Here is a 144,179-nt window from a genome sequence, read left to right as displayed (position 1 = left end):
GAGGTGGGCGGATCACCTGAAGTCAGGAATTCGAGACCAGCCTGGCCAACATGGTGAAACCCTGTCTCTACTAAAAATACAAAAATTAGCCGTTGTGGTGGCACACGCCTGTAATGCCACCTACTCAGGAGGCTGAGGCAGGAGAATCGCTTGAACCTGGGAGATGGAGGTTGCAGTGATCTGAGATCGTGCCACTGCACTCCAGCCTGGGTGACAGAGCGAGACTCTTTCTCAAAAAAATAATAAAATAACATAAATGGCTAAACTTTCTATTATTTTTAAGGTTGATGATGAAATAAACCACAGGTCTGGGAAGTATGTAAGCTTGAAAGTTGAAGAGTTCTAAAGTCTTACTTCCTCTGGGGAGGATAAAAACTGTGGTTCTTTTGTTGCGATGACAGACTGTCAGTGTCTGTCTGTTTGCCTGACTCCCATTCGCTGAATAAATGCTGGTAATTATTAATTGCTTTGAGAAGAAAACTGACTCATAGTTTGAGAGTGACTTGCATATCAATGTTTCAGGCCCTCTGTGCTGGTTTTCTCAAGAGGGCGGGGAACTGGAGATGGCATGGTTGCTTCCTCAACGGCTTTTGGCCTAGACTGATTCGAGTGTGATTTTTCTTTTTTTTTTTTCCCCCAAGAGATAATGTCACCGGGGAATTTAAACTGTGGGCCAGGGGAATGACTGCTTCTTTTTTCTGGTCATCTTGGTCTGCAGATCATGTCTTCCATTTCATACACAGTGGAGAAGATAAAAAGCATTTGATCAAATTTCTAGCAAGCTAGATGTTAGAGGCTGATTTAAGTGGCTGCCCACACTTACCTGGGGCCTTAAGTGTCTTTCACTCTGATTGCTCCTCTGAAAATATATTAACCAACCACTGATTGATGGCTGTGTGTTAGGCCCAGCTGCAGCCATAATGATGCCCTTTCTCATTTTAAGGATAGCTATAAACTAAGAAGGTGTCCCTGGGCCCCACAGGTCAGGGGGCTTTTTCTGAGATGCTAGAGACATGAGATCCTCAAAGCACTGTGTTTGTTGATTGCTCCATCCTTGGGGCATGGTAGCTGTTTCTCTTCAGCTTATTCTGGTTTTCTTATTTTCTGGTTTATAATGGGCTCCAGGTTGAAAGAAATTTTAAAGTCAAGAGATTTTAAGGTGAGAACTCTAAGAGTTTTCAAAAGGGAAACCATTTTTAAGACCCCCAAAAGAGGACTATAAGCCTCCTCTTGACCTCTCCAATGTTTGGTACACATCTTATCCTCTTCCCTTCTTGTCTGTCAGACTCTGATACCAGCAACACAAGTCAGGAATCATCCATTCCAGGAGGCCTCCCTTTGGAACCTATCAATGGGTTCACATTACCTGCTGCCCCGACAGAGCTGATTTCTCAAGACTGGGGAATCGCAACAGGGAAAGAGTAATTCATGTAAAGCTGGCCAAGCAGGAGATTAGAGTTTTATCATTACTCAAATCAGTCTCCCGGAACATTTGGGGATCAAAGTTTTTAAAGACAATTTGGTGGGAGTGGAGGGGCAGTGAGTCAGGGAGTGCCGATTGGTTGGCTTGGAGGTGAAATCCTGGGGTGTCCCAGTCTTCTTGCGCTGAGTCAGTTCCTGGGTGGGGTCACAAGATCAGATGGGCTGGTTTCTCAATCTGGGTAGTGCTGGTTCATCCATCAAGTGTAGAGTCTGCAAAACATCTCAAGCATTGATCTTAGGAGCAGTTTAGGGAGGGTCAGAATCTTGTAGCCTCCGGCTACGTGACTCCTAAACTATAATTTCTAATCTTGTGGCTAATGTTAGTTGTCTAGTACCCAGGCAAGAAGGAGGTTTGTTTTGGGAAAGGTCTGTTATCTTCTTTGTTTTAAACTATAAACTCTAGACTAAGTTCCTCCCAAAGTTGGTTCAGCCTGTGCCCAGGAATTAACAGGACTCCTTGGAGGTTAGAGGCAAGATGGAGTCATTTAAGTTGGACCTCTTTCCCTGTCTCTGTCATAATTTTGCAAAGGTGGTTTCATCTTGACACGCTCCCTCCCGGCAAACACACAGGCAGAGCTCCTCATTCCTTCCATATGCTCAACCCAGAAAGCAGGCACATGAGCCTTACCGGGAGGACTTTGAGCAAAGTCCTGAGGACCAGGTCCCACCTCCAGATACTTGCTGATATAATGCATCTGCAGCAGGTTCCAGACATTGGTATTTTTTATTTTAAAGCAATCAGGCGATTCAACTGAATAACTGGCCTAGAATAACCTCTGTATGAAGGCATTTCAAAATATTAGCATTAAAATATTTCATTGTTAAAAAACTGCATGACTTTTTTTTTTTTTTTTTTTCCTGAAAGCTTTCTGCATACTGTCTAATTTAATCCTCACGTTGATTATCAGAGATTTTGCAGTGGCAGAAACAGGCTCAGAGAGATTAAGAATATGCCAGTAAGTAGAAGGGGTGAGGAGTTACACCTGGTCAGTGTGACTTGAAAGCTCAGAATTTTAATTACTATTGTAGATGCTGGCTTGATTTTCTTTGCTTTCTACTGGGCTCAGAACTCCTTGAAGGGGAAGACCATGTCTTTTTAGATCTCTATTTCCAATGCTCAGCATTATGCCCCATGTTAGTTGGAAACAAATGAATTCTGAATATTCTTCATGAACGTGAGGGCTCTTTAACAGAGAGATAGGTCTCAGCCCTGAGTTCTGGGTCTTCAGGGTTATTTATTCTTCTGTGTCTGGCTCATGCAAATTCTTCTTCTTCCAACATCCCTCTTGTCCTATCCATTGATTTCGGTTTCATACTTACTTCTATTTTACCTGTGACATTTTCCAGGCCAATTGTGGCTGAAACGGTGTTTCCTTCTGAACTCTCATGGTATATAAAACATGTGTTATTTGACTTAGGACTGAATCTGTACCATTCTTCTGTATGTGTAAAGGCTGTACACTTTCATTTTGATTTGTAAGATAATTGGAATAAGACTGTAAATATCACCAGAATCTTCTCTTTTTAATCTCTTAAAATACCCAATGTGGCCCCTGGTATAGAGTACTTATGAATTGATTTCTGTTTATCTGTTAACTTTATTCTGTTAAATAAATCTAATAATTTATTAAGTTATAGAAAAATATTTCTAACTTTGGAAATCAAATTATTAGCATCAATAATTGAGTACATAAAGGTTTATTTCTTTATTAATATAAAGCAATTTATTAGTCTTGCACAAGCATGCCACAGAAAGCAAGTATATTCAGAGGTAACAGATACATTTTAAAATAATAAATATACTCCTATCTTTTCCTTTCTCTTTATCACTGTACATATATGTAATATTCTCTTTACCATAAGCCCACTTTTCCAATTATGGACTTGTATTTCATAGGCATTTCACCTATATTCTTGGGGAATAATTTTTGAAGGAGGTAGTGTAATGTGGAGGTTAAAAGTATAGTTTTGACATAATATATTAGCTGGGCTACTGTGGGTAATGTAATCTCTCAGGCTTGGTTTCTTACTCTGTGAAATGAGATACTAGTCTTACTGTCTAAGGTTGTTGTGAAGATTGAATGAGATAATGGAGATCTTAGTGGAATGACCATAAATAGTCTGTACTTGATGAATGTTCACAATATCATTATTACAATTTTTATTATCATTAAAAGGTTTAAAATGTGAGCTGCTTTCAAAGGCACTTTATATCCCCAAATAGCAGCAGGAATGTGTTTTTGACAAGTAGGTGTGGGCAGCTACCTATCGCTTGGCTTGCCTTCCTTTTCACCCATCCTTTGCAAGTCACATGTTGGCGTCCCTTCAAATCCCAGCTCCATCCACATCATATGGGCAGGTCATGGAAAGCAGCTGCCAGTTTTCACCACTCTCCCCATGTATTTGAAGTAAAGGAGATGTATATTTTTGTTGCACCTGAATTTCAGACACTGTCTTGGGCACTGTAAGGAGATGTATATTTTTGTTGTACCTGAATTTCAGACAGTGTCTTGGGCACAGTCTGTGGGGATGCTGGGCCAGTGCAGGAAGAGGGCCCAGGAACCAAGCTGAGGGGCTGAGGGATTAGGTGGAACATGAGATCCCCCTGGCCATTCTAGAGAGGGCCCCTCAGGTGGGTATGAGAGATTTAGATGAGTTCAGTCTACAGAATCACTTAGATATATCTGACAGCTCTTTCTAGATGATTCAGCTGAAACTGACACCATTGTTTTACAAGAAGATTCAGGAATAGCCTAATATCATACACACATTCTCATAGGAGTTTTTCTTATTTCTTCTCTCCTTCTACCTTGGGCAGAGTGTTCTTCATATTAAATATTTAGCCTTGGAATGAAACCATGGTGCAGTCAGGGAGGGGAGGGGCAGGAGAGTGGCGATGGGGAGATAGAGATGTGGAAGCCCCAGAAAACAGAACTAGTGACAGGATGTGACACAGGTAGGAGTTTGCCTGGGATCCCTTGGCTATAGCTTCTTTTGACTTTATGATAACCAGGACCCAACAAATTAATATTCAGCCATTTCCATGTGATCACCCAGGTCTTTCTGGGATAAGATGTCTCAGCCTTCCTAGAGGCAGAGCCGAATCACACCTTTATAGGTGCTAAACACTCAAGAGAATGTTTCTCCCTCTGTGTGTAAGTCAAAATGGTAAAAATACTCAATACAGGTAAAGCCCAGGTTTAACTCAATATTAAACTCAAGGTTTTGAGTTTAATATTCCCTACGATGCTTTTTTAGGGACTATTAAATATGAAATGCTTTCAATTTTTTTCTCTCTGTCTTGATGTTTTGGGTATACTTTCCTTTCATAAAACACATGTCTAGTTTCAATGGGAAACTAGCAGCTTTGGCACTGCTGGGAGTACCAGGCTGTACTAGGAAAATGTCGAGTGGTGCCTAAAGCTACTGCCTTCATTCCTCGGGAGACTTGGCCAAGGCCAAGAGGTTCTATATACCTGGATATGAGGCCTAGGTACCTCGGAGAAGTTGGACACCATGGCTGGACCAAGCCTTTTATAGCCTTTTCAAGTTGGCCTGTGAGCCTGCCACTAGGAAGAAGATAGAGTTAAAAAATGAAGTTTCCCCCTGGATCTGGACAAACATTAAGCTATAGTATGCTTGATAAGATGTCAATATTCTTTTTTTTTTTTTGAGATGGAGTCTCACTCTGTTGTCCAGGCTGGAGTGCAGTGGTACGATCTTGGCTCACCGCAACCTCCACCTCTCAGGTTCAAGCGATTCTCCCTGCCTCAGCCTCCCGAGTAGCTGGGATTACAGGTGCCTGCCACCATGCCTGGCTAATTTTTGTATTTTTAGTAGAGATAGGGTGTTGCCATGTTGGCCAGGCTGGTCTTGAACTCCTGACCTCAGGTGATCCACCTGCCTTGGCCTCCCAAAGTGCTGGGATTATAGGTGTGAGCCACTGCACCTGGCCAAATGTCAATATTCTTTAGGATGGGTACACAGACTTAAGGGAAGATATCTGTTCTCATATTCTGACACCTCCAATGAATTCCATAGTACACACAGCAAAAAAGAAATTTAAAAAGCATTGTTAGAATGTGGACTATAGATTTGACTTAGTGAAATGGTCCAAGTCTGGGCTGGCCACCAGATTGGCTCTGGGAAACCCATAGATGATGGGTGGGAATGAAAGAAGGGCTCTGAGATCTTCTCTTCCCAAAATGAAACCTAATTTAAATAGATAGTTTCTGTCAGCTATTTTTGACAACTGGGTTAACTACTATTCTCATTTTCCCTTCTCAAATAGTGGTTTTCTTTGACTTTTGTCCTAAAAAAAAATGCATATGAAATTTTAAATTCGCTGTTCAGCTAGCCAGTTTCTGGAAGAGAACTATCTCTAATTTGTAGGTTGGCCTGATCGCTCCTTCTATCTGGGTCAGAAGTTTGAGGGTGAGGAGTCTGAGCCCTGGTTGAATATCTTTTAACAAGTTGCTGTTTTGTCGTGTTTTATGGTCCTCAGTGTGGCTTCTGGATGTATTATGTCTCTAGCACTGTCAGTGCTAAGTGTGTTCCCTGCCTCAGCCTGGGGATTAAAGGGAGGGCAAGGGGTGATGTGAGATGCAGGGTGGGTGATTCAGGCACAGCTTCAGAACCAGGACCATATTGTATCTGCTGGTCTCTTCTTGCACATCACAAGTCTTCTTTGCAGACATAAACCACTTCAGAGAGGGCACTCTCCTGCCTCTCAAACCAAAGCTTGGATTGAATGTTGATGCATCAGAAAGAAGTATCTGGTTGGCTCTGTTACTCTATCCCATGGTGAGGTCTCTCTCCTGCAAAGCTAGGTGTGAAACAACTTCTTCTCTGCTTTGGGGTTCCAGAAGGAATAATTCATCTCCCAAAGCCTGGGTATGAATATAACTCTATATTTAGAGTAGATATCTGGGAATTTAGATGACAAGAATTAGGCATGGATGTTGCCTCCTAGTGATCTTTCAGAAAGACAAATCTAATCATCTGACTTCTGTGCTTAAAGATCACTGATGGTTCCCCACTGTACAGTGAATAAAGTGCATACTCCTTAAATGACAGCCAAAGTTTTTAAAAATAAGGCTTCAGCCAAACTTAAAGCTTCTTCTGAGAGGTGACACCATGCTGGCAGTCCTCAGCCCTGGCTCGCTCTCGACGCCTCCTCTGCCTGGGCTACTATTTTGGTGGCACTTGAGGAGGCCTTCAGCCCACCACTGCACTGTGGGAGCCCCTTTCTGGGCTGGCCAAGGCCAGAGCCCACTCCCTCAGCTTGCAGGGAGGTGTGGAGGGAGAGGCGCGAGCAGGAACCGGGGTTGCATGCGGTGCTTGCGGGCCAGCTGGAGTTCCGGGTGGGTGTGAGCTTGGCGGGCCCCGCACTCGGAGCAGCCAGCCAGCCCTGCCGGCCCCGGGCAATGACGGACTTAGCACCTGGGCCAGCGGCTGCAGAGGGTGTACTGGGTCCCCCAGCAGTGCCAGCCCACCAGCACTGCGCTCAATTTCTCGCCGGGCCTTAGCTGCCTTCCCGCGGGGCAGGCCTCGGGACTGCAGCCCACCATGCCTGAGCCTTCCCCCACCTCCGTGGGTTCCTGTGCAGCCCGAGCCTCCCCGACGAGTGCCGCCCCCTGCTCCACGGTGCCCAGTCCCTTCGACCACCCAAGGGCTGAGGAGTGCGAGCCCACGGCGTGGGACTGGCAGGCAGCTCCACCTGCAGCCCTGGTGCGGGATCCACTAGGTGAAGCCAGCTGGGCTCCTGAGTCTGGTGAGGACGTGGAGAGTCTTTATATCTAGCTCAGGGATTGTAAACACACCAATCGGCACTCTGTATTTAGCTCAAGGTCTGTGAGTGCACCAATCGACACTCTGTATCTAGCTGCTCTGGTGGGGCCTTGGAGAACCTTTATGTCTAGCTCAGGGATTGTAAACACACCAATCGGCACTCTGTATCTAGCTCAAGGTTTGTAAACACACCAATCAGCACCCTGTGTTTAGCTCAAGGTTTGTGAGTGCACCAAGCGACACTCTGTATCTAGCTGCTCTGGTGGGGCCTTGGAGAACCTTTATGTCTAGCTCAGGGATTGTAAACACACCAATCAGCACTCTGTATCTAGCTCAAGGTTTGTAAACACACCAATCAGCACCCTGTGTTTAGCTCAAGGTTTGTGAGTGCACCAAGCGACACTCTGTATCTAGCTGCTCTGGTGGGGCCTTGGAGAACCTTTATGTCTAGCTCAAGGATTGTAAACACACCAATCGGCACTCTGTATCTAGCTCAAGGATTGTAAACACACCAGTCAGCACCCTGTGTTTAGCACCAATTGATACTCCGTATCTAACTGCTCTGGTGGGGCCTTAGAGAACCTGTGTGTTGAAACTCTGTATCTAGCTAATCTGATGGGGACATGGAGAACCTTTGTATCTAGCTCAGGGATTGTAAACTCACCAATCAGCGCCCTGTCAAAACAGGCCACTTGGCTCTACCAATCAGCAGGATGTGGACGGGGCCAGATAAGAGAATAAAAGCAGGCTGCCTGAGCCAGCAGTGGCAACCCACTCGGGTCCCCTTCCACACTATGGAAGCTTTGTTCTTTCACTCTTCGCAATAAATCTTGCTACTGCTCCGTCTTTGGGTCTATGCTGCTTTTATGAGCTATAACACTCACCGCGAAGATCTGCAGCCTTCACTCCTGAACCCAGCGAGACCACGAGCCCACCCGGAGGAACAAACAACTCCGGACACACTGCCTTAAGAGCTGTAACACTCACCGCGAAGGTCTGCAGCTTCACTCCTGAGCCAGCGAGACTACGAACCCACCAGAAGGAAGAAACTCCGAACACATCCGAACATTAGAAGGAACAAACTGCAGACGCACCACCTTAAGAGCTGTAACACTCACCGCGAGGGTCTGCAGCTTCATTCTTGAAGTCAGTGAGACCAAGAACCCACCAATTCCGGACACACTTCCATTGCTCAGCTTTCAAACCCTATGTCCCAGTCAACCAAACCATAGGCCATTTCCAGTGGACAACAGTTTACCTTTATCAAAATCCCTTTGGCCCTTTATGTGGAAATAAACAAGCTATTCTAAGATTTATACAGAAATGTGAAGGGTCAAGAATAGCAGTCAGTCTTGAGAATGAAGCACTTGGAGGGCTTATGCTGCTGGATAATCAAGACTCATTGCAAACGCACAGTATCTAAAACAGAATGGACAGATCAACGGAACAAATTCAACAGCTAGAAACAGACCAACACACATTGGACTGCCTGAATTCTGGCATGGGTACACGACAATGAACTTGAGAAAAATAGTCTTTTCAATAAAAATGGTCTTTTCACACATTATTGGAAGGAGGGTAAACTGGTAAAGTCACTTCAGAAAACCATTTGGTATTATTTGCCAAACAATTCAATTTCTAGATAAATACTTAAGACAAATGCATGCATGTGTGTACCAGAAGATGTCACACACTAGCATTATGATCGCCTAAGACTAGAGGTGACCCAAATGTCTATCAATTGATAGCAGAATGGGTGAATAAATTGTGACATGTTCACACAAAATATGAAGGCCCTTGAATGCCATGGGAAGGGATCGGACTTTAATTGTTAGGTAATAGGACACCATTCAAAGCTTTCGAGCAGAAGAAGGACAAGATAAAAACTGTGTGTCAGGAAATTACATCTGGTAATGCTATATAGAGAGGAAATTTTTACATATTGGGACATAGCTTTTTCTTTCCAAAAGGCCCTTGTAAATAACTCTTTTCAATAGGCAATCTAAAGTTATGCAATGTTATTTTGAGATAGTTTTTTTCTTTCTTTTTTTTTTTTTTTTTTTGAGATGGAGTCTCACTCTGTCACCCAGGTTGGAGTGCAGTGGCACAATTTCGGCTCACTGCAAGCTCCGCCTCCCGGGTTCACACCATTCTCCTGCCTCAGCCTCCCGAGTAGCTGGGACTACAGGTGCCCGCCACCACGCCTGGCTAATTTTTTGTATTTTTAGTAGAGATGGGGTTTCACTGTGTTAGCCAGGATGGTCTCGATCTCCTGACTTCGTGATCCACCCACCTCGGCCTCCCAAAGTGCTGGGATTACAGGTGTGAGCCACCACGCCTGGCTGTTATTTTCTTACCATAAAGTGTTTTCGTGATGAGACGTTTCCACTTCAAAAAATTGTACCTAACAACCCAGAGCACGCTCTGAATTTCACCTTATCAAACTCTTTGTTTCTCGCAAATAATTTTCCTGCTCAAAACATCAAGAACAAATTTAAAAAAAAGTAGACTATCAGTGGATTTAGCTACCTATATTTTCAACTATAGACTTTACAGTGGATATTTTTCTTCTCTGTATGGTTTGGTTAGAATTCTAGCTTAGGAAGTTATGGTTGTCAAGGTTTAGAGACATTTTGGTTCTAAAAAGAGAAATAATTCATGAAGAGAGAAAGTTCACTTCTTTATTTTGAAGTATTTATTTAGTATCAAAGTTGTCTGTTACTCTAATTCTTAGGCTATTTACCTACATCGCAACATTTACTTGGGGAATATTCTTTTAAAACAGGTCAGTTATGTGAGAATGAGAAAGACAAGGGAAAATCTAGATTTGTATCACTTTTAGGTTTTATTTATCACATATAGTTACACATTACACATTACATGCAGGAAACTTACAATACAGCCTAATATGTTTATGTATGCTGGTACATCAAGAACAATACAATGCAAAAATTTATATTTTTTACATACAACTATCTTAAACAGTCAAAGAGGAGTAATGTAAAAATAATTTAGTGAATTGCTCACTGTTTGATATACTAGTTGACATTTTGATCTGCACATGAGACCATTATGATTTAGCAGGTAGTTCTTTTGAAAGCTACATCTGATCATCCTGTCCTACCTGGAAATGTGAAATAGTAGCTTTGCCTCTACTGTAAATGAAGATATTTATTTTTCAATAGTAAACGGACATGATGATGGAATTCACACATTAATGAAGAGAAAAAAAAAACAACAAAAACTTATAGAAAAACTCCCAGATCATCAAAAGGAAAACAACTTTGTGTGTGTTTTTTTTAAACATTCCTTTTTGTGCATTATCACAACAAACAATATATGTATTTGTCTCTATAGGTGAAATACAGGTTTCCAGGCAAATATTTTTGAAAAGCAGATGTGGGGAAAGAGCTTAAAAACACACACAGTAAGCATGTTGTGCTCACTGTTACAACTGTGGATTTCATACCATGTTTTGAAAAGTGATTGTGTTTTCATTTACTTGGATACAAAATCCGTAAAACAGAAACTATTCTAGACTTTTTTATTTTAATACCACCAGTTGACATTTCTACGTCCTGTTTAGGTGTCTGGACTACTGTAAATTAAAATGTCACCCTGGCATAGCTGAATCCATGTGCAGAGCAGCAGGGGTGTAGCTTTTATTTCACCCCCAACACTGTCAAGGAAATGAATTAATTCTGCCCTTCTTTCAGACTCAGGAATATAAGCAGCTAGAAAGAGGACAATGGATGGAAGGGTTGATTGCTTATGTTAAGTTTGACTTAAAGCTATAGAATAAAGAAGGAACAATTCAGTTGCCATTCCTATTCCTGGAGAGAAAAAATAGTTTGTGGGCAGGAGTCTGTTTAAAATGTCTGAATTTAATCAACCATGAGAGGATCTCGCTTACTCAGATTCTTTACAATATTTTGATTTTTTTTTCTCATGGAAACATTATATGTATCTTTTAAAACCAAGGGTTATTAGTTACCTGAATTTCAAATGCAATTTAAAACATGGAGGACATTTTTTCTTTTCTAGTGGAAATTATATTTGGGTAGCAAAAAATGTGTCATTAATGTTATAAAAAAATGTAATGACAAGTGACAGAGCACCTAATGTTTAGACTTACTTTTTTTTTAACTTTCCTATTTGCTATGTTTGACAGAGTAGTTTTTCAATTTTTTAAAATAAATATGCACTTGCAGGGTTTCTTTTTGTCATATAACATAATAAAATGAAAACAAGAAGATCACTCATTGTTTTACATTTTCATAACTGGCTATTTAAGTATGTAAAAGTTCAGGAAATGTATTGCCAGGGGAAGGATGACTTAGTGAAAACAGGCATTTTTTCTTTAATTCCCATTAAAATAATGGAAATGTGTATGCCAATATAAATTCCCATTTATATTGGTATATATATTCCCTTTATATATTCTATTTATATTGGTAGATATATTTTTATGGAATGGCATATACACTTTCATATTATGGTACTAATGCTTTTATATGGATATATAATTAGTATATAAAGGGAATATATATACTAGTATTTCTAACTTAATTCCTATTAAATTGATGGGGATTTATAGGCCAATATTCATATAGCTATGCCTAACACAGAAATTTTTATGGTAGGAGTATTAAATTATAAAAGGTAGCATTGAATTTTATGGATTCAAGATTTATGAAAATTTAAACATTTCCGGCCAGGCGCGGTGGCTCACACGTAATCCCAACACTTTGGGAGGCCGAGGCAGGCAGATCATGAGGTCAGGAGATCGAGACCATCCTGGCTAATATGGTGAAACCCCATCTCTACTAAAAATACAAAAAATTAGCCGGGTGTGGTGGCAAGTGCCTGTAGTCCCAGCTACTTGGGAGGCTGAGGCAGGAGAATGGTGTGAACCCGGGAGGCAGAGGTTGCAGTGAGCTGAGATTGAGCCACTGCACTCCAGCCTGGGTGACAGAGTGAGACTCCGTCAAAAAAAAAAAAAAAAAAAAAAGAAAATTTAAACATTTTCCATGAAATTGATGGTTTGGGTAGAGATAAAATAATTTAAATTTCAAATTAAGATTTAGATAGAGAAAGTATAATTGAAAGAAAATTCTAATTTTCATTTTAAGTTTACTTCCAGAGTGCAAATGTAAATAACAAGAGTGCAAGTAAATTATTGATGCTGGAGTTTCAAATAAGGAGGTAAGCCTTTGGTAAATTGTATTTTAGTATTGATTGCATTTTATTTTGATTACAACTATCATATAATTCCCACGGGTCCATTTCACTATGTTGTGTGTGTGTGTACGTGTGTGTGCTGTGGGGGAGGGTGTCGGTGGTAAAGTACACTTAAAATGCAAAGTGCCTGACTGATAAGAGAAACTTCAACAAAACCAGCCATTTAAAAAATCACAGGAGTCTTCAAAAGCTTGAGCGGCTGTAGAGCAATCCCCAACAGTCTGGGAGCTCATCAGACCTTGAACTAAAGAAATATGTTTCAAGAATAGATATAGAACTATTTTTCAAATGAATGTAGATGTTCTTATGAGAATTAAAATACACATCTGAAATTATTATTGACATTTTAGTTTTTCCATTATGATTTTCTGTAACAGTGGGCACTAAAACTCAATTATGTGGAAGTCTCCAATCATATATGATGTTGACATTGAGAGGAGAGAAAGACCCTCTCACATTGTTTTATATTGTTTCATATTCAGTAACAACAACAAGGAAGTAAAACCAAATACAGGCAGCCCGGCGCCAGGCCCGAAACCAGGCCTGGGCCCGCCTGGCCTAAACCCAGTAGTTAAAAATCAACTTATGATTTAGAAGCCAATATTATTCATAGATTCCTTACATTGTATAGAAGAACATTGTGAAACTCCCTGCCCTGTTCGGTTCCTCCCTGACCACCGGTGCATGCAGCCCCGTCACGTACCCCTTGCTTGCTCAAATCAATCACGACCCTTTCATGTGAAATCTAGTGTTGTGAACCCTTAAAAGGGACAGAAATTGTGCACTTGGGGAGCTCGGATTTTGAGACAGTAGCTGGCCGATTCTCCCAGCTGAATAAAGCTCTTCCTTCTACAACTTGGTGTCTGAGAGGTTTTGTCTGCGGCTTGTCCTGCTACAACATGAGGTTCCTATACTTCAAAATATTAATAAAACACAGATGTAAGTTAAAACTCCTATTCTCTTTTGACATAACAGAGCCAAACTGACTTATGTTTATAGATCCAATTTAACATTAATTTCCTGTTTTTTACAAAGATCTCTGTGCACTATGCAAAAACAGAGCTAGAAGAAACAATTCTAGTTTTTAAATTTAAGTCAGAAGTAGCATAGCTATTACCTGGCAGTTCCCATTTATCAGACCCTCAGCTCTGCATGAGGTACAAGGTAGAGTTTTTCCTCAATGATGTCTTTATTCGCTCAGTCTCCAACTGTCTCTGTGGGAAACCAGCTAGTTCGAGAACAACCAGCATGATTGCTTCAACTGTCTTCAGGATCAATAAGAAAACAGTAACCAAATTGATCTCTCAATTTCCTACTGTGAGTTTCAACCTCATTATGAGAAAAACAAAAGAGGTGCCTATATTTTAATATGCATGTGCACATTCATGGGGCAACATACATCCTGGCACAAGGAGCCTCAATGGACTGTCCCAGTTCTTAGACTTCACTGGAATTTTGCTGTGGTGGACATTGCTTCAAATAAATGGTCCTTCAGCCATTATTAGGAATTGTATTAAATAATTTGGTGTATAGATTTGGTTATGATAAGATTTATTTAGAAGGAAGGAGTTCATTATAAAAGTGAAAAAGGAATCCCGTAGTCAGAATTAACTCCACCCTCATTTTATTCTTTTAATAAATGGGTAAAGTTTATTAAGAAAACACACAAATCACTGGGCAGCTCTTCAGGTAAACACCAGTTTTTCTTATTGTTATTTTCCCCCAGCCCATTCAGAAGTTATATGATTGAATTACAGGTAGCAAGGGGATCCTGAGAACACTTGCCAGATTACTATTTGAATTTATAAATCCTGGAAATACTCTGTTATTTGAACCTAATTTATACAGATGCAGTAGCTTGCATGGAAAGTACTCAGCTAGGGAGTAGGCCTATTGGTTTTCTCTGGTCCCTTGAGAAATAAGGGCCATGAATTTCCATAAAGCAAATGAGTTTTGAGTTAATACAGCAGTGATCAGTTACAGCTTACCACTGAGACAGAGCACTGGGTGAGCCTGGGGGCAGACGGGAACAAATTGTATTACAGCCAAAGAGAATTACAGGAAGCCTTTGTTATTTTCCTGTTTTCTGAATGGACCCCTGCAGAGGCAGGAACAGGCATTAGGAATCAGGTTTGCCACCTGCAGAGATGCAGGAGAACAAGAATCAACCTATGGATTTCTTGTGCTAGTCAGGACATTGGAGATTGAATTCTGACTGGCTCTAAGTCAAAATGACTGAGAGAAGAGAGTTGTTATTCAGTGAAAGTGAGGGGTGGGGAGGGTTGTAGCTGGCCCACCACAATGTCAAGTCATGAGCACAAGTACATCTCAATTGGTGGTGTGGACCTCCTAATCTAGTCTGGTAGTTCTTATCCTGAGCGTGTATTTGTGTGATGACAAACATTTCAGGGACAAGTAAAACGTCTTAAACACAACAACAAACAAATAAACAAGCAACAGCAACAAAAAACCCAAACAAAACCTCCCCCCAAGCCGCTAAACCCTTAAAGAGTAGGCAAGTAGGGGATAGGTGCTTCTGAAAACATCTAACTGGCAATTTTATTCAAATTCACTTTATAAATGAGACCTCTTCTTTTGGAAGTCTCTGGCAGAATCCTTAGATGATAATGGCCACTGATTTCAAAGCATGATGTCTCAGAACACAGCAAAGAAAAGACACATGTATCACTATGGTAGGAAAAGTGTAGAATTTAATACTGCGTCTCAAGGCTGTGTTGTGTGAAGGAAACTTTGGGCACATAGCATGGCACGTGGCACTTTTTTTTTTTTTTTTTTTGAGACAATCTTGTTCTGTTGCCCAGGCTGGAGTGCAATGCTGCGATCTCGGCTCACTGCAACTTCCGCCTCCCCAGTTCAAGCAATTCTCCTGCCTCAGCCTCCCGACTAGCTGGGATTACAGGCGTGCACCACCACACTTGGCTAATTTTGTATTTTTAGTAGAGATGGGGTTTCACCATATTGGCCAGGATGGTCTTGATCTCCTGACCTTGTGTTCCACCTGCCTCGGTGTTCCAAAAGTGCTGGAATTATAGGCGTGAGCCACTGCGCCCAGCCGGCACTTTTTTATTTGGGGAAAGTAAGAAGTCTAATATGTCACCAGCAGGACCCACATGTTTACCTCTGCTTGGAGAAACTTTGAGGCATTACTGAAGGCTGTACACCTGTCACTGAGCCTTCCTAACACACAACAGTGAACAACCAAGGAAGCCAAATCTACCCTGCAGATGAAAAGAGGCACCAGCTGATTCTAGGCTTGGTTGCTTCGGTGTCACAGCAGTGTAGGGTGGTGACATTGCCACCACAACCAGATACAGAATATGAAAAGCACTTCTGCAACCCAGAAACCCAGCTCCTGAGGGAACCAGGGAAGAAGAGCCTATGAGACATTTGAATTTTGCAAATATTGGGTAGTGTTGGGACATTTCTGCCCTTCTTGAAATGGGGGAACATAATTGTTGTTCTCCTTCCCAGAACTTCTTTGTCTTTGTCCTTTTGGACAGTGAAATCACAACGATTAGGTCACACAAATGTAATCTCCTCTCCCTTCTCTCTGGTCTTGTTAATTGAGGCAGTTTTGCTGTGCTTAAATTAATGAAGCTCACTCATGTTGTTCAGTGAATATGGCTATGTTCAATTTTACCCAGACTCTTAGGAAAATAGTTGTCTTCTTTATTTCCTCTTTTTTTCCCTTCTCCTATATCTTCTGTGGTTTATACCACTTATCTCATTTCCATTTGGTATTTTGTAACCCTGTGAATTTATTGAAAAATTTCTAGCCTTAGTGGGCAATGCAAACTTAAATAAAACATTTATGCGTTTGAAGCAAAAGAGCATAAGTTTAAGAGACTTTAAAGCAAATGGGATGTGATAGCCTGTTTTCAACTTTTAGGTCCTTTCAAAAATCAAATTGCAAAGGAATTTGTAGGTAATATTGGAAACCACCTTTCTCTGGAAGTTTTTTTTTTTGCTAAACATTCCTATTGCAGTGCATGTGACAATATGAAGATGAATTTTCCCCACTGTCTCAAAGGGCCTCTGTGCTCTCTCTTTAAAACCTAAAACAAATACTTATTTTTCTTTATGAGTATGCTTATGCTAAGAATGTAATACTTTTAGTTGGAACTTAAGCAAGAAAACTCTGAATCTAAACCTGTGTAATGAAAGAGGTTTATTGCTTAAGAGGTTTAGGTTTTATGTACACAATTGTGGGGCAGGTAGAAAACAATATTTGATTCATGAAATAGCTTTGGATGACAACAAATCATTGAGATGTATGATAGAAGCAAATTCAGGTACCATTGAAATTGTCAGTAGCCCCTTACATGGGATATAATTAGTATTACTGTTTTTTCAAAATCAAAAATGAAGATACATCATCTGAAAAATATAAATATATCTATTCTTACCCTGAAACATTTTGGGCTGCTCTGGTTAATATTGGGCAATTTTTACACTAACAAAAAACTGGTATAGTTTTGTGTTGCTCCCATAGGACAGAAGTTTTCCTGAAATACAGAGCTGTAAAACTGTCTAATGTAGCTGCTTGTGCTTGGCTGTGGCCTTTGGTAGGTCCTGTACCTGGTCTGAGAGATTCTACAGAACCTTTGCAACTTTGAATAGATTGCTACTTGCTCTACAAAATGTCTGAGTGCTTTTAGAGATAATTTCTTCGGATAAAAGGTAGTGAGGTGAACTACTTTCTCTACGTAGCAGCAAGGTGTGTTGGCAAATAATTCCAATGGTAGAATGGTTAATATGAGTAAGCTTTCATCTTTTTTCCTTGCTCTTTATTATTACTACCTGATTCTTACCTTGCTCTTCCCAAATAAACAATAAACCTTCTGCATTGTCTGAGACCCAGTAGTATGTTCTAGGAGCATATTAATGTATTTCAATAAAGTTTTTACTTTAGTTTCGAGCATATGAAGTACTTTTTGATGCAAATGGATTAAAGACTTACTGTTTTTTGAGATTGAGACAAAAATCTCACCCCATGTGTCACAGGAGATCAGAGGACTGTTTTCCGTAGGTATGCGATTCCTAGGAATTAATGTCTAGAGCTCTAACATCCCACCCCACACCTGTGGAAAACAACTTCTTCTGTGATTTTGTAAAGTTTAAGTGCAATTTCAAGTGCAGGTTTTAATGAAGTTCTCAGTACAAGGTAACAGGAAATGCAAAGTGAGTTGAAAAAGTATATTATTAAATTTGTATAAAATGCATGATGGGAAAAACCCCTAGAAAATTGATCTTTCTCTGAATATCTGCCTAGGGTCTAGAATAATCTTTTCATATATTTGAGTCAGAAGATGCTTTCAAAAATTGATAAATTTAATTTTAATGATTTCTGAGCTCTTAAAATTCCTTTAAAAATGTATACACTGCATTTATTCAATATTGTGTAGAAAGTACCTTGCTACAAAAGTACCTTTAGTCTACTGTCAATCTGCTTTTCCTCCCTTAAAATCTCCGTGTCAATGGTCCTTATATTTGTAATTCAAGTGTCAGAGGTGTTTGAACCAGAGTGACTCCATCTTGAATAGAAGCTGGGTAAAATAAGGCTGAGACCTACTGGGCTGCATTCCCAGGGGGTTAGGCATTCCAAGTCACAGGAAGAGATAGGAGGTTGGCACAAGGTACGTGTCACGAAGACCTTACTGATAAAAGGATGTGGTAAAGAAGCCGGCCAAATCCCACTAAAACCAAGATGGCAATGAAAGTTACCTCTGGTTGTCCTCACTGCTCATTGTACGCTAATTATATTGCATTAGCATGCTAAAAAACATTCCCACCAGTACCATGACAGTTTACAAATGCCATGCCAATGTCAGGAAGTTGCCCTATATGGTCTTAAAAGGGGAAGAACCCTCAGTTCTGGGAAGTGCCCACTCCTTTCCCAGAAAACTCATGAATAATCCACCCCTTGTTTAGCATATAATCAAGAAATAACCACAAAAATAGCCAACCAGCAGGCCTTGGGCCTACACTGCCTATGGAGTAGCCATTCTTTATGCCTTTGCTTTCTTAATAAACTTGCTTTTGAGGGAGAAGAAAAGGACCAATCAGTTAGGTAAACAGCTAAGACTAGTCCTTGGAGAAGAAGCCTGCCTGAAAAATCATAGCTACAGGCAAAAATGGAGCAGCCTGGGGAAAACTCAGACTATAACTGCTGCACTGTTAGAAAGTAAGGCCCAGCATAGAAGCCTTTTGTTCACTGTGTGATTAGCGGGCTCCCAGGAAAAAGTTTCCTCCTTTTTTCTGCTCCGTGGGAACTTGCAGGGAGGAAAGTGGCTTACTTAAAACAAACCCACAATTATACAACAAGAGAAGCTAGGCTTTGTGCTTGCCTAGAGACACCCCATATCTGCATAGATAGAGGCAGTTGTACAGACAGCTTTTCAGATAAGAGAAGTTACTCAAATAGCTACAGAGATGAGAGGAGTTTCTTATAAAAGCTTTTGGATTCAGCTGTAAAAACAGCAACCCACTTGGGCTCCCATCTCTGCTGCAGAGAGCTTTCCTCTTTTGCTTGTTAAACTTTTGCTCCAACCTTACCCTTTGTGGCCATGCTCCTTAATTTTCTTGGTTGTGAGACAATGAGCTTGGATAACACCTTAGACAATGAGACCATTGATCCTGACCCATTTCACTTTCACTTTACTCCTGAATTCTTTCTTGCATGAGGTCCAAGAACCCTCTTTTGGGGTCTGGATCAGACCCCTTTCCAGTAACAGAAGCGCTTAGGACACAGTAATATTGTTTGCATTAAATTGAACTTGACTCATCTGTCTACTGCTTTAAGAATGGTATTCGATATAGGTGGTATTGCATAACAAAAGGCTGAACATTTGTCACACACTGCAGCTCACAAAGCTATCCACATTTGGTTTTGCTTCTGGAGCAGTTTGTAATGTACACAATTCCTTGTACTTCTTATATTTTTGATGACAGTGAAGAACACTGACTATGGGTTGAAATTATTTGTAATTAAATGGATTAAATGGCTCTTAAATGGATGTCCCAGAGTTGGACTCATTAATTGACTTTTGCCTTAGACCTTACTTGCAGTGGTCTTAAATGCAATCTGCATGCCTGTTCTATGACTATGTATCCTGAACCATATCAAACTGGGGGAAACACAGTGGTTAGAGTTGTAGTGGCCCAGGCATTTATGAACTTTCATGTTCTCACTCTTCTCCTGAGCCCAAGCAATAGGCCTGTGAGTAAAGACTTATGTTGAGAATCCAGGCAAGAATCTTGATGTTTCTACAAGGGCAGTAGGGATTCCTTGAGAAACCAATTTTCTGCTGGTGGATATTTCTATGAAGAGGATAATATTTCTTCCAGCAACAGATTTTTTGGTTCTGATTGACCTCAAGAATTGTACAACCACAACTTGGGTGTGTGTGGCCAGTTGAGAAGCAGAAAAACTTAAGCTACCATGTCCTATTCTTAGGTTGCTTTGGCTAGAACCCTCTAGAATTTGTAAAACCACAACGGATAGTATCAGCTTCTGCAGTATTCATGGCATAAGCTGGAGAAATTTCTAGTGCCATCTTATCTTGGTAATTGCCAGTAGATGGAGAATATGTCTGTATATAAAACTGATTATCTTTATTATATGAGAGATGCAGTATGCATCTTATCATTTCCACATATTTAGATAAAACATTTAATTGAAGCATTACCAAGAAGATCTTGTTTTTAGCTTTTAAACATATAAATAGACTTGACTTAAGTAAAGAGTTTGAATGCTTTGGGGACTTTTGGATAAATGTGGTCGGAATCTTTGCAGAGGTGTTTTCTTTGTATCTTACATTTCATATCTATGTTTCTGAATTTCAACTTTTGCCTGGATCCTGAGATGTAAAGGGCATGCTGTGATAATGTGGGAAACAGAATTTGTTAGTATCTTTTGGATAATATTAAATGAGCTAAGTGAGACTTATTCAATAATAAAATTTGCAAGTGAATGGATATCAGTTTTATCAACACAGTCATATTATTGAAGGAAATGAATGCTCTCTTACCTACTCATAGCTGTGTCTTAGAAGAGTTTATTTTAAAACTGCAACTGTCATTTCAATGTTGAGAAGTGTTTCAAATGGCCAAATTAGGAGTTCTCCTTCTGACAGCCCTGTTGGGATCGGATAGCAGGGTCCTAGAGACTCACCAGTGCTCCAGCCGAGTCTCTTTCCTCTTCTTTCTTTTCTAATGATTGGCAAGGAAAGAGGGATGAAGGAGCAAAATAACAGTGGAGACTGAAGGAGAAAAACCACTGACTACTTGGAACACAATAAGCTAGAATTTCCACAGCAAGTGATCAGGTAAAGAAACAAAGCTTCCGCCCCATATCTACAGTCTGCATTTCTGGGATACCAACCCAGGAAGAAATCTCATCCTTAGGCAAGGGTGAAATTAGAAGGAAGAAGAAAGCAGAATATTCCATTTTCTTTATCTTCAGGTTTTATCAGAAACCTTAGCCCATCTAGTTGAGTCAGGGTTGTTATGTCTCTCCTTGCCTTGGAATTGCAAGGTGGTTCTAGCAAATTTACCTTTAAAAATGGTTTTGAATGAAAAACGTTGACAATGCCCTTATTTATTATTTACTTTAGAATGTCTTATTTTAAAAATAACTCCCTTTATTGTGTATTCTGTGTAGAGTCTCAAAGATGACATGGGAGAAACTTGTTCACACACATGACATTTGTGGAAAAAGATAGATCAGGTCCTACTTGAAGACAAAGTTGCTCTCAACAACGTGCCAGATAATTCGTACTAGGAGCTGGTACTAAGCAGAAACAATGATTGCTGAAAAACAGCCTGATGAGCAAAAGCAATACTATGTCATCCCTTGGGAGAAACCATCCTAGCCCATGAAAAGCATGAATTTTCCTCCTCAGTTATTTACATACAAATATTACATTGTGTTCTGTTTGAATTATCCATTTTACTTTTGGAAGCTCTAGTAGTGTATATATGTAAATATATACACACTAGTACACTTATTTAACATTCTAAATCTTTTTAAGGTCCTAGTTTTAGTTACTTTTATTAGAAAATATAAAAAATTAAACATAATATATGTCTATTATGGAACATAATATTTGAGAAATGGAGATTATTACAAGCAAACATGAAACTTCTTCAGAAGGAAACATTAAAACACTTATTTTGGCTTTTGTTTTTTCCCATCTACTGGATACATGGATTGAGTCCACATAACTATAGCCAATAGATCTGAGAGTAAATTCAGTTATTCTGATCCATGATAGCTGTTTTCCAGAAACATTGCTTTTGTATATCTGGCACATATTTGTGCCTTGTCAGATTGATGAAGAAATACAAATTTTACAATGGAGTCTTCTGGCAGATTGTAGACTCAGGAATACTCAGAAGTCAGCAGCCTAGTTTTTTACTTGTATTGTCATAGATAACTACAAGGTATTTGATTTGTTTAATCAATGCTGACAAAAGTTCAAAATGGAGAGCTTCTTGGCATGGGCCATCTGACTTGGCTGTCTACCTAGATCAAGTAAAATGGGTGATTGCCAAATCTCTGCTGTGTTTCACAACAAAGAAAATCAGTTAAAGAGGAGAATTGTCTTAGAGAAACTACTTAGAAGATTGACACTTTACAAAGGAAATCTTGACATTTAGCAGAGATCAAAAAGATCAAAATATTGGTGATGACATTATATAAACACAAGCTTCAGGAAAATATTTTTGGGCCATTGTTAAGATTTCACATCCAAGTAACTACACAGGATTGAAAAATAGATGACACACTTTTCTATATGGTCATTTGAGTCTGTCTTGAGATTATGTTTATTGGATTTATTGTTTAAAAAAAGTTTAAACTGTTCTGGCAATCAACAAAAACATCTGTCATTTTATCACACTGATTCAAAAGGCATAAGGATTCTGAGCTGAGTTAAAAAAAGAAAATAATATGTGGGGAGCCTGTGGTATGGAGAAACCAGTGAGAAATAAAGAGTACATTTTAATGCTTGACTTCCTGCTTGGATGAAGTGATGAGCTCATTGACTGTTACCTTTTGTGAACACTTAAATAGGAGCAAGAAAATTGCACATTTAAAACTGAGGAACAAACCACTGAAAGCCTAAGAATGAAAAATCCCCCATGATGACTCTTTGGAAGTATTTGCAGTGCATGAGAATCAACCTTTCTACAGCTGACACATGACTGTGTTTCAGATTACCTTTCATGCTAATCTCTTCCCTTGCAATTATGGAGCTAGATGAAAGAAATGTTATTTTTTAAAACAATACAAAACCAAGAAATGGAGGTGAAAATGATGCCTTAGCCAGATGCTAATTTTAAGGTGAACGTTAAAGGTCTAAAATAGAATAATGGATTCATTCCCTTGCAAAACACTAAAAAGACTCGGATCTTCCATTCAAGGTGCTTTGATCAGAGGTAGCATTTACTTTATGTGTTACTACGGTGAACTTAACAAAAGATGGTTCTTCTTTGTTGAGGTCATAAATATTTGCTTGAAAATAAAATCTTACAGACAGAAGGGTCACCTTTTATGGTGACTTCAATTCACATACCACGATGGGTTTTGGTTCCACTGGGTGTCTTGCACAAACTGGACTCCTCAGTGTGGTATATTCCTTTCCTTCCAAATGCTCCACTTACTTTGGCTGTCCCTCTAATGTGCAGAGCAGAGTGGCCAGAGAGGAAAGAGGTTGAATGACCTAAAAGCAGGCACTTTCCTAGAGAATTAGAGCCTCCTACACATTCTTGAAGCAACCTGCTTCCACATGCATGGTGACTTCTAAGCTTGGTGAAGGTCGGAATGGCATGAGACCCTGTTAGGGCAACGGAGCAGTTTCTGCTTCCAGATTTTCTAGCTGAAAGGAGAGAAAGAGCAAAGACAGTGAACATTTCAGATGTGGTTGCAGCACACATTTGTTGAGCATCTTCTGCTCGTAAGAACTGCATTGAAGACCTTCACGTATACTTTCATCTGCAAGCCTCAGTTTTTCTTAAATGTCAAGACATTAATCAATCTCTTCAGACATTATGAATAATCTGGCTCATTATGAATATGCTCTTCATTTGTGTATGCTACTGAAAAGAACTGTATACTAGTCATTATAGAGATATTATTGATAATTTCCTTGAAAAAATACATTTTAATTGAAACTCTTTCTCCCCCTTTTTTTACCCTCTTCCTCCCTCCTTAGCCTCAAATCATTTATGACTTGATCAAAATTTTGAAAGAAAAGCGATGTTTTTTCAATACTTCTGATCTTATTTATCTCCAGATAAAGAGATTTCTATTTTTACCCAATTCTCAAAATTAATGATTTTTTTCCCTGTAACTGATTTGAAGTACACCCTACCTGATCCCCACTGTAAAGCTGGCATATGTGTTGAACAATAATAACATTTGCTCAGACACATGGAAATGTGGCCTGCTATTTTCAGGTAAGGAAAGAGGACTGTGGAAATAGAATAAGTTTTGTAATTAACAAATAATTGTTGCTATCATTCATTATTATACTGCTAAGGAGAAAAGGAGATGTTTGTATAGTAAGCGTAAAAGGGTAAAAGATCATTTTTTAAAAATTTTATTTTAGTAAATGTGCTTTATCCATGTGCTTCGCCATCTGCTTTTTCTCCCTTTTTTCCTCTCTCATACACACACACACACACACACACACAGACACACACAGACACACACACACACCCCATCTTTTTAAGCCATTTGATGCTTTACCCTTAAATATTTCAGTACATGTTTTCTAAGAATAAAGAATAGGTTAGGTCATTCTCGCTTTAGGGAGAGGCAGTCCATCATGGCCAGGAGTATTCCTGCACACCCTTGCTGACCCTGACAAATTGTAAGGTCTAACTGTCCTCTGACTCTGATCATTTCTGTAGCTGGTCACACAGGCAATTAAGAAGGCACAGGCGACCACAGCACTGACCATGATGTAGCTGCTTGCTCATAGGGGAGGTTTGTTTATTGCTCCCCCAGGTGCTGAGATTTAAGCTCTGGGTTCCTCAACTGTGATGCGACCCACTGTGTGTGTACTGCAGTCTGGTCCCATTGTATTGCCTTGTGGGATTTGGGAGTAGGGGAACTGGCACTATTATGCTAAAGCTTCTGCTGTTTGCTGTGCTGTGAGTAGTCAATTGCCTGAGTCTTTTGTCTAATTTTGGCACCTATAGAGTTGTGGCAAAGCAACCTACTTGCTTGCTTAGTCATCTCTTTTGGAATTCTATTACTTCTTGCCATCTTGTAAGAGGTTGAAATTCTTCTCAAAGTGGCACAAAGTGCAGGGTGTCAATACAGACAACAACTTTTTGTAAGAATAAAAAGGCAAGAACTCATAAGTTGGATTCAGGGACATTTGTGAACTCCCTGGGTCTGGTAGCAAATATTCTGGCCCAAATGGTGCAGAAGGTGTGCAGCGAGTGGTCCACCTCTGTCCTACCTGTTGATGAACAAGAGTTGAGTCAATAGATGGAGGTTGAAAGGTGAGGGATAAAATCCAATAAGCTGCCATGGTTTCTGTTTGCTCGTCTATGGGGTAGAGGACGGAGAGAACATTCTGGGCTCCATTAGGGAGGAAAGCACAACGGTGTCAAGTTGTAAGTTACAAATGTATACACCTGAAGGGCAATGTATTCCCACAGAGAGTACCAAGATGCAGATCCATGGTGAGAGAGAAAGGAAAGAAGTCCAGGGCTGCTTGGATCAGCAGACAGAGGGGCTGTTCGACACTTGGCTGCTGCATTGATATAAAGAAGGAGTAAGAAAGGTTATGCCTTAGAGCATGCAGAACCAGGGCTGTCTCATGTGGGACCTTATACTTTAAAACACTGTGCAAATTATGTCATTGAGATAGAATCATGTCCCACAATAAGGTTTGCTACCCTGGATTTCTGTTTTAGTGACTACATTATGGTAAATCCAAGAAGGTTTTCCTTTTCTTTTTTTTTTTTTGAGGCAGAGTCTCATTCTGTTACCCAGGCTAGAGTGCAGTGGCACGATCTTGCCTGACTGCAACCTCCACCTCCCAGATTCAAGCAATTCTTATGCCTCAGCCTCCCGAGTAGCTGGAATTATAGGCATGTGCCACCACGCCCAGCTAATTTTTGTACCTTTAGTAGAGATGGGGTTTCCCATGTTGGCCAGGCTGGTCTCGAGCTCTTGATCTCAAGTGATCTACCTGCCTCGGCCTTCAAAAGTGGTGGGATTGCAGGCATGAGGCACCAAGCCCAACCAAAGAAGATTTTCTTAAGTCAATAAAATCTCATGAAACCCCATGGAGGAAGCTATTTAAAGCCTGAGGGCTGAAGCTGCCCTAGACTTGTTCTGTCCTGGGCAGAATGACAGCTTTGATGATGAACCCTCACCCAGAGCACGACCAATGCATTTTTAAGATTGCGTTTCTCCGTCCAAGGTTGAGGACTCCACTACTTTTCTTGCCAGGAGATCCTGTACTGGCAGCTGTGCTGATTTAGGGCCCCTAGATGTCTAGGATAAAAGCACCACTCCCTAAACCAGGTAAGGCCTCTGCAATCCAAAACAAAGCCCAGGATGGGAAAAACCAAGCCCCTCCAAAGGGACCTGATCCTAAGGCAATGTGGGCATGCCTACTAAACAGGAGCTCCCAAAGAAGGGAATGATCGGATGATCCCCAAAGAAACTCAGTCCAGATATCCAGCGACGGTGGGCCCTAGGGAGGCAGTTAGTTGTTTACACAGATGAAACTCTACGTTCCTTAATAGAACCAGATTCTTTTGTGGAGATCAATCCTCCTCTAATGGAGGGGGAAGCCAGGTTGCTGCCCCAGGGCAAATCACCCCCTCAGAACCTCTACTGTCTGACTTTAAACTTCTATATCCTGATTTAGACTCCTTTAAGGACAAGCTCTCTTCATTCCCAAGAGGAATCAGAGGCATTACACCTGATGGGGGGAACAATGGAGGTAGAGGAGAGAAGGAGGGGTCCAAGTCTTATTCTCTCTCTCTCTCTTTTTTTCTTTTGAGGCAGAGCCTCACTCTGTCACCCAGGCTGGAGTGTAGTGGTATAATCTCTGCTCACTGCAACCTCCACCTCCCAGGCTCAAGCAATTCTCCCACCTCAGTCTCCCGAGTAGCTGGGACCACAGACATGCACCGCCACACCTGGCTAATTTTTGTATTTTTGGTAGAGACAGGGTTTCACCATGTTGCCCAGGCTGGTCTCGAACTCCTGAGCTCAAGCGATCTACCCACCTCAGCCTCCCAAAGTGCTGGGATTACAAGCTTGAGCCACTGTGCCACCTTACGTCTCTTTTTGATATCCATGCTCAAATGACTAAGTACTAGGTTCTCCTGAGGGACCGCACTAGGTTCTCTGAGGTCCTTCTCTCGTAAGGACCACACATTTAATTACCCAGATTTGATACCAAAAAAATGGGAAAGGAAGTAACTGTATCCACTGGGCAGAGCCGTTTACAGCCCTGTTATCTACTACTTTTGCGGCTCCCAGGGCTGAATGTGTAATTGGTATTGATAATTTACATTCTTGTTCTGTAAATGTTCATGATGTCCAGGGGAGATTTTTTGTAGAGAGGGAAAGAAGGATGCATGCACAACTGATCACAACTTGGCTTTGGTTTTCTTCTAAGTTTTTTTTTTTTTAAATTAGAATTCCAGAAGGAGAAAAGGAAACCACAACCTTGACCAAAGACTTAAATACAATGGGACTAATGAAAAATGTAATATCTCAATGTAACAGCCTTGTATGGCCAGTGAAAAAAAACTAATGGGAATCTGGAGGCTTGTGTTAGATCATGCCAACTGAATTTAGTTGGTATTATAGTCCTGGCTGTTACAGACATTGTGACTGTAAATGAATCAATTCCCTGTGATAGCACCTGGTGTGACATTTTGGGTTTTGGCCATGTATTTTTCTCAATCCATTTTGCACCCAAAGATTAAGACCCCTTCCCTGGCTGACCCTCCAAAACATGTTTACTGGGCTGTTGCAGTACTACTTGAATTTCCCTGTTATTTATCACCAATAGGTGGGTCAAAACACAGGACAAGCCTCTCTCTCTTTCTCTCTTTTTTTTTTTCTGCAGAGAAATTGGGCTTACTATATTGATGACATTCTATTGAAAGGCCTCAATAAAATTACCCGATGCTAAATCACATGAAGTCCCAGAAAGGCTCTTAATTCTGGTAAGATACAGGACCAGCCACTCAAGTCAAAATCTCCAAAATGATGTGGACTAAGACTCAAAAGTTGATCCTAGACAGTAAAGAAAATATTCTTTGCTCTATGGCTCTCCTAAGAGAAAGGAAGCCTGGCACTTAATTGGACTATTTAGATCTTAGAAACAATATGTGCCTTATCTATGCATGCGTCTTGTTGAGTCCTACGTACAAGTTGATTAGAAAGTCTACCATATATGACTGGGGACCTAAGCTGCAGGTGACACTTGGGTCAGTGTAGCAGGTTGTTGCAGCAGACCACCCAGGGGGCCCTTTTCAACTCCAGGCTTCTGGAAAGGGAAACGGTCTCCACCTGGAGGTACCCGTTAGCATTCTGGACTCACTGCTTCCCTGGCACCACTCCCCACTTCACTAGGGAAAGAACACCTTAGATCCTGGAGGTGCTCAGAGGAGGCAATAATGAATGCTCTTTTTGTCTCTGAATCCCAGCCTCTCACTTGGCAAAATAATCACATGGTCCATCAGAGACAAGCAGCAGCTCTGATTGCCAACCCGTACCACTGCTGGATTTATCGGTTGGATTTATCATCCTCATCCATGTGCTGTGGGATCAGAAAATCTCCTGTTGGCCTGCTTGGTCCAGAATTATTCTACTGTGCTTGGTGTATCAAAGTCAGCTCCCCAAAATGAATCACCCTTTTTACCTGCACAATCACTCAGGCAGCTCATACTGATTAATGTGCTTCTCCTGACACTGAGTGCCCTTGAGTCATGCTATGTAGGGCTGTCCACATGACAACTACTTGGTGACCCCGCCCATAGAGCTTAACCAAACCAAGGTCATGGTGATCCAAATCAAGTTATATGTTCATATGTGGGAGAGAGTGGTGCAGAGGATATCCATCCACTGGAGCATGTGCGGGTTGCTATTCGGTTCATCTTTGAGTCCTTGCAATAATTGGCAATGGCACCACTCTTTGGATTTCATTTCCTTTGTTAGTCCCTTAGGTAAAGACGGCTGTCCTGCCTGAGGGATACATGGTTTTCTATTTCCATACAGCAATGTAAGTACTGTTCCCCAGCATCAGAGTCCACATTTTAGAGACAGGCCAGGAACCTATTCTTAAGTTTAGCTACCCTAGCCAATGAGATAGAACAAACCATAGAAGATCAGCAGGCCAGTCTTAGCTCCCTGATTGTAAATGGGTCATTGATTGGCCTTAGACTACAGTCTGGCTGAATGGGGGAGAATTTGTATGGTTGCCAACTGTTCCTGTTGTGTTTGGATTAATATCCACGGTATGGTGGAGCAATCCATGCATACCATAAGAAAGGAAGCTAGGTGCTTATCTGAAATTCGACCTATTAGTCTTCTCTGTGACTTATTTAATTGGGTCTGGGATCCTGGAGTGCATGGTGGAGGTCAATAATGCAGACTGACCTCATCCTGTGGATGGGATTCTGCTGACAATAGCCCTAATCCAGTATTGACTGAAATAAGTGGAAACAGATTTGGTCCTAGTCCTTGTCAATATGTCTAATTCAAGTTGCTGATGGGGTGGCATAATCGTAGAAAAATTTAAGTTCAGTCAAGAATATGCTAGGCTGAACGTGAATTATTGGGAGAGGCAGTCCACTGAATAACCCTGCCCATTCTTACTGACTGAGCTGAACTGCAAGATCTAATCATCTTCTCACCCTGATTTGTTTCTACAGCTAGTCATAGTCAATTAACAACCTTCACTGCCTGACCACATGAGGACCACAGCATTTTGAGACTCTGGCTCCTGGGGAAGGAGGATTGATTTGTTTACTGCTTGCTACAAAAGACACTGAACCCATATCTCTGAACTCCTCAGCTGCTGTGCAACTCATTGTATGTGTAGCAGCAATTTGGGTTCATTGTGTCACATCACGAGACATAAAGGCAAAGGAACTGGCATCAGCATGCTGATACTTGTGCTGTTTACTGTGTTGTGAGTAATAAGTGGTTTTCTCTGGTCCACTGAGTCACATTATTTCTAGCACCCATAAAATTGTGACAAGCCAACCTACTTGCTTGCTAAGATATCTCCTTTGCAGTTTTGGAACTCCCTACCATTTTCTAAAGCTGGATTTCTTTTCTGGTAACCACAGTACAGTTAGTAGATTTGACATTTGACATTAGATACGATACTTAGACACATATGTTAGATAAATAGATATAACACAATTCTCTGCTATCGGTTTTCTATTTTTGTCAACAATTTTTTAAACTATAGTTTTTGGCCGGGCGCGGTGGCTCAAGCCTGTAATCCCAGCACTTTGGGAGGCTGAGGCGGGCGGATCACAAGGTCAGGAGATCGAGACCATCCTGGCTAACAAAATGAAACCCCGTTTCTACTAAAAATACAAAAAATTAGCTGGACATGGTGGCAGGCGCCTGTAGTCCCAGCTACTTGGGAGGCTGAGGCAGGAGAATGGCATGAACCCAGGAGGCGGAGCTTGCAGTGAGCAGAGATGGCGCCACTGTACACCAGCCTGGGTGACAGAGCGAGACTCGGTCTCAAAAAAAAAAAAAATAAATAAAAATAAACTATAGTTTTTCCAGGAAGTCAACTAGCAAATACCCTTGGGCTATTTTTGGTCCTATTTAAAAAAATTAAATGTTTGAAAAGCTTTTAAGGTTCAAACTGAAGCTGATTTAAGGCACTTTTAATCTTTATCCACACAAAGATTGGTGTGTATTTCCTGCACTTTTGGAACTAAAGAAAATTGAAGAGATTATCTTTTCAACCTTGTCAATCTATGGAAGCAAACATAACCTTGAGAGGTGAAGTGGTGTGCCCAGGTGCATTGGAGGAGGAAAGTTGGTTTAATATTTTTATTTTGTGGCCACTCTCCTCCACCTCCATTTTTTCTTTTCTCTTTGTGATGCCATTCAAAGTTACAATTGAAGGCAATAACAGGCTTGGATACTTCTGAAGCCGATCAGAGTTTGAGCCAGTAATAGGCTTCAAAATCTCATTTATTACAGAAACCATAAAAACAGAGCCATACAGAAAACCTTGGGAGCCAATGACTCACAGGCAAAGATCTCCATGTGCCTAAATAATAATAATAGGAAACTCATCCCCTCTTCCAAGCTCCATTGCCTGAATCAGACATATGGAATCTATAGTACAAGGGCTCCAACTTCAGCAAAGAAGAATTCAAGGAGAGGTAGAATAATCTAGTAGTTCAAAAGATCCAGACTTGATCTGCCATATGCTTTCTTCTGCTGTGAATATGGACTTATTTTGTCCAATATAATACATCTTTCTTTCACAAGAGAAAGCGTTGGTCATTACGTTTATTGTCCACTAACAGAAGCTGGCCCTGGAGTCGGAATGGTGTAATCAGTCAAACCCAGAAATGAGTCCTAATTCTCTTTTTTTTTTTTTTTTTTTTTTTTTTTTGAGACGGAGTCTCGCTCTATCGCCCAGGCTGGAGTGCAGTGGCGCGATCTCTGCTCACTGCAAGCTCCGCCTCCTGGGTTCATGCCATTCTCCTGCCTCAGCCTCCCGAGTAGCTGGGACTACAGGCGCCTGCCACCACGCCCGGCTAAGTTTTTGAATTTTTAGTAGAGACGGGGTTTCACCATGTTAGCCAGAATGGTCTCGATTTCCTGACCTCGTGATCCGCCCGCCTCAGTCTCCCAAAGTGCTGGGATTACAGGCTTGAGCCACCGTGCCCGGCCGATGAGTCCTAATTCTTGAGCAGTCAAAAGAGCTCAGAAACTCCTGCTCGTGAGGGGAATCCCTTAAGCAACCATAAGCAAGCCTTAAGCCATGGGATGAAAAACTCACACAAATGGTCTCCACTAGGGCTAGCACCAGAACCCAGGCTCTCTGGCTTCCAATCTTACATTCTTTCACAGGAAAATATTGTAATTGTTAGCGCTTGGTATGCTCACAGTTGAGTACAGATGACTTTTAAAATAAATCTATTTTCTGCAAAGATATTTCATTCAAAAACAGAACAATGTGCCAATTATAATGCTTATTCTTAGCAATGTATAGTTTAATTCAATGATTTATACCCCAAAGCTACATAGATTTTTTTTCTTATAATATCACCAGAAAACAAAAAAAAAAAAAGTGAAAACCCAAATAAAACAAAAGGGAAAACCCTGCTCTATTTTCAGAGATAGGAAATTTTAATGTCTTTTTGTATACTGAAGTATTTAGAGCATATATTTTAAATGAGTAAGAATAAGAGTTTAACAATCAATTTTAGGATTCTGATTAATGTCTAGAATTATGAGACCTTGCCAATTTTTCCAGTGAAACATTGAAATTTGAATAGATTCATGCCTAATGGGGACTGATGATCTACAGTGGCTTTTAAACATTGCTTAGTGAAACCTTCATTCTGTGAGATGTTATAAGGTGTCCCTTGAAAAACTGGGCCCGAGCTCAGATGAATTGGAGAACTGAACTTTGGCTTAGAAAATGAAATGTGCATGTATGCAAAACACACACACACACACACACACGTAGGGCTTTTCACAGCCTTTTAAATGCTTATACATATTATCAGTCCCCATGACCAAAATAAGATAGGCCACATTTCCTAACATTTGTCTATACAGCTTCTCATTCATGGACCACCGTTAGCATTTCACTTTAGTAGTGTTCTACAAGAAGCTGGTAGAGCGTGTGAAAACTGAAAACCTTATTCAAAGGGTCATTCCCTCTGATTCCCTAATCATCAAATCTTACAATCTGAATTATCTCAACATCCTTTTCATGTAGGCAAAATGCGGATGTTTGAATATTAGACTTCCAATAACAAGAAAATCTCTATAACTCACAGCTTAGAAAATTCTAAACTCATCAAGCTGTATACATTAAATACATACATCTTTTTGTAAGTCAATCATGTCTCAAGAAAGTGGCTTACATTTTATTTTTTTGTTTGGTTGTACTGGAATATCTTTCTCTGTAACCTCTACCCATTGGCTTTAATAAGTCGGGCTATGTTGGTTGAGTCCAATTCCCTATTCACATTGCTTTAAGTACATGAAGAAACTATGTTGTCCTTTCTAAGCCTTCTATTTCCCAGGGTAATCATGAGCAATTATTTTAATTCCCTCTGCCATCTTGGTTATTCATCTCTGAACACACTCTAGTTTGCTTATTTCATTCCTGAAGTGTATTGTCTATTAGAGTGAGGCTAACATTTCTTTGGTTCTAGACACTAGAATTCTGTTGATGTGACCTGTAATTCCAACAGGTTAGATGGCTTTTATCATCATATTGTTGGTCCATGAAATAAAATCCCCATGACTTATTTCTTATGTGCTACCTCTCACATTCTATGTTTCTATAGTTGGATTTTTGGCTAAAATTTTTCTCTAGTAACTACTGTATTTTTAATTTTAGCGAACACTTCTAGTATGCTTGGTTTTTCATCTTATCACCGAGGTTATCAAGCATTCCTCCATGGATTGCAACTGTTAAGATGGGAGTCAATTAAAAGTTTATAAACCAGGGTTAGAGGCCCTACTTAGGATGGTTAGAGTCTCTTCTAAGATTTAGGGTGTTAGAGACCCCTCTCGTTAAAGTCCCCCTTGGCTAAGAAGAGCTTTGATAATATGGGATATTAACTGCTATTCTCTTTGGATTAATCTGTCTTGCACTCTTTGCTGATGGCTGTGGATGGCAGGGTTGGACATGTACAGGATCATGGGACATGGGGAGCTTTTTCCTCCCTAAAAGGGGAAAGTTGAGAGCTAATAGGAAAAGATCCTTTTCCTGGAAAAGATCCTTTTGCTACTGAGAAGCAGCCGCCTGAACTTTTACAGCGTCACTGCAATAGGTGGGTCTTTCTCTGGCCTCCTTGATCATTTCACCTTCCCCACCCTTCCACTGGCACGTTTTTCTCTCTCTCCTTTTCCTTTTCTATCTTTTCTGTTACTCAGGGCAACTATTTTGCCCAGAGAGCACGTGTTGAAACTGCAAGTCAGAGGTCTGATTAAAGATGACGGACCCCATCTGGGGGCAAATTTAAGCTAGTTTGATATTTGGTGCTAAGCAGAGTAGCTAATGCCTATGTTTTATCGCATGTATTTTGCTCTGGACAGAATGAAAAAAAAATTTCCTTTATGATGCAGCTTGGCCCCTAGGGCGATGGTGCCGCAAGCCAGATCACTAGGGCCGCTCAGGGAAAGGGAACCCAGAAGCCTGGCATGCTGGCAAAAGGGTAAGAATTTCTTACCAGTCAGATTTCTGTCTTCTCTCTCTCTGTGCAAACGGTTGAATGAATGGCAATAAAATAAAATAAAATAAAAAATCAGTGTTTAACTCCTCTGTAAAGTTTTGATTAATGCAAAAAATAATTTTAAGGCTATTCTTAAGCTGGTGTATTTTGTGTTATGAGGTTGTTTTTCTGTGTTGAGGGATACTTTAGGATAAAACACAGGCTTAGAACATCTGTAAGCCCCCTTTTCAAGACGACCCAGCAAGTTGGTCAGCAACAAATTTGGCTGGAGGTCTCTGAAACCAACAAAAAAACTGGATGAAGTCTCTCCACCTTGGGAGCTTGACCTTTTAACCACATGGCAGTACCTTCTCTTGGTCTCCACCTTCAAGGGAACAGGAATTTTAGGGTTCATGTCATAGTCAGCTCTAAAAATCATATGAAATAGTTACAAGCCTTTGCAAGCTCAAAATTAACATTCTAGACTCTTCCTGGGAAGGGAAATGGAGACTGCCCTGCATTGTAGCTCAGTAGCCAACGCTTTGCATTTTCACAGTGACAGTCCAGGTTCAATTCCACCTAGAAAGTAAGTCACTTCTGGTTTAATATCTGCGTGAAGATGTCTATTCTCTTCTCCTCTGCGGACTGTCTGAAATTTTCCTTTCTCTAAGCACCAGGGAGGTTGCCTTTGGTGAAGTTCAAAAGCCAGAAATACTGGCTGTTTGGCATAAGAAATTCTAAAAGAACTTTATTAAAGAGTGCTATGGTTAAAATCAGTTTAATTAAAAGCGGACATTCAAACTCTAACTGTCTGGACTCCTTGGGAAAAACAGGAGGCACCAGAGACCCCTTTCCTGTCCCCATTCTTCCAAGGACTTAATCCTGAAGCCAGTCATCCAATTAAGAAACTGACAAATGAAAATCTTACAAGTGCTGAATCTTCTGTCTGTCTGTATATTTATATGTGTTGTATGTTTATATGTAAAAGGGCTTTGATTAATTGCCTTAGAAATATAAGCGTTTAAATGAAATATTTCAGCAGAAAAATAGAATATTTAATGCCTCTTTGTTCACATGACTTTAGTAATATTTTGGAAATAAAGACAGTTTTAAAGATTATTGGTAAAATAAAACGTCTTAAAAATGTAGACATTTGGTCTAAATTAAGGTCAGATATCAGATTTGCTAAATACTTTAAGGTCAAACTGTTTCTTTGACTTTTGAAAATTGTTCAATCTACCTACCTTAAAGCCATTACATTCTAGATAAGGCCTGGGGACATGTGGAATTTACCATGCCCCCTAGCTATACAAAGAAGATTATAAAGAAAGAGATTTTATATAAAAAAGGATCCTGTGTGGTAAATTCTTGTCCTAAAGTAAAATAACTGGTTGTTTAAAAGAAGGGAGGTTTAGGGCAAGTCAGAAAGTCCAAAAATGCCTCAGATGTTCTGTGTAAGTGATGAAAGGATTTGTGAAAAGGAATTTATGCAAGAATGTTGTACAATTCAAAGGTTGTAGGGGCTCCTAAATGCTTCATAAAATGCCACTATGACTCTTACTGTACAACTTGCCTGCTTTACTGCTAGGTATGGTTTGGGGACATGCGGAGTTAATCATGCCCACAGCTATGCTGGAGAGCCAGCTCTTATCTGCACTTCTGCCTGGAGTGTTCTGGGCCAGGCTTCATACCTAGCACACAACTAAAATCTCAAATTTACCAAGGTTTTCATCAAAAATAGAAGTTTCTAAGAGTTAACATTATCACACGTAATTAAAACTACTAAAGAAATAATTTTACATGCAAGGTGTGTAAAGAAAGTAAAATGTGTTTTTGGTGAAAAATTATAAGAAGTCATAAGAATGTGAATTTTTTCTGCTTAAAGTGTTAAAGGATTGTTTTAAGTAAGAAAAAATCTAAAGAGTTAAACAATTTGTGGAAGGTTTATAAGGATTAATTGTAAGAGGTTCTATGTGTGAACATATTGGCTAAAAAGGGGTATTATTCCGTTTTCCCATAAATTAAACATTGGAATAAATCACAATAGCTTTTTCTTACAGCACTGATCTACTCTTACACAAAAAATGTAAATGGTTATAAAAGGCTTATAAGACTCTTACCTTATGGTTAAACATTAAAATTGGGTAAATATGTGTATAAGGTTTTATTAAAAATTAGGTTTAGCATTAATAGTACATTAATGTAAAGGTGAAATTTGGCTTATTTGGCATAAAAATCATAGAGGAAACATTATCAAATGTGAAATGGTGTTTTGCTTGCTTTAGACTATATTTGCATAAATGTGTTACCAGTATATGTTCCAAAGTTATGGGAAACTCCTATAATTCTAATATGACTTAGTGTATGTTATTAACAGTTATAACTGTTGTGTAAAATTTTGTGCGCCACAGAAGTAATCAAATTTCCTTATCAATTGTGGCTTTAATAGTGGCTGTCCTAAAACTTTTTATCATCCACAGAAAATGGTTGTCTTGTTTTAATCCTCTTTAGAAGGTGATTTATAATCAACTGTAGAACTCTAACAGGTGTTCTTAAATGCAAGTTTCTGATAACTTTGGAAAATGTAACATTACAATAGAGGAAACAACTTTCAGAACTCTCATGAAGAACTGGAATGTTCATGACAAGCAAAACAGGAGTTAACTAAATTCAGTAAACCAATAGAAAACTAATCTTTTAAACTTTGCTTAGAACATTGCTGATCCTTTGTTTTGTTTTTCAGAGTCAAGAAAACTTTTCCTTCAAGCTATTTACAGCTTTTAATAGTTGAGTGTATTCCTATGAACAAAATTTGGAGCATATTTATTTCTCTCTACCTGATTTCTACAGAATTTGGAAACTAGTTGTGAGTATTCTTAACTTATGGTAGTATAGCTATTTGCATAGGTGTAATAACAATCTGTTTTATTTTGTAACACGACACAATTGGAGAAATTGGTTATTTTGCCAAGGCTTTGACTGGAATGGTGTGTTTTCCTTTAAGGAATTTAACTTGACTTATAAAGCCAATAAAAGTCCCTTGGGAAACTGGCCTCATACCTTGTCTACACAGTCCCCGTTCAGGGTTTCTGACCTATGGTAAGTAAAGAACATCATTTTCTGTCAGGCCCAGAAGCCTGAAGTTACTTTGGGACCTCAGGAGGAAAGAAATTTACCCAACTTATAGGTATTTGAGGGTACAAACCCATGGCTAGGCTCGGCTTAAAAAGGTCTTACCTGAAATTCCCTCTGTGGGACAGCGTTCCACCAAAGCCAATTTAAAAAGAGCTTATGTGAAAAACAATTATTCTTGCTGCACTTTATACAAATAATCAGGCCATGTATAACAAAGCAAATCAGCCTTACCATGATTTGTCTTCAGTAAAAATGGGAAACTAGAGAGAGAAATATTATGTTTCAAAAACTATGGTACACTTGTTATTAAATTCTAGTCTCATTAGTTGTTTTTAAGCTTGTTTCTGCAATTTAGGCTAATCCTGCTTATTCCTGTAAACCAACCAGTGATGTCTGACTGCTGCTTAGAATAAACAAGAGGGATGGGTAATGTAAAAATCTAAATCAGTATTCTAATTCTGGGCACATTACAATCAGCTAAGAACCCCATATCAGCTTAGTTCCAACAGTTGTCCAGTTCATGAAAAGCCTTCTAATTCCATTTACTTGGAATAACTTCACTGATTTTGCTTTACTCTTGTGGAATATATTCCTGTTATATTCTTTGTGTAGGAATACAGGACAAGCTGACTGAATGTTTTCTTAAACTAAACACTTATTAATCTTCCAGATATCATCTCTTTTTGAAACTCAAGAGTCATGAATGGCCCTCGCCATACTGATGCTTTCTGACTGAGCTTCTCTCTACCCTGAACACAAGAGCCCCTAATAGCTAGGCAGGAATATTATCGCCCCTATTCAGCCTGAAGAAGTTACGGAAGATGGATCTTCATCTCTCTGCAACTCTTAGGATTAAGGGTTCTCTTACAAAAGAGAGGGGGGAGATGTCAGAGGCATGTGAACCAAAACAACTCCATCTTGAATAGGAGCTGAGTAAAATGAGGCTGAAACCTATTGGGCTGCATTCCTAGACAGGGAAGGCATTCTAAGTCACAGGCTGAGATAAGAGGTCAGCACAAAATACAGGTCATAAAGACCTTGCTGATAAAACATGTTGCAGTAAAGGAGCCGGCCAAAACCCATCAAAACCAAAATGGCAACAAGAGTGACCTCTGGTTGTCCTCACTGCTACACTCCCACCAACACCATGACAATTTACAAATGCCATGGAAACATCAGGAAGTTACCCTATATGGTCTAGAAAGGGGAGGCATGAATAATCCACCCCTTGTTGAGCATATCATCAAGAAATAACCGTAAAAATGGGCCACCAGCAGCCCTCAGGGCTGCTCTGTCTATGGAGTAGCTATTCTTTTATTTCTTTACTTTCTTAATAAACTTGCTTTCACTTTGAAAAAAAAAGTTTATAAACCTACCTCATTTTCCCATTATCTAGATCATAATTAAACATAGTATAGTATTACAGAAATTAGTAAGAGCTTGTCAAATCTATTGTTAGAAACACAGTTGGTATAGGGTTTACCTAATTTCCAGGTCCAGTAATGTTCTAAGAAAATAAAATTTATTTTGCCATAACTAATAATAACTTGCCTCTTAGAGGTTACTTGCTTTCTTTCTAAGTACTTTCAAAATACATTTTAATGATTTAATCCAGGTTCTAAAAACAATCTGTACAAAGCTTAATATTCTGTGGTTTTCAGTTGCTACAATATTCCCATTAAACTTGGGATTCTATTTCTTTACCCTCGTTTTCCAAGAGTCCTTCCATTCTTGTTTGCTTCGGAGATTATGATTTGTGTTTCACTGTAGTTTGTCCACAACTCCTCTTAATGTTTTAATATCACCATGAGATTTGACCTCATTCGGAGCCTCCTGGGGTTCTCTAACAATATCTTCATCTTTATTGGCCTTTAATTTTTTTCTTAATAGTGTCTTAAGCTGAAGGTCATTTTTCTTCTAAAAGAAGCTTGAAGTAATATAAGGGTTGAAGAATTGTGCCTTTCTCTTGTCTTCCATGAATATGGAGTCTTTTTTTTTTTTTTTTTTTTTTTTTGCAACTGGTTAGTGATGTAGAAGAAAGCTTTCCTTAGAGAAATTTTCAGAGGAGGATCAGACTAAAGTCAGGACACCCGGGGTTTGGTTCCAATTTTCTCAAGCATTACTTTAAAAACATCACAACTAATTTGGACCTTAATGTTTCTTCAGCTATTGAACAAAATTAAACAGGTTAGATCAATAGTTCTTGACTGATTTCTGCTGCCTGCCTCCACTCCAGGAGACATTTGGCAATATCTGGAGGCATTTTGGTGTCACAGTGGGAGATGGGTGGGTGCTACTGGCATTTAGTGTGTTGAGACAAAGGATGCTGCTGAACATCTTACAGTGCCCACAATGTCACTAGCACCAAGGTTGAGAAGGCTTGGGTTAGTCCACTTTATGATCTCTTTTGGTACATCATTTCATTCCTTTTAAATGTTGTTTACAAGAGATGAAATTCAGGTTTGAGGGAAAAGGCAAAGAAGAAGATGAAAATAGTAAAGCCTCACTGGATGGCTTAGAGTAATAATATTAGCCAGTTGCTTGACACTTTGGATGGATAATCATACATCATGCTTACATCAAAGCTAAGTGGTAGTTACTGCAGTTATTACCTTCCGTACAGATGAGGAAATGCAAGCAAAGAGTGTTAGAAACTTGCCCAAGAACATTCAGCTCATCAGTAGTATGATCTGGGGCCATTAACATTTTTAGGATTTTGGCTATCCTAGGATTTTGAGAGGCCGAGGCAGGTGGATCACTACAGTCCAGGAGTTTAAGACCAGGCTGGCAACACGGCAAAACCCTGTCTCTACAAAAAGTACAAAAATTAGCATAGTGTGGTGGCGTGTGCCCATAGTTTTAGCTACTCAGGAGGCTGAGGCAGGAGGATCGCTGGAGCCCAGGAAGTAGAGGCTGCAAGGAGCTGAGCTGGTGCCATGGCACTCCAGCTTGGACAGCAGAGCTAAATCCTGTCTCCAAAAAAATAAAATAAATAATTTTTTAGGATTTTATCTTGCATCTGCTGTTCTTATCTAATTGTAATGTTTCCCCTTAACCTGATGAAAACTTTAAAATTAAATTTACATATGTTTATTTAAAAATACAATTATCTGACTTTTTATTTACACAAATTTTCTTAAACTCTATTTGGAAACTAGGTGTTTGGAAAGATTTCACTATCATCTTTTACATTTAGTAAGAAAAAAAGTATACAATAAAAAAATACATTTCTGGCCTTCAATTTCTCCATTTATAGGAAAAGGATGTTTGGATAGGATAGTCTGCAGTGTTCTTTTTCAGTTCCAGTGTTCGAAGAACTGTGAATATTTTGCATCTGCTTGACAAATCCAGTTACATTATTGAGATTTAGATGTTGATATTTACTATACTATAGCCATTTGAAAGTCTATTTGTCATATTGAACTTCTGAAGCAATCAGAAAGAAATTCAGTTATTATAGTATATGCAAGTCACACTGCAAGCCTTAGTTGAAGCATTTAAAAATTCTATGAGAGAATTGTTCCTCCCATTTCCCTTCCATTTCCAAAGAGTAGTTCAAGGAGAGCGTTTTTAAAAGTTGATGGTTTGAATTTGAATGAGCCCATATTTAATGATACTTCAGGAATTTTGAATATAAGAACACCTTAGCTAATACAATAGAGAAGAAGGAAGAAGAGTAAGAGTGAGATATTCTTCTTAAGTTGACAAATTATGAAATGAGTTAAATAGATGATTGTATTGTCAAATGTGCAGTAGTCATATCTCATCCCACATCCACCTTTCACTGAATTTTCTGGTCGTCAACGTTTTAAAAAATATTTTGCTATTTGTTAAGTTATTCTTATTTCTTAATATCATCTTTCATAGAATTTGCTTTTCTATTACATCTTAAAGGAATCCATTTCATCATAATAAGAAATCATTTACTTTTTACACTTCAAGGGACTTAGGTATAGAAAACTTGAATTTTATATATGTGTGTATATATATTTACATATATAATATGTAAATATATATTAGGAATCCTGGATTTTATATATATATATATATATTTATAAAATCTCCTAAATATATCTTTTTTAACCTTTATAAATATTGGATAATGTGACAAAAGTAGAAAGAACCTAGGTAGGGGTTGCTAGATTTTGTAGATTTCTAGTATTCTTGGGATTTCTGGTGTCTGTATGGAAAATAGAATAGTAGATGGTAGCTGATTTTACACAAAAAATGTGCTCTATACATTAGCTCTTTTTCCTTCATTCTTTCCCAAGAAATACTTCACTTTATATAGACACATGGCTCACATTATTTTTCTATATATTCATTCTTAAACTGAGAGGGCCAATATTCAAATTGTGATGAAATTTTCAGCCTATATTTATTTGGTATCTGATAATGATATGGAGCCAATTTATCAGGCTATTTATTTCTCTGCATGTGTTTCTAATACGTTCAGATGTTATAGAAAGACAACACGGTTAATTTCCTTTGATTTATACACAGTAAAGCAACAAGCACTACCTTAAATTCATACTTATCTCCCACCAGTTAGGGTTAATATTTATGGGTGTTTATTCCTTCAGCACACACCACTGGCAATGGGGATGACTGGGCTTGCATGGGCTCTGTGACTTTTTGATATATATTATGATATATATCATAATATGATATATACAATATATTATGATATATATCATAATATGATAATATATATTATGATATATATCATAATATGATAATATATATTATGATATATAATAATATAATATATAATATGTTATGATAGCTATAATTGATAATATATAATATATTATGATATATATCATAATATGATAATATATAATATGATAATATATAATATGATATATCATGATATGATATATATTTGATATATATTATGAAAACTCTTCATGTTTTTATGAAACTCATGTTTATTATGAAAACTCTCCATGTTTTTAAAAACTACAATTACAATTTAACATTTGAAATGAATCTTGTTTCTAGCCTCCCCTACCCACATCATATACATGTGTGTATATATGTATATATATGTGTATATATGTATATACATGTGTGTATATATGTGTGTATATATGCATATAATCTTTATTTAAGAGATTTTATTACAGTAGAGTAGAAGTCATAGACAATATGGTTTCCTTCCTCCCTCCCTTCCTCCCTTCCTCTCTCCCTCCCTCTCTCTCTTTCCTCTTTCTCTCATTCTTTCCTTCCTCTTTCTTTTTCTTTTCTTTCTCTCTTTCTTTCTTTCCTTTCTTTTCTTTCTTTCTTTCTTTTCTTTCTTTATTTCTTTCTTTCTTTCTTTCTTTCTTTCTTTCTTTCTTCTTTCTTTCTTTCTTTCTTTCTTTCTTTCTTTCTTTTTCTTTCTTTCTTTCTTTTCTTTCTTTCTTTCTGTCCTTTCTCTCTTCCTTCCTCCCTCCCTCTTTCTTTCTTTCCTTTCTTTCTCTTTCTTTCTTTCTTTCTTTCTTCCTTTCTTTCTTTCGACAGACTGTCATTCTGTTGCCCAGCCTGGAGTGCGGTGGCACAATCACGGCTCATTGCAGTCTCAACTTCCCAGGCTTAATCAATTCTCCCACCTTAGCCTCCTGAGTAGCTAGAACTACAGGTGCATGCCACCGCGCCTGGCTTTTTTTTTTTTTTTTTTAGTTTTTTGCAGAGATCGACTTTCTTCAGGTTGCCCAGGCTGGTCTTGAACTCCTGGGCTCAAGCAATTCACCAGCCTCAGCCTCCCAAAATGCTGAGATTACAGACGAGAGCCACTGCACCTGGCCTGGCTCTAATTTTTTTTCTTCATCATGAAAAGTTCCTATTCATATCAAACTCAGAAACTCTACTCTAAAAGGAAACAAATTCTGAGTCTGAAGGGAGAGGACTGATGAAATTGTGGCTTTGGATTCTTGATTTCCAGGGAAATAATAATTAGAAAAGGAAAATTATCACTAAGACAAATTTTGTTCTACACCACACAGAAATTTCTATTTCTCATAATGTCCTCTCCATATTAATTTTGCCATTTTTGTCAAATTTTAGCAATTTACAAATATTTATTTGCAACCTGCCAAAAGATATAGTGATCAGAATGACATCCAAAAGTTAACAGCTGGTTTGTGATAGGTCATATACATTCAAATATCCTTTCCTTTAGTGTGAAGGAGAAAATGCAAAAGCAAAAATAAATACTGTGAAAGTGCATTTCAAAATCATAGAGGTAGAAGTAAAAATAAATGTGGTGTTGTTGAAAGTTAAAAGAGAAAAATGTGCACCTTTTCATATTTAGCATCCAAAACTACATGAGGTAGAAAATAAAGATTGACATGTTCCAAAACACTAAATCTCAGTGAGAGTATTTTTACAAAAAATGGCTATAAAATAGCAATTCACCACTTAAGTTTAACCAAATAAGATGACATCTCATTTTGTTAGTTTTGAAAGGAAAAATATGTTGCTATATTTTTCAGTTAGTTACATTAGTTAGAACAGTAAGCAAAAGAGGATACTGCACCATTTTAGTTAATCCGATCTTTAAAACTATATTTCCTTAAATTTCTCAGGTCTGAGACCATGCTGAGAAGAGTGAAAAATAGACGAATATATCAGGGCACATTGATTAAAAGCCTGGGTTATAAGATGGAATTTAATTGGAGTCAATAGTTAACCACTAATTAAAATTTTTTTTTTAATTTTTAAAAAAATTTTACAAATTTAGTAGAGACAAGGTCTTGCTATGTTGGCCAGGTTGGTCTTGAACACCTGGTCTCAAACAATCCTCCTGCCTTGGCCTCCCAAAGTGCTGGGATAACAGGCGTGAGCCACTGCACCCAACCCTTAGCCACTACTTTTTAACTATGACCTTGGGCAAGTTACTTCCTTAAACATTAGTTTCCTCAACTATAGAGTAGAGGTTACAATCCATATCTAATATGATTAAATAAGATATCCCATCCCAGACACAAAATGGTCAATATATGTTATTATGAATAGTCTAAAAGCCAAATTTTTCTAGGGATAAACACGTTTTTAACTAAACAACATTTTCTCTCACATATCACAATAATTTATAGAAACACATACTAATTTCTTCTGCTATGTATGAAATATTAATTTTAAACTTACATTTACTCTAATCCCATACATGCAAAAAGAGACACGCCTATATCATGCACACACACACACACACGGAAACATTTTCTTTTTAAACTATAGAACTGAAAGAATAGCCATTTTGATTTCATTCACAAAATAAGCATTAATGTTGTCCACTGCTGTAATTTTGTGAGCTATTCTCATTTGAGTTTTTTTTCCCATTGAATTGAAACAATTTCTTTCCCAAATTAACTCTCCACAGATGTCTTGTAAAAAAAACTGAGATCAACTTTTGAGAGTGATGTAGTTTATTTTAAAAGTAGGCTTCTGCTTTTAGTTTAGCTGGGGATAATATAGTTCACAGTTAAACCAAATACAGAGCATCTCCTAACTTCTTGACCCGCTATTTTGATTAAAATGTCAAGAAAGTGCTTTAATAATAGTAATTAGAGGGTTTAGGACTGGACTTGCCATATTAATGGAAAGGAATTAGCAGGACATGCCACGATGTTCACTTTATCACTATTATATTACTTTTTCCTATAAGACCCACAGGTAGATATGTCAGAATATTAAGGCTTTTTCCAAGGATAATTACATTACTTCACAAAACACATAACTCATTTGGTGAAAACATTCATGTCAATCAGCTTGACTGAAATGGCTAGGCAGGTTAGACAAAACAGTAAATTTGCTACTTTGGAGATGAAGGTACAGTTTAAATAAGAGATTTCAGTTTATTGTTTTATTTGAAAGGCAGATTCTTGGACCCTCACATAACAAACTATAATTTATTAGAGCAGTTCTTAAGAACTTACATTCTCTGGAGCTCTTAGTAAATTTTGAGAATCTGGCTGAGACCATGTGATAATAATTGAGTGCAAAGTAGCATTGTGTAGGAAAGCAGAGAAAAGCTGTGGAGTAATACTCGAAGCCCCGGGTGCTTGTCTGGAGTCTACCTCTTCCTGGCTGTTTGATCTTACGTGATTTCACTTCCCTGAGCATTTATTTTCTCACATTTACTCATCACAGTTGTTATAGACAGCAGATGTGATAATGCCCATAAAAGTGCTCTTGAATCTGTACATTGCCATATAAATGTAAGGCAGCATTATTATTATGGTGGTCGTTAGTACTAGCCTGGTGCTAAAATAATTGCGGTTTTTGCCATTGAAAGTAATGGCAAAAACCGCAATTACTTTTGCACCAAACTCTACCGTTTCAGTGATAATTCAACTGCTCTAACAGTGTTGCTTTTTCCCCCATATAATGCTAGACGTTTTCAATAATCACCTACATGTCAAGGTATAAAATGCATTAGAGGCCAGGCATAGGGGCTCACGTCTGGTATCTCAGCAATTTGGGAGGCTGAGGTGGGCGGATCACTTGGGGTCAAGAGTTTGAGGGTAGCCTGACCAACAAGGTGAAACCCCATCTCCACTAAAAATAATACAAAAATTGGCTGGGTGTGGTGGTGCATGCCTGTAATCCCAGCTACTGGGGAGGCTGAGGCAGGAGAATCATTTGAACCAGGAGGAAGAGGTTGCAGTGAGCCAAGATCACACCACTGCACCCCAGCCTGGGTGACAGAGTAACTCCATCTCAAAATAAAAAACAAAAAACAAACAAACAACAACAACAAAAAGAAAATGCATTAGATAATATGATTCGGGTGGAAACCAAGTGGGCAAGGCAGGTTAGCAGTGGCCAACAGTTCAGGTTTGAGTTGAACCCGAAGTGATCGAAATAAACAGGGGAAGTGTTTGAAAGCAAAGTGGAGTTCAATAGGACAACAGCAGTGTAGGGTGTGTGTGGAGAAATTAAATTGCACTGAGAGCAGATGGAAAATGAATGCCTATGCCTTAGTCTACCTAATAAAGATCTAAAAGTCATAAAGACAGCAAGCTGAACATAAATCAGGCACAGAGGCTACAGCTGGAGCAGTAGGCTGAGCCCAGGCATGCACAAAAAAAACACGAGACCATCTTTTTTGTTTTTTCATATTCAGCGAGGGAAAGACCTCTTTAAGGCACTGAATCTGGTCTTCTCATCAAAAGCACTTGTTAGAAATAAAATTAGAAAACAACCATGAATGTAACCGATTTTTTGAAAAGTATAAATAACATTGGATCAGAGTAATAAAGGCTGAGGAGGAGAAAAGGAAGAAGGCCTATTCTGAATATTTTCCCGTTACTGATGGTAAGAGGGTTAGGGTACATAGTCATTTAGGTTGTTCATCAGTTGCATGATGAAGGGGTCATGCTTGCCACATCTCCTGAAATATCCTCAGCCCTCTCATCATTTATTCAACAGACATGAATCTGTCCAATGCTTTGGATGTTTTGGAAGTACTTTCTTTCTTTTCTTTCTTTTTTTTTGAGATGGAGTTTCGTTCTTGTTGCCCAGGCTGGAGTGCAATGGCGCAATCTGGGCTCACTGCAACCTCTGCCACCCGGGTTCAAACGACTCTCCTGTCTCAGCCTCCCAAATAGCTGGGATTACAGGTATGTGCCACCACACCTGGCTAATTTTGTATTTTTAGTAGAGACGGGGTTTCACCGTGTTGGCCAGGCTGGTCTCGAACTCCTGACCCAAGGTGATCCACCAGCCTTGGCCTCCCAAAGTGCTGGGATTACAGGCATGAGCTACTGTGCCTGGCCAGAAGTACTTTCTTTTTAATGTGCTAGACTCTGGCCCGGGAGAGCAAGACAGACATGGCACCTGTCCTCAGGAAGTAATGGCTTCCCTGTCTCATGCAGCATGTCTTTACTATGGATTGTTAGCAAAAGTGGTCACAATTATTCCCTCCCTATATCCCCATCCTTTTGCAATGTGACTGCAGATCCTATCAGCAAGAGATGGAGTCTAATTTCTCACCCTTTGAATCTAGGTTGGCAGGATGACTTTATTTGACCTATAAAACCACGGAGTTGACCGTATGCCAGTTCCTACTCTATGCCAAAAGATGCTTTCCTCTTTTCTCTCTCTCTTTCTCTGTCTCGGAATCTGTGACCACCGTGAGAACAAGGCTGGGGTAAAATGCTAGACGGTAAGAGTCCACGTGGATCTAGTCATTCTTGCTGAGGCCACGTAGATCAGCTAGCTGACTACTCGCTCATCGGGCAACTGCCCTCCGAGCGAGCCCAGCCAATACTGGAAGAACGGTCCAGCCAAGCCCAGCTCCAATGGCTGTTCTACAGAATTGTAAACTAAATAAATGGTTGCTTCTAGCCACTACATTTTGGAATGATTTGTAATGCAGCAAAAGCTGACTGAGCAGCTCTTAACTGTGTAAGCATGACTCTAAGCTCGTTTCGGGCACAGAATTTTCTCATTGGCTTATCAAATTACCTTGATAACTGCCAAATCACCACTCTACTTTGCGCTGTATGGAAATTGCCTCAGTGGACAGTTGTCAGAATACAGACACCCTGGGAAGGTTTGATATTGGATCTCTGATCTGTAGAATATGAAGTTGACTAATGTGCTCGAAATGTGACATATAGAGTATAATATATTCCTCAAAGAAAGTACAAATACATAAGGCAGAACATAAACATCCACAACCAATATAAACTTCAAACCAGTAGTTGAAAAGTTAAATGCAAATCCTATTAGCTTTGTTTTCCAACGTGATGGGTCATGATGTGAAACAACGACCAAACACCTGTTTGTCACATTCTGGATTTGTGCAACTAATTTAACATGTCCTATAGACACAGCCATCAAGTCTCCAATTTCTCCTTCAAGTTATTTTATTATGTTGATATATTATTTAAACTATCACTAGCAGCTTATGTATTGTTCCAGTTGTCTGGTTGTAACTGCTTTAATTCTAATGATGACACATCAGTGGAGATTAGCGAAAGGGAGCTTTGATTTATCTTAATTTTTAAATATGTCAGAGCATCTTTCCCTCTTTTCCTGGCAGCCTCTCTTCTGTGTCCAGTTTTCTCAGTTGGGCATTTTGGGACAGCAGCCAATTCCAGGGCTAATGTGTTTCTGCTGTTATCTTACACTAATGCTGCTTCATAGAGGCAGCGATGAAGATAAGGCCTAATTGGATGTATTTTTAAAGCAAACCTTTTAGTTACTTGGAACAGAACTCCTCCAATTAGCTTCTTTCCTCTTCTATCTGGCTGTACAATAGCCATACTGATGTGGAAATGCTGAATTTGGAAGGGAGTCAAGGGCAGTGTCGGGCAACTGAAGAATAATCATGCTTAACTCAGGAGAAATGCTCCACCAGACAGGCTGGGAGCTGTATTTCCACGAAGGCAGGACGAGTGAAGGATAGCTGGGAGGTCGTATGTGACAAGAGGTCCTTGCTGTGGTCCAGGGTACACTACCAAGCAGCCATGCTCTAGAGCCCAGCAAGACAGGGAAGGTACAGCTAGGCACTAAAGGAGAAAGAGTCAGTACTTTATAATGGCCATTATTTTGCTCCAATGGAAATATTTTACTTAAAAGCAAAATATTTTACCTTTAGCTGAGGACTAGGCATTTTAAGTTGCAATCTTTAACGTGTTATCCCCAGGTTGGTGAAAATCTATTTAAATCCCTGCCCTTTTAAAGTTACTTACAAGATTCTAGCAGCCACTGAATAGGAGGGCTGCTTAGCATTAGGTTGGTGCAAAAGTAATCGCTGTTTTTGCAATTACTTTTTAAAAGTAGCTCCTAGTAAAAGGAGTAGGTTTAGCAGTCTTGATGTGGAAAAAAACGTAGAGAAAAGAAGCAGAGTCAAAACCATTTCTTTCTGGCATTCATTTCTGAAATGGAATTAGAAGTGAGACATAATAAGTTAATTTCCCTTTGGCTGGAAGTGGGTCTGCTGTCATTACCTCATGCTCTCTAGGGGGTGTGAGTTCCTGTGTTCCTTTGAGCATCACTGAATACCAGGGGTATGAGGATTTATGTCACCCATGACGGATATATCTGGGCCATATTACATTAGTCCTCTGGTCAATTAGAAAGGTTGAGCCTGGGCTGGGCTGGATGGTAGAGTGGGGTAAAGAGGGGACAGTGAGAGACACGGTGTGGTCAAGAGGCAGCAGGAGGAAGCCACTGCACCCTGTGGTGGCAAAGGCCTCCCCTAGCTCCTCAATCATTTGACTTGCTATTCATTTCTCTGGAACCATCTGTCCTCACAGTCCTGACGCCTGACTCTAGGAACTTTAGCCAAGATTCTGACTCCAGCCTTTATTTCATAGGAAGTTTGAATTTGAATTCACTGTTAAAAAAATTATACAGGCTGTGATTTTTGGATGCTGACGTCATTATTTAAAATTTACTTACTTAGATTAATATTAAAAATTAAGCCATGTATTTGATTGATTTTATAGATCGAGGTCAAATTTAGCCAACCAGTGGCTTAACCAAGTAATATTAACTTGGAGACAGCCTTTTCTCTTTCCTCCTTGTTGATTTCCCATGTGATTATAATACTGTGTGTAAATCTTGAATTTTCTGTGTAGGTCTGGGCACAGAAATACACCTTCCAAAAGCTAGTCGCTATTCACCCTATGATCTCCAACAAGCATGAGGTCTGTTAAAGATTGTTTAATCTAATAAAATTTATTAGATTAATATTCATATATTAATAATATATCATTCAGTCTAATATGTTTGATATTTGTGCTAGAGTTCAGGTAGCAAACCAATAGCTTAAGAAAAGTTAGGGATGGTCATTTTTTAATCTTTTCTCCTTTTCCATGCTGCTAATTTTCTGTGAATATCTCGCATCCATGACCACAGTGGGCAAGGCACTGACCCTCTCTCTTTAATCACAGAACCAGAGCAAGACTGGCTTTTGAGAAATAAGAGGGACATTGCAGTGACATCTATGAATTATATAATAATTCTGGGGAAAATGAAAAGGATCCTAGATCAGAATTATTTCTACAATATGCTAAAGTCATAAATTTTGCATAGAAGTAAAGGCCATAAAAATAGTTATTTTGAATAGTTTCATGGATTTCTCATTGGTGTATCTTTATACCTAAATGAATATGTACAGTCAAATATAAAGAACACAGTTTGTATAACAAACCTCTTCTCTAACACTAGAACCACTATTTGCTTCCCCTCTTCCCTCCATTCTCATCCTCTATAATGGATTAAACTCCTAGTTTGGCACAAAGCCTTATAATTTTTACGTCATCCCCAGTGGATACACCTAATTCTAGAGACTGCATACCTGATGATTAGTTCTATCCACTGTATTGGCCGTGGAGGGGTGGTCTCTAGTGTTCTGACGAATTCGAGTGGAGTTTTGTTGCTCAATATTGGAAGAGGTTGGGATACAGAACTCTCTGAAGCATCGTTTGAAGTTTTCATCCAGAAATGCGTAAAGGACTGGGTTGAGGCAGCTGTTTGTGTAACCTAGAGCAATGCAGAAGTGCCAAGAAACAGTCTGGAACGTAGTTTCTGGGATTGTAACCAAGGCTTTAATGATGACGTAAATGTGAATGGGAGTCCAGCAGACGATGAACACAGCCACCACCACCAGCACCATCCTGGTGATCCTTCGAAGATTCCTGTCCTTTTCTTTGGAGCCAGAGAGCATGCGGACACTCTTGAGGCGCAAGATCATCAGTCCATAGCACACGGTAATGATGAGCACGGGCATGATGAAGGCGAAGATGAAAACACAGATCTTCAGCAGGTTTTCCCAGTACCAGGTTGGATGAGAGAATGTTAGTGTACAATCTATGGAACCTAGAAGAAAGGAATTTAAAGGAAAAATTAGCAACAACATTTAATTATGTCATAAGGTGTTAATACTGCCATTTTGCTCATTCATTTTTAGCCTTGACCAGAGCTAACTTAAGGCTATAAAGAAATTGTGGAAGAAACTCAGTTGTTTGTTACTTTTCAAAGAAAGTTTTACTTCTAATGTTTTTTGTTTTTTTCTAAATTTCCCATTTTGCAGTCCACTTCGATCACATTAAGCTTTCGTTCAGGGAACAAAAATGAACCTCTCAACATGAGCTAGATCCTCCATGAGGTCTATATTGATATAAAAAATGTAATAATTGTCCAAAGTCTCTAGGTGGCTCCAGGTAATGGATGTTTTCACTTCATTTTTTGATGGATTGTTCAATATTCTGGTATTAGGTGTAGAAAGATAAATTTGCCATGTAGTCAGCCACTTGAAAATTTTAAACAAGTCTCAGTGTAATACTCTTTGGGTTTAAGCTCCAATTACTCTTAGGAGAGCTATGTTCTAATTTACACACCATTTTTATGAAGTAAATACAGAGAAATCAGAAATAAATAGATTGTATTCTCTTTAAAGGGTTTAATAGGCCTAAAATTATGAGGAAAATTCCTATTTTTAAGTATTCAAAGGCATTTTTTTACTAGAAGGAATAATTAAAATTATAATTTGACTAAGACAATGGGGCACTCCATAAATACTACTTTGCTTAAGACATCACCAACATATCAGGCTGTGAACCCTCCATCCCTCAGGCTGGTAACATCACTCACCATGCCTGTATTTTGTTGTAGCCATGAACATTACAGGAAGACCAATGGCTGAAGAGAGGATCCAGTTGCAGACATTGATAATTTTGGCATTTCGGGGAGTACGGAAATCTAAGGCCTTGACAGGGTGGCAGACTGCAATGTATCGATCAACACTCATGGTGCAGAGGGTGAATATGCTGGTGAACATATTATAGTAATCTATGGAGATCACTATCTTGCAAAGGATGGTTCCAAATGGCCATGTTCCCATTAGGTAATTCACACTCTGGAAGGGCAGGGTACTGGTGGCTAAGGCATCTGCCAGAGCAAGGTTGAAAATGTAGATGTTGGTGGCAGTCTTCATTTTGGTGTATCTAGGAGATAAAGGAAGAAGAGTGAGAGTCAGTAAAAGACACTAATGTAAAATATAGGTAAGCTTCCAATAATAAATTTGCATGAATTAGTAGAAAGCTTTTTTGAGATTAGATATAGAATTGTTTTCCAGTATTAGCTTGGCTATTTACAATGATGTCAATGATGGGCCTATTGGCTAAATAGCTGCAATAATAGCAATGATGCTGCTTTGTTGAGTTTCTTTTTTTTTTTTTTTTTTTAGATAGGATCTTGCCCTGTTACCCAGGCTGGAGTGTAATGGTATGAACAGAGCTCACTACAGCTTCAACCTCCTGGGCTCAAGAGATCCTCTTGTCTCACCTCCTGAGTAGCTGGGATCACATGTGCATGCCACTACACCCTGTTAATTTTAAAAAGCTTTTGTAGGGACAGAGTCTTGACATGTTGCTCAGGGTGGTCTTGAACTCTTGGGCTCAAGCAATTCTCCCTCCTCGGCCTCCCAAAGTGTTTGTGTTACAGGCATGAGCCACCACACACAGTGAGCGTTTTTATTTTTATTTTTGTAATGTGTCAGTCATTGTGATAGGTCTAACAGAAAGAGGGAGATTCCAGTCAAGCAGTAGGGGCAGAGACTGGATAGTAATTCTAAATATAAAAGAGAAAATTTTAGATATATAAATATACTTAAAATTATCAAGAACTATAATTGTGCAAGTGTCTATAGGTATGTACACAAACACATGCACATACAAACACACAGGCGATTATGGGGCACAGAGATGAGGCATCTCACAGAGCATAAGGCAAAGGGAATAGTAGGAGTAAGATGTGGAAGGCATCCTGGAAGTGCAAGTTTAATCTCAAAGTACAAGTAGGATGATTGAGTTAGACACTTGGTAGGAGCAGGTCATTCTAGACAGAGAGGTAACAGAGAGAGCCCCAACAAAGATGTAGAGTTGGAATGGCCTGATGTGTGTGTCAAGCACAGTCTACCAGGGAATGGCAAGGGATCTGACCGGGGAAGAAGAGAGGCCAGTACATGAAGAACTTGTATGCCATGATAAGAAGATTAGACTCTATCCAATCCATGATGAGGAACCCAAGTGTGTTTGCTTTGTTTTTATTTTTTAATGCTTTATTGAGGTGGAATTGACTTATAAAAAATAACACATAATTAAAGTGTACGATTTGATAAGCTTTGATACATGTGTACACCTGTGAAAACACCACCATAATTAAGATCAGAGATTGGCAAACTATGGTGTGTAGACCCAATTGGACCACTGCCTGTTTTTATAAATAGTTTTATTGGAACACAGACACACCTATTTAAAAACCCGTAAGTGTTTTAATGCTACAATGGCAGAGTTCAATAATTGCAAGAGATCAGATGACATGCAAAGCCTAAGTTATTTACTATCTTGCACTTTACAGAAAAAAATGTCAACCCCTGATGAAGATAATGACATCAATTGCTCCCAAAAGTGTCTTTGTGTAGCTCTTTAATCTTTCCTTTTTGCCCCTCCCTGTCCTCATATCCCACCCTCACTATTCCTTAGGCAATTGCTGATCTTGATTTGCTTTCTGTTCTTATAGATTAGTGTGCATTGCCTAGAAGACGCAAATAGAATCATTCAGTATGTACTCTTTTTTTGTGCTGCTTCTTTCACTCAGTGTAATTATTTTGAGATTCATCCATGTTGTTGCATATAACAAGAATTAATTCCTTTTTATTGACAAATAGTATTACTTATCCATTCATCTGTTTTTTTTAATCCATTCACTTATTAATGGGAACTGAGTTTCATACAACTTTTGGATGTTACAAATGAACTGTTATGAACATTCATGTGGAAGTCTTTATATGAACATATGCTTTTCTTCCTCCTGGGTAAGTATCTAGGAGTGTTATATGTTTTCAAGGCCCGCAGAAATCAGAAATATGATAGTAGAATAGATAAGCAGGTACACTTGCAATAATACATTATATCTGATGGCAGAAGTATACCTTGTAAATATTGGGCATCATTTTTTTTAACATTCCACATATATTTACCTTAATTTAGTAATAGTACCTCAGTTTCACTCTGGGAGCCACTCATTTCCCATTCTCAGTCCAGGTGCTTTGGGGTAGGCTGTATTACCAGTCGAGGGCGTGAAGACGTTCAGTGACTGGGGCCATGGTGAATGGCAAGGATGGTCTCATGTTCCAACCAGAGCTAGTGAGAGTTTGAGACTTATGGAGAAAGAGTGTATTAGTTTTCCTGCAGGACCCACACCTGAGAAGATGCATGCTATGTAGTTGCTGGAGGAGCTTGTCTGAAAATGGACCTAATCCAGAGGATGTGGATTTGAGAGTGTGAGAGAGAACCCCACACCAGAAGCCAGGCCCTCCTTGGGCTTCTGATTTACCTGGTGCCATCAATTCCTTTTAAATGTTAGCTTGTGTTTACTGTTTTTCTGTCACAGGAGGTTGAGTCTAACTCATTCAGCCCAAGACAGCTGTTGGTTGGAGGCCCTTTGTTTAGGACTGAATTCAGTGTCCAGGAAAGTGTTTTGGTTTCAATAACATCAGGAAAGTGATTTCATAAATCTCCTCAGGGTCAATAGGATGGCTTTGTTACCAAAGCTTTAAAATTCTGATACTTGATCTGGTCTGCAATACTTGCAGAAGCTGCACTACTGCCAGAAAAGCTCCACATTTTCAGACTTGGGGGCTTTTTTTTGGACCTACCTTGGAAGTTTTACTTTCTTAATGGATTTTAAACAAAAAGATAGAGCCATTTAACTTGAGGAGAGAAAATAATTTGCTTTTAGTTTGGACTCTAAATATGGCAAATATAAAAAGGATAATGTAGACAAATACTCCAAAGTACAAAAACCAACAAAAAAGCAAAATTAAAACTGTGGTTTTAAGATTTAGAATAATTGACCTTGGTGCTCAAGAAGTTTAAACATTTTTGATTTTTTTAATAAGCAGAAGTTTCTCCCCAAAAGCCAGAAAATAACTTTTGCTAGATTCACCATTGGTTATAGACCTGCGTGATCTAAAGACATGCTTCATTGCATTCGCCACTTTCCTACCCAGCAGACCTTACATTTCATGGCTTATCTTTAATGGTGTTTTATGTTAAGTAATTGGTTTCTTTACAGTCAGTTTTCTGACTCATCATACTTCCAACCTTTCCTTCAGGCTTATCTTAGCACTAAGTATTTCCAATGTACGTTTATTTTAATTAAAAAAAATCATTTCCTTCTCCAGAGTGAGGTGTTTGTGAAAAAAAATGGTGTCAGGGTTCAACATGGTGAAAGGAAACATGGTTATGCATATGTTAATTAGCATGCTAGCCATTCCACAATGTGTATACATTTCAGAACATCATGTTGTATATGGTAAATGTATATAATTTTATCTGTCAATTTACCAAATAAAAATAATGAAAAAGAAAAGTGAATATTTATCTATAAAAATTCTTTCAATGGGCATTTTATAGGAATGATACTGTTTAATTTTTCTCAATTTATTTAAAAAGCCTTCCTCTAAAGATAGCCAGCATTCTTACCCCAGTTACTCATGCTTTGAATCACAGCAACATATAAAAGGGGCTCAGCGATCTTCTAAATATGTGAAAGAAAATTACACAAAGCTAAAGGATTAAGAATTCCAGTTGCCTCCAGCATATACCCAAAGGCTTTAATCTGAAGAGATGGTCTAATCAGAAAAGGAGTAATGTGGGCTGGGCCTGGGGACTCAAGCCTGTAATCCTAGCACTTTGGGAGGCTGAGGTGAATGGATCACTTGAGGGCAGGAGAGGGAGACCAGCCTGGTCAACCCTGTCTCTACTAAAATTAGAAAAATTAGCTGGGGGTGGTGGCAGGCACCTGCAATCCCAGCTACTCGGGAGGCTGAGGCAGGAGAATCGTACCACTGCATTTCAGCCTGAGCAACAGAGAGAGACTCTGTCTCAAAAGAAAAAAAAAAAGGGCAAGATTTTCATTCTGTTCTGATGTGGTGGCATGAATATTGTCCCAGCAAAGTTCAATGAATGGTCAGAGTCACACCACGGGCCTTGCAACAGAAGCACAGGACTCAGAGTTAGCAAACTAGCAAAAGAAGTGACCTGCAGGAAGAATTATCTTTGCCATTCAGTTTACCTGAGCAGGTCCCAGTAGAACTCCTGGCTATTAAAACACAAGCCTTTTTCCTTCCTCCATGCCTACTGCTTTGTACTCTGCTGTGAATGTGTTGTGTGGCAAAATGGGCAAAGAGAGACTCATCTGGACTCACAGGCAGTCCTGACATTGACCCTTCCTATGGTAGCCACTGAACTCCATCTTCTGCTCTAAGCAGTGGCCCAAGCTGTTTCTTTCTAATTATCCCATTAAAATTTTTGTAGTAGGTATTTCTTTAACTTTGGTCTAGATGATTAAATAGCTGTTTTGTTTCATGAATTCAAATGAATTTACCATGCTATTCGTTTTTGAAAAAAATTGTGTTCTTCTGAGAACCGTCAGTGTTTGACCCATTAGAGTGATTTTTATGGAGCTTCCAGAAGCGTTGGGGAAAAGGCATTGTGAGACCCATTTGTTGGCAGCTCATCTATTCTTTTATGTTGCATATACGACTTTTGTTTATAAATGTTCTTCCTTTCTTATGGTTATAAAATAATTCCTATTTATCTTTTGACCTATTCTTCACACATTTCTCCAACTATTACTACTTACTAAAATGTGATTGATTTTGACCCATTTGTGTTAAGTGAAGCCAGACTGAATAAATTACCTCTGTACACCTGATGGGCTTTGTAAACTTCTGTTTAGTTTTGTGGTTAATTCTTTGAATTGTGGTGATCATGTCTCAGTTCAGAAATAAAACTGATCAAGAGAGTGAGAGGAGGAAGGACACATTTTAGAATCCAGCTTTGTGTGTGTGTGTGTGTGTGTGTGTGTGTGTGTGTGTGTTGAATTCCACATCATGGCCCTCATAGTGCTCAAACTACCTTTTTCATAAGTTCACAATAGAGTCAATGGTGACGAACGGAAGAGTTTCACCTCTTTTGGGGCTGATTTTTCTGCCTTTTCATTTTTTTTTTACCAAGTAGTGTGAAGAAAGATACCTAATTCAGTGAGAATTCAACGAGCCCCTTTTATATGTTCAGCAATGTGCTTGGAAAGATATACTTCTTGCATTTGCCATGACTTTTATGTCCACTTACCCTCACATAGAAATTAACCTTTTTAGTCGAGAAAAAAAATCCTCCCTAGAGTGTCATACTTTAATACTCATAATTAATTGGATCAATCCAATGAGATAAAGATACTTTCCTACATTTCAAGTAATTATTTAGGCAAAGAATGTGGTCAAATGAGTATCTACCTGAGTTAATTTATCCATTATTATCCATATATTCCATTCTGATATCCCAGGTGAGTTTTTACTTGTGAGTGTGTGTGTGTGTCTGTGAGTGGGGGGGGGGGTTATAAAATAAGAAAAAGCAAAATCAAAACTAGTGATTATCCTCTCATTGGCATTAACATGGAGAAAGACTCTATATTAGGTTGCTATTTTGTATTATATTCTCCACTAGCTTAGTGAGGGGGAGAATGGAGGACTTCTCACTTTGCTGTAAAATGTTGTGAAACATTTAATTTACATTTATTTCAAGGTGATGTTATGTGGTTAATGACATTTCCGATGAGCTACTATCAGCAAAGGAAAAGAGTGGTGATAGCAGACCTCTGAATCCTGCGACAGGAAAGGAACTATTTCTTGCTAGTTTGCCTCAAAAAGAGAAGACGAGGAGAGGCCTGTATGAAATTAAGCAGAGGCATTTCCGTCCAGAGGGCAAGTGGCTGTTACCATCCCTGTGTGTCACCAGAGTGGGATGACTATCAGTCTTCTTCCTTTTTTTTTTTTGAGACGGAGTCTCACTCTGTCGCTCAGGCTGGAGTGCAGTGGCGTGATCTCGGCTCACTGCAAGGTCCGCCTCCCGGGTTCACGCCATTCTCCTGCCTCAGCCTCCTGAGCAGCTGGGACAACAGGTGCCCGCCACCAAGCCCGGCTAATTTTTTGTATTTTTAGTAGAGACAGGGTTTCACCGTATTAGCCAGGATGGTCTCGATCTCCTGACCTCGTGATCCACCCACCTCGGCCTCCCAAAGTGCTGGGATTACAGGCGTGAGCTACCGCACCCGGCCGACCATCAGTCTTCTTGGTAGCATGTCACCCTTTCTCTCCACATCCTCTTGGCTGTTTTGTCCTCTCCCAATCTTCTCTGCTTTCTTCTTCCTCCAGGTCCCCTAATGACAAACCATGAATAAACTATCTTTCAGACAGAGCAAGGGGAAGTTGCTTTCTCAGAACCATGATGAACTTTGTATATAGAAAATGTAAAATGAATAACTAATTGTATTTTTATTTTTGCATTTGGTGCTTAAAATATCAGAGGAAAATCTGTGTATCCTCATAATAATTGTGTAGAAGCTAATGGCATACATTTCTATTGTGTTACCTCTCCTGCTAATCTCATGGTTTCATTCTCTCTTTCTATTGGCCTGCCTTCTTCTTTATTTCTCTTATTTTCTGGTATGCATTTTTGTTTGTTTGTTTGTTTGTTTGTTTGTTTGAGACGGAGTCTCACTCTTTCACCCAAGCCGGACTGCAGTGGCGCTATCCCGGCTCACTGCAAGCTCCACCTCCAGGTTCATGCCATTCTCCTGCCTCAGCCTCCTGAGTAGCTGGGATTACAAGCGCCCGCCACCGCGTCCGGCTAATTTTTTGTATTTTTAGTAGAGACGGGGTTTCACCGTGTTAGCCAAGATGGTCTCGATCTCCTGACCTCGTGATCCGCCCGCCTCGGCCTCCCAAAGTGCTGGGATTACAGGAGTGAGCCCCCGCGCCCGGCCTCTGGTATGCATTTTTGTAAGGCTCTTCAAATTCTTGTTTTGGAATTGGAAACTGGGTTGGAGGGTGAGGAGAGAACATGGCTGCACGTCATTGCACTACTCCTCTGGGTATAGGAAAGGAAATGGAAAGAGAGATGCTTCCATTATAGCCAAGAGACTTTGCTTTCCCATTTTTGTATTACGCTTTCTGGAAGTGCCCATTTCCTGCATTATTCGATTTCTGAAAATTTTACTTCAGGACATGGATAGCACATATCAGAAGTTTATATAAAAATGAGATGTTTTGCTTCTCTGATTTCTGTATTCTGTGATGAGTAGTATTTATGTATTATAGAAAAATGTTAGTATGTTATATTCTCTGATATATAGAAACCGTTATAACTAGATGAAATATTCCTATCTGTGGCTTTGATTTTTGTTTGCTATTCAGTGATAAATAGTATTTATGTATTATAGAAAAATGTTACTATGTTATATTCTCTGATATATATAAGTAGTTATAACTAGATGAAATATTCCTATCTGTGGCTTTGATTTTTGTTTGCAAATATATAGAATATTTATTTTTTTGGACTAAAGACTTTGAAAACAGCATCAGAGCATCCATCTCAGGAGCTAGAGATTTTTGGTTTACAGAGAACACTGCTTTGCTTTTATTCTGAGAACCTGATATTTAGAGCTTAGAAATAGCTTAGCTTTCAAACTTATAACTTCTAAGGGGAAAGGTCATTTCTTATATTTTATGATCTAGGAATTTTATAAATGAAAAATCAAGTATGCATTACTAGCAACTTCAAATCATGGTATAGCCCTAGGTATTTCTTTAATACGGAAGGAACAACAAAGAAGACAACTTCAAAATATGATAAAACAATTTCATCATTATCAATATTAGAAAATTACCTTTTGTAGAAGTGCAAACATATGCTGTAGATTTTAAATTTCTAGAAAGTTTAGACTACTAGTAAAATTATTTTTTACTGTGCTTAGTACAACAAATATAAGGCTTAATATACACTTTTGGTAATGACTTTGTACATATAATCACTCAATATAAGTAAAATATGAAAAATAACATGGATAGAATAATTAACAAAATAAAATAGAAAAAAATAATCCATTCAGCATAGAACCCAGCACAAGATGGGCACCAGCAAATGCTTGTTGAATGGAGTTTAAATAAAGAAATAAGGGCTTGGGTTATTTTATTTTTTGTGTGTCAGATAAAACATTTTTTTCTTAGGGAACCAGCAATTTTTGAAGTAAGAATGAAGAGGGACTATTTGTTTTTGCTGTGCCAATTCACTATCAAATTAAAAAGAACTTCAATCATATAAAGTCACGGAATAATGAGAAGATCCCAATGAGACTTTCAAGTTCACATTGTCTAAGAGAAAGAGGGGTGATAGCAGACCTCTGAATCCTGCTACAGGAAAGGAACTATTGCTTGCTAGTTTGCCTCAAAAAGAGAAGACCAGGAGAGGCCTCTATGAAACTAAGAAAAGAGGCACCTTTGCTTGATGGTGAAGGACCCAAGGCACACAGAGTTACAAGTATTTGAGGCTTTTCTCCCATTTCTCTAGACTCCATCTAAAACTAAAGAGGAGTCTAACCTGTATTGTGGGCCACGTGTATTTCTAGGAGTGCATTGCTGATCATGTTGTAAGCAATGTGTCCCAGAAATATTGTTCCACCTCTCTGACCACATCGAAGTAGGCATGCAAAGCTTTCTTATCTTCTTTTCAAATATGACTGTGCTGAGAGTATCTTGGAAATCTTGAGACATTTTCTCGTTATAGTGAATGCTGTAACAGTCATACTTGTTTAAAGGAAAGCTGAGTTTTTTCCATATCCTTTGCTTTCTTTTCTTTCATTTATTTATTTATTTAGAGATGGAGTCTCACTCTGTCGCCCAGGCTGGAGTGCAGTGGCGCGATCTCGGCTCACTGCAAACTCCGCCTCCCGGGTTCAGGTCATTTTCCTGCCTCAGCCTCCCCAGTAGCTGGGACTACAGGTGCCCGCCACCACGCCCGGCTACTTTTTTCTGTATTTTTGGTAGAGACGGGGTTTCCCTGTGTTAGCCAGGATGGTCTCAATCTCCTGACCTTGTGATCCACCTGCCTTGGCCTCCCAAAGTGCTGGGATTACAGGCGTGAGCCACCGCGCCGGGCCCTTTGCTTTATTTTCTTACAATCCATGATTTGAACCTATCAGTTCTATGTAAACTGACTCACAACCTCTCTGTTCCCAGTTTGGTGACTACATTTTCTCCTTTTGTTTGGACATCTGTGCTTGCTTGTCGTATTGGTTTCTCAGAGACAATACTTCTCAAAATGCACTTATTCTTTCTCACCTCTTCACCCCACCACCACCACAATGAGAACAACACAATAATCAGTAACATCACTTATGAAGATACAACAAATGGAGAATTGGGATTATTAGAAAGAAGGATCAACAAGACTTAATTATTTTTTGGAAGGAGGGAATAAAAGAAGGATGGAATGTGACTTCTGCATTTCCAGTATGGGAGAATGGATAGATGGCAATATCATTGTCTAACAGAGAAGGCAGAGAGGAAAAGTAGATTTGGTGTTGACACTTTGGATGTATGGTGTTGTGGGACAAAGGAGACTGTTCATTAAGCCATTGGAAATGTCTACAGTTTAGCTGGAGCCACTCACGTACGGGTCACCAGACTCTAGATGATTCTAATCATGCGAGCAGATGGGATGGCTCTGTGCTGTGATGCAGAATGGAAAGAATGCTGAAGGCAGAGAAGGATCAAGTTCCAGAAAAAAACAGAGAGGAAAAGAGGGAGCAAGACAGGGAGGAAAGATAGGAATGCACTTTGCAGGCTACGTCAGAAATATGTGAGTGTGAGAGAAATGAGGTTTGAAATGTCAGAGGTAGAAGCCAATCTGTGGGAATTTTTTAAATCATCTTACACACATTTTTGTAAGTAGAGGATTTGGTTTTTATCAATTCTTCTCTATCATGACTATAGCTGATTATACATGTAACATGCAATTATTCATGGACAATTGTCTGAAACAGAATTTATCAGGATTCTTGTATTTGAAGGCATTAAGTTTGCTGCAGTACTATAGCCATGAGTATGTCTGTATGTGAAATCACATATTTCATGCATCTTAACATATTGAATTACATTTCACTTATGTGATACAAACTTTCCTGATAAATCTTATAGCTCATATAAGAAATGATCTTGATAGAAATGTCCCCAAATGTGACAATCTTAAAAATTTAAATGAGAATTCCAGGATCAATTTGCAAACTAAAAAATTATGTAAAATATCAATAAAAATAAATAAATTTTTCATTAACCATGCTAGAGAAACTAATTAGTATTCCCTTTTCCATATAAAAAATGATAATCTGAAATTGTTATCAAATAATCAGGCATTCCTAAAGTATGCGGCCTACCATTTAAGAAAGCATTAAAGAGGTATGGCAGGGAGTTAACTAACAAAAATATTATTATTTTTCTGACCGGGTGCAGTTGCTCACATCTGTAATCCTAAGCTCTTTGGGAGGCCAAGGTGGGAGGATCCACTGAGCCTAGGAATTCAAGGCTGCAGTGAGCTACGATCATGCCACTGCACTCCAGCCTGGGCAACAGAGCAAGATCTCACCTCTAAAAAATGAAAACAAATTAAAAAGATAAATAAAAAAATTATCTTTTCTGGATTTTGTGATATTTGTGGCATTTGTCAACTTCTAATACTTTATATTTCTAAATGATTTTTCCATTGAATTATCTGCTTTAGTTTCTAATTTTAATTGTGATTTTCTATCATCTTCTTACAGAGCACTCCAGTGTGTATGAGTCTTGAGCCCCACCCCACATATTTTGAGCCCCTGCCTGCTCACTTCTCAGCTCTGGCTCTCAGAGCTGTTCCTGGACTGAGCCTGATTATCTCTCTGGTTTCTGCCCTGGACTTCTGCCACAGGAATCTAGAGGGCTCACTTCCACCATGCAGCGCAGGTGCCTCTGGCTGGCACAAAAGTTCCCAACTACATTAACCTCCTCTACGCCATTTTGGGTCTCCTCTGCATATTGCAAGACCATCTCAGTTTCTCTTTGCCTAGTGCTACCTGGCCAGATTTCTACTCCCCTCTAGCTACTCCAGGGGACCCTGGGGCACTCTGTGAAGTGTCTCTCTCCAGAACTCCAGTCAGGCGAGAGGTCGCATCTCTTATTGTTTTGGATTCCTTTTGTTTATTTCCCCAAAAAGAGTTTTTCCTGGAGTGAGGGAATGAGATGATCAGTTGGTAAAGGCAGGGCTTAGACGGAGTTGATTTCTCTTGCTCTCTTTCTCCTATCCTCTCAAATGTCTTTCCCCAGCCCAGAACGTTTTCCTCTCTACTGTCTTTCTCTCTGTGTGGCAGAAACATCAACATTTTCACCATGTTGATGTTGGCCTATGGCATAAGCTTTTAGTCTTTTAGGATGACTTTTTTTCCCCCTCCTGAGATAAGGCCTGGCTCTGTTGCCCAGGCTGAAGTGCAGTGGCACAATTATGACTCACTGCAGCTTTGACCTCCTCTGTTCAAGCGATCCTCTACCTCAGCCTCCAAAGTAGCTGGGACCACAGGCATGCATCACCATGCCTGGCTAATCTTTTGTATTTTTTGTAGAGATGAGAGATGGGGTTTTGCCATGTTGCCCAAGCTGGTCTCAAATTCCTGTGCTCAAGTGATCCTCCCTCCTTGGCCTCCCAAAGTGCTGGGATTACAGGTGTGAGCCGCCACATGCAGCCTAGGATGTGTTTTTCATAATTAAGCCCAAGCTTTCAGAATTCATTAAAAACATTTTTCTTCATCTAGTTTTGCATTTTAAAGCTAAAGCTTTCAAAATTCTATAATGGAATTGACAGTCATTTGCTCTCCCTGTGGGTTCTTTTTCCCTTTCTTGGGAATACAGGCTTACTCTCATAGTCTGGTTTTAAGGGTAACAGACCTACAGTATAAAAAGAAATTACTGAAAGGGAATATATGCAATGGATATTATTTTTATTTCTTATTTTTGCTAAGTGCCTATTAGGTAACTGGTAAGGAAATTAGATAGGCAGTTGGAATATGGAGTTTAGAAGAGAGGACAGGGCTAGAGTGTGACTTTGGGAGTAGTTGACATATGGGTAGTTTATAAAGCATGGAACTGAGGAAGAAAACTTAAGGAGAAAGTATACGCACGGAAGAGAAGAGGGCCTAGGTTAAAGCTCTGAGAAAGGTAGAGGAACTAAGGAATGGCCAGAGAATTTAAGCAAGAAACCCAGAGCTGGGGTTAAGGAAACCAAAAGAGGAAAGATTATCATGAAGTCTATAGTGGTCAGATTTGCAGAATGCAGAGAGACTGAGTAACAGAAATATGTTCACTGCCTTTGGCAAAATACCCGTTAATAACCTTGGCAAATTCCTTGGAGTGGTAGGGTCGGATGATAAGTAGATATGAGTTAAAAAAAAAAAAAGTAGATGGGGAGTGAGGATCTGGAAGCCAATGATTTAGAAAACTCTTTGGACATATTTTGGTATGAAGATGGAAAGAGAGAAATGTGAGTTTAAGAAAGAATTTTTTTGTTTTAATTAATTAATTAATTAATTAATTTTTTAGATGGAATCTCGCTTTGTCGCCTAGGCTGGAGTGCAGTGGCACTATCTTGGCTCACTGCAACCTCCGCCTCCCAGGTTCAAACGATTCTCCTGCCTCAGCCTCCCAAGTAGCTGGAATTACAGGCGTGTGCCACCATACCTGGATAATTTTTGTATTTTTAGTGGAGACGGGGTTTCAGCATGTTGGCCAGGCTGGTCTTGAACTCCTGACCTCAAGCAATCCGCCCACCTCAGCCTCCCAAAGTGCTGGGATTACAGGCGTGAGCCACCATACACAGCCTTATTTTGTTTTTTAAAAAACATGACTTGAAGGCTGGGTGTAGTGGCTCTTGCCTGTAATACCAGCACTTTGGGAGGCCGAGGTGGGCAGATCATTTGAGACCAGGAGTTTGAGACCAGCCTGGCGAGCATGGTGAAACTCTGTCTCTAAAAACAAAACAAAACAAATCCCAGAAACCACCCCCTTATGATTTGATATACTGGAGAATTTATGTGTGCTATTAAATTATGTTGTAGCAATGGAAACTTGAAGAAGCAGGGAAAATAGAGTATGTGCAATGTCCCTGAGAAACTGAAAGGGGGTGGGGTTTGGATCAACATGTGGATTGGTTGATCTCTTCTTGATTATTACTGGCATGAAGACTGAAAATATGGGTACAGATACAGAAAAGGCTTGTAGATCTATTGAGGACTTTTTTGCCTGCTTTTATTTTTTTCATTGAAAGCCCTCTCTTAACCGCAATTTTTTCTGTTTTATAATTTTCATTTCTATTTTACTTTTCAGCAAAACTTCAAGAAAGAAGCCATATCCATGGACCTGAATTCTATTGGAAAGGAACAAAATAAATATTTGTTGGATGAATAAATAAAATAAAACCCGGAAGTATCAATGAAAGGAAATGATAGAGAAGAAAATGTGAGAGGTCTAGAAGAGAAGAGAACAGGAAAGTAAATTTAGCAAAGAAACATTTGCTCGGCAGTATTAGGTGCTCAGTTGAGATTTGTAGTTTATAAAAAAGGAGTTAGGATGATGGATTGAAGAGCTCAGTTTTAGGGGAGGTATCAGATTCAGGGTCTGGAAAGGAAGAGGTGCTGGTCTGAAAGGTGGTGATGCTTACAGGGGAGATTTTGGAGTTCTTGATGACCAGTTCTAGGATATGACTATGGAAGGCTGGGCCAAAATATACCTAGAGTGAAATATTGATAATGAGCCCTATTCAAGTGCTATCTTCTTCATGATGTCTTTTGATCCTTTCCACGGGTGTGAACTCTCTAGGTTGAGTTCTGCTAATGGCTATTGTTACTATTGCTGCAGTTACTGCTACTTCTACTACTTATTCCTTTTGTTCTTATTCTTGTTATTTTTCTTCTTCCTTCTCCTGTTCCACTTCTTCTTCCTCTTTTCTCCTTCTTTCTCCCAATTATCCTCTTCTGGTTAGTCTGTTTTATATTATAGTTATGACTTGATTATACCTCCTTTAGCACATGCAATCTTTAAAACAAGCGTTGAGTCAAACTTGCCTTTTTTCTATTCAATTTTAAAATAAATTTTAATCAGTTTATGAAAACACAAATTTTTGTGTACAAAACACTTGTACACAAGTTTCAAATAATACTAAAGATCCCTTTAAGCCAATTCCAGTATCATATGCCTTTTTTTTTTCCCCTCAAACACATACATACCACACATTCTCTCTGTCTTGAGTTTGGACTGTTACATTGCCTTGATAATAATTATGTTCATAAATATGTGCTCTTAGAGAATATGCAATGCTGCATTATTTATTTTTATTTTTTTATTTTTTTGAAGTGGAGTCTCACTCTGCAGCCCAAGCTAGAGTGCAGTGGCATGATCTTGGCTCACTGCAACCTCTGCCTCCAGGACTCAAACGATTCTCATGCCTCAGCCTCCCAAGTAGCTGGGATTACAGATGAGCGCCACCACACCCAGCTTTTTATTTTATTTTATTTTACTTTTATTTTAGTAGAGACAGGGTTTCACCATGTTGGCCAGGCTGGCCTTGAACTCCTGACCTCAGGTGATCCACCCGCCTCAGCCTCCCAAAGTGCTGGGATTATAGGTGTGAGCCATGGTGCTCAGCCTGCATTATTTATTTTCTTAACTCAAATAGTAACATACTCTATCTACCTTGTATATATTTTATAAGTTCCTTTAACTTTTTAGTCAGCAATGTAATTTTATGGGCTCTTCATTTTAATACCTGTACACTTTGGTTTTTTTTTTGTTTGTTTTTTGTTTTTTTAGATGGAATTTCGCTCTTGTTGCCCAGACTGGAGTCCAATGCCATGATCTTGACTCACTGCAAACTCCACCTCCTGGGTTCAAGAGATTTTCCTGCCTCAGCCCCCTGAGTAGCTGGGATTACAGGTGCTCGCCACCACGTCCAGCTAATTTTTGTATTTTTAGTAAAGACAGGGTTTTGCCATGTTGGCCAGGCTGGTCTCAAACTCCTGACCTCAGGTTATCCATCTGCCTCAGCCTCCGGAAGTGCTGGGATTACGGGTGTGAGCCACCATGCCCAGCTTAGTTCATTTTTTAAAACAGCTGTGTAGTAGTATTTTATATGAATATGCCTCATTTTATGTATCCTTTTTGCTGGTTGGCATTTACGTTGTTCATTTTCCAATATCATTAGCAATGCTTCAGTGGGTGTTGCTGTAACTGTCTCTTTGTGCAAATCTTTCTCTGGGCTGGCGTTAGCAGTTTCCAGAGGATCCACATTTCTGTTTAGAGAAGGTCACCCAAATTACCTGGAAAAGTGGTTGTCCTCCAATCTGAGGCACATGATAGTTTGTTCCTACATCCTCCCAATATTTGATGTAAAAAACTTTAAAACATCTACTAGTCTTTTTTTTCTTTCCTTTGTTTTTTTTGGACAGAGTCTTGCTCTGTCACCCAGGCTGGCGTGCAGTGGGGTGATCACAGCTCACTGTACACAGCAGCCTTAACCTCACTGGCTTAACTGATCCTCCCACCTCAAACTCCCAAGGAGCCCGGACTGCAGGCACACACCACTGCCCCTGGCTAATTTTTTGTTTATTTTTTGTAGAGATGAGGTCTCCCTAAAGTGTCAAGGCTTGTCTTGAACTCCTGAGCTCAAATGATCTGCCTGCCTCAGCCTCCAAAAGTGCTGGGATTACAGGCGTAAGCCACTGTGTCTAGCCATATCTACCAATATTATGAATGATATGTAATATGCCACTATTGTTTCAATTAACAATATACTAATTAGAGGTTGAAAATAATTTCATCTATTTCTGGGTTAATTGTACTGCCTTTTCTATGAATTTATTTTTTGACCATTTTTATTAGGTTGTCTTTTTCTCACTGATTTATAAAAATTTAAGATATATGCTGCAAATATTTCCTCAAAGATTGCTATTGTTTAACTTTATTCATAGTGTTTTTGTCCCTTAGGAGTATTACATTTTGACTACCTGTGGTGTGTGTGTTTGTACATGTCTTTCATAAAGGTCTTACTCATTCTGAGGTTATTAAAAATGATCTCTGAAATTTTTTTCTGATAATTTAAAAATATTGATTCTTTTACAGGGTGCATTTTTTAAACTTTGTAAAAATAATACATGCTTACTGTACAAATACACAATACAGGAAAATACAAAGAATAACATAAAAATAAAGTAAAATTGCTCCTACTACATGGAGATAGCCTTTTCAAGCATCTCCTTGTACATGCAAAGAAGAGTAATGATAATGAATATTGTCTACATGCCAGGCATTGCACTAAGTAATTCATAAAGTTGATGGGGTGGGCATTTCATCATCCCCATTTTACAGGCAAGAAAACTAAGGCTCAGAGAGATCAGCTCCCTTGTAAAGCCAGTAAATGACAGACTGGGATTCCCCGGGTGTGTTCACTGTTCCACCCTTCCTCCCTCTAACAGATGGGAAGTCTCTCAGAGGTGGGGTTGAGTCTTCCGAGTCTTCCAAGCCCTCTGCATAGGAGCACTCGAAATGCTTATTTTAGGCTGAAGTGCGTGGATCACTTGAGGTCAGGAGTTTGATACCAGCCTGGCCCAAATGGTGAAACCCCATTTCTACTAAAATTACAAAAATTAGCTATGCATGGTGGCCTGCACTCATAATCCCAGCTCTTCGGGAGGCTGAGGCAGGAGAATTGCTTGAACTTGGGAGGTGGAAGTTGCAGTGAGCCGAGATTGCGCCACTGCACTCCAGCCTGGGAGCAGAGTGAAACTCCATATGAAAAAAAAAAGTGCTTATTTTAGTTGGTTATATAAAAAACAGATTTAATCTCTATGAAAAAGGTACAAAAACATAATTTCATCCTTGTAATGAAAAATGCCAGTTCTTTTTACTTTGTCTCATTCCTATTGCTCACCGTATCCTTTTCAATACTTGTAACTGATTATTTTGCTATTTACTTCAATGTCTCTAAAAAGCATGTTTCTAGTGTAAGTTGAGGATGTAACCTCTAAGAGAGCTAGTTTGGCTTAAGATTCAAAGTAGTTTTTGTTCACTTTGAAAATGTTACTCTATTCATTATCTTCTTTGTGCCAAGTGTGTTGGTGAAAACTCTTACTCTATTCCCTTTAAAAATATCATTTTCTCTTCTCTTGTGGTACTTGCAATCTTATCTCTTTTGTATGTTCCTGAATTTTATTAAAATGTGGCAAGAATTTTTAAAAATATTTATTGTGCCTGGAACACAGAGACATCAGTTCAGTCTCATCCCTTTTTTTAGTTATAGGATGTTTGGGGCTATTATTTCTTCCAATATTTCCTCTTTTCCATTTCTTTTGTTCTCTACCTTTAATAGATACATTTTAGCTTTTCCGTGTCTATCCTTCTAGTATCTTATGTGTTTCTTCATACTCTCCATTTCCATTCCATTTTCTTTTCTTCTTTGCTTGTCTTTTTTGTTTGTTTGTTTGTTTTTCTTTTTTTTTGGAGTCTTGCTCTGTCCTCTGGGCTGGAGTGCACTGGTGTGATCTCAGCTCACTGCAACCTCCCACCTCCCGGGTTCAAGCGATTCTCCTGCCTCAGCCTCTCAAGTAGCTGGGACTATAGGAGTGTACCACCACACCTGGCTAATTTTTGTATTTTTAGTAGAGACTGTGTTTCACCGTGTTGGCGAGGCTGGTCTTGAACTTCTGACCTCAGGTGATTTGCCTGCCTCGGCCTCCCAAAGTGCTGGGATTACAGGTGTGAGCCACTGCACCTGGCCTCCATCCCATTTTCTATGTTCTTCCAGCTCATTAACCTGCTCTTCGCCTTCTCTCTTTCTGCTTTTCAGCTCACCCATAAAATCCTGAATGCCAAAAATTAATGTTGTTATTTTTAGAATTTCCAGTTCGTTCCTTTATTTAACAAACACTTATGTGTCAGATACTGTTCAGAGTGCTTTACTAATGCTAAATTATTTAATCCTCATACCACATATATAAGGTATATACTATGACTATCTTCATTTTACAGATGAAAAAATGAAGACACAGATTGGTTAAGTAATTTGCCCTGGAGACATCCAACCAGTGATTGTTGTCGGAGCCAGGATTGAAACCCAGTTTGTCTGGGAATTTGGTTGCTATGCTTTGCTTGTTAATAACCACCTCTTATTATTTTTGAATTGCTTCCTCCTATTTCATAGAAAATTTCCCTCCTTTATCTCTCTGAAGATGTGAAATATGACTTATCATTCGTTTTTCTGAGGCAGGGTCTTGCTCTGTTGGCCAGGCTGGAGTGCAGTGGGACAATCTTGGCTCATTGCAACCTCCACCTCCCAGGTTCAAATGATTCTGCTGCCTCAGTCTCCCGAGTAGCTGGGATCACCACCACACTGGCTAATTTTTGTATTTTTAATAGAGACCGGTTTTTGTCATGCTGGCCAGGCTGGTCTTGAACTCCTGGCCTTAAGTGACCCACACGCCTTGGCCTCCCAAAGTGCTGGGATTACAGGTATGAGCCACCATGCCTGATATGACTTATTTTAAAGTCCTTGTGTGATTGCTTTTTTATTCTGTTTCCTCAAGTGTAAATTCTTCTGTTTGTTGTGTTCCCACTGCTGCCCTGTCTCTTTCCTGGCGTGGTCACTCTTCAACAGTGTGATGATTATTGGCTTTGAGATGATCCTTGAAGTTAATATTCCCTGGTAGACTGTTCACTGCTTCTGCTTGTGCAGCCTGGCTGGGGATAAAGGTTAGAATTAGCTCCTGAGTTTACACACTATGCAGTTTTCAATAAAAACAGAGGATGAGATGGCTTGCAGTAGACATAATACATTAGTGGCTGGTCATCTGATTTCAACTACTTGTCTTTCTTTCTAATCCTGTAGAGAAGTGCTAGTTTCCCAGGTATAGCCTAGTATCTCTGCCCTAAGTATGCATGAGGACACTGTTGCTTATGTCTAGCCCGGAAGACATGAAAGAGTAAACTAACATGCCTGCTACCACTGTGGAAGTCTGCCTCATTATGGAACATCAATGGGGTTGTCTCCGCGACTTGCAGCTTATATTGGCTGTTCTTAGTTTCAGGTACTCTTTCAGCATTTTAGTTTATCTGCAATGGGAGAACCTCCTTTCTTCTGAGTTCATATTTCATGAGTAAAGTCATTCACCATTTCTCTGCTTTGATTTCTCTCAGTTCCATTATTCACTCCTTTCAAAAGGAGGAGTGACTTAGCTATTTTATATGTTTAAAGAATAGGATATGTATAGCTTTCTCCATTTCTCTCTTTCTTTGAGATTCAGCTTCCCAAGGAAAACACAAAAGTACTCTATTTTCTAAATTTTAAAGGGGCTGGTATCCATGTGCGGAGGTCACCAGTGGTCCAAGCAGGCAACCAGGTAGTTGAGTATGCTGCATTCTGGGATTAGAATTGGGAAGCCATTGTTACTGCACAACTTTCCATCATAAAGATATTTATCAGTAGTGACGTTGTTAATTCATTTTGTCTTATTTCTCAGTTGGTTCAAAAATGGCAGAGAAAACAGGAATAACCTTTAATAGGGCCCTTTAAAATATCACATTGTTTAGTAAGAATTTCTCTGTCATTTTCATAAACTAATGTATGACTGTCCATTGATTTATTGCTTTATATCCTCTAAAAAATAGTTTCTATCGTGTTCTGGAGTTTGGGGACCAGGAGTGGAGTCTCGTGCTTGTTCTCAATTAGCTATCTTGAAAATGAAAGATTGCATTCACTTTAAGCAAGTACTTAGTTTTAGTATTGAATAAAAGCAAATCTTGTGCTATCAATGAATATGAAAATACATTTCAATCTTTTGCATTCTTGCACATGAAATCTTAGTGCTATGTAACATGTGATGATTATAGTAGTAGTATCTGTTTTATCTATTGGTTTATAAGCTTCTGGAGTTCAGAGACAACCTTCAATCTGCACTCAACTGCCTACCTTGCTATGCCTGAGCAACATGATGCATTCTCTTGATTCTAACGGCCACATTTATATATTTGTTTAATTATGACATTCCTGATCATCTCACATTCTTAGGAGATTTCCCTCCGATAAGAATAAACCATACCTTCCCAGCCCTTGTTATCTTACCACTCTCACATTGATTCTCATTTTTATCTCTCTCCTATTGCCAAAGAAGGAGAATGGACAGTATGTAATAGTCAGTTGAGTAATTGTGAGAAAGACCAAAAAAAGTCCCTGACAGCTTTTGGGGAGCAGCCTAGTTGCTAACCATCAGTCTGTGGTATTCCTCTGTGGAACAAAATTCCATAGAATATAAACATCAGATGAGGACTCTCCATGGTGTGATGCAACAAGACAAAAATAAGTTAACTTTGTAACCATGCCTGGAACAGAGATAAAACCAAAATCACCCACAACCATAAAAATGCCAAGCATCTCCCTTTCCTGGTTAACATTAAGTAACCACTGCTTCTTATTGTCATTGACCACTGCTCAATGATAACTCTAGCCTTACATGCTTAATTCTGCCTCCTAGATAAAAAATTACTGATGCTAATTCATCAAATTTCTCTTGCTTTAGGACAGCACACTGTCTAGATAGACCTTTGTTTCTTTGAATCCTTTCCCAAATCACCAAATATAAACTGAAATCCCTGGGTGTTCTGTGTCCCTTGCTGTAGCAAGATCAATACACCTATTTTTTTGTAAAACTACAGGGATATTCCCGGTGGTTTTGGCTAGTGAGCATGGACAATAGAGTGTACTTGAAGATAACAATGAGGATCAGGCTTCATGATAAGCAGACTGACAAAAATCAGCAATTAGAGGGAAGCATTAGACATTTTCCAGTGATGCTGACAGATGGGTACAGGGCACTTAAGGGGCATTGTAGCTACATCAGCTGCTGCCCCACTGAAATCTTGGCGTATATACTTATCCAGTGTCTATCTGTAGCAGGCAAAAACCCACCTCAGGCAGACCTGGGGGTATGAAAGCTAGTATCGGATACCATCTCACCTTTTTTATGAGCTGCTTCCTTCCTTCAGCAGCTATGACTACATGCTGTGCCTTTAGCTAGATCTTCACCATGATCTAGGTTAGGTCTCTTTGCATATTATGCATATTCCATACCTTCAAATAGCAGTTAAACGTGGTCTTTAGGTCTGGAAGTTATCAAAATGAAGACCTGCTTGCTCACTTGTAATCAAATGGCTTATAATTACAGTGAGTATTTTCAATACCTTCTAGAGGTATTTTGCACCTTACAATGTGTATCCAATGTTCCCTTAATTAAAATATTAATTGTTAAAAGATTAAGAAACAAAAACCTGCCTTTTAAGGTAGAAACATTCTTAGAGATTCCTGAGTCATACCAGCTGCTTACTCATCTTAAGAGCAAAGTTGGCTCCATTAAAATGCTGTGAACCCACAGACCAATGAGTAACTAAAACTACCTTGATTTGTTAATTTCCTCCTATATTTGGCTTCTTAACCAAGTTAGGAGGAAAACAGTTCAGCATATTCTAGTAGTAAGAATATTGGGTTTGGAATTAGGATATATAAATCTGAGAACTGTGTCTGTGATGTTAGTCAAGTTGCTGAGTCCCAATTTCCATAAATGTAAAGTGGCGAAGATATTACAAAAAAATTATCTTTAAAACAAATTAAATAATAATGGAGATAGATACTGTTTTTGAGCATTATAATTAGAGCCAACATTTGCTGAATGCTAGGCACTGCTCTAAAGAGTTAACTTGGATTTTTCTTACTCGATCTTCATCACAGCCTTTCAAGATGCACCTCTTAAATAACAGTGGCAAAGATTCTGGCAGATGGATGAGTAGAAGCATCAAGAATCTGTCTCCCCATCTAGATAAAAACTGCATTGGCATAATCTGTCTGTTGTAAATATTTTTGAACTTTGGAGTATTGTTGAAGGCTTGCAACTTCCAGGGGAATGCTTGACAGTAAACTTGGTTAATTTTGGTTAATTTCTGCTCTTATCTGGCTAGCAGCTTTCTATCTGTCACACAAGCCTGGTGGGAGGCAGTGCATGAGCTGCAGGAGCAGCTTGCATGCAGCTTGTGGGAGCCAGGGTAGGGAATAAGAACCGTGTCATCCAAATAGCAGAACCTGTGTTCTGAATGCTGACTGTTGCTTCTGATCATGGAAGGCAGACACAAAGGCAGATAGTCATTGTTGTACCCCCTCACCTCCGAATATTACAAATTTCTTTCCCTATAGCTGAAGCAACTTTCAGGGAATTTAAATTACCAGGACCATTTCCCCCCTACTTCACTTGTTTTTCATTTTTGTCCTTTTTTGGGGGTCAGACATTAAGGACTAGGATATTCAAAAGCAACTACATATAGAAGGAAAATCTGAAAGTCACTAACAAGCCGAGCGAGAGGCACAGGCCAGGAAAAAGCCTGAGAAGACCTTAAGTTTATATCTCAGTGACTTTCAACAAACGTGCTAAGTAAACACAATGGGGAAAGGGAAGTCTTTTCAATAAATAATGTTGGGAAAACTGGATTTCCACATGCAGAAGAATAAAATTAGACCCTTATCTTTCACCAGATAAAGTATAAATTCAAAGTAAGTTAGCAACTTAAATGTAAGACCCCCAAACTATGAAAATGCTAAAAGAAAACATAGGAAAAAGCTTCATGACACTGGTTTCTGCAATGATTTTCTGGCTATCACCTTAAAAGCACAGGCCAGGGCTCAGCGCAGGGGCTTACGCCTGTAATCCCAGCACTTTGGGAGGCTGAGGTGGGCAGATCACGAGGTCAAGTGATCAAGACCATCCTGGCCAACATGGTGAAACCCTGTCTCTACTAAAAATACAAAAATTAACCGGATGTGGTGGCATGCGCCTGTAATCGCAGCTACTGGGGAGGCTGAGGCAGGAGAATCACTTGAACCTGGGAGGTGGAGGTTGCAGTAAGCCAAGATCTGGCTACTGCACTCCAGCCTGGTGACAGAGCGATAATCCATCTCAAAAAAAAAAAAAAAAAAAACAGACCACAAAAACAAAATTAGACAAATAAGATTACGTCAAACTAAAAAGCTTCTGCACACTGCAGGAGACAAATTACCAGAGTGAAGAGACAACATTCAAAATGGGAGAAAATATTTGCAAATTATACAGCTGACAAGGGGCTGATATCCAAAATACATAAGAAGCTCTTACAAGTCAATAGCAAGAAAGCAAATAACCTAATTAACAAATGGGCAAAAGACCTGCATGGACATGTCTCAAAAGGCATACATATGGTCAACAGGTATATGAAAAAAATGTTTAACATCAGTAATCATCAGGGAAATGCAAGTCAAAACTACAATGAAATATCAGCTTGTACCTGTTAGAATGATGATTACAAAAAATACAAAAGCTAAGTGGTGGCAAGGATGGAGAGAAGTGGAAATCCTCACACAATGTTGGTGGAAATGCAAATTAGTAGAGCCATTATGGAAAACACTGTGGAGGTGCCTCAAAAAACTAATTGCACAACTAACATATGATCTAGCAATCTCACTACTAGGTATATATATCCAAAGGGAACAAAATAAATATAACAAAGAGATAGCTACATTCCCATGTTTATTGCAGCACTATTCACAATAACCAAGATATGGAATAAATCTCAGTGTCCATTAATATATGAATGGATAAAGAAAATGTGGTACGTATACACAATGGGATACTACTTAGCCATAAAAAAGAAGGGAGTCCTGTCATTTGTGACAGTGGGTCAACCTGGAGGACATAACGTTGAGTGCAATAAGCCAGGCACAGAAAGACAAATACCACATTATTTCACTCAAATGAGAAATCTACAAAATTGATCTCACACAAGTAGAGAATAGAATGGAGGCTGGGGTGGTTAGGGTGAATTGGGGTTGAGGTTATATAGATCAAAGAAGACATAATTACAGTTAGGAGGAATAAATTTAAGAGATCTATTGTACAACATGGTGACTATAGTTAATATTGAAATAGGGTACTATTGAAAAATGCTAAGAGTGGATGTTGTGTTTTCATTACAGAAGTGATAACTAGCTAGATTTAACCATCCCAGAATGCATGTATACTTCATAATATCATGTCGTACATGATTTAAGAAATTTACATCGATTACTTGTTGAAATGATAATATAGATATATGAGATTAAGTAAAATATACTATTAAAATTTAAGAAAATACTAAAGGGAGTCTTGCAGGTTGAAAGGAAAGTACAGTAGACAATACCTCAAAGTCATGCAGAGAACTAAAGGTCTCAGTAAAGGTAAATACATTGACAATTATAAATGCTAGTATTATTGCAACAATAATTTGTAATTTAACTTTTTGTAAATAAAAAAAGTTTACAAGTGACAGAAAGGCATTATATGTCAATAAATGTTTCACAGCAAGAAGATATAACAATTACAAACAGTACTCAAAAACAGACCATTAAAAAAGATATAAAGCAAAAGTGGGCAGAATTGAAGAGGGAAAGAGATAGTGCCAATATCTTACTCTGAACAAAGGATAGAATAATCAGATGAGATAAGTAAGGAAATAGAGGACTTACAAAACACAATAAACCAACTAGGTTTAACAGATATATACAGATCACTCTACCCAACAACAGCAGAAAACATTCCTCTTAAATGCACATGGAACATTTTCAAGGATAGACTATATGTTAGACCACAAATTGAATCTTAATAAATTAAAAAAATAAATATTATATACAGTATCTTCTCTGACCAAAATTGGATAAAATTTAAAAAATCAATAACATAATAACACAAAGAAAACTGGAAAATTCACACGTTTGTGAAAATTAAGAACACTCTTAAATAACCAATGTTTCAAAGAGAAAAATCACAAGAGAAATTAGAAAATACTTAGAGATGAATGAAAATTAAAACACAACACACTGAAATTTTTATGATGCAGCAAAAACAGTGCTAAGGGAAAATTTGTAAGTATAAATACTTAAATTTAAAAATCTTAAATTAACAACTTAAAAACTTACGGAACTAGAGAAAGAACAAAACAAGCACAAAGCTAGCAGAAGGAAGGAAAAATTGGAGTAGAGATAAATGAAATAGAATAAAAAAAGAGAAAATGAACAAAGACAAAAATTGGTTTTCCAAAAATATTAGCAAAATTGGCAAATCTTTAACTAGATTGGCTAAGAACAAAATAGACAGTAATCAGATCACTACAATAAAATATTGAAGTAGGCATATTACTAGTTTTTATACATAAATAAAATGATTACAAGAGAGTTCTGTGGAGAAATTATATGCCAACAAATTGGATAACCTGGATGAAATGACCAAGTTCCTAAAAACATAAAAACTACTGTAATAGTCTACTTGAGCTACTACAATAAAATACCATACATTGAGTGGTTTTAACAACAAAAATGTTTTTTGTAGTTCTGGAGGCTGGTCAATTGAAAATCAAGGTGCTAACTGATTTAATTCCTGGAGAAGGATTTTTTTCCTGGCTTGCAGGTGCAGCCTTCTCACTGTGTCCTTCTGTGATCTTTCCTTTTGCTCAAAGGAGATCTCTCTCTCTCTCTCTCAATTCTTAAAAGGCTACTAATTCCATTAATGCACTAACCTCATTAGTACCCCATCATTGTGATCTCATTTAACTTTAATTATCTCCTAAAGGCCTTACCTCCAATTACAGTCACATCAAAGTTAGGGTTTCAACAAATGATTTTTTTAGGGGGGTGGGAGGGTGCATAATTCAATTCGTAACACCTCTCAAGACTAAAGTACAAAGTAATAGAAACTATCAACAATAGGAGATGGAGCCAGTAATAAAAACATCTCCCAATAAACAAAAGCCCTGGTCCTGATGGCTTCATTGGTGAATTGTACCAAACACTTAAAAAAAATCAAATACCAATCCTCCTCAAAATTTTTCAATATAACGAAGAGGAGAGAGCACTTCCTAATTAAATCTATAAGGCGAGCATTACCCTAACATCAAAGACAGACAAAGATACTACAAGAAAAGAAAACAGTAAACCAATGTCCCTTATAAAAATCGAAGCAAAAATCCTCAGCAAAATATTGTCAGACTAAATTCTACAGCATATTGAGAGGATTATACATTATAATCAACTGGGATTTATTTCTGGAATGAAAGGATGGTTGAACATATGAATACCAATCAATGTAGTATATCAGATTAACAGAATGAAGAAAAGAAACCACATGATAATCTCGTTTAATGCAGAAAAAGTATTTGTTAAAACTCAACACGCTTTCATGATAAAATACTCAAAACAATCAAAATAGAAAGAATCAACCATAATATATTAAAAGCTGTATATGAAAATTCCACAGCAAAGATCGTACTCAATGTTGAAAGGCTGAAAGCTTTTTCTCTAATATCAGGAACAAGACAATGATGGCTGCTTTCCCCACTTCTGTTCTATGTAGCATGAGAGTTCTAACCAGAGAAAATAGGTAAAAGAAATAAATTTGAAAAAAAAATACACCTAAATTAGAAAAGAAGTAAAATGAATATGTTTGCAGATGACATAATTTTATAAGTAGAAAATACTAGATTCCACACACACAAAAAAACTGTTAGAAGTAATAATGAATTCGGTGAAGTAGCAGAATACAAAGTCAACATAAAAATCAGTTGCATTTCTATACATTCACAATGAACAATCTGAAAAGAAAATTAGAAAAATAGTTTAATTTATGATAGCATCAAATGTAATAAAACACTTAGGAATTAACCAAGGAGGTGAAAGACTTGTACAAGATCTACAAAACATTGCTAAAGGAAATTGTGGCTCACGCCTGTAACCCCAGCACTTTGGGAGACCAAGGCAGGTGGGTCACAAGGTCAAGAGATGGAGACCATCCTGGCCAACAAGGTGAAACCCCGACTCTACTAAAAACACAAAAATTAGCTAGGCATGGTGGCACACACCTGCAGTCCCAGCTACTTGGGAGGGTGAGGCAGGAGAATCACTTAAATCCGGGAGGTGGAGGTTGCAGTGAGCCGAGATCGTGCCACTGCACTCCAGCCTGGCGACAGAGTGAGACTCTGTCTAAAAAAAAAAAAAAAAAATTAAAGAAGACATAAATAAATGGAAAAGCATCCTATGTTCATGGATTGGAAATGTAATACTGTTAAGATGTCATACAATGTGATCTTCAGATTCAATGCAATCTTTATCAAAATCTCAATGAAGTTTTTGCTGAAATAGACAAATTCATCCTGAAATTCATATGGAATCTTAAGTTAAACAGTATAGCCAAAATAATCTTGAAAAAGAAGGACAAAGGCAGAGGACTCACACTTCCTGAATTCAAAACTTACTTTAAAGGAACAGTAATCAAAACAGCATGGTACTTGTATAAAGCCAGACATATTGACCAATGGAATAGAGTAGAGATCCCAGAAATAAACCCTTGCCTACATGCCCAAATGATTTTCAACAAGAGTTCCAAGACCTTTCAATGGAGAAAGAACAGTCTTTTCAACAAATGGTGTTGGGAAAATTGGACATTCACATGCAAAAGAATAACGTTGGAACCGTACCTAACCTGATAGAAGTTAACTCAAGATGGATCAAAGACCTAAATATAAAAGCTAAAATTATACAACCCTTAAGAGAAAAAATAGGGCAAAATCTTCACACAGATTTGACAAAGATTTCTTGGATATGATACTAAAGGCACAGGCAACAAAAGCAAACATGGACACATTGGATGTCATAAAAACTGAAAACTTTTGTTAATCAAAGGACACTATTCATGCAGTAAAAAGGCAGCCTACAGAATGAGAAATATATTTGGAAATCATATATCTGAGAAGGGATTAATATCCAGAACATATAGAGAACTCCAAAAACTTAACAACAGAAAACAAACAACCCAATTGAAAAAATAGGCAAAGGACTTGTTCAAGAGTCTATTCAGACTTTTCTGCAAAAAAGATTTTTGAATGGATAATAAGCATATGAAAAGATGCAAAATATCACTATTCATTAGGAAAATGCAAATTAAACCACAATGAGATACCTCCTCACATTCATTAGGAATATTACTGTCAAATAAAGCAGAAAATAACAAGTGTTGGTGGGGATATGAAGAACGTATAGGACCCTTATGGACTGTTGGTGGGAATGTAAAATGACATATCAGTGTGGGAAACAGTATGACAGTTTCTAGAAAGATTAAAAACAGAATTACCATATGATCCAAATACCCAAAGAAATTGAAAACACTGTCTCCACAAGATATTCATATACCCATCTTCACATCAGAATTATTCAGGATTACTAAAGCATAGATGTAACCACTCAATAGATGAATAAATAAACCAAATGTGGTTCATACATACAATGAAATTATTCATCCTTCAAAAGGAAGAAAATGTTAATATATACTACAACATGGATCAACTTTGAGGACATTATGCCAAATGAAATAAACCATTTATAAAAGATAAATACTATATGATTCTTCTTATATTAGTTAACTAGATTAGTCAAAATCATAGAGAGAGAAAGTAGGATGGTGATTACCAGGGTTTGGGAGGAGGAAAGAATGAATGGGTATTATTGTTTAATGGGTATAGAGTTTCAGTTTTGCAAGATGAAATGAGTTCTAGAGATGAATGATACTAATGATTGCACAATGATATGGATGTACTTCAGACCACTGAATTGTATACTGACAAGTGGTTAAAATGGAAACTTTATGTTGCATGAATCAATAAAAATATGAATTAGGGTTAAAAAAGAATAACAGTGGCAGAGGCAGAATTTAAATTCATATGTAAATTTAATAAAGTTTAATAATTTAATAAAGTTAATGCTCTTTACTACTACATTGCAATGCTACCATATATGCACCATGAAACATAAGCTATCTGTATAATAAATAATTATAAAGTACAGTAAGCTTTACTAACTCTTTACAGGGGTTTGTGCAAACTGTTGTCCACAAAAATTCTAGTAGTAACTAAGACAACCATGATTATTGTATCTATTATTGTATCCATTTTAAAGAGAAGAGTACTGAAGTTTAGAACAATTGTCAAAGACAAAAATGTTTAACATTGTTAGCACTGTGCATTTGAAATACCTGGATATTTGTTGCTATGCAAGCAAAATATCTGAATAGTTAAGATTTGTTTCAGTTGTGGTTGTGTGTGTGTTTTCTGGAGATTTAATCACTTGGAATGTTTAATAATAGTACAACAGATTAGAAAGAATTATATGTCAGGATACTGTTTAGGAAGCTGAAATTGAAATAAGGATGTTCTCATTGCTCCTAAGTTTTACAAAAGGGAGATTTAATTAAGGTCTATGAAGACTTAATTTCAAATTCTATCTGTCCAAACTGTTGATGAGCATTTCTGTTTATCCATTTTAGTGTGTCATAGTACCTGCTGATGTCTGAATATTTTGGCATTTAATGAATTCCTGCAACAGTAGGTTTCCAAAATATTTTAGGACCAATTGATGGAAAAATAAAGGTAATGCAATTAGTGCCTGTAGATCTTGATTTATATAAAATTAGGTATTTATGATGACTGTTTTCCATCCAAGAATTACACAATTATTTATAATTTAACAATCATGCTGACTTGAGATTTTTCTAGGAAACAGAAAGAAGCTTATTGAGATTTTTTTTCAGTCAGAGAGCTTTTTTGGAAGGTATTTTCCTTTCCCTGTGGAGAACTCAATAGCATTTGTAAGGAGAAAATATGATTCATGAATAAACCAGTAATTGGGCAAAGCAAACAAGTCCCATTAGTTTTTAAAGCCTGAAATTTTAGTCTTATAGTGAAATAAGGGCTATTAAATCAATATGGAGTTGTCTTCCGACTTGGAATAGACTCATTTGGCACTAACAACATTTTTAGCCACAAATTATGTAACTATTCTTTTAATAGGAAAATTCCAAACATTGATTTATATTTTAGTAAAAAAGCTCTCTAATGCAATACTTTATTACTTTTCAGGATCATCTTCTACTTCTGAAATGTTCTCCCTTTTTACTTGTTTTCATATGATTAATTATATTTTTCCTTATGCTATTGGACATTCATATTTAAAAATCTGAATAACACTGAACTATATAAAAACTAAAATAAAAATCACTCTAAACTTAACAAGTACAGCCAAACTCTGGGAACATTTTGTTATATTTAATACTCTAACTTTGTGATCAAAGTTATGCATTTCACACTTTTCCTAGCTAAAGACAAAAATGTTATTGAGCTTTATGTATTAAAGCATCTTAAGAATTATGGGCATGTTTTTAATTTTCATAGAACGCATTATATTTTCATAATTACTTTTGTTCACCATAAAATCTTCTTAGTGTCAACATTGAGTCAACATACATTTCCTTAACACCGTTTTTTTTTTCCAACTATTATTTTTGTTTTAGGGAGTACATGTGCAGGTTTATTACATACCTCAATTGCATGTCACTGGAGTATGTTGTTCAAATGATTTTGTCACTCAGGTAGTGAGCATAGTGCCTGATAAAAGCTTTTTGATCCTAACCCTCCTCCCAGCTTCCACCCTCAAGTAAGCCCCAGTGTCTGTTGTTCCCCTCTTTGTCCATGTGTACTCAATGTTTAGCTCTCACTTATAAGTGAGAACATGTGGTATTTGGTTTTCTGTTCCTGCATACATTGCCTCAGGAGAATAGCCTCCAGCTGCATCCATGTTGCTGCAAAGGACATGATTTCATTCTTTTTTATGGCTGCATAGTATTCCGTAATAACACCTCTCTTATTTTTATTTTTGCCAAGCGCATGATAGGCACTGGTTCTACAGTGAGACACATCTCTCCTAAGTCTGGTGACAAACCAGAACCAAGTGATTTCTAAATGGTATGTTAGATGTTACAGCACAGTGCGGGTAACATGGCAGTGTTGAGAGGAGTATGTAATGCTCATGTAGGTGACAGGAATGTTGCAATTATTCCAAATTTGTTCTACTACATGGAGAGTGTCTATGAGGGTATTTAATTCACTTACTGGGGACATGTTCCTGGCCCATTTTGCCAAGGATTTTGTCTCTGATGGTAGCAGAAAACCATTAATTTAGGGTGGGCCCCAAAGTTTTCCAGAAACTAATATAAATCTAGTATCTCCAATTAGCCTGCCATGTATCTACTTTCCAGAAGTAAATATACACCACTGTTAAATATATTTAAATTCACAAATTTTACTACCCATTTTACTGAGAGTGAGATATTTGCCAATATTTTATTACCAGTGTATTTTCTGCTCCATGAAGTAAGAATTTCTTTTCTTGACATAGACTTTGTACTTTTAAATATTTGTGAAATAATTGGTTCAGAGTAGAGGCTAGAAATTTTCTTGTGTCACCTAGTATAACCTCCTTGCGGGATACATCTCTAAGATGAATCTGGATTTCTTAATGACACATTGTCTTGTGACTTCTTTCTTCCCATTTTCTAGGGAAGCATTCTAGCCCTATTGTCCTCCTGTTATGATGGCTAGTGCCACCTCATCTTTTTCTCCCAGGGAGGCAGAAATCCACTGATTTTTCGGGGGAAAAAACTCATACAAATAAGAATTCTTCTCTCAGTGTTTGTCAGTTTTCAGACTATCATATTGATACAATAAGCAAAAATCTCATTTACTGGAAGTCTCTTCAGATACCTTATTCTTTTCCAATCTGTTTCTAAGACAAAGAATATGGAATGGACTGGAGTACTCTATGGGAAGAATTTGGCATGGGAGTTGAATGGACTAGGTTTCCATACTTTTCATAAGTGACCCCATTAACCATTTGAGAAGCAAAGAAAGAGTTACAGATAAGAGTCATGAGTAAAAAGCGGGAGTTTCCACTACTTTTCGGTACTTTTGGTTCTTTTGGTCTATTTATTTAGGCTCGCTGGAGTACCACCGACATGCCTGGTTACTTGCACTTGGCAGTAATTCCAGCTAATCTGCCTTCAGCCTGTCCATCTGGTGTTTTGTTCGCTAGGGTAGGGATGCAAGGATATGGAGCAGGATGCCTTTTCTTGAATTTAATTAGTGCTGCTTCAAAAATAAAATCCTTGAGTAAAGTTGTACCTTTTATTCCAGATTGATTCTTCTTAGATTCTTCCAGATTTAATTCCTCTTCTAGATTCAATTTTTCTCGGTTACTATTATCTTGTTATAACCCCTCTCCCATTTGGATTCCTTGTGGCAATAAATTGGAAAGAGGAAAAGGCAGACACTTCATGGGCTTAGGTTCTCTTCTCAACTCGAATGTAGAAAATAACCTTGGAAAATATCTTTGCATCAAAATAATTTAAAAAGCTCTTTTACAATAATTTTTATCTTGGGAATTTCAAGTTTCTTTGAAACATTAGCTCTCAGTGGAACAATGATTTAAAAGTTACTTTCAAAAATTAGAAATGGAACACTGAGACACAAAGGGCTGAAATAAATGTAGCATTAGCATAACATTATAATAAATTCAGTGTAGCGGAACATTTCAGCTACTGTACGTCACATGAGTATTTGTTACTTTGTTAGGTTCTGAGATAAAAGAATTAAAACAGGCAAACAAACAACAACAAAAATACCAGACACAGTCTGTCCTCAAGGAGCTTGCATTCCTAAAACTGGAATTTTTTTTTTTAAGTGTGAAAAAGGATCATGAATGTAAGTGGAGATATGCAAATGTCGCAGTGCTTGGCTGAATAACACATCCAGGAAGCCTGACTAGATCTCCAGCTTTCAGCACTGAGCCTGGCAGAGTGACTGTCTCTTGACCAGTTTGCTGATAGGAATTATTAACACTCACTAGTCACACACTGAGTAATGATGCTGCCGAGGATAGATTATGACAGCGCCTTTAGATCACAATAGAGGTTTTGTAAATAGAAGTTCCACTAATAATTGATGGGTTCTATTTTACCAGGTTAAAAGGCTGACTCAATTACAGACCTAGATCCAGTTATCCTAGAGACAAAAGGTCAATTCAAAATGTCACAGCCTAATAAGAAGGAAAATCTCCAGGGTCTGACTTGCAAGGAGACGGGCGTCTCATTTCCTTCATTCCGATTTCCACGAGGAAGAGCCTATCAATAAGGAAAATAGGCTGCCAATTAGGGAACAATTCTGGAAAGTAAGATATAAAAGCTACCTTAATATACCTGTCAGCCATCCAAATGAACCCTCAATAACTGGTTTGAAAATCTCTCCTTGATGCAATTGAATAAAACAATTTTTAAGCACTTAGGTTTCAGGGTAATGTGGCTCTCGATTCAAATCTTACTTCCATCATTTACTAGCTGGACAAATTTGGGCTTATTACACTAATTTTCTGAATTCTATTTTTCCCATCTGTAAGAGTTGGAAAATATTAATACCTTCCTTAATGGCTGGTGTACAGATGAAAATTTTTTTAATGTAGTGTATTTAAGGATTGTTAGTACGGAATCTGAACTGTAGTTACTTTCAGTAAAAGTGATGATGATGATAATGAAGACGGTGATGATGATAATGAAGATGGCGATGATGATAATGCTTTCTATGGGTTTCAAATTTAATGGGTGCTAATTTATTCTCCAAGGCACATTGCTAGGGACCAATATTCTACTATGTTCATGTTTATTTGTCCTTAGAATATGGGCCTAGGTTAAGCATTCATATTTACTAAAGTGTTACTTTTTGTTTTGACTGTACTAACATTGCTTCTAGATGTTTCTCATGTGTGCTAAAGATAATTGATGCATTCTGACCTATGATTGTTCTGAAAACACAACTGTTTTCAAAGGGCTTCTTTGACCAATTATTTTCCAAAAATGTTTTGGTCTGCTAAATTTTACAACTTCATCTATTTCAACTAGAATGCTGACCCAATATATTCTGCTTTAATATCAACTTAACTTCAAGCAACTGTGTGAATAAAAACATGACAGCTATACCAAACATCATTTTTCATCTTCTTACTGGTGTTAGAATTTTTTTGATATAGCAGAAGACATATATCTTTATATAAAAATATTTTTTAAAGATGCATAAAAGCAAGGGTGTGTAGAAAGCATGTTAATTCCTTCATTCATACGCTGTTATTTTGAGTTTCTAAATTGCTGAGAAAATAATACTTCTGTGGAAATGATCACTGGTGTGCTTTATGTGTTTTAAGTTATGCTTTGTGGCATTGACTAATATACCAAAGTCTTTTGTGGAAACGTGATGTATTTGTTTATATGCAGACAATTTCTTCTTTGTTCAGAATAGTGGCCCTTTTCTAAAAGATAGTGTCAATTTCTCTTTTGATAGTTACATCTTAAATTCCACAAAACTGATATAAAACTTTTTAAAATGTGAAAGTTTCAGATTTGACTTCCAGCTTGATTTTTCTCCTGCCTGTCTTCGTGTGATAGGGTATTCATAAGTAGACTGGTCATCGTTCCAATACAGTGACAGAGTAACAAATGTCTGAAAGGAATGATTCCTGAGATTTTCTTCCTACAAATTCCACTCCTACAGGACTCTGCTCTTCTGTGTCGATATCCTTACTATTTGTAAAATTTTTACAGTATCTACTTTGAGAAAAATACTTATAAATTATGGTCAATAGCACTTTTTTTCATTCTTTTATGAAAATGAACCAAGGCCTTTTCCACTCACTACTATCTTGCCTCTGAGACATAAATAATACCTTTAACAAAATTTGAGAAATGTAATAAAGACTTAAATTAAGAAGTTATCGCATTGATGGGCTTGGTGATGGAATAAGACGAGCTATAGTAATTGATTGTAATAAACCTTGAGAACAGTGTTTTTCTGATACTGTGATGGAAAGAACACAAGGTCAGTTATTATAGTCCTATTCTTGGCATTTATTAACTGGTAAAATTGTTTAATCTTCTTATCCACTAGACTGTACCTTTGGGAAAAAGTCAGACTGTATCTATTTTGCTCACTGATATCTGAAACTCCTAAGAGAGTGCTTTGTACATAGTGCTCAACAAATGTAGTTCATGTTTATTCTTTAAAATTAGTGTATTTCTTTAAAATGAGTCTGTTCAATGTCTTCCCTGTTTAGACTCACAAAAATTTTATGAGACTCAAACTGCTCAATTTAGGGAAAAATGTAAAGTTCTATAAAATTAAAAGGACTAAAGGAATATCTTTAGTCCTTAGATATGTGTTTTATTTATTTTATAAGGAAGTTGAGAAAGCTTCCTTTTGTCATCAGAAGGAAAGACTATTTGAAGGATTTCAATTAATGCTATCTGCTTTTAATAGGACTACCAATTTCAGTGGCCTTGGATCTTTAACATGCTCATATTTAATTTTATTCAGCCCATGTGATTTTCTTTCCAGAGCTGATGGGGGCTGAGTAAGAATGAAATTATAATGTTGATAATAATTTCCCTTGTTCTTCTTGGCAGGCACAATGAGGCTCTGATGTTCAGGTTATACTGCTGGCAACGTTTTTCAATTAACATTTAATACTCCCCCGGAAAAAGCTCAACCTCTCACTGGCACTGAACCCAGCATTTCAGTGAAAAAATGCTCGGAAACAAAGAGGCCTTCCCTTCCATTGATCTCCTTGTTCCCACAGCTTCTGTACTTGGAAGAGTCTTAGTTTTCAAGGGCACTGTAAGATTCCGGTTGTCATTCTCTGCTACATCCTCTGCTTTCTTTATTTATAGAGTTTACTGTCCTGAGTTAGGAAGTTGACAGACATCGCATTGCAAGTCCTGGAAAAATCCATCGTGAAGGTGTTAGAAATAGACACGTGGGCCCACAGAATTGTCATTAATGTGTCCTTCATGGAGAAAAGAGCTCCATCAGGCCGGGCGCGTTGTCTCACACCTGTAATCCCAGCACTTTGGGAGGCTGAGGCGGGTGGATTATGAGGTCAAGAGATCAAGACTATCCTGGCCAATGTGGTGAAACCCCATCTCTACTAAAAATACAAAAATCAGCTGGGCATGGTGGTGAGCACCGTTAGTCCCAGCTACTCGGGAGGCTGAGGCAGAAGAATCACTCGAACCTGGGAGGCGGAGGTTGCAGTGAGCCGAGCTGGCACCACTGCACTCCAGCCTGGTGACACAGCAAGACTCCGTCTCAAAAAAAAAAAAAAAAAAAGAAAAAGAAGAAAGAAAAGAAAAGAGCTCCATCATTTGACCAATTTTACTGTGATTAGAGAATCAGACTCAACAGGGGTCAGGATGACTCTTTATAGGGATGAAATTAGAAATGCCTAAATTCTCAAAGCTGGTGTTCAGAGAATGCCATTGTTATAAGTTATTTCTTCTTATTCAAATGAACAGTGCTGCTGGGGACAAAGGAGTTTTGTCACACGCAGTTAGCATTTAGACTTAGATCCTGCTTGAGATTCTTTCACACCAGGATTTAAGTAACAAAAATGCTGTTTTGTTCGAACTTCATCGGTTTGCACATTTTTCCCCCACTGACTTTATTAGATAATATAAAAAGACTGATCAGTAGGGAACCAAATGAGTTGCAGTTACCTGTCCTTAGAATTTTCTTCACATAATCATGTCCCTGACATGATGGTTTTGGAATGACCCAGTGCATGTAGAAGGAGTTGATGGGAATGAAGAGAAGAATGACAAGAAACAGTGACACTCATGCAAAGCCTAGCTTCTCCTCTGCAGAGCTTAGGAGTCTAAAAAGATAAACTGTAATTTGAAATATTATAATGGATAATATATCTGAGCTAGGGAAAGGCAAAAGCCCTGAGTGAGTATTGGTAGGTTGCACACTGATGGTGTGAGTCCAGTGGGAGGAAAGATAATTAGGAGCTAATAAAACTCTTTAGCTTCTATTAATTTTTTTGTTTATTCATTTATTTTTTAAGACGATGTCTCACTCTGTCACCCAGACTGGAGTGCAGTGGCACCATCTTGGCTCACTGCAACCTTCACCTCTCAGGTTCAAGTGATTCTCCTGCCTCAGCCTCCCAAGTAGCTGGGATTACAGGCACAAGCCATGTTGCCTGGCTAATGTTTGTATTTTTAGTAGAGATGAGGTTTCACCATGTTGGCCAGGCCGGTCTCGAACTCCTGACCTCAAGTGATCTGCCCGCCAAAGCCTCCCAAAGTGCTGGGATTACAGGCATGAGCCAACGTGCCCAGCCAAGCTTTACAGAACACTTTAGAGTTTACCACATATTTTCATGTATTTTTATTATCCAAATCTTATCTATTTGGACCTAAAACCCATGTGAGGTTGAATACGGCTATTTTTCCTTTATTAAGGGTTAACTAATGAGATTCAAGTAGGTTAGGTGTCTAGTGTAGTCACTAGTAAGGGGTAGACATCGAAACATGTCTGCTTTTCAAGTTTTTTTAATTTAAATTTTTGTGGGTACCTAGTAGGTGTTAGGTGTGTATATTTATCAAGTATATGAGATGTTTTGATACAGGCATGCAATGCATAGTAATCACATTGCAGAGAATGGGGTATGCATCCTCTCAAGCATTTATCTAAACATATCTTTCATTACATGTTTACTACTCTATCTACTCCACTATGCCTACTGTGAAGAGAGATGACTGGTCAAATTTAGAGAAATTTTCAAAACATCCTGAGCTTTCACTTTTCTGGAAGATAATTTAATTTACTACTTGTTCTATAAATAACCCCTTAAAGTTCAGAGAAGTAAAATATAAGGACAGATCCGTTAAATATTTTTCATAAACAGGACTCAGTTTTCTCATCCAGAAAATGGATAGGTTAGACCAGACCTGTCCTTCTTGATCTTGGCTGCATAGTAGAGTCACCAGGGGAACTTTTACACTTACTTATGCCCAGGAGCCACTGTCCCTGGAGATTCTGATTCAATTAACCTTAGATGGGTTTCCTTTTTTTTTTTAAGCTTTCTAGGTAATTTTTTTTTTCTTTTTTTTTTTTTGAGACGGAGTCTTGCTCTGTCGCCAGGCTGGAGTGCAGCTCACTACAAGCTCCGCCTCCCGGGTCCACACGATTCTCCTTCTTCAGCCTCCTGAGTAGCTGGGACTACAGGTGCACGCCGCCACGCCCGGCTAATTTTTTGTATTTTTAGTAGAGACGGGATTTCACCGTGTTAGCCAGGATGGTCTCGATCTCCTATCTCCTGACCTCGTGATCCGCCGGCCTCGGCCTCCCAAAGTGCTGAGATTACAGCCGTGAGCCACCGGGCCCGGCGTACACTTTCCAGGTAATTCTGAGATACCACCAGGATTCAGAATCACTGGACTAGATGATCTGAAAGTACTCTTCTTCTACATGTCTAAGCATATTGTGGGGATTTATATAATGGCTCTGATGTTCCATGAGTTAATTGGAAGGAGACTCAATTATTATTCATTTTATCCTGTCTGGGTTCCTTGCTAGAATTTAGATCCAATTCTCGCTTAAGAGAGTCTGGGAATTATAAAATTTTGCAGTGGACTCTCTGTCACCCAGTTTAAACTCTCCTTTAACTTAACTCTTCTTGCAAACTTTTTCCTCATGGTCATCTGGCTAATCTAAAGAATTCCTGTACATGTGAGAAAGTTTCCTCTGAGCATGGCAGATCAAAGGAGGAGTCATTTAGGTATGGATGGATGGGGACGAAGTTAAGGATGTAGAGTCAGGCAGGGTGGAGAGTTCAGTGAGTCTTAAGGAAATCATTGAACAAAACTGTAGACAAGAAGCCAAGGGATTATAAACATCTTTAGAATACCTTGGCCTACCCTAGCACTCCTTTTTACCCAGCTAGACAGTCTGAGTTCCAAAGAATAAGTAATAGCATTTTCCAAAGCAACTTTTGAGAGCTGCAGAAAACATTTTTTTTTAATGAGCAATATGTAAATCAGAAAAGAAAAAAGATCCAAGCAATGAGCTTTTATGTGTGAAATGGCATAAAGAGAGTTTGAAGCTGCCACTCACTATCTGGTCACATGCAGTGGGTGCAGGGTGGCAGGTGTGCAGGCATAGGTATCTTGGAGGACAGATTTTATATTTGCCAAGAAGTTAACATGAACTTGCAGATGACAATTTCCATTTTTTCTGAAAGCTTCCAAAAGATTGAAGACAAAAATACTGTGACAAGCCTAGCAAATTGCACTTATTTAAGATAACCACAAAGCATATCCAATAGAGAGAAATTCTTCAGAAATGCTATTTTCTAAGCACTTACTCCTTAATCACTGGCTAAGGGTGGTAATAAACCTTGCTGATTGTCTGAGCCAAATAAAGAGTTGAGGGTTAGAGACAGAGGTCTGGGGTGAAATAGAGATAATTTTGTGTGGTGATTATTATAGCACAACTTCAACCTCAGTTCCAGAAGAGCAATATGCTCTGTCATAGCAATCTATGGCAACTGCTCTGGTTTGTGGTAACTTCCTATTTGTGTTGCTATTTTCTGATGTTGAAAAATACTGGGAGTTGGTCTAGGGTTTTTGTTAATTTTTAATTTTTGTGGGTATATACATACCCCGTAAATATACATACCTACTAAGTACTAGGTTACTTTAACAAAATGGTTTGCCTTCATGTAGTAAACAATATGTAATCAAATTTTCTAAAGAAGATGATGTGTTCCTATTTCATGGCCACTGCAAGAATAAAATTGTGTTTAAGATGTTCTGTATCAGAGTTTGGCAAATGACAGCTTGTGGGCACAACCCAGCCTATCACTCCTTTCTGTGGTCTTCCAGCTAGTAACAATTTTACATTTTTAAATGGTTGAAAGAAATCAAAAGAAAAATAATGTTTTGAGGCATGTGAAAATTATATGGAAATTCAAGTGTCAGTGTCCATATAAAGTTTTATTGAAATGCAGTCATATCCATTCATCTATGTGTTGCCTATGGCTTCCTCTAGGCTGCAACAGCAGAACTGAGTAGCTATGACAGAGATTATCTGACTGTAAAAACCAGAAATATTTACTTTCTACCTATTTTATTTTACTTTAAGTTCCAAGATACATATGCAGAACGTGCAGATTTGTTACACAGGTATACATGTGCCATGGTGGTTTGCTGCACCTGTCAATCGTCATCTAGGTTTTAAGCCCCTCATGCATTAGCTATTTGTCCTAATGCTCCTTGTCCCCTTGCCCCCCAGCCACCAACAGGCCCCAGTGTGTGTTGTTCCTCTCCCTGTGTCCATGTGTTCTCATTGTTCAACTCTCACTTATGAGTGAGAACATGCAGTGTTTGGTTTTCTGTTCCTGTGTTAGCTTGCTGAGGATGATGGCTTCCAGCTTCATCCATGTCCCTGCAAAAGATATGATCTTATTCTTTTTTATGGCTGCATAGTATTCCATGGTGTATATTTAACACGTTTTCTTTATCCAATCTATCATTGATGGGTATTTGGGTTGGTTCTACATCTTTGCTATTGTAAACAGTGCTACAATAAACATACGTGTGCATGTGTCTTTATAGTAGAATGGTTTATATTCCTTCGGGTATATACCCAGTAATGGAATTGCTGGGTCAAATGATATTTCTGGTTCTAGATCCTTGAGGAATTGCCACATTGTCTTCCACAATGGTTGAACTAATTTGCATTTCCACCAACAGTGTAAAAGCCTCCCTATTTCTCCACAGCCTCACCAGCATTTATTGTTTCTTGACGTTTTAATAATCGCCATTCTGACTGGCATGAGATGGTTCTCATTGTAGTTTTGATTTGCATTTCTCTAATGATCCGTGATGTTGAGCTTTTTCTTATATGCTTATTGGCTCCATAAATACTTTGTAACTCTTACAGGAAAGACTGAGCAAAGCCATCACTCTTCATGCAATGAAAGGGTCTTATGTGCCTCTAAATATAGTAAAATGAGATGAGAGTCTTACCTCAGAATCATTTAGATCCAAATTTTACATTGGCTAATAAAAGTATTTTGGTATAAAATAGGATTTTATTTTCCATATGGAATGTCTAGTTTACTTGTGCATTTTTGCCATTCTCAGTTTAGAGGGAGCAGGCTAATTCACAGTCTTAGAGCCATTCAATTTTAGGCAGAGCCCTTTTTAGTTGTTTATCAAAAATTAGAGTAAGGATTTTGTGGCTTAATAAATTTTTCCAAAGTTTGCTAATTGTAAATATCAAGTAATTGTTGTGATTTTATAGCTATAGCATGGTTATTATTTATTAGGTAAAGTTTTCCTTTCCATGTTTTATAGCTTTACTGAAAAAAGCATAAGACTTCAGACAAATGAAATCCTACATTGTCAGGATAATTTTGACGTTCACATACTTATATTACATAATCACAATTTTACTTAAACTTCTATTTTAGAAATATACAGGAATCAATTTAGTTTTGAAAATTTTATTTCAATATGCAAAATAGAACATGCTAATATATATTTTAATTTTAAAATTATTTGTTTTTTGTGGCTATGTAGTAGATGTATATATTTATGGGGTACTTGGAATGTTTTGATACAGGCAGACAATGTGAAATAAACATGTCATGAGAAATGAGGTATCCATCCCCTCAAGCATTTATCCTTTGAGTGACAAACAATCCAATTACATTCTTTATGTTATTTTAAAATGTGCAATTTTAAATATGTTATTTTAAAATGGTGATTATAGTCACCATTTTGTGCTTTCAGATAGTAGGTCTCATTTATTCTTTCTAATATTTTTGTACCTGTTAGCCATCCCCAACTCCTCCTACCCCTCATCAGCCCCTACTTACCCTTTCCAGCCTCTGGTCACCATCCTTCTACTCTCTAAGTTTATGAATTCAATTGATTTGACTTTTAGATAACACAAATAAGTAAGAACACGCAAAGTTTGTCTTTCTGTGCTTGGCTTATTTCACTTAACAGCATAATCTCTAGTTCCATCCATGTTGTTGCAAATGAGTGGATCTCATTCTTTTTAATGGCTGAATAGTATACCATTGTGTTTATGTACCACATTTTCTTTATCCATTAATCTATTGATGGACACTTAGGTTGCTTCCAAATCTTACCTATTGTAAACAGTGCTGCTGCAACAAACATAGGAGTGCAGATATCTCTTTGATATACTAACTTCCTTTGTTTTGAGTATATACATACAACCTACCAAAATTGAACCAGGAAGAAAACCAAAAGCTGAATAGATCAATAACAAGTACTGAGATCTAAGCCATAATAAAAAGTCTTCCAGTAAAGAAAAGCCCAGGACCTGAGGCTACACTGCTGAATTCTATCAAATACTTGAAGAAGAACTAATACCATTCCTACTCAAACTATTCTAAGAAATAGAAGAGGAAGGAATACATCCAAACTCATTCTATGAGGCCAGTATTACCCTGATGCCAAAACCAAAGATATATCAAAAAAAGAAAAATGCAGGCCAATATCTCTGATGAATATTAATGCAAAAATCTTCAACATAATACTACCAAACAGAATTCAATAACACATTAGAAAAATCACTCCTCGTAACCCAGTGGGATTTATCCTTGGGATGCAAGGATGGTTCAACATATGCAAATCAATCAATGCACTACGTATATTTTAAATTTGTGTGATGTGGTTAGGTATCTGGTGACTGATGAGTGAATTATATGGGAATCCATTTTGTTTTCAAACGATTCTACCTGATTATAATAAAACATACAACTTGTCATCATGTCGTGAATTTGCTACCATATTTAATATGGAACATAGCTTCCTGGTTTTCTTCTTTACTAATGTTTTAAAAATATTTCCTTGAGGAACATTTTATATACATTTGATTCTCATTATTTGAGGATTCTGTATTTGAAAATTGGCCTGTTCACTAAAATCTATTAATATTTACTCCCAAAATAATACTTGGCTTTTGCAGTCATTTGAGGACCTGTGTGGACATGTGTAGAGCAGCAAAAAATTTGAGTTGCTCTCTGTGCAGGTTCTCAGGCAAGGTCAAACAAGGCAATGCTCTGCTGTCTTCTTTCAGCTTGTACCGTAAACACGTGTCCTTTTCACAGTCTATTTATTGCCACATTTTTCACATTTCTGTGTTTTTTTTTTGTTGTTGGTGGTGGTGACTTCACTGTTTAAAATGGTCTCAAACATAGTGTGGAAGTTCGGCTTAGTGTCCCTAAGCCAAGAAGACTGTGATGTGGCTTATGAGGAAAGTACTTGTGTTAGAGAAGCTTTGTTCAGGCATGATTTATAGTGTTGTTAACCATGAGTTCAATGTTAGTGAATCAGCTATATATTAAATAAAGCATCTTTAAACAGAAACACATATAAAACAAGGTTATGTATGCATTAGCTAATGAAAATTTTATAATCAGAGGCTCACAGGAACCTAGCCGTATATATCCCCTAGAAGCAAAGCTTCAGTATTCATGAATTCTGTAGTCATAATGACTTTATGGAACATAACTATCATGAATAATGGGAATTGACTATATTAACTTTTTATTTTTTTACTTCTTCAAATTTTACTTTCTGCATTTTTATTATAAGAGTAACCACATATTCCCTTTTTAAAGTTTGTAAACTCAGGAATATATCCATATATAGACATGTATGTGTTTGTATTTGAATTTATGATTTACTAATATGTATCTATGGTACAGATCACTTTTCATGACTCAAGTGATAAAAGCTAAATATGCATGAACAAAGTGAATTGAGAAAATTATTTAAATTAGATTTTATACTTGAATAATTTGAGGTACATCTGAATTGCTAAAAGCTTAGAATTGTACAGTATTTTGAAGATATACAGTTCTGTTGGTCAACTTTGAATGTTGGATTTCTCACCTAAACACAAAGAAATAGTTATAGTTCAAGTCTTTAAGTTTTATCAAGTGACATTTTATAAGGCCGTGAGAAAATGCATAATTTTTTTTTAACAATGGTAGCATGTATTTTGGGTTATATTGCAGGGAAATTGGTTGTAGGAGTACTTTGGAGAGGCTGTAACAAAGGATGGATTTAAGTTGATACTTGAAGAACAAGAAACATTTTGATAGGAAAAGAATGAGAGATATGTTACGGGAAAACAGAGAGAAAGAAAAATAAAGGAAACAGTATAGAAGAGATAAATATGAAGCATACTGGAAGATAGTGAAGGAATCAGGTTGGCCTAGTTTACTTAAATGTTAATTTAAATCACACTAACGGTTTTCAGTGAATATGAGTGGTTAATATTTGAATCACTTAGGACACCTACTATAAACTGAATGTGTTCCCCTCAAATTCACGTGTTGAAAACCTATTCCCCAGTATGATGGTATTTGGAGGTGGGGCCTTTGGGAGGTGATTAGGTCATGAGAGCAGAGCCGTTATGAACACTATTAATGCCCTTATGAAAGAGGCCCTAGAGAGCTTCCTTGCCTCTTTGCCTTGTGAAGACATGGGAAGATAGCTGTCTATGCAAGAGGGCCCTCAGCAAATGCAGGATCTGCTGGTGCTTTCATCATGAACTTCTCAAGCCTCCAGCACTGTAAGAGTAAATTTCTGTAGTTTGTAAGCCACCCAGGCTATGGTACTTTGTTATAGGAGCCTGAACACACGAAGACACCTACTTACATACAGTGCATAAGCTAACATATTATTTAAAACAAACAAAAAACAAACAAACAAGAATTGTACTTAACATTTTTGCCTGGACAGACATATCCAGAACAGAATGATCTCTCTCTCGTTTAAACCCATCACACACTTCATCTTATGAGAAAGCCCTATCCACTGGTTTACAAAAGTTCACTTGATTAGATTTGGTGGAACCTCTTTGCATCAGATTTGGAATACAACATCCAGGATAGGACTAATATCTAAAGGCAAATATTAAAACCATCTCCTATAAATTAAACAGGGAATGATAGAGAGAGAGAGAGAATTTTGCCCACGCTCCACCTTTGCCAATTACGCTTTTAGGTTATGCATTCCTAACCCTTAAGGAGGCAGCACATACTCTGACTCACTGTTTTTCATTCCTTGTCTTTCCCCATCTCGCACCCAGGCCCTCAGGTACACAAAAGAGCAGGACCTTTTGCTTGGGGATCCCTGTGCAGTAAGAAGATGACTTTCCCCTCCCCTTCCTGCATTTCTGCTCAAACATGTGATGCTCACCTGTGGCTTCTGTGGGGTGGGGGTGGGGGGAATGAAACATGGTGGGGTTGCACCTTTTCCCACTTAACCACTTGCCTATACTCTCGAAGCATATGAATAAAGGCTTGACTGTAACTTTCTGTTTCACTTATTGTCCTAATCATAAACACCACACCTGGCAGTTCAGAGCACTCTCACTCTTTCTCCCTTTGACAGAACTTATTTGAGCTTATATAGAATCCAAAGGGCTGTGATGGAATGGCAACCACGATTGTTTAGTTTTGTAGATGATTCCTCTTTTCCTCCAGATTGTATTGCTGGGAAAAACATGCTCTTAATAGTCATTGAAGTTGCCATAGGACATTTTAGTACTAGAAAGGGTTTAAGATTTTTTTAGTCCAATTCGCACCTTTTTACAGATAAGCAGAGTGAAGCACAAAGTGCCTTGAAGTCAAGCCACAACTGACACTTGGGGCCCTGAGCCAGGGCAAGGTTTCTCTTCCTTGCTGTTCTTCCTTTCTAAATTTATATCTGAGAAATTGATGGGGAAAGAAAAAAAGTTACCTGAGGCAAGAAAGGATGGATAAAGAAAGGAGTTGCTTGGTAAGCTCAATATATGATACTTGTTGTATATGACGTTTCCTGCATTTGATGCTTCAGCTCACTTTTGAAGACTGAAATTTTCTTGCGCTCAGTTAATCACAAGATACTCTTAACGTTACTATATAACATGAAATTAATGGAAAAGGGAGTGGTAGGTTTTTTCGTTTGTTTGTTTTCTTATACCCTTAGATAATTTGCCAGAAGGCACAGGAGGCTTTATTTCCTTTGCATGGCACAGACAATTCTGCTCCTATCACCCTGAGCTCAAAAAGAAGTAAGCTGAACCCTGGACATGACTGGTGCCCACTCTCTCCCCATTCAGCCAAACTTACCCAAAAAAGCCTTTCCTAAATCCCAAGGCAGCAACAAAAATGGAAGGAAAAGCTTAGCTTCTGAACTCTCTTGGTAGTTCTAACTGGGGCTGCCTATCAGAATTTTTCTTATGAGTTTTTGATAGTTAAGAGAAAACCTTTATTGATAGGTCTGTAAGAGCTCTATTTATTAACCAGATTTTACTGTGCTAACATATAGTCACCAATTCTAAAATAACAGGAAGGATATTCAGCAGAGTGTGAGATACGATCTTGTATGAAGGTGAACCATTTTGAAAAGTGGTTGCTTGGCAAGGAGTGGGAAACTAGAAGAGAAAACCAGGGAAGAGGAAAACGAGGCATCTTCTTGAGACGGTCACAATGTGGGCAGGGCCTTCTGACGTGCCTTGTAGTTGGCACCTCAGAATTGTACACCTGAGGAGAGAGGGGAGCAAGGGCAGCATTTGTCCACAGGCTTCAATTTTCTGGTCAAGGGAACTTCCCTGAACTTCCAAATAGTGCCTTTGTGAGTGCCAGGCTGATTCCTAGGGAGTGCAATTACTCCAATAGAGAAGCCCTAGGGCAGAAAGTAAGTGATTTCGATGCAACCAAGATGAAGTGTTACTCAGTTATGTTTGGGCAAAACTGACCGCCATACCAACAGCTGAGGTGGAAGGCGAGGCGAAGGACATGAGGTGGGCACAAGAAGGATATGAAACAATGTGAAAGCCATTGCTTTCAAATTTTGCCTGGTGGAGCCCTAGAAATTCTATGGTGGTCCCTTGGGGACAGCACTGGTGGGCGGTATCGGGGTGCAAGGTGAGCAGTGCTCTTGGTCTCAGCATGTGGTTACATCTGGACAGTTGTTCCGTGATCTGTTTTATATAATGGGTCCCAAGTTCTTGAAATAAGTGTGTACATCTAAAAACAAGTTTGAAGACTGCTGTCACAGATAATTATTTCAGTTAGATAAACATTAAACTTAGTGAGGATTAAAGACTTGGAATTCTTGTATTTTAAAATGACATGCACCATTTAGTCTTGGTATTTACCCCTAGTACTTTTTTTTTTTTCAATTTAATTTTTTTGTTTGAGTCGGAGTCCCACTGTGTTGCACAGGCTGGAGTGCAGTGGCGTGATCTCGGCTCACTGCAGCCTCTGCCTCCGGGTACAAGCAATTCTTGTGCCTCAGCCTCCCAAGTAGTTGGATTACAGGCATGCGCCACCTGGTCCGGCTAATTTTTTTATTTTTAGTAGACACAGCGTTTCACCATGTTGCCCAGGCTAGTCTCAAACTCCTGACCTCAGGTGATCTGCCTGCCTCAGCCGCCCAAAGCACTGGCATTGTAAGTAAGAGCCACAGTGCCCGACCACTACTAGTACATTTTAAAATCTCATATGGTCATATGTTATTTATCAAAATGAGCTTATTTTTTCTTGCTGCTGACCTTAAAATATCTGTTTCAACTACCGCCTTAAACGGAATCCTAGGAGAAATAATATTTTTCAACTTTTATATGTAAGAGATCCTATTAGATGTTTAAAATCTCAAAATAAATATTGTCAGCATTTATTATTTGAATACATACAGACACCAATTAATTATTTTTATTTTCTTCTTAGCAGTAGAGAAATTGTGCTTTATTTAAGTTTATTAACCGATTTATTTTTTTGCAGCAGTAGCTGAGGTTTTTTTTTGAGTATTATACCTAAATATTAGTTAAAACAATTAGCTTAGCAAAAAGCTTGCAAATAAATTTTTACAAATAATTTTTAAATTTTTACAAATAATTTTTAAGATTATTTTTAAAAATAATCTTATTTTTAAAAAAATAAGATGAGTTAAAAGTACTCAGAAGAGTTGATGGCCAGAATGTTTGTTTGTTTTCTTTTATGTTTGTTGGTTTTATTTAACATCTATTTTCTAGCATTGGCCTACTGGAACTACAACAACTTGGGGTAATTAGGGAAATTATGTGTTTAAGCTTAAACATATGATATGGTACCAATTATAAAAAGTTATGAGAACATACAAAAACATTTACTATGTGTGTGTGTTTCCATATGTTTACTATATATATATATGTGTTTCCATATGTAGTAAATATTTAAAAACATGCATGTGAATACTCACCACTAAATTTATGATAGTGGTAGTCTCAGTGAAAGGAGGGTATTGGGAGCAGAGAAGAGACTTCAACTGTTTCAGTCTGTCTGTCTCTCTCTCTCTCTCTCTCTATCTATCCATCCATCCTTTAAGAGAAGAATTGTTCTGTAATTATATATTTTTTATCTTTGGAGATGTTTCATAAAATGTCAGATAGGTCATTCTTTCAAGAAAGAAAAGAGAGAGAGAAGAATATAGGAAACTCGTTGATTGGTAATGTCATGCAAATGACACACACAGCTTACAACCAAAGAAAGTAAAAGCAATTTAGTGTGTTTAGGAGACACAGAAGAAGAGTTGTTCTCCTTTGAATTAGTTTCTATATGGAAAATAGCACTTAAAGTTCAAATTGTAACAGGTACCAGGAGCTCTCCCTTACTAAGTGAAAGCCATGCAATTAAGTTAGTATTTTTTAATGTAAGCCATTAAATTGAGAACTGAATTTTATTTAGTGTTTTTTACTTTAAATCCATCCTCTAATTAGGATATTTTGTGGGTTTTAAAAAAGTGAATTTTATTAATATTTGAGTTTCTAAATAAACTATTATCTTTTTATTTTATGAAAATTACTAATGATCATATTTAGTGACATATGCATTCAAATTGATTCAAATATATATGTGTGTTTGTGAATTTATATGTATATACACACACACATATATATCCTTATATTAGATAAAACATTATTGTTCACTAATTTGTAGCTACCCAAATCTGGATTAAGTTTAAAAGCTTATACTTCTGTTTCAATTAAGTATAACTGATCATTTTTAAATTTAAACCTGAATCAAATATTTAGTATATAGAACAAGTAGAAGCTCACAGGACTTTTTCTAAAATCAGAAATACTTGTTAGGAAGGAGAAATGACAATAACATCTTGCATGTATTTAAATGCTCTTCTCTGATAATTAGTTATATTGAGAATTTATCTAACCATATTAAGAAATAATCTTAAAAATGAAGGTACTATTACTTGGCACTCTTCATTGGAAATTTACTGGAAGGATGGTTTACACAGCCCACAGAAATCTCAAAGTTTCTAGCCCTCCACTTTTCAACAGTGTCTGTACATACCATGTTCATAGCTACATGAACAAACCTTGGAAAAAGAATCTCCCAACATAAACACATCTGGGATTATATTAGTTTTTGCAGTTATGGGTAATTCTATAGTTTGGTTCAGTTATTAAATATTTTCCCAAAAGTGAAACATCTCTGGTGGCTGTTACTTTTTGTTTTGATTTTTTTTCTTTACAGTCCTTGACGATGAAATACTATCATCCCATTTTAAGTGATTGCTACTTCTCGTAGTATTTTCATCATATTTTCTAAAATCTTTGTGGTAATTTTCATAAGGTTATTCTCCAAGCATTATTTTTCTTTAAAACCAAAAAAGCTTTCAGGTGATGGTTACTGATAACATTTTTATCACTTAACATCTGGATTTAAAATCTTTAGAACATATTACAGTTTCTCCTTTCCTCCCTTGTATTCCTTAGAGCAGCCCTGTTTAAGAATCTCATTTAAGTTATACTATTTAATAATGTTGTTGATGAGGGGATGATGATGATGGTGTTACAAACAGAACCAAAGAGTTAATCACAGCGTCCATGTTAGCAGTTATTTTTGTTGTTGTTGTTGCCATAGTCATCTGAGCCTCATAATTCACTCAATGTACTAAAACATTTTAATAAATATTACCTTAATATAATCAGAAAACTGCAGCTACTTGATCATTCAATAGCATTTGTTGAATTTTAAATAGGGAAGGAAGTGAACATCTCTCCTCAATACTTAATAGATGGAACATTATATCCAGCATTTTAGCAAGGACAATACATCCCTGAACTGATCATTTTGTAGTTTAAACACCGCAGCCTGGAGACAGTCAGTTAAATGTTCTCAGCTAAATAGACATACTTGCTTCAATCCCCAGATGCTTTCCCTGTGGCTTCATCTGTCACTAACTTGCCCATTTTTCTGTTTCACAGTCACATTCCAAGAGGGTTACCTAACCCTGCAATTAAAACCCAGCCTGCCACAGGTGGGTGTTTGGGATGACCTTTCAAATAGTACTGCATTTTGTAAGAACTTTCAGTACCAAGAATAAAGCATAATATCATGTTCTCAGTAAGATGCCCTGTCACCATGTTTCTCCAAGTCAACAAGAGGCCAGAGGTAATGCCTTTAAAACTAACTCACCCAACCAGCAACCTCTTCTACACTGGAATAAGACCAATCTGCTCATTTCACAGCCAGTTGCCACTCTATTGGCTCTCTCTGTATTGCAAAGCATAAACTAAAGGGTAGAAAAATGAGGAAGGAAAATACCAAGAAGCAATAAAAGGGAATAAAATACTATGTTTCAGATGGCAGGATTCCTAGATGCTTTGGTAATTTTTGTTTCATGCTTTTTTCCTTCAGGATTTCACACAGAATTTGGGAATAATTTGTTATTCCCAAGTTATTATTGCTGTATCAACCCACTCTGTCAACCTAATAGTCGAATTAACTCAAATCATGATTTGCCAGCACAATAAAAAAAATTACGTTAGCTAGGAGAGATTTAGTGGCACTGAATTAATGAACTATCTGTTCTTAGAGAAAATAATTTACATTTTCTGTGCCTCAGTTTATTTACTTAGCATAGATAATCTCTAGAGTCCCTTCTAGCTTGATTAGTTTATGATTCTATGAATTTCTTTTAGAAAAAATGAGAAACATATTTTCCCTTCACAAAGCAGGCCTTCAATTATAACTTTTATTGTCATAACTGCAAAATTAAACTTGGTTTTTAATCTTCAATGTGAATCATTGTATTGAATTACTTAAAGTAAATGTTTTTAAAAACGAATTCTTCCATTGATCTTCTTGCATTTTTCCTTCTGTTGTTAGCCTTCCTCTCAATAGATGGTGCTCTTTTCTTACAGACAATACTTATCTTATTCCTCATCAAAAGATCAGGGAAATTAGCTTTACTCTTTAAAAATCATTAATTAAAGAAATCAGACAGAGGAGTAGAAAGAATTGCTTATAAGCAATTTGCAGCACCTGGGTAATGAAAGCATACTGGAGAGAGCAATTGTTAAATGATTTAAGAGCTCCACTGAAACCTGCAATACTTGCTGAATAGGTGAAACAAATATTGTAACTAAATATGAAAATGCCATGTTCCCTACATACACATACCCCTGGTTAAAAAAAAAAAACCCTCGAATTAGGAGCTATTTTAAAGTGTTAAAATATCTTCTTTAACAAAAACAGATATATGGCATTTCACATTCACATGTAGTATTTGAATATACACATCAACACCAACACAATCAATATCAATCTCAATCAATATTGGGAGCTTCCACACTCTGCCAAATATACCTGGAACATCTGGGTAAACAGAAAGTGGACCACAACTCTTTTGAATTAATTTTACTTGATAAGAACACTTTGTTTAGAGCACCCATCACAACTTCCTGTATAAGAGTTTGTGCAGTTTCTAATGTGGAATTATGATGCTTTTGTTGACTCCTAATTAGCTCCAACTTGTGGAGGAATTGAAATGCAGCCATGCCCTGCGGTTCTCCTGAACCAACCTACCTATTCCAGATGCAGTTTGTGACTTAGGCGATCTGAAGCTACTAACGGCAAACTGGTCTAGGCAACACATTTGTCATGTTTGTTATAACAGAGGAAAACTACCATGGAGGGATGCTAGGAAAACTTCCTCTACCTAGTGTTGCCTCAGGATGAAAGGAAGAGTTGGGTGAGGGCTGCTATGGCAGGGAAGAAGAAAGGGTGGGGTTGTGGTACAGGGAAGTACTAAGCCAGCAGGAGTAGGAAAGTTGCCAAGGTCCATCTCAAAACAATTGAGAAGACTTGAGACTGCTCCCCCCGCCACACACACACACACATAACGGCCCCAACCAAATTTGGGAAAGCTAACTAGAATTTCTCTCCCATTATTCACAACTTGCTCTTTCCATAGCTCCTGCAGAGGGACTGAGTGTAGGACTCTGCCAAGAGCCCTCTTTGCTCAGTATAAGGAAGAGCTCCAAGTCTATGCTATAGCTTCCCCCCGCCCCCCACCCCTAGACCTTTGTAGCTTTTACCAAAGCAACTTCTCTGCTCCTGAAATTTTGAATTCTTTCTTTATCAATTGAGGAAAAAATAGAAAAGTCGGTTTTCTCACAGAAATAACAATCACTGTCCGTGGTCGCCTCCAGAGTCCCCCCAGTTTACCTCCCCTCTTTCATCCTCCCGCCCAACATTGAGCCTTGGGAGTTAGGTGTCTCTTTGTACCCCCTTAAGCCGCTGAACCCTCCGCTCGGAGCCCTGGCGCCTTCCTTACCTGACAATCACATACATGACCAGGAAGTTTCCGAAGAGCCCCACCACGCACACGATGGAGTAGAGGGCCATGATCGTGATGGCCGTGATCATGGAGGGACTGCCGGTCGGAGGGCACAGGCTGTCTCTCCCGCCCAGGTCGGTGCGGTTCGGACCGCATGGGTCGGACAGGTTGCCATCTAAGTGGGACAAGTTGACCCAGGAACCGGGGCTGGGTGCTGGGGAGCAACTTGAGTGCGCCGAGGCATCAGTGCAATTGCTGGCGTTCGTGGGGACAGTGCTGCTGTCCATGGTACTGACGGCCGGCCGGGCACCGCTGTGCGAGGTAGCCAGGAGCACCGAGACTTTTCGGGTTCCAAGCGCCTCAGCCGCTTCCTTTCGCCGCTGCCACAGTTCCTGCTATTTCTTACAGAAACCAGTCCTGGCTGAGACAGAGAGGAGCGCCAGGCGGAGGGGACCGAGCTGAGCATCTGACATTCTCCTCTGCCTGTAGCCCCCCTCCCACCTTGGTAGTTCACAGAGGCTCATCCCCTGCCCCGCACCGCTGCGGGAGGGGAGGGTGGGCCATGCGGGATTCGGAGGCTGGAAGGGAGGGAGGAGGGAAAAGGGGTGGATTTTGCGCAAAGCGATCCAAGGAGTAGGTCTCTTCACTGGGCACTCTTCTGTGCAAACACATCTAAGGGAGGGAGATGGAGAGAAGGGTTGGGGAGAGAGAGAGTTAGTCTTTGGCAGCAGTAAAAAATAAGAAAGGGGGCTAACATCACTCAATTTTCCAGCGCCTTTTTCTCCTTAAAATCTGGCAGAGAATACATTGGCTTGATGAAACCCTAACAGCCCTAAAACCCCAATGCTCTTCCATCCCTACTGCCAATTTTGATTATTTAGGAACGGGGGACACACAATCTTCTTTTGCAGTCCTTGTTGCCTCCGTTGCCAACATCTAAGAAAAGGTAATAATGTTTCTCCAATTTGCTTCCCTACAAACCTGTTGGGAACAACAGCGATCCTTTATTTTCTGAAAAAGAAATGAGAAACAAATAAACTTTTGTGCAGAAAACTTGTTCCTCATTTTCCCCAATTTCTCTTAGGGTGAAGCTCTGTTTGCCTCTGATTTTGTTTCAGTGGGGAACAGGTATAAGAAGTGGTTACAGAATTCAGAAGGTTGTGGCATCCAGTAAAGCCAACTAAAGATAACGTTGATCTTTCACATCTTAAATCTCATAGACCTGTTTGGAATTATTTATCCTTTTTATCTGAAGACTTCCTCAATAGACATATGCTTCTGAGAAGAAGGTTGTTAAAACCAAACAAAATTTGCACTCAGTCTGTTTTCTAGTGTGAAAATTCTAGGAAAAGCCACATAATATATGGAATTAGAGTGACCTACAACAAGATCCTTGAGAAACACGGATACATTTTTGAATTTTATACCTTACTTCTAAGTCCACAAGTGCTTCTATTTTAGAAATAAATTTGTAAATACCAAGAGTAAGTTCTTGGTCTTTTTTTTTTTCCTAAAGTTAACACCAATTCTGAAGTAATTCTCATTTCTGTACATGTATATATTTGTGCATGTATGTATCTTTTAACCATAAACATTGAAAATACATGTCCCCAGTTGGTCTTGAAAAATTAACTGCAATCTCAGGGAGCAGGGAGGGAAGATCTTGAAAGGAACATTTAATTCCGATATTGTTTTTAGGCATTTAACATAGAAACAGATAACTCATAGGTAAACTCTATTAATCATAGGCTATTTTGCCAATGTTCAGTATTATTTTTATCCTCTTACATTAAAGCATATAATTTACACAATAAAATGTTACAGAGATTTCCTAGAGACTAACAAAAATACCTTAAAACATATTCTTCCATGAACTAATGTAACAATTCTCTTATATTGAGCTGAAATCTGTCTGCCTGCATTCAGTTCCTTTGTGCTTAGTTCATGTGGAAGACAAGACACAGTGTGATAATTACTGACCTTGGAGTCAAATCATTTTATAAATCAGCTCTGTAACTTTGCAGCTGTATAAGTTTGGACATGCTACTTTACCCTACAGGATGACAGTCTTCTCATTACTTAAAAAAAGACAAGGGTAGGCTAGTAATATTCACCTCATATGTCTGCTAGCAGGATTAAATGAGTATACATTGCAATAGTAATTGCTTAATAAGTGATAACTCCTTACCATTATATTTCATATATTTGAAATCAACTGAGTACTCTCATTTGCAAGTTAAACATTAGCATCATTCAGTTCTTTCTTATAAGATGTAGTTCTGAGTCCTTTCAGTGGCCTTGCTGTTCGTCTATTCTCATTATAGTTTGTCTATCTGCTCTGAAACTACAGTTCCAGTGTTAAAAATAATGACTTAAGTTTGCCCTGACCAAAAAACAAACAACAACAAAAAAAGAAACTAAGCCAGATTATAAACTTTATCTTTCTACCAGTACAACGAAAGTCCCATTTGTTTTTAGTTTTATTTTTTGGTCACGTTGTTCTCTTGACTCTCCTTAGGTTTACCAATGACAAAATTTCCTAAACACAATTCAAGTCAATTCCACAAATACTAAAGATCTGCTTTGGACCAGGTGCTGTGATAGGAGCTGGAGTTTAAAAAGATGGATACAATTGTTTTTGATTACGGAAACTTTCTTCTTATGCCTGGTGAATCATATGTTTCATCTCCTATAAATTTATAGTTGCTTTGGAGGGAGCTCAGTACGACACTATAGATTTTTTTACTTTTAAGTTACATCTTGTTAGATCCAGTTCATGATTCTTATCTACCATGATCTTTTGGAATGGTGATTCTGTCATCTTTTGTATGCATTTTTTAATATACTTTATTTACTCTCCGAGCTTTGTACTCTGTAATAAGGTTCCTAAGGGAGGTCTGCTCACTAACACAGTACTTAATACATAGTGGACTCCCTCCCTCACTCTCTGTGTTTCTTTCTATATTAAATATACATGAATATGCATGTGCATAATATTTGAATTCAGTTGAAAAAATGATTAGCATATATTTTATGCCATTATACCCGATAATGGCATAAAATATATGCAATCTGGGTGATAAATAAAATAACATAAAATAAAAATAAAATAATCTGGGTTTTTTTTAATGACACAGTTTGAAAATAAAACATCTTTATGGGAAAACCTTAATGAAGACATTTTGTCCTTTTTGACTCAATATAGTCTGTCAACTAACCAGGACTTAAATGTATAGACTCATGGACTAGCCATATGCCTTTTCTTCTAGAATTACAGGCAAAGAGCAACCCCATTCCCATTGCCCTTTTCTAGAAACAGTTTTTTTTATTCTGTTTTATAGAAAAATGCAATTGCTCTCTAGAGCAGGACTTGAACTTTGTGCTTCATATTCTCAGCTGAGATTGATTTTTTCGTTTTCTATTGGTCTTTATCATCTTTCACTGAGGGTAGTTATTATCCTTCTGTTTTGAATATAGAATATTCTGGTTATCATTGCATGTCCTTCCTTAAGTTGTTTAACATTTATATCTTGGTATCTTCCACCCATTTAATATACAATTCAGGAAGCTGCAGAACAAATTTAATTTTCTTTCAGATATATTGACGGCCTTGAGAAACCTAGAGAAAAACAGTTCCAGAAATAATAAATTAATACCACCTATAAATTTATACATGTAGTATAAAAGCACCTCAATTTCAAGCTTTTGTTATTTCAGAGTTTCCCTATGCTATATTCCCCGTTTTCTCCATAATTGTTCATTTCCTACTCAATTGGTCTGAAGTCTGTTGTGAAAGTTCAAGTCTCTCATAAAAGGGATGGACTGCTAATAAATGAGTCAATTTATTACAAACATAATTATTTTATACAATATTGATCCCAAACATATCTTTTATTTCATTGAGCCTTAATATGTAATTTGTACAACAGAAATATCTGTCTTTTTGTTGATGCTTCTTGCTTAGCCCAGGCTTTCTATTCGAAGCAAGAATAATTTATTATCTATCCATTTAGATTTAACATTGCTATAAAACCCATATCATGCAACATTTTTCACAAAAATTATTTGTTTCAAAGCAATGTATTTATTCATAGCATGGATGAATCCCAGGAAAGTGCTAAAAGTCACTTCTCTTCTTTGAATATCAACATCTATTGGCTTAGTTATTCATAGAATTGCCATCATCCTACACTTACTTTAATAGCTTAGTCCTGATTCTGTTGAGAGTGGCTGTTAATGGAACACATGATTAATGGCTATTAATGAGGAACACAAACATAAATACTATGCAGGAAACAATTACAGTGGTTTGAAGCTCAGAAAAATTGACATCAGAAAAATTGGACATCCAAGTTTTCATTGGAGGAACATTTTATGTATTTGTTTATAGATATTTTTTATGTTATCTAACATTTAAATGTGCATAGCTAATGAGAATGCAAACGCATTGTGATAGAATATTATGTTTGATCACTGGATTGTCACATACATATCAAGTAAAATGGAATAGGCACTCTTTATTTGCATGGTAAAAAAATAAATAAGTAAATGAAAGCGAAAAACTCCTCACACCAACTTCTACCCAATAAACCTAAAACAAAGGCATCTAGAATAAAGTGGATGAAAGCCCTGGACTTTTGATTAAAAAAAAAAAGCAGTTCAAAATCCAGTCTCAACTATTTACTTCCTTGTGACTTACTAAATTACTTCCTGATATTTGGTTTCCTTTTCTGTAAAATAAAAATATGAGAATCAACTTCAAAGAGGGTTTATAGGATTACACACATATGAAAGAATTTATCCTTTGTTGTTTGGCTTTTTATATCCTGTTGTATATGGCCTAGAAATTAGCAAGAAAAATTATTATAAATAATACACTATATTTAATTGTACAGAATTGTCCTTAAAGGACCTGATTCTTTTAAGGGCCTGAAGGTGGTATCTAGGATCCAACTAAATCAACTGTTTTGAAAATGTATCCAAAAACAACTAGTTTAAATGATACATAAGCCTGAATGTCTTTCTAAAATCTGAAACCTCATTTCTATTCAAGTCTTGCTCTTCAATTTCCAGTTACAGAGGTTTGCCATTACCCTAGTACAGCCCCTCATCACTTTCTAATAGATAAACAGTTGTCAGATGTTTCAGTCTCAGGACTCTTTATACATTTTTAAATTATTGAGGATCCAAAAAGCTTTTATTTAGGTTATCTTTATCACAGCCTATCACTTTAGAAATTAAAACTGAGAGCTCTATACAAACATTTCTTTATCATTATATTATATTTTATTTTATTTTATTTATTTATTTATTTTTAAAACAGAGTCTCCCTCTGTCGCCCAGGCTGGAGTGCAGTGGTGCGATCTCAGCTCGCTGCAAGCTCCACCTCCCTTTATCATTATATTTTATTTTATTTATTTATTTATTTTTAAAACAGAGTCTCCCTCTGTCGCCCAGGCTGGAGTGCAGTGGCGCGATCTCAGCTCGCTGCAAGCTCCACCTCCCAAGTTCACGCCATTCTCCCACCTCAGCCTCCTGAATAGCTGGGACTACAGGCGCCCGCCACCGAACTCGGCTAATTTTGTTTTTGTTATTTTTAGTAGAGACGCGGTTTCACCGTGTTAGCCAGGATGGTCTCGATCTCCTGACCTCGTCATCCGCCTGCCTCGGCCTCCCAAAGTGCTGGGATTACAGGCGTGAGCCACCGCGCCCGGCCTCAGTCATTCTTTAAATAAAAATAGTGATCCACGGAAAAAGTGGTTAGTTCAGTTCACAGCTCAAACAGTCAACATGCGCTTTTCTTTGGGACAAGCATTCTACTTTAGTTTGTGGCAGAAGCTTCATGTGTCCTTCCCATTTCATCATACACAGATTTAAAGAGATGTACTCAAGGGCCAAGATTTAATACAATTAATACATTTTACTTATCCATTAATTACAGTTTTAAAAGTGGAACTTCTTTCGTGTTTTTCTTCTGTGAGTGCACGTCTGTGAAGAGTACAGTGACTCTTAGCATGCCATGGGGTTACTGTCTCGATTCCTGCTAAGGTATTAGCAGTTGAACTCATGATTGCTTATGCCCCATTCGTGCAAAAATACAATATAGTGAAAAAGCCATTTAACTTTCTAGAATTATTATTAAAATTGTTTTGACCTTGTTGATCCATGGAAAGAGTCTTAGAGACCCCACAAATCCACAGGCCACACTTTCAGAAGCACTGATTTAGGTCATTATAAAAATTTCTCAGCTTCTTTCTTTTGTTTCCTTTTACTCCATTGAACATTTGTATCAGTGCCATATAAATCTTTCTAAAATCACTTCTTGAGCAAATCACTCTTTTGCATTATAGCCTTCAATACTCACAAAAAAGTGTGTTAACCTGCATTCTTATCTCTGTACAACTCTCTGTGCTTCCTTTCACTTGATTCTTTCTCTCATCCTCCCCTCCCTGAACTTCATGCTCCAAGGGTCACAGAGAAAGCAGTGGGGGTAGCAGCACTTTTCCAGCGCTTTAATTCTGCTTTCAAACCCTTGCACATCTGCCTTTGTATAAAAGACTCTCGTTGGTGTTAATACCATGGGACTATTCCATTTTCATTAAAAACTGGCACTTTATTCATGTTTTCATCTCTAACACAAGGCCTGCCTTCAATTTTCTCTCTGTTTTTCACAGCTTCCCTTTCTCCTCCTCCACACTTTAAAATCTGGCCTTTATTTCCAAGGACTTTAGGGATTTTCATAATGTTAAACCTATTGGTGTTTTAGTCTTTATTTTATAGCAACTCTTATCTCTCTCTTCCATAACTTTATGTTTAAAAATTACTTTCCCACCCTGACAATTTCTTTTGGTTTATCTTAGTGCTTTCTTCTTCCTTTGCTTGCAATTTAAATGTTGATGTTTTCCAGCATTCTCTCTATTAACCTTTTCAACATATTCTTAAGTCATCTCAAATCATTCTTGTCTTGATTTTAACCTATATGCTGACAGATCCAACCTACATCTCTAGCTCTGTTGTTTCTCTAAAGCTTCAGATTCTAATACAGATAAGTTTGGTAGACATTTCCACTTAAATAACTCATGAGCACTGGAAATGCAACATGCCCAAAGAATTTTCACTTTCCTATCCAAACATAGTTCTCTTAATGGCATCACCATCTCCTGAGTTCCTCAAGGCAAAAATCTGGCAGCCTTTCTTGGCCTTCTAGGTAGGCAGCACTATTCAGTGGTTAGAAATGTGAACTCTGGACTGGGTGAGGTGGCTCATGCCTGTAATCCCAGCATTTGAGAGTCAGAGGTGGGAGGATTACTTGAACCCAGGAGTTTGAGACCAGCTTGGGCAACATAGCAGAATCCCATCTCTACAAAAAAAAAAAAATTATCCAAGTGTTGTGGCGCACGCCTGTAATCCTAGCTACTCGGTAGGCTGAGGTGGGAGGATCACTTGAGCCCAGGATGTTGAGGCTTCAGTAAGCTATGACTGTGCCACTGCACTCCAGCCTGGGCGATAGAGAGAGATCCTGTCTCTAAAAACAATTTTAAAAGAAGTATATATTCTCATGCCCCATCTCTTGCTAAAATCTTGTTTAAATCACAGGCAATTGGTGTGACTATGAACAACTTAATCAGCTGGTTGATGGCCTGATTTTTTCATTTGTAAAATTGGGTTTCCAATAGTGCTTACTTTATAAGATTTTATGGGTGTTAAATGAGCTTCGTTAATAAAGCACTTACAAGAGTCCTTGGCATAGTATGCATCATATAAGTTTTTGTTAAAGAAAATCATAGACTGTTCTCACTGCCTTTCCCACATTCAACTACCACGATTGTTGACTCTACCTTTTGGTATCATTTTTGTTGTTCAGACTTTCATGGCTCATACAGAGTTGTACAGTGAGCTCTTATCTGATCTATCTTCCTGCATGCTCATCCTGTACACTGTAGCCAAAAAGAGACTAAAAGAATGGAAATCAGACTGTGCCCTTGCTGATCATGCTTGTTGGCTCCCCATAATGTACAGGATAAAGTTAAACATCCTGACATCTAAGGTCCTTGAGGACAAACCCTTCTAGCTGCATTTCTGGATACTCACCGTTTGCTCCTAGCTCACCATGAATCCTCAACAGCTTATAATTCCCTGTACTTGCCATGCTCTTTCTTCTCTGTTTTTGCTCATTTTTTTTTCCTCTAGAACAGAGTAGATATTTAATAAACATTTTATTTTTATTATTTTTTTTTTTCCGAGGACGGAGTCTCACTCTGTCACCCAGGCTGGAGTGCAATGGCACGATCTCGGCTCACTGCAATCTCCTCCTCCCAAGTTCAAGCGATTTTCTTGCCTCAGCCTCTCGAGTAAGTGGAATTACAGGCATACACAACCATGCCCAGCTAATTTTTTTTCTTTTTTTTTTGTATTTTTAATAGAGATGGGGTTTCACCATTTTGGTCAGTCTGGTCTTGAACTCCTGACCTCAAAGGATCTGTCCACCTTGGTCTCTGGAAGTGCTAGGATTACAGGCGTGAGCCACTGCACCCAGCCAATAAACATTTCTTGACTCACTGTAAGGCACTGGTTCTGTTGACATTATAGACTGGCAGTTATGGAATGTAGCAGCTCCTCAGTCTTTTCTGTAGCAACTGATTGCCAGGAGAGTGGTGTAGACTCCATGGTTTGGTGCATCCTAGACATATGCAACAGAGCAGCTCAGAACTTAATGACCTGTGCCAAACAATTAATTGATAATGTTCTCTTTAAGCACTTTTAGTAAAATAATAATTTTAAATTGTCCAAATACCACTGTTTTATATTAACAGTAAGATATTGCATTTTTGAAATGAGATTTATAGAAATGTGAACTACTCACAGGGCTTTTGATGAGATTAAACTATCATGGAAAATTTTATTTTTTAAATTGCTTTAAATGTAAAATTAAACTTCCATGGTAACCTTAGAATTAAGTTACACTTAGATTCTTTGTGGCTGAAATTTCTGCTTCTTATCTTGGATTATATAGTCTAGGCTTCATTTGCAATCATTTGCAGGTTCAGAGAGCAGTGTAAGTTGTCTTTGTGTTTATCTGTTCTGTGACTGCTTTCATGTAAGAACAATGAAAGCAGTCCATGTATTTTAATGGTGTTTATCACTCTCAATCCTTCTCAGCTTCATAGAATGTTTCCTCTTTTCAGTGAAGAGATTGCCAAAATTGATATAGAACAAGATCTGTTACCCAAATTTCTTCTCTAATCTCTCCGTATTTTTAGTAGAGATGGGGTTTCACCATGTTGGCCAGTCTGGTCTTGACTAGACTGTCTTTCTTCTCTAATCTCTCTGTACTTTCCAAATCTTATAGGGGAAAATACAAAAAAAAATTTTTGTACTAAAAATTAATTTGCTACTGGGAAAGTCTAGTGCATGTATTTGGTGAATATTTTCTATTACTCTTGTTTTTTTTTTAGCTTATAATTTTACTTGTTTTCTCCTCATTTCCCTTGAAAGTGTCCAAGCACACAGTAAGACAATTGGTTAAAGTAAATTGATGCTTTGAAGTTCATTCTTAATTATACCTTACTATAAAATGTTTAAATTCTTAAAGAGACAGACCTAGTCCTGTTTTGAATCTTTAAAATTTTTCTGGGCATAAAAGAAAAGTTCTACAATCCCCAGTGTCCCCACAATGCCTGTCTTTTTATTTTCTTAATCAAGTTTAAGAACCTCAAGAGCAAAAATCAGGATTTACCCTTCTTCATAAACATTTTAATATCTCCTCTTCTTAAATGTAAATGCACACCAAGAGGAGACTCTCAGAAGTCTACAGTATGTCAGGTATTCTACTAATTTTTAAGGAAACAGACCTGAATAGAATACACATGGGTACATGACTAAACATTTCTTGATAGGAGGCTACAGAATTATTAATTATAGCCCATCATATTAGTCCATTCTCACGCTGCTAATAAAACATATCTGAGACTGGGTAATTTTTAAAGGAAAGAGGTTTAATAGACTCACAGTTCAACATGGCTTGGGAGGCCTCAAAAAACTTAAAATGATGGTGGAAGGGGAAGCAAACATGTCCTTCTTCACATGGCAGCAGCAAGGAGAAGTGGAGAGCGAATGGGGAGAAATCCTCCTATGAAACCATCAGATCTCATGATAACTCATTCACTACCATGAGAACAGCATGGAGGTAACAGCCCCCATGATTCAATAAGCTCCCACTGGGTCCCTCCCATGACATGTGGGGATTATGGAAACTACAATTCAAGATGAGATTTGGGTCTGGACACAAACCATATCATCCATCATATGTCTAGAAAATCTCATCTGGAAGTGTGCTTCCTTGTATATTAGCATATCCTTTAATATAGCTGCAGGTGTTTAAGTCTTTATTTTTTGAGGATAGAATTTTTTTTTTTAAAATATTAAAGCCAAGTTTATGCATTGTACTCATATTATTTTATTTGTGGTTTAAAGAAAGACATTCAGCTTTAGTGTATGTGAATGAAATTTCTTTTCAAAAAATAGGTTTATGAATTTTTTGAAGGCAATTTCAAGATAGTCTTGAACCAGCAAGTTATTCTAGAAACAGATAATCTTACAAAATGACCATTTTGAAAGACTGCTTTCATTTATTCATATTCTAGAGTGTTTAGTTTTTTTTAAAGGAAGCATTTAATTTGTTGTCACATTGCTCATATACTACTTTACAAAATGTCAGTCCTACTTATATACAAATATTTTAAGGGCAGATCAGAGTTTAAAGGGGGTACTGTTTAATACATGAATCTGTATTTGAGCTTAGCAAAGCCCCATGGAAGAGACATAGAGACCTCTACAAGAGAAGGGCTACTGATAAACTAGCCCAAATAAGATAATAATATTGGATTTCTGGTGAAGCAAGATGGCAGAATAAAAGGCTCCACCAATTGTCCCCCTGATAAGGACACCAATTTAACAACTATCTACACAAAAAAGTACCTCACAAGAACCAAAAATCAGGTAAGCACTCACAACACTTGGCTTTAAGTTCATATCACTGAAAGAGAAAGAGGCACTGGAAGGGTAGGAAAAACAGTCTTGAATCACCAACACCATTCCTCCTCCATTCCCCAGCAGTGGGTGGGCAGTGTATGGAGAGTGTTTCTGGGTGCTAGGTAGAGGGAGATGGCAGCATTTGTGACACAATTGAACTCAGTGCTGTCCTATTATAACAGAAAACAGAACCGGACCAAACTCAGCTGATGCCTGCCCATGGAGTGAGCATTTAACCCAGCCCTAGCCAGAGGGGAATCACTAATCCCAGTGGTCTGAACTTGAGTTCCTGCAAGCCTCACCACTGTGGGCTAAAGGGCACTGGGGACTTAAATAAACTCGAAAGACTATCTAGGCCACAAGGACTGTGAATTTTAGGCAAGTCCTAGTGCTGAACGTGGCCAGTAGACAGTGGACTATAGGAGCATGTGGTGGCTAACGGAGAGCTGGCATCACCCCTCCCCTAGCCCCAGGCTGCACAGCTCACAGCTCCAAAAGAGATCCCTTTCCTCCACTCTATGAGAGGAGAAGGAAGAGTGGGGAGGACTTCGTGTTGCATCTTGAATCTCTGCCACAGCAGGATGTGGCCCCAGTCAGACTTATGAGGCTCTCTTTCCAGGCCGTAGCTCCTGGATGACATCTCTAGACACACCCTGGGCCAGAAGGGAACCTGCTGCCTTCAAGGGAAGAACCCAGTCCTGGAAAAATTTATCACTTGCTAATGAAGAGCCCTCGGGCCCTGAATAACCAGCAACAATACTCAGGTACTATGTTGAGGGCCTTGAGTAAGACTGGAAACTTGATGGCTTCAAGTGAGACTCAGCAGGTTCCCAGCCATGGTGACTATGGGGTGAGACTCCTTCCACTTGAGAAAAGTGGCGGGGCGAGGGGGAAGCAAAGGGGACTTTGTCTTGCACCTTAGATACCAGCTTGGCCAGAGTAGGGTAGAGTACTAAGTAGGTTCATGGGGTTCTAGGACTTGGCTCTTGCATGGCATTTCCGGGCCTGCCTTGGGCTAGAGGGTAGCCCGTTGCTCTGAAGGGTGAGTCCCAGGCAAGGTAGCATTCATGACAAGCTGACTGAAGAGCCTTTGGGGCTTAAGGGAACAGCAATGGTAGTCTGGCAGTACTCCCCATGGGCCAGTAGTGGCTCTGGCCACAGGAAGAAGCTCCTCTGCCTTTGGAAAGGGAAAGGAAAAATGGGAAGGACTGCATTTTGTGGTTTGAGTACCACCTTAGCCACAGTACAATAGAATACCACATAGAGTTCTAAGGTTTTTGACTCTAGAACCTGGCTCTTTGACAACATCTCTGCACATGCCCAGGGCCTGAGAGGAACTTGTCACACTGAAGGGAAGGATGCAGGCCTGGTTGGCTTTGCCACCTGCTGATCGAAGAGCCCCAAATCCTTGTGTGAACATAGGCCACAGCCAGGGAACGGTTATAGCAGGTCTTGAGTAAGACCTGTGCTGTGCTGGCTTGAGGTCTGACCCAGCAGAGTCCTAGTAGTGGTGGTCTCAAGGGTGCTTGTGTCACACCACTGCCAGCTCCACGTGGCTCAGAACAGAGAGAGAGGCTCCATTTGTTTTGGGGAAAGTAAGAGGAAAAAAAAAAAAAAAAAAGAGTCTCTACCTGGTCATTCAGATAAGTTTTCTAGATCTTGTCAAAGACCATCAAAGTGGTACCTCAATGAATGTGCAAGAACCACAGCATTCCTGGGGTTAAGGTGCTCCCTAAAGCAGAAACGTATTAGATTAGAACACCCAAGTTATTTTGAATATCTGGAAAGCCTTCCCAAGATGGACAGGTACAAATACAAACAAGCCCAGGCTGAAAAGACTACCATACATACCTAACTCTTCAATGCTCAAACACAGATGAACATCTACAAGTATCAAGACAATCCAAGAAAATATGACCCCACTAAATGAACTAAATAAGCCACCAGGGACTATTCCTGGAGAAACAAAAATATGTGACATATCAGACAAATAATTTAAAATAGCTATGTTGGAGAAACTGAAGCAAATTCAATGTAATGCAGAAAAGAAATTCAGAATTCTATCAGATAAATTTAACAGAGATTAAAATAATTAAAAATAATAAAACAGAAATTATAGAGATGAAAAATGCAACTGACATACTGAAGAATACATCACAATCTTTTAATAACAGAATTGATGAAGGAGAAGAAAGAATTAGTGAGCTTGAAGACAGGCTATTTGAAAATACAGTCAGTGGAGACAAAAGAATAAAGAATAAAAAACAATGAAACAAAGAAGCACACTTACAGGATGTAGCAAACAGCCCTCAAATGGGCAAATCTAAGCGTTATTGGCCTTAAAGAGAAAGTAGAGAATGAGATTAGGGTAGAAAGTTTATTCAAAGGGATAATAACAGAGAACTTCCCAAACCTAGAGAAAGATAGCAATATTTAAGTATAAGATGGTTATAGAACACTAAGCAAATTTAATCTAAAGAAGACTACTTCAAGGCATTTAATAATCAAACTCCCAAATGTCAAAGGTAAAGAAAGGATCCTAAAAGCAGCAATAAAAAAGAAACAAACAACATACAATTTAGCTCTAATATGTCTGGTGGGCAGCCTTTTCAGTGGAAACTTTACAGGCCAGGAGAGAGTGACATGATATATTTAAAGGGGTGAAAGAAAAAAAAAACATTTACCCTATTTCTGCATCAGATATACTTTAAACATGAAGGAGAAATAAAGACTTTCCCAGACAAACAAAAGCTGAGTGATTTCATCAACACCAGACCTGTCCTACAAGAAATGCTAAAGGGAGTACTTCAATCAGTAAGAAAAGGACATTAATGAACAAAAAGAAATCATCTGAAGGTACAAAACTCACTGGTGATAGTAAGTACACAGAAACCCACAGAATATTATAACATTATAACTTTAGTATGTAATCTAAACTCACCTTAAGTAGAAGGAATAAATAACGAACCAATATAAAAATAATAGCTACGGCAACTTTTCAAGACATAAGCAGTACAATAAGATATAAATAGAAACAACAAAATGTTAAAAAGTAGGGGAACAAAGTTAAGGTTTAGAGTTTTTTGGGTTTTTTTACTTGTTTGTTTGTTTATGCAAAAAGTGCTAAATTGTTTTCAGGTTAAAATAATGAGTTAAAGACAGTATTTACAAGGCTCATGGTAACATAACCCCTCCCCAAAATACACAGGATACACAAAAAATAGAAAGCAACAAACAAAACCTTATAACCAGAGGAAATTACCTTCACTGAAAGGTAGATAGAATGGAAAAAAGAAGGAAGATATGACTACAAAACAACCAGAAAACAAATAACCAAATGGGAGGAATAATTGCTTACTTGTCAATAATAACATTCAATGTAAATGTACTAAACTCTCCAATCAAAACATAAAGAGTAGCTGAATGGATGAAAAATCAAGACCCATTGATCTGTTGCCTAAAATAAACACACTTTACCTATAAAGATACATATACACTGACAATAAAAAGATAGAAAAAGATATTCCATGTCAATGGAAACCAAAAAAGAGCAGGAGTAACTATACTTGTATCAGACAAAATAGATTTCAATACAAAAGCTACAAGGAGAGACAAAGAAGGTTACTATATAATGATAAAGGGGTCACTTCAGCAAGCAGATATAACAATTTCAAATACATTTGCACCCAACATTGGGCACCCCAATATATAAAGCAAGTATTATGAGAGCTAAAGAGAAAGATAGGCCCCAATACAATAATAGCTGGAGACTTCAAAAGCCAACTTTCAACATTAAACAGATCTTCCAGACAGAAAATCAACAAAGAGACCTCACACTTAATCTGCACTATAGACCAAATGGACTTAATACAGAACATTTCATGCAACAGCTACAGAATACACATTCTTCTCCTAAGCACATGAAGCATTCTCAAGGATGGACCATATATTAAGTCACAAAACAAGTCTTAAAACATTCAACAAAATTAAATATCAAGCATCTCCTCTGATCACAATGGAATAAAACTGGAAATCAATATCAAGAGGAATTTTGGAAACTGTTCAAACACATGGAAATTAAACAATATATTCCTGAATGACCAATGTGTTAATGAAGAAATTAAGAAGGAAATTGAAAAAATTATTGAAACAAATGATAATGGAAACACAACATACCAAAACCTGTGGGATATAGCCACAGCAGTACTAAGAGGGAAGTTTGTAGCTATTAAGTGCCTACATTTTAAAAAAAACTTCAAATAAGCAACATAATAATGCATCTTAAAGAATTAGGAAAGCAAAAACAAACTGAAGATAAAATTAGTAGAAGAAAAGAAACAATAAAAATCAGGGCAGAAATAAATGAAACTGAAATGTAAAAAACAATACGAAAGATTAACAAAACAAAAAATGAGGTTTTTGAAAAGATAAAATTGACAAACCTTTAACCAGACTAACTAAGAAAAAAAGAGGGAAGATCCAAATAAATAAAAGTCAATAATGAAAAAGAAGACATTAGAACTGATACTGCAGAAATTCAAAGGATAATTAGTGGCTACTATGAGCAGCTATATGCCAAGAAATAGGAAAATATAGAGGAAACTGACAAATTCTTAGACACATACAACCTACCAAGACTGAACCATGAAGAAATCCAAAACCTTAACAAACCAATAACAGGTAATGAGGCAGAAGCCAGAATAAAGTTCTCCCAGTAAAGAAAAGCCCAGGACCTAGTGGCTTCATTACTGAATTTTACCAAACATGTAAAGAAGAACTAAGGCCAATCCTACTAAAACTATTCTGAAAAATAGAGGAGGAGGGAATACCGTCGAACTCATTCTATGAGGCCAATGTTACCCTGATACCAAAACAGGACAAAGACGCAGCAAAAAAAGAAAACTATAGGCCAAGACCTCTGATGGATACTGATGCAAAAATCCTCATGAAGATACCAGCAACCTGAATTCAACAATATACTAAAAAAAAAATTCATCATGACCAAGTGGGATTTATCCCTGGGATTCAAAGCATACACAAATCAATCAATGTGATACATCATATCGACAGAATGAAGGCCAAAAACCATGTGATCATATCAATTGATACTGAAAAAAGCATTTGATAAAATTCAACATTCCTTCATAATAAAAACCCTCAAAAAACTGGGGCTAGAAGGAACATATCTCGACATAATAAAAGCTATATATGACAAACCCCCAGTTATTATCATACCAAATGGGGAAAAACTAAAATCCTTTCCTCTAAGATCAGGAGCATGACAGGGATCCTCATTTTCACCCCTCTTATTTAACATAGTACTGGAAGTACTTGCTAGAGCAATCAGACAAGAGAAAGAAAGTGCATCCAAATTGGAAAAAAAGAAGTCAAATTATCCTTGTTTACAGATTATATGATCTTATATTTGGAAAACTCTAAGGACTGAACCAAAAAACAATTAGAATGCATCAACAAATTTAGTAAAGGTTCATGATACAAAATCAACATACAAAAATTAGTAGCACTTCTGTATGTCAAAAGTAAACAATCTGAAAAAGAAATCAAGAAAGTAATTTCATTTACAATAGCTATGAGTAAAATTAAACACCTAGGAGTTAAATTAACCAAAGAAGTGACAGATGTCTATAGTGAAAACTACAAAAAACAGTAATAAAAGAAATTTAAAAAGACACCAAAAAATTGAAAAATATTCCATTTTCATATTGGAAGAATCAATATTGTTAAAATGTCCATACTACTGAAATCAATCTACAAATTTAATGTAATTTCCATCAAAATCCCAATGACATTCTTCACAGAAAGAGACATAATTGTCCTAAGATTTATGTGAAACCACAGAATAGCCAAAGCTCTCCAGAGCAAAAATAACAAAACTGGAAGAATCACATTACCTGACTTCAAATTGTACTACAGAGCTAAAGTAACCAAAACAAATCTACACACTTACAGTGAACTCAGTTTTTTACAAAGGTGCCAAGAACATACATTGGGAGAAAGACAGTCTCTTCAATAAATGGTGCTGGGAAAACTGGATATCCATATGCAGAAGAATGAAACTAGACCCTTACCTCTCACCATATACAAAAATCAAATCAAAATGAATTAAAGACTTTAAGTCCTCAGACTATGAATCTACTACCAGAAAACATTGGGGAAACTTTCAAGGACGTTGGTCTGAGCAAAAATTTATTGAGTAATACCCCACAAGCACAAGAAACCAAAGCAAAAATGGACAAATGGAATCATGTCAAGTTTAAAAGCTTCTTCACAGCAAAAGAAACAATCAACAAACTGAAGAGACAACATATAGAATGGAGAAAATATTTGCAAACTACCCATCTGACAAGAGATTAATAAACAGAATATATAGGGAGGTCAAACAACTCTATAGGAATAAAATCTAATGATCTGATTTTAAAAATGGTCAAAAGAATTGATTAGATGTTTCTCCAAAGAAGATATGCAAATGGCAAGCAGGCATATGAAAAGATGCTCACCATGATTGATCATCAGAGAAATGCAAATCAAAACTACATTGAGATATCATCTCACTCCAGTTAAAATGGCTTATATCCAAAGGACAATATATCCAAAGGCAATAACAAATGCTGGTGAGGATGTGGAGAAGGGGAACCCTCATAAACTGTTGGTAGAAATGTAAATTAGTATAACCAGTTTGAAAGTTCCTCAAAAACCTAAAAATAGAGCTACCTCATCATCCAGCAATCCCACTGCTGAGTATGTACTCCAAAGAAAGGAAATCAGTATGCCAAAGAGATAGCAGCACTCCAATGTTTATTGCAGTACTGTTCCCAATAGTCAAAATTTGGAAGCAACCTTAGTTGCTTAGTTCCATCAACAGAAGAATGGATAAAGAAAATGTAGTATTTATATATATTAGAGTACTCTTCAGCCATGAAAAAGAATGATACTGTCATTTGCAACAACATGGATGGAACTGGAGGTTATTATGCTAAGTGAAATAAGTCAGACACAGAAAGAAAAAGTTCGCATGTTCTTACTTATTTGTGTGATCTAAAAATCAAAACAATTGGACTCATGGAGATAGAGAGTAGAAGGATGATTGCCAGAGGCTGGGAAAGATAGTCAGAGGGTATGGGGGAGGTGGGGATACTCAGTGGGTAAAAAAAAAAATCATTAGAAAGATTGTATAAGACCTTCTATTAGATAGCACAGAAGGGGCGAGAGCCCCCAAGGCTGTGGGGAGGAGGCTGGGCCCCTGCACCAGAAGGGAGGGTGGAAGCCATGGAACATGGAGCAGAGGCTCTTCTCTTTTTCAGGAAATTACTCCAGGATTTGAATCATCACAAGAGATTCACCAGAGATTTTATACACTTGGGCTGTGGCAGCAGACTAATTACACCATAGCACCAGGCTAAAGAAGAAAAATCACATGATTATATCAATAGATGCAGAAAAAGCATCTAACAAAACCAGCTCTCATTCATGATCAGAACGCTCAGCAAACTAGTGATAGAGGGGAACCTACTCAACTTGATAAAGAACATGTACAAAAATCTTTCAGCTAACATCGTACTTAATGGTAAGAAATTGAAGCTTTCCCACTAAGATAAAGAGCAAGGCAAGGACGTCTCCTTTCACCAACACTTTTCAACATCATATTTATTGGCAGTCCTAGCTAGTGCAATAAGACAAGAAAAGGAAGTAAAAAGTATACGGATTGGGAAGAAGAAAATAGAACTGCCTTTGTTTGCAGATGACATGATTGTCTATGTAGAAAATCTGAAAGAATCGACCAAAAAAAAAAAAAAACCCCTTCTGGAGCTAATAAGCAATTATAACAAGGTGGCAAAAATAGGTTGATATACAAAAGTTAATGCTTTCCTGTATGCCAGCAACAACAAATGGGATTTGAAATTAAAAACAAAATCCCATTTACAATAGTACCCCCAAGTTAAATACTTAGGCATAAAACTAACAAAAATATATAAGACCTTTATGAGGGAATTTATAAAACTCTGATGAAGAAATATAAAGCTAAATAAATGTAGAGAGATTCCATGTTTATGGATAGGAAGACTCAATATTATCAAGACATCACTTCTTCCCAACTTGATGTATAGATCCAAGGCAGACCCAATCAAAATCCCAGAAAATAATTTCCTGAATATCAACAAACTGATTCTTAAGTTTATAAGGACAGGCGAAAGACCCAGTATAGCAAACATAATATTGAAGAAGCACAAAGTTGGAGGAGTGTCACTATCCGACTTCAAGACTTACTATGAAGCTACAGTAATAAAGACATTGTGGTATTTGCAAAAGAATAGAAAAATAGATCAATGGAACAGAATAGAGAGCACAGGTATAGACCCATATAAATACTATCAACTGATTTTTGATAAAGGAGCAAAGGGAATACAATGGAGAAAAGATAAGTTTTCAACAAATGGTGCTAAACAATGGGATGTTCACACGCAAAAAGATGAATCTAGACATAGACCTTAAACTCTTCACAAATATCAGCTCAAAATGGATTACAGACTGAAATCTAAAATGCTAAACTATAAAACTCCTAGAATATGGTGTAGAAGAAAATCTAGATGATCTTGGGTTTGAGCTGAACATTTTAGATCCAACACCAAAGGCATGATCGATGAAGGAAATAATTGATAAGCTGTACCTCATTAAATTAAAAACATCTACTCTGTGAAAGCACTGTCAAGAGAGTGAAATGACAAGCCACAGACTGGGAGAAAATATCTGAAAAATACTTTTGATAGAGGCTGGTGTCCAAAGTACTCTAAAAACTTACCAGAGAAGACATACACATGGCAAATAAGCATATGAAAACATTTTTAACATTGTATGCCATTAGTGAATTGCAAATTAAAACAAGATACCACTAAATACATATTAGAATGGCTCAAATGCAAAATATGAACACCATCAAATGCTGGTGCAGCAAGAACTCTCATTCATTGCTGGTGGGAATGCATAATGGTAGAGCCGTTCACAGTGCCAATCATAATCCAAAAGACAAAATCCCAAATGCCATAATCTCAAATGCCTATAAAGTGTTCGGTTGTGTTTTTATGTTTCTCAAACAAACCTTCTTTACAAATGTAAGTAAATGTCTTTAAAAATTTTTTTAAATTATCTTTCCAGAATTATATTGTGATTTTGGTCTATCAGGATTGGGATTTTGGGGATTTTAGACATTAGGGATTTTGATCTTTTGGGATTTCAACATTTGATATTATAGCATTTAGAATGGTATCTTTCAGGAGAATGGCCCAAACCCCAGCCACTGTAGAAAACAGCTTGACAATTTCTTAAAAAAACTAAACACCCAGCCACTGTTGAAAACAGTTTGGCAGTTTCTTAAAAAACTAAACATATTTTTGCCATATAATCCCGTAATCATGTTCCTTGGTATTTACTCAGATGAGTTGAAAAGTTATGTCTGTATAAAACCTGTATACAGATGTTTATAGCAGCTTTATTAATAACTGTCAAAACTGGAAGCAACTAAATTGTCTCTCAGTAGGTGAATGGATAAACCGTAGTACATCCAGACAATGGGGTATTTTTCAGGGCTAAAAAGAAATAAGCTATCATCTGTGTGCGGTGGCTCACGCCTATAATCCCAGCAGTTTGGGAGGCTGGCGTGGATGGATCACTTGCTCCCAAGAGTTCGAGACCACCCTGGCCAACATGGTGAAAACCCGTCTCTACAAAAAATACAAAAATTAGCCAAGCATGGTGGCATGTGTCTGTAGACCCAGCTACTTGGGGGACTGAGACGGGAGGATTGCTTGAGCCCGGAAAGGAGAGGCTGCAGTGAGCCATGTTTGTGCCTGGGCAACAGAGCGAGACCCTGTCTCAAAAAAAAAAAAAAAAAAAAAAAAGAAAAGAAAAGAAAAGAAAAAGAAGCCATTCAGCTATGAAAATACATAGAGAAACCTTAAATGCACATTTCTAACTGAAATGAGCCAATCTGAAAAAGCTATGTACTGTGTGACTTCAATCATATGACATTCTGGAAAAGACAAAACTATGGAGACAGTGGAAAGGTCAATGGTTGTGAGAGATTAGAGGGAGGGAGGAAAAAATGGGAAGAGTGTATGAATTTTTAGGGCAGTGAAACTATTCTATATGGTACTATAATGATGAATGCATGTCCTTATATGTTTGTCAAAACCCATAGAATGTACAACACCAAAAGTGAACTCTAATGTAAACTATGGACTTTGGGTGATAATAATATGTCAATATAGGTTAGTTGATTGTAACAAAGGCAAGAGGTATTAATTGTGGGGAGGCTGTGTGTGTGTGTGTGTGTGTGTGAGGGAGCAAAGGTCATATGGAAATTCTTTGCACTTTCTGCTCTATTTTGCTATGAACTGAAAACTGCTCTAAAAAATAAAGTTGATTTTTTTAAAAAAGCATGCTATCAGTAAGCCAAAAAAAAAAAAAAAAAAGATAGCACAATAGGGTGACTACAGTCAATCATAATTTAAGCGTACATTTTAAAATTTCTAAAATAATGTAATTGGATTGTTTGTAACACGAAAGATAAATGCGCGAGAGGTTGGGTGCTCGATTTGGCATGATGTGATTATTACACATTGCATGCGTGTATCAAAATATACCATGTACCCTATAAGTATATACATCTACTAGGCACCTCATCAAATTGAAATTAAAAAATAAAAAATGTAATATTGTTAAGAAATTTGTGATATAAGAAAAAACAAAATTCGTGGGGGAGAAATTATGTGTTCAGAAAGAGAAGATATTAATAGAGGTTGGAGTGAGGTTCCTGGAAAATAGTCTAATGCTGGATATAAGGAAGGTGGGCCTTGAACCCAAATAGAACACACTGTGTTTTTCCATATAAAACATGAAGAGAAAGGTTATCCTGGGTCAGGGAGTGGTAATATTTTCAGGGGTTGAGTCTTCATTCCTGCACCTGCAGTTTGGATAGGAGAATGACATTGTGATTAGAAAAGAGTATCAAATGTTTTCTCTTGGGACAATATCAGAAGACTTAATCTGTTTTTATTATTTACTAGGACTATAACAGGTTTTGGTCTCCCACATTTTTGATATGCAGGGCCAGAAAAGACAAAAAAAAAAAAAAAGAATTAATGGGGCACAATAGAAAATGCAAAAGAACTTGGAACCTAAGGATGTATATTTTCTTCTTTTTGTTTGTTTGTTTTTGAGACAGAGTCTTGCTCTGTCACACAGGCTGGAGTTCAGTGCCTGATCTCAGCTCACTGCAACCTCTGCCTCCTGGGTTCAAGTGATTCTCGTTCCTCAGCCTCCCAAGTAGCTAGAATTACAGGTGAGAGCCACCATGCCTGGCAAATTTTTTATATTTTTAGAAGAGACAGGGTTTCACCATGTTGGCCAGGCTGGTCTCAAACTCCTGACCTCAAGTGATCCATCCACCTCGGTCTCCCAAAATGCTGGGATTACAGGCATGAGCCACTGTGCCTGGTCCCCAAGAATATATTCTTGGGAGAAAAAAAATCTCTTTGTTTATAGCTGAGTGTCCGCAGCTGCATGTTAAACAAAAGTCAGAAGACTTTGGTGAATCTTTTGTCTGTGGTTTCCCTGGGGAGTGCTATAAATACCTACATTATTCTACATGGTGAAGAGTTCAGTGCCTGTCACTTGGTGTGTGATCATGAATACGTACTGTTTGATTGATTGAACAGTTGGCTTAATTGACTAGGTGGTTTGAGTGGGTAGATGGCAAAGGACACAGCACAGTTATACAGTAACATATCACTTCCACTTAAATGGTCTTATTTGACTTTTTTATTGAGCAGGAATTATTTTATTTCAATTTTTCTAATTCAGAAGCTGATGTTCAAATCATTCCAAAACCTTAACCATGGTCACCTGTATGAAAAATAGCAGAATGGGAAATCGAGGAAGTTAGGTGTTGGGGAGGCTTTATGGCTCCTTCAGACTTCTTCCCTTTATCCCTTCTCATAACTTATGGGTATGAACAATAAATTTTCTTGACTGTCTGCCAGACACTGTATTGGGTACTTTTCTTGAATAACCGCATGAGATAGGTTCTGTCCTAAGTGTCTGTATCCAGGTGCATGAACTAGGCTCTGTGGAAGATGGAGTGAATGCCTTCAGAGAGCATCCTCTTTAGCCAGGACAGTCTGCCCTGATCTCATGTACAACTGTGCCCCAGTGCCATTAAAAGCCTACGAGAGATGCTGTCCATCATAAATACCTGGATTTATAAGCATGGCAAAACGCACTGTGACCATATAAAATCTCAGGTAGATTTTTGGCTGTGACAAATAAATAATACTTGCCCATTCATTTACTTAACAAATATTTATCGGGCATCATCTATTTGTCAGGCACTAGTAGTACTCAGTTAAAAGAGTAAAAACACAAAGTCCCTGGTTTAATGGAGCTTACATTGCAGAGGGAGGAAAGAAAGATGGGGTGTGAGAAGGAAGAGGAGGAGAGAGGGAGAGAGGAGAGAAATTAGTTTCATGTAATGTCAGATGGTGATAAGTGCTAGGGAGATAAGTCAATTTTGTGTCAAAATCAGCTTGATAGCCCAATGAAAAAGTAAGCTAAGAAGTAAACTGAGATATTTGTATTTGATTACATAAACAGGATCATATCCATTAAGGGAAAAAACCCCAATCATTATTTCTGGATACAATCAGTAACCACTGTGGGTTTTTTCTGTTTGTTTTCAGAGAAGTTTTTTCTGTTCATTTGGCTAGTGACCTGATTTCCAATTGAGAAACTCTCCACCAGACTCCATCTCTTTCTGCTGTATACTAGAGCTCCTATCACAGTGAAAAATACATTCCATACGTATGTGTTTTCACACATGCCAAAATAGCTGTTGTGTATTCCTAACTTCAGAAAATAACTTAATGTCCTATGACAAAAGTTGAATTAGAATTCCTAAGCTTGAAAATAACTTTCAGCATAAGTTCTTCAAATTCACTTCTAAAAATTACAGTGTTGCAATATGTTTTATCAGCAATTTAAATTCTTATCAGAGTCAGGTATACAAAGTAAAGTACATTCTAAAGAAGTTTAGCTACTTTTTACTCACTGCCTTTTCCCCTTCTTCCCTCACTTAAAGGTAATTAAAAAATTTTGTTTTCTCCATAAATTGTTACCGTAAACAGATACGTATATGTATTAACAGTATATTCTCTTCTATCCTTAGGTAATTGTTGTCATACTATACAATTTTATCTCCTCCCTGTTTTCTTAGGCTTTTTGTGTGTAATTTTATAACCTGCTACTTTAATATAGTTTCCTGTGATAGTACATAATGATATGCAGAGATATATTTCACTGCTTTTTATAATTGTAAACAATTTGTGTGTGTGTGTGTGGAATTACCATACTTTATTCAACCAGTACCTTATGAATGAACATTTGAGTTGTTCTCTGACATTTGCTGTTCTAAACAGGAGTACAGTGAATTGCCCTGTGCATTTTGGATTTTTGCCACTGTATCTTTGAGGTAGATTCCTCGAGTTAATGCTATGTCAAAGGATACATGCGTATGTAATTTTGCTAGATATTATTAACTTTCTTTCCTTGGAAATTGTACATTTTGCAGCTCTACAAGAAATATATATGAGTGTCTGATTCTTCATGAATTTGACAACAGAGTGTGATTTCAACCTCTTGGATTTGTGCTGATCTAGTAGGTGAGAAATGATATCTCAATGTAGTTTTAATTGCATTTCTCTTATCAGTGAGGTTTACCATCTCCTCTTAGAGTTAAGAGCCATTTGCTTTCTTGTGAGATCTCTTTAATTTTCTATCCCATTTAAAAATAGGGCTATTAGTCTGTTTTTTCTTTATTTTAGAAGATCTTTATATGTTAGAGATATAGCACTTAGCTATTTTTTTTCAGTTTGTCATTTGTCTTTATTTGCTTATGATTTTGCCGTACCAAAAATATCTTTTTATTTTATGTATTCATATTCATCAATTTTTTCCTGTATTACTTCTGGACTTTGAGTAGTAGCGTGGCAGTTTTCCCACTCTCAGATTATAGAATTTACCCATGTTAACTTCTAATACTACAGGGTTTAATTTTTTAGAATCTACTTTTTGATCCCTTCGGAATTTATTCTTATGTATGATGTAAGAGACTGATCTAATTTTTGTCTTTTTCCATATGGCTATCAAATTATCTCAATTCAAGTTACTAAAAAGTTCATCTTTTCAGCTTAGACTTGAGATTCCATCTTTATTGTATCCCATATTTTCTATGTATGTATGTATATGTAACCAACTTGATTTCAGAATTTTTAAATTTTGTTCCATTAGTCTCTCTTTTTACATAACACATTCTACACCATTACAAGACTTTTAGTGGATTTTAATAACAAATAAGACTAGCCACTCTCTCTATATGTTTGCTTTTTTTTCCCCAAATGAACTTTATAATTAACTTCTCAAGCTCTAGAAAAGAAAAACCTGGTGGTTTTCAATGGCGTCTTATTAAATTTCAAAATTGCCTGAGGTAGAACTGTTCTCCTTATAAGGTTGCTTCTTCCTAAGTACGTGGTGTATCTTTTCATTTGTTTAAGTTTACTTTTGTGTCTTTGAAGAGTGTTTTCGAGATTTCCTCTAGAGATGTGAACATTTCTTGCTAAAATTTAGCCTAGATATTTTATATTATTATACATTTTGGCTATATCAAATATAGTCTTCTTCCCATTGTATCTTCAATTTAGTTATGTGTGCACATAGGTTATTGCTTTTGGCAGGCTTACTTTTTATACCCTATGCCTTATTCAATTCTCTTATTGTTTAAGGCAAATTTTATTTTGGAGGATTTTAATTTCATTTCTGCATGGGGCTACATATCTTCCATTATAGTAATGGGAAAATTACTTCACTTTAAAATTCAAAACCCCATAGACCTTTTAGAAATGTATACACCACATAAATGAAAGGATATCTGTGCTCAGTGGGCCCAGCAGTAACGTATTCAAGGACATAGCTTATGGTGAAATCTCTGCTTAGCTGGGCTTTTTTTTCTAAATTCAGCATAAGCAAATTTTAAATCACCTTACCTTCAATAGTCATTAAATTTCCTTTGAAGTACCAGGTATGTAGTTTTATATATATGATCCTGCATGTCCAATTGATCAATTCCTCTCGTTGTCTGTGGCTCTTAATATTCATTTTTTTTATGACAACCAGCAGCCTGCTCAGCTTTTTGTCCATTGTAGGAAACCTCTTAAATATAAGGTTATGTTTTTGCTTCCCTCATAATCCTTAACTGGCTTCTTATCTTACTTAAAGTAAAATCAAGTTTCTTCGAATGGCCTACAAGGCCCTACAAGATTTGTGTCCCACCTCACTCCTCCACCACCTCTGTGACCTCATTTCTACCACACTTCCCTCATTTCTTCCATACTGCCTTATGGCGTCTGCACTTGAAATAGTTCTTCCAGATATTTCTGTGGCTCACTTATTTACCTCCTTAAGGTGTCTTACCAGTTAGATCCAATGGATCGGTAACCTCTTTGCTGACCTCTCCTTTAGAGTAGCATCCACGCCATGGTAGATGCATCACTGGCCCCATTTCTTACCCTTCCTTGTCTCTATATCCTTTACTATGTGACTCTCCAGTTCCTTCTCTCAATGCGTAGGATGACCTGCTCTGTTCTTTGACTCTAGAATCAACAATATGACTTTCTTTCCCCAATAGAATGAGCTGGAACTGACAGTGTGCTAGTGCAAGTCTAGGTCTCAAGAAGCCTTGGCTGTTTCCACGTGTCTTCCCACTCCTTCCAAAGCCTTGATAACCTGCTCAGACTAACACGCTGGAGGTGGAGACACATACTGGTTGCTCCAGTCACCTTAGCCAGGGTCAGCTTTGATCACCCTTCAGTCAGCCAACCTCCGCCAACATCAGCATAGTTGACAGATCTCAGACACATGAGCAATAAATACGTGTTGCTGAAATGTGACAATTTTGTGGCAATAGTAAACTAATGGACACACTATTGGTACTTCATTTTACTAAGCTTTATTAAAATTTTACCATTATTCAACCTATTAAATTTTACTTATGTGTTTATTCTACTCTTTGATGTGAACTCCATGAAGGCAGAAAATTTTGTCCAAAATGAAATTGGTTCCCCATAAACATTTGTTGGATGCATAAATTCACAAATTCTTTCTGTAACTTTTGCCAACATGCATTGATTATTTCAGGCACTTGAATGGCATTGCTTATAGAATTTCTCAGTTTATTCTCTCTCTCACAGGCGAATATAAAATGACTAAAATGAAATGAACATAGCTATTTATAAGCTCTTCTTAGAATTTCATGTATTAGTTTTTGAAAGTTTCCTGGCTGTAACTAGTTGGTATTCTATGCATCACATCCTTCATTGTTATTGTTCTCTCTTGATTATTGGATACATTTAAAAGCAGGAATCAAAATGTTTGAGGCTCAAGGCTAATGTCCACTTGAAAACTCTCTTCCTCTTTTTGGCAGGCCTAAATCATCAAGGATATGATGCAATAAATATTATGAAACAAATTCATTCATACACTATTTGTGTCCCCCACAGCCCTGCCAACCACCTTCATATGTTGAAACCCCATTCCTCAATATAATGGCATTTGGAGATGAAGCCTTTGGCAGGTGGTTGGGTCATGAGGGCGGAGCTCTCATGATGGGATGAGTGCCCTTATGAGAAGAGACACAAGAAGGCTTTCTTCCTCTCTCCCTGCTATCTGTCACTTGAAGACACAGCAAAGGATGGCTATCTATAAACCTAGAAGAAAGCGCTCACCAGAAATTGATCTTGGATTGTCCAGGCTCCAGAACTTTGAGAAATAAATTTCTGTTATTTAAATCACCAGTCTATAGTATTCCATTATAGCAGCCCAAACTGATTGAGACACTCACATTTCATTCATCTTTAGAAAATATGTCATAGGCCCTATTTTAACTTTTGAACATTGCTGAAAATGAATACATTCAAAGAAAGAAAAAAATAATTAATGAAAATATAATAGAAACGGCAATTGTGACCAAATCCTACCTTTGAGTTTAAGACTCCAGGCTGGGCACTATTTGCCACTTTAATCCTTTGGAGAGATAATACCTAAGAGGGCTCAGAAAATAGAATGACACCATAAAGGCCACTGTTTTGCCAAAAGTGGGAACTACAAAAATTTGTGTTTTCAGCTTAAGTGTGCCCAATAGATCTTAAAGGAAGGAAATACATATATCTATTCATGATCCAGAACAAAAGCTGATGATCCATTTACTGCTACTTTCTGAGGATTAAAAATTCTTGATAATTTAAACATTGTGGAAAGTTTCTATTATAACAGTGATTAAAAAACTAATGTTTATTTTGACTGAGCTTTACTTGCTTGAGATTATTTCAGAAATTTGTCAACTATTAAAACACAGCTATTAGAAATCATAGCTTGTTACACTTCTATTATTTAGCCCATAGTTATGTCCAAACCTTTTGTCCAAACCTTTTGTTCAGTCCAAACCTTTTGCTGAAGCAATGATTGTAAATACTCAATTCCATTGGTGTTATTGATTTGGTCTCATCACATAACTAGCTAAAAATGCAATTAAGGAAGATATTTCAGTTTTTACATTGGGAAGTGGAAGTCCAGTAACTTAAATTATTTAGTTGGCAGTTGAAGTATTGCTGGAATTCATTGGAAAATAGACTCATGTTGACTCTCAAAGTATCACCCTTTTTATTTCTGAATGAATCTTTTTTCATAATGTTAAATCCAAGTTCCCTGCAAACATTGATGTGACATAATTTTAATAGTACCATCTGTATTAGTTGTCCATCTGTGAAATAAATAAATAAATGGGCCTATTTTGTGCTCATTCTAATGGCTGTCAGAGATGACTTCTTTTTGAAAAGAGAAATGTTCTAAAATAGTCTACACACAAATAAAGTGGAAAACTGTGACATCATTTTGAAAGTTGTTGTGGTCGGAATAATTTTTACTTTTTCTTGAACATTCATGTAATTGAAAAATATGTATTTTTTCAATTAAAATTACTTGGGCTTAAATTCTTTGTATGAGCATTGTGTTGAATACACATGCATATAGGTGTACAAAGATAATTACGCATTCTTGAAGCAGTTTATGTTTACACTAAAAAATACCACTTTCGTGAAACTTTTTAATCTGTCAGCTTTTCATCTCTTTGCTATTGGCTGATTTTTGTAAATATTTAATTTCCTTAGCTGGGAGTCCTAGATTTCTCTATAAGTTGTCCAAACTGCCAACTGTCTGATTGATAAAGTTAAGAAGTCACCATAGGAACTCCGAAATAATTTCTATAAAACCATAATTTGGCATAAAAATCACTTACTCCACGGCCGTTGTGAGAAAACACAGACATGCACACACACACTTTATCATTTAACCCACAAAATTGTTAACTACTATTTTTGTGCTTGGCATTCCTTATTTCCTGCTCTTACATCATAGGGACAAGGTAGAATGTACAGCATTTAAGAGACGAGTATCAAGTAGCCCTTACTCCTGCTCTTCCAGCAAATGCAATGAAAAGGATTTCTTCAACAAAATAAATGAGCTGTACCCTACCCTGGACCATGCTATTTCAGCATTGTGCCTTGTGCTGCTTCTCCTGCCACAATGTAAGAGGATATCAGAGTTCTGTGCTCCAGGTTTCCAGGAAACATTTTGATGGGATGTAAGGGCTGGTCCTTCTCATAGAATTACATTTATTGCATGTAGCAACCACAAGAACAAGGCCCTGCAATTACAGGAAAAGCAGGAGCCCTTTTCTGTCATCTCAAAGCAGCCCAGTTCTGCCACATCCACTTGACCGAATTCTCTTGTTTGTAGGAGAAAGGGGCAATTCATGCAGGCAAAGTCACATGCACACACTGAATCCAGAAGCCTGTCTGACCCAGCTGCTTTTTCATGCTTGCTTTCCTATCTTCCAGTGAGTTTTCAGGATGCAAACTTAGTGCAGGCATACAATATTGTGACAGATCACACTTCCTTTGAGCTCGGAGGAGTATTTTCTTCCAAATGAACCTGGAGGGCTTCCCAGCTTTGGTGCTGATGGATTTAGCCCTCGTCATTTTCTTTACAGGAAGACAAACAAAGAGTTATTGGTGGGAAGGAAATCTTGAACAACAAGCAAATACATATTCAGTGATGAGCCAAAGACAATTTTGTTTTTGGATGGGATGATTTTGAAATTAAAATTCTAGTTGCCTCTATTCAGATACAAGATCAAAACTGGTTTAGGGTGATTTGACTGAGAAACATCTCTGCTCACTAAAGTAACTAGTAATACTCTATTAAGGGGGTGACCTTTCCAAATAGAGAGACCATTTTTTTCTTAAGAGAAGATAATATACTAACACTTGTCATTTATGAAGGTCTATGGTCCAGGCACTGTTTAAATTCATTTAATCCCCATAACAATGCTGTGTAGTAAGCATTTTCCTTATCCTCATTTTATGGGTTGGAAACTGGAATAGAATATAAAAATAACTTGCACAAGTTTACAGAGTTAGTATGAAGTAAAATTGAACATCAATTGCATAGTCTGCTTCCTAGCCTATGTTTCTAATCATTTTCCTCTACTGTTGCTCATTACAATATATCTTCAGCATTGGCTTTGGTGATGGACAAGCTGGCCTTCGACCCTGGATCTGACACTTCCCAGCTAACTTCCACAAATCTGTTTCCTCACTGTAAATTTAAGATAATAGAGTCAACCTCACTGTGTTTAGAAAAAATGAAGAGAGTATGCTTGGGACATTACTTGGGTGGAAACTGTTCAATTAAAAATTAGTCCCGTTACTTAAACTTTATATGTTGTCAAATTAAATACCAAAACAAGTTTCTTGGCTGCCTCCTTGCAGCGAGATGCCCTCCCCATTCACTCATCTAAGCTTATTTATCTGTCCTTCGTTTATCTGTATGTCTGTCACATGTGGGAGGAGAACTGAAGAATTTTCATATTTGCTGAAAATATCCTGCAAATTTGGCTGTTTTTTTTTTTCAGTGAAATTATAAGATAACCTCATTTTGAAGTGACATCTGAAGTCAAGCTCTCTGCTTTTGTTCTGGTAGTGCTTGGTTTTATACAGACAGTGAGAAAATGTTTTCATAGTGACCTACATGACAGGAATTACTGCAATTTTATAAGGATCTGTATCACAGACCATTATTTCTTGTTAAATAGAAAGGATATTTTATTCAGGGTTTGTTTTGGTGAGAAACGTGAGAAAACATATGTAAGCACATTAGAAAACCACCTATATTTGTAAATCGCCTCCTTTATCCCATGTCTCTTTCTATTTACCACTTCATGTATTTCCTTCAAACTCATTTCTTCCAAGTTGTCACTCATTCAATCTCGACTTCCTCACTTCCTATCAGTTTTCAACCTATTTAACCTAGCTTTCACTTTCATTGTTCCATAGAAATGGCTCTTGACAAGATCATTCTCGACTTTTATTCTGATAAAACTAATTGACCCAGCTCTTTCCTCAACCTACTCATTTTCTCTTTCTTTTCTTTAATTTTTGTGAGTACATAGTAGGTGTACATACTTATGAGGTACATGAGATACTTTGATAAAGACATGTAATATGTAATAATCACATCATGGTAAATGATGTATCCGTTGCCACAAGCATTTATCCTTTGTGTTACAAACAATCAAATCATATTCTTTTAGTTATTTTAAAATGTACAATTAAATTATTGACTATAGTCACCCTGCTGTGCTATCAAATACTAGGTTTTATTCATTCTATGTTTTGTACCCCTTAACCATCTCCACTTCCCCCTACCCACCCCCCACTAACCTTCCTAGCCTCTGGTAATCATCCTTCTATCATCTATTCTCTATCCCCATGAGTTCAATCATTTTAATTTTTAGCTCCCACAAATATGCAAGAATCTGTGGAGTTTGTCTTTCTATGTCTGGCTTATTTCATTTAGCATAATGACATCCAGTTACATCCATAGTGTTAAAAATGACAGTTTGTTATTATTTTTTATGGCTGAATAGTACTCCATTGTGTACATATACCACATTTTCTTTATCCATTCATCTGGTGATGGACACTTAAGTTGCTTCTAAATCTTGGCTATTGTGAACAGTGCCACAATAAACACTGGAGTGCTGATATCCTTTAGATATCCTGATTTCCTTCCTTTTGGGTTTATACCCAGCAATGTGATTGCTGGATTGTATGGTAGCTCTATTTTTAGTTATTTGAGGAATCTCCAAACTGTCCTCCATAGTGGCTGGACTAATTTACATTCCCACCAGCAGTGTATGAGAATTTCCTTTTCTCCACATCCTCGTCAGCATTTGTTATTGCCTGTCTTTTGGATATAGGCCATTTTAACTGGAGTGAGATGATATCTCATTGTAGTTTTGATTTGCATTTCTCTGATGATCAATGATGGTGAACATCTTTTCATATGCCTGTTTGCCATTTGTATATCTTCTTTGGAGAAATGTCTGATCAAATTTTTCCCCCATTTTTTGATCAGATTATTAGATATTTTCCTATAGAAAAAAATTTTCAATAAGAAACTTTTATCATTGATATTATTCAGTATCTTCATTGTGGTGGTGATAAAATTGCTTCTTATATATTTTGTGGGTTGTCTCTTCACTTCTTTGATTGCTTCTTTTGCTGTGCAGAAGCTTTTTAACTTGATGTGATTCCATTTGTTCATTTTTGCTTTTGTTGCCTGTGCTCTGGGTATTACTCCAGAAATTTATGCACAGATCAATGTCCTGGAGATTTTACCCAATGATTTCTTGTAGTGGCTTTACAGTTTGAGATCTTAGATTTAAGTTTTAATCCATTTTGATTTGATTTTTTTATATGGTGAGAGATAGGAGCCTAGCTCCATTGTTCCGCATATGGAAGTCCAATTTTCCCAACGTTATTTATTAATTAGACTGTCTTTCCCTGATGTATGTTCTTGGCACCTTTGTTAAAAAAAAGAGTTCACTGTAGGTGTATAGATTTGTTTCCAGGTTCTCTATTCTGTTCCATGTCAGTTTTTATGCCAGTACCATGCTGTTTTGGTTACTGTAGCTCTGTAGTACAATTTGAAGTCAGGTAATGTGATTTCTCCAGTTTTGTTCTTTTTGGTCAGGAGAGCTTTAGCTATTCTGGGTCTTTTGTGGTTCCATATAAACTTAAGATTACTTTTTCTCTTTCTGTAGAGAATGTCATTGGTATTTTGATGGGGATTGCATTGAATCTGTAGATTGCTCTTGGTATGTGGACATTTTAACAATATTGATTCTTCCAATACATGAAGATGGAATACCTTTCGCTTTTTTGTGTCCTCTTCAATTTCTTTCATTAACATTTTATAGTTTCCATTGTAGACATTTTTCAATTCTTTGGTTAATTCCTAGGTATTTAATTTTATCTGTGGCTACTGTAAATTGGATTACTTTTTTAAATTTCTTTTTCAGATTGTTCACTGTTGGCATAGAGAAATGCTACTGATTTTTGCATGTTGATCTTGTGTCCTGTAACTTAACTGAATTTTCTTATCAGTTCTAATAGTTTTTTGGGGGTAGTCTTTAGAGTTTTCTAAATATAAGATTATATCATCTGCAAACAAGAATAATTTGAATTCTTCCTTTTCATTTTGGATATCCTTTATTTATTTCTCTTGTCTGATGGCTCTAGCTGGGACTTCCAGTAGTATGTTGAATAACAGTGGTGAAAGTGGGCATCCTTGTCTTGTCCCAGATCTTAGAGAAAAGGCTTTCAGTTTTCCCCCATTTAGTATGATAATAGCTGTGGGTCTGTTGTAGATGGCTTTTTTAATATTGAGGTATATTCTTCTATACCCAGTTTTTTGAATTTTTTTGAAAGAATATTAAATTTTATCAAGTGCTTTTTCAGCATCATTTGAAATGATCACATGGTTCTTGTTCTTCATTCTGTTGATATGTTGTATTACACTGACTGATTTGCATATGTTGAACCATCCTTGCATCCTTGAGATAAATTCCACTTGGTCATGATGAATGATTTTATGAATGTATTGATAAATTTTGTTTGCTAGTATTTTGTTGAGGATTTTTGCATCAATGTTCGGGGATACTGGCCCATAGTTAGTTTTTTTTTTTTTTGATATGTCTTTATTTGGTTTTGGTATCAAGGTAATACTGGGCCTTGTATAATGAGATTGGGAGTATTTTATCCTCTTCTATTTTTTGGAATAGTTTGAGTAAGATTGGTATTAGTTCTTCTTTAAATGTTTGGTGGAATTCAGCAGTGAAAGCATCAGGTCCTGGGCTTTTCTTTACTGGAAGACTTTTTATTACAGCTTTGATCTCATTACTTGTTATTGTTGTATTCAGGTTTTGGATTTCTTTTCTTTTCCTTTCAGGCTGCAGCACAGTAGCACAATCTCAATTCTTTGCAACCTCCACTTCCCAGGCTCAAGCGATTCTCATGCCTCAGCCTCTTGAGTAGCTGGAATTACAGATGCATACCACCATGCCTGGCTAATTTTTTTGTCTTTTTAGTAAAGATGAGGTTTTGCCATGTTGGGCAGGCTGGTCTTGAACTCTTGAGCTCACATGATCTACACACATTGGCTTCCCAAAGTGCTTGGATTATAGGCATGAGCCACAGCACTTGGCCTAGGTTTTGGATTTCTTCAGGGTTCAATCTTGGTAGTTTGTATGTGTCTAGGAATTTATCCATTTCCTCTAGATTTTCCAATGTATTGTTATATAGTTGCTCAAAGTAGCCATCAATGATTCTTTGAATTTCTGTGATATAAATTGTAATGTCTCCTTTATCATCTCTGATTTTACTTGGGTTTTCTCCATTTTTTTCTTAGTTACTCTAGCTAAAGGTTCGTCAATTTTGTTTATTAAAAAAAACCACTTTCAGTTTGTCAATCTTTTATGTTGTTTTCTTCATTTCACTTTTATTTATTTCTGCTCTGATATTTATTATTCCTTTTCTTATATTAATTCTATCTTTGGTTTGCTTTTAATTTTCTAGTTCTTTAAGATGCATCATTTGGTTATTTATGTAAAGTTTTCTTATTTTTTGAACTAGGCACTTATAGCTATAGATTTCCGTTTTGGTACTTCTTTCTCTGTGTCCCATAGTTTTTGATAAGTTATGTTTCCAATATCATTTCTTTCAACAAATGTTTAAATTTCCTTCTTAATTTCTTCATTGACGCATAGGTCATTCAGAAACATATTGTTTATTTTGCATGTTTTTTTACAGTTTCCAAAATCCCTCTTGTTATTGATTTACAGTTTAATTCCATTGTGGTCAGAGAAGCTGCTTGATATTATTTCAATTTTTTTGAATGTTTTAGGACTTGTTTTGTGACCTAACATATGATCTATCCTTGAGAATGATTCATATACTGAGGAGAAAAATGTGTATTCTGCAGCCATTGGATGAATTGTTCTGTAAATATCTATTAAATCTATTTGTTCTATAGTGAAGATTATATTTCTTTGTTGATTATCTGTCTGAAAGATCTGCCTAATGTTGAAAGTAGGCTGTTGAAATCTCAAACTATTATAGTATTGAAATCAATTTCTCTCTTTAGCTCTAATAATATTTGTTTTGTATGTATGAGTGCTCCAGTGTTGGGTACATATATATTTACAATTGTCATATACTTTTGCGGAATTGATCCCTTTATCATTACACAATGACCTCCTTTGTCTCTTGAGATTTATGTCATATGTTTGTCTTGAAATCTATTTTGTCTGATATAAATATAGCTATTCCTGCTCTTTTTTGGTTTTCATTGGCGTGGAATATCTTTTTCCATCCCTTTATTTTTGGGCTACTTGTATCTTCATAGGTAAAGTGTGTTTCTTCAAGGCAGCAGATCAGTGGGTCTTATTTTCTCATCCATTCAGCTGCTCTTTGTGTTTTGATTGGAGAGTTTAGTCCATTTATATTAAATGTTAGTATTGATAAATAAAGACTTACTCCTGCCATTTGGTTATGTGTTTTCTGGTTTTCTCTTCCTTCTTTGCTTCTTTCCTATCTTCCTTTTGGTGAATGTGATTTTCTCTGGTGGTATGATTTAATTTCTTGCTTTTTATTTTTTCTGTATGTGTTGTATGTTTTTTGATTTGAGGCTAGCATGAGGCTTGCAAATGCTGTCATATAGTTCATAATTTTAAACTAATGACAGATTTACACTGCATAAACAAAAAAAGCAAAAAACAAAAAAATGAGTAGAGACTCTACACTTTAATTTCACCTCTTTGCTTTTAAACTTTTGTTTTTTCTCTTTATGTCTTATTGTTCTGTCTATGTCTTGAAAAGGTGTCATAGTTATTATTTTTTATTGGTCCATCATTTAGTCTTCCTCCTTAAATAACAGTAGTTTACACTCCACAATTATGTGTTATAATATTCTGTGTTTTCTCTATGCTTAGTATTACCAGTGAGGTTTGTACCTTCAGATGATTTGTTGTTGATCATTGACATCCTGTTCTTTGAGACTGAAGAACTCCCTTTAGCATTTCTTGTAGGACAGGTCTGGTGTTGATAAAATCTTTCAGCTTTTGTTTGTCTGAGAAAGTCTTTATTTCTCTTTCATGTTTGAAGGATATTTTCACTGGATATCCTATTCTAGGGTAAAAGTTTTTTTCCCTTCAGCATAATAAATATGTCATGACTCTCTCTCCTGGCCTGTAAGGATTCCACCTAAAAGTCTGCAGCTAGACATATTGAGTTCAATTGTATATTATTTGTTTCTTTTCTCTTACTGCTTCTAGGATCTTTTTTTTTTTTTTTTTTTTTTTTTGAGATGAAATCTCACTCTGTTGTCCAGGTTGGAGTGCAGTGGCATGATCTCAGCTCACTGCAGCCTCCATCTCCTTTGTTCAAACAATTCTGCTGCCTCAGCCTCCCAAGTAGCTGGGACTACTGGTACATGCCACCATGCCTGGCTAATTTTTGTATTTTTTAGTAGAGTCTGGGTTTCACCATGTTCGCCAGGCTGGTTTCAAACTCCTGACCTCAAGTTATCCTCCCACCTTGACCTCTCAAACTACTGGGATTATAGGCGTCAGCCCCCGCACCTGACCACTACTAGTACATTTTAAAATGTCATATTGTTGTATGTTATTTATCAAAATGAGCTTATTTTTTCTTGCTGCTGACCTTAAAATTTCTGTTTCAATTGCTGCCTTAAACAGAATGCATCTCAGCCCCCTCTGAAACTTTGGGGGCCAACTAGCTCAGGAACAAATCTGGCAGGGGGCTGACGGTGGGGCTCGGCATGGGCCTGCAGGTGTCCCTCAGAATGAACAGTCTGGGTGGTTCAGATGGCATGCTGATGGCAGTAGGAGGCAGACAGGTTACTAGTTGGGGTAAGTTACAAGTTACTAGTTAGGGATGAGTCCCCAGTGAAACCTCACCTTCAAGCCAGGGATGGCTTGAAGCCTGGGGGCCGGGCTAGCTGTTCCAAGTGGAGTCTGCGACCAGGAGTGAGAACTTCCTTGATGTCTTTTGGCCAATTGGATGGTGCTTTTTTAAGGCCTGCCCATGGCCATCCATGGACCAGTCAGCATGCACTTCCTCTATTCTGAGCACATAGTAACTGCAGACTCAGCCACTCATTGGGATGATCTGTCTGTGGAGCTACCCACTTTGGGTCTCTCAAGAGCTGTTCTGTCTCTCAGTAAAGCTCCTCTCCACCTTGCTCACCCTACAGTTGTCTGTGTAAACTCATACCTCATTCTTCATGGGCATGGGACAGGAATTTGAGACCTGCCAAATGGCAGGAACAAAAGGAACTATAACATGTTCCTGGCTGGCTTGCTGAACTGCACGCAGTGACACACTCCTGGACTGTGGGAGTGAAAAGTAGTGACCTTTTGGAAGCCCAGATCTTGGAGTTCCTGAAGCCAGAGCTGCTGTAACAGTATAGCTCTTCTGCCTTCCACTGGCTCCCAGTGGTCACCCCATGCAACAGGAAGCAGTGGTGGGGCTGGGCCAGTCCAGGAGCCACGGGCCGGAGTCGGGCGGTGGGACTGAAAGAGCTGTAACACGAATGTGCTAAAACATGCCTCCCCAAAACATGCCCTCCCACCCTCGCTCACCACACTGTGAGTGGCAAGAAAGAGAGAAGACCTGTGGCCCTTCTGGGAGCTTAGACCTTGCAGCTCCCTGATCCTGGGCTGTGACAAGCTGTAACAACCTCTTTGGGGCTCTGTGTTCCTGGCATCTCTGAGCTTTTGGGTACTACTGTGTTCCCTGGTGCCCATGGTGGAAGCTGCTTATGGTATGCCTGGTCCAGCTGCAGCCTTGCACAGAGCCAATGCCTGTGCTGGCACCTGGAGCTGCCTACCCCACTGCAGCCAGGGTGCCTGGCCATGTGCCGTGGCTGGACCCCGCGTTCACTCACTCACACACCCATCCCCACTCCGTGCCTGGCTCACTCTTGGCAGGCATGGGATCCGGGCCAGTACTGCGAGCTGAGTGCAACCTGCTGGGCTGAATGAGCAAGCATGATTACAGGCATGAGCCACTGTGCCTGGCCTGAGCCCAGTGGATGCAAGCAAAACCCAAGCAGAGGCACCACCTGTCACAGAGGTTTCTGGTTGGTGAAGTGACACCCTAAGGCTCCTATGGTGATGCCTTTAAATATAACCTACATTCTAACAACTACCAACATTGTCTTTATATTTCAAACTCCTCATCTGAAATATTTATTCAGCTTACTAGTTAGTGTCTCTATTTTGATAACTCCTAGCATCCCAAACCTGATGGGCCCAAACTTAACATTTTATTTCATCTCTAAAACTTTTTATCACTCAGTCTGTTCTCATTTAGTAAATGACATCATTGTTCACTTAGTTCCCCAAACCAGAAAGGTCTTCCCCTGCTTTAAACTCTTTCATGGCCACTGCATTCAGGCCCTTGCGTTGTATGGCTTTTGCTCATCTTTCAAACTCATCTGGTTTTACTTTCTCCCTTGCTGTGCTTCAGCCACAATGACTTTATTCCATTTCCTCTAACACACCAAGTTCTTCCTTAATATTTCAGCACAAAATACCCCTTCACCCACTCTCCTTTGTGCTATTCCTGTGATGAATTCTTTTCACTTAGTGAGTTAGTTCATATGTTGCTGTTGTAGAAAGGACTCCCCTATGTTATCAAAATTGATGGACTTTTGACTCTCTAGCATAACTGCTTGTTAATTTCCTTCCTGGCATCTAACACAATTTGTATTTATTTGTTTATTTATTTTTTTGAGATGGAGCCTAGCTCTGTTGCCCAGGCTGGAATGTAGCGGTACAATCTTAGCTCACTGCAACTTCCACCTTCCAGGTCCAAGCGATTCTCCTGCCTCAGCATCCCTAGTAGCTGGGATTATAGGTGTATGCCACCACATCTGGGTAATTTTTCTATTTTTGGTAGAGACAAGGTTTCACCATGTTGACCAGGCTGATCTCGAACTCCTGACCTCCAGTGATCTGCCCACCATGACTTCCCAAAATCCTGGGATTACAGGCATGAGCCACCACTCCCAGCCACAGTTTGTATTCAAATACATATTCATTTATTTACTTGTATTACCTATTT

General features: G+C 37.8%; 1 protein-coding gene across 6 annotated transcripts; it reads right to left on the bottom strand.

Moving 5' to 3' along the window:
* Window positions 1–22,975: 22,975 nt before the first annotated feature.
* OPRM1 (opioid receptor mu 1) lies at window positions 22,976–105,071 on the bottom strand. Of its 6 annotated transcripts, none has more exons than XM_054490552.2 (4): window positions 104,476–104,953; window positions 51,691–52,043; window positions 50,396–50,916; window positions 22,976–23,414 (listed from the first exon to the last, which is right to left on the bottom strand). In XM_054490552.2, the coding sequence occupies exons 1-4, from the start codon at window positions 104,763–104,765 to the stop codon at window positions 23,376–23,378; spliced, it is 1,203 nt and encodes a 400-aa protein (XP_054346527.2). In that variant the 5' UTR covers window positions 104,766–104,953; the 3' UTR covers window positions 22,976–23,375. The 6 variants fall into 6 exon arrangements, with proteins under 6 accessions (XP_054346527.2, XP_054346528.2, XP_054346530.2 ...); XM_054490553.2 differs by lacking the exon at window positions 22,976–23,414 and adding an exon at window positions 32,997–34,259 and having other exon boundaries at window positions 104,476–105,071; XM_054490555.2 differs by lacking the exon at window positions 22,976–23,414 and adding an exon at window positions 32,997–34,007 and having other exon boundaries at window positions 104,476–104,955.
* Between the last annotated feature and the right edge of the window lie 39,108 nt (window positions 105,072–144,179).

Source organism: Pongo pygmaeus, chromosome 5 (assembly GCF_028885625.2).
Source record: "Pongo pygmaeus isolate AG05252 chromosome 5, NHGRI_mPonPyg2-v2.0_pri, whole genome shotgun sequence".
Lineage (NCBI taxonomy): Eukaryota > Metazoa > Chordata > Mammalia > Primates > Hominidae > Pongo > Pongo pygmaeus.
Note: the sequence above shows the minus strand (reverse complement) of the source record. Positions and strands in the feature narration are given on the sequence as shown.

Excerpts from the sequence above, each read along its gene's own strand:
- OPRM1 (XM_054490557.2), bottom strand. The coding sequence starts at position 104,765 with ATGGACAGCAGCACTGTCCCCACGAACGCCAGCAATTGCACTGATGCC. Across the intron at positions 52,044-104,475 it reads GTCATGTATGTGATTGTCAG|ATACACCAAAATGAAGACTG; the intron begins GTAAGGAAGGCG and ends TTTATCTCCTAG. Across the intron at positions 48,600-50,395 it reads TGGATAGAACTAATCATCAG|TGCCTAGCTGTACCTTCCCT; the intron begins GTATGCAGTCTC and ends TTTCTCCTTTAG.